At 39.1% G+C, this 144,179-nt stretch overlaps 1 protein-coding gene across 1 annotated transcript; it reads left to right on the top strand.

The window, feature by feature from the left end:
• Window positions 1–55,259: 55,259 nt before the first annotated feature.
• LOC122788807 (urotensin-2-like) lies at window positions 55,260–116,779 on the top strand. The gene is made up of 4 exons (XM_044055683.1): window positions 55,260–55,450; window positions 84,097–84,237; window positions 105,620–105,660; window positions 116,471–116,779. Exons 1-4 carry the CDS (start codon window positions 55,342–55,344, stop codon window positions 116,585–116,587), a joined length of 408 nt encoding a protein of 135 aa, XP_043911618.1. The 5' UTR covers window positions 55,260–55,341; the 3' UTR covers window positions 116,588–116,779.
• Window positions 116,780–144,179: the final 27,400 nt, after the last annotated feature.

Raw genomic sequence — 144,179 nt, 5'->3', positions numbered from 1 at the left:
TCTCTTACAAATGTATAACAGTTCCATCAGGGCTGGATTTGAGAGTGCCTTGTAGGGTTAGGCATAGACTCCATTTTAATATTTGATAGGAGAAAGAATAAAGGAATAGGGCTTTTAGTCGATCAGCATAGAACATGTTTTTTACACCCTGTATTTTTCTGTAAGGAACCTCTGAGGCCACTCCAGTTGTTGCAAGTGCCTGGTCAGGTACATGCAGAGTTGGGAGGGTGGCCTAATGGTTAAGGTGTTTGCCTTACAAATACACCGCACAGGGTTTGAATCTCATAGAGGATAATTGGCTAGGCTTAAAATGTCTCACAAGGGCAGTTAGCCTAGTACTAATCTAAACTTTGAATCTAAAACTACATTATACTTGATTATTGGTCTGATGAGAGCCAATAATCAAGTATAATATACCTTTCTGCATGTACTTGACCAGGCACTGCAGAAAGGAACATGCAGAAAGGTACATTATACTTAATTATTGGTCTGATGAGGGCCACATACAATGGGACTATAACGTCCTAGGATTGGAATGCCATTCCTTTACTTACAGGGTGTGCCACATAGAAGGACTTCCTCATCACAGTGGATACATGGTGGTTAAAGTTCAGGCTACTGTCTACCTGTGTACCTAGATCTCTCACCTGTGGGTCTATTCTTAGGGGTGTGCTATTCATGTTGTATACTGCAGGGTATTTGACTTCCCAAAGGGTATAATTATGTATTTTTTTGCATTTAGTTTTAGGACATGGATTTGCAACCAATCTTTGTCTGAGTCAGACCCTTTAGAATGCTATATACCTCATTGGGGGAATTCAGTGATTGCCCCCAACTTGCAATACTCAGCAACCCTGGTCAACCAAAGGCCTTTTATATTAGCCTTGACATCACAGAAGTATATTTCAAAGAGGAGGGGGTCCCAGCACTGAGCCCTGTGGCACACCACTAGTAACTGGCCTCTTGCTGAATTTTGATTCTCCTACTTTAACAATATGTCGCACTCTGTCCAGCACTATCAGTATAGAACAGCGTCATGAGAGGGGTAACGTTGATTCTCCTACTTTAACAATATGTCGCACTCTGTCCAGCACTATCAGTATAGAACAGCGTCATGAGAGGGGTAACGTTGATTCTCCTACTTTAACAATATGTCCCACTCTGTCCAGCACTATCAGTATAGAACAGCATCATGAGAGGGGTAACGTTGATTCTCCTACTTTAACAATATGTCCCACTCTGTCCAGCGCTATCAGTATAGAACAGTGTCATGAGAGGGGTAACGTTGATTCTCCTACTTTAACAATATGTCGCACTCTGTCCAGCGCTATCAGTATAGAACAGCGTCATGAGAGGGGTAACGTTGATTCTCCTACTTTAACAATATGTCGCACTCTGTCCATCGCTATCAGTATAGAACAGTGTCATAAGAGGGGTAATGTTGATTCTCCTACTTTAACAATATGTCGCACTCTGTCCAGCGCTATCAGTATAGAACAGTGTCATGAGAGGGGTAACGTTGATTCTCCTACTTTAACAATATGTCGCACTCTGTCCAGCGCTATCAGTATAGAACAGTGTCATGAGAGGGGTAATGTTGATTCTCCTACTTTAACAATATGTCGCACTCTGTCCAGCGCTATCAGTATAGAACAGTGTCATGAGAGGGGTAACGTTGATTCTCCTACTTTAACAATATGTCCCACTCTGTCCAGCGCTATCAGTATAGAACAGTGTCATGAGAGGGGTAACGTTGATTCTCCTACTTTAACAATATGTCCCACTCTGTCCAGTGCTATCAGTATAGAACAGTGTCATGAGAGGGGTAACGTTGATTCTCCTACTTTAACAATATGTCCCACTCTGTCCAGCGCTATCAGTATAGAACAGCGTCATGAGAGGGGTAATGTTGATTCTCCTACTTTAACAATATGTCCCACTCTGTCCAGCGCTATCAGTATAGAACAGCGTCATGAGAGGGGTAACGTTGATTCTCCTACTTTAACAATATGTCCCACTCTGTCCAGCGCTATCAGTATAGAACAGTGTCATGAGAGGGGTAACGTTGATTCTCCTACTTTAACAATATGTCGCACTCTGTCCAGCGCTATCAGTATAGAACAGCGTCATGAGAGGGGTAACGTTGATTCTCCTACTTTAACAATATGTCCCACTCTGTCCAGCGCTATCAGTATAGAACAGTGTCATGAGAGGGGTAATGTTGATTCTCCTACTTTAACAATATGTCCCACTCTATCCAGCGCTATCAGTATAGAACAGTGTCATGAGAGGGGTAACGTACTTGTAAAGTAAGACTACCATTTTCATTTTTCTACGTTTTGTGGTTAAGGTATATATGTTTTGTTATTTTTATCTTGAGCAGGCAGAGGTTAATAGAGTCATAGTTGTCTACTAAGCTAACACCCACTTTGGCCTTTATAAGCCTAGTTAAGCAACCCATAGGTATCCCAAGAGTTATTGTACCTCAGAATTTATTTTAAGGGGTATATGTTAGGGCATGATTTAATGGCTGCCTCTGTCAATCAAAGCCATAGGTGTCAAACCAGGGGTGAATTTTCGATTTCCCATCCATTGGTCCAAGTTGTACTTGAACAGAGTTAGGGAAAGGCTCTACTTCACACGGATGAGAAGCCTATTCCAGGAAACAGTGATTCTCTGAGATATGTACCTGTCCCTCCAATATGTCCTATTTAAGTCACAAGCAAAGTTGAAATCCTCACATCTGGTAGTTCTAGTGCTGTTCATTTTGTGGATCTACAAAAAATTCCATCAGAGTGGGATCCAGCGATGCCTTGTATGCCAGGTATAAATCATTTCTCAGCAGTCTGTAAGAAACAATATCTATATATATATATATATATATATATATATATATATATATATATATATAGATATATATTTATATATATATATATAGAGAGAGAGAGAGACAGGGATTTGAGGCGATCTGCCTAGGACATTGTGTTTACTCCTTGTGTTCTTTTTGTGAGGAATCTCTGTGAACATTCCAGATGATGCATCTGCTTGGTCAGGTACATACATAAGGGGACGTTATACTTAGTGGCAGGTCTGATGATGGCTGAGTACAGGTAATCACTGATAACCTGTTTCAGTGTTCAGTTTTAGCTTCATATTTATTAAAGAGATTGTGCTCAAGCAGTGTACAATACAAGTATGACATAAGAAATTACAATGAGATGATATTGAAAGGGGAACATATATAAGTTGTACAATGATTGGATAAAATTATATTTTTAGTCATAAGGGTACTCAAACAAATATGGACTGAGGGAGCAATTAAAGCTACTCAGCATGAGGGAATCCCTCAAACAAGAAAGTATTAGGTTCCATAGGCATAGCTCCTGTTGGGTAAATGCATGCATAACCCAAGACTCAATCCACAACCTTACAACTACCTATAGTCCCTAGGAAAAAAAAAAACAGGATGCCCAATGCCCAATGCCAGGCCAGCAAATCCTGAAAAAAATAAGGGGGGACCCAGGCCATAGTGGGTGAGATAGTCCAGGAATAGAACTTAAAAGACAAATTCCTGAATTGAAGCCAGTGCAACCAAAACTGTACTGGCATCATATGAGTTTATCTAGGCATCCCAAATAGTAGTTGAGCTACAGACTTCTCTACAACTGCTAGTGGTCAAGCTCTGAATTTGGAAACTGCAAGCACAGCATATTATAACAGTACATATGCAAAGACATTCATTTATTTTTCACATTCGGGTCATCCTCAGGTACAATAAGATGCTTAATGAATGTAATGTCCCTAGGATAAAAACAGAAAGAGTTGATAACCATACAGATCTGGTCCTTTGGTATTACCTCTAAAGAGTTATCCCAAAATTATGCAACTTCAACATATACTGAGGTGTCCAAACAAAAACTACAGCTGGTAACAGGCAGGAAGACAACGCTCAGCAGTTGTAAAATCCACAAATTTTATTAAACATTAGCGCTTTCGCAGTGTTCACCACCATTTCATCGTCTGATGAAGCCTTGTCATCGTCTGATGAAGCCTTGTCTTCCTGCCTATTTCCAGCTGTGGTTCTGGTTTGGATATTTGCTTGGGTTTGATGCTGGAATACATTCACTGCTTTGGGGTTTCTTTTATAAACTGAGGTGTGTCTCCTCAGTGCATAATACTGGAAGTCAAAAGAGACACTAGATTGGCACAAATAGTTATGGCAAATATCTTAGATGTGTTGAGTTGTAGTCATTTGTCAGTCAGCCAGGAAAGAATGCATTCTAAGTAACTAGCTAGTTTGACAGCTGACATCACCACCTAAGGGAAAGAGAAATTCAGCTGTGTGTCAACAGTGTAAAAGTGTTCCTGAAATTCTGTCTCTGAATAATGTCTCCCAAAGAAAGCATATAATTGCTGAACAATTACAAACCAACTATAGAAACCTGTGGAATTCCACAATGAAGACAAAACGAAAAAATAAATTAACCCATAAGACTATTCTCTGTATTCATCAAGAGAGATAGGTGACAAACCAATCCCAAGACTACACCAGTGAGGCCACAATATTGTTCCATCTGTCTATGACAGTATTGTCCACTTTGTGAAACGCCAATGAGAGATTAAATAAAGCCACACCAGGGTCATGACAGTGATCCTTCAGCATAAGGAGACCATTAAAGACCCCGACCCTGTTGTGGGTCATCTCAGTACCGTGTCTCACCTGAAAAACAGACTGAAATGTGATGTACAGTAGAGAGGGGCAATGGTCCTCAGATCTGCACCATTGCCCATAAATAAAATTGTCTTAATCTAAAATCTGATGACCACCAAGGGTATGGTCTCTCAAATCACCCACTGGTACTAAACAGATTAAAGTATGCAGAAAGCACACAAATATGAATCACTAAATGGTGCAGTAAAGTTAACAGCTAAAAGCTAAATATACAGAGAATAATAAAATTGCACAGAGAAACAAAAAAATCACTTTGAACAAAGATTACAAGAAAGAAAAACACCTGTCTGTTTTTAAGATTTTTCCTATCTATCTCTTAACTAAAATAATTACCAAGCACTAATCTCAAGAGTGCCTGAAACTTTAGACATCACAAGCACAGACATAACTGAAGAAACAACTGACAGGTCTGTACATCACAATCTCCAAGGTAGCTGCTCTTTTCTGAATCTTTACAATTCAGCTTATTAGCTCCTATATTTTTTATATAGACATCACAGATGTAGTTAAACATAGTTTAACATTTATGTGCTAATGAGTTTATTTTCCTGCTCTTGGCTAGTTACCTCTGTTCTAACTGCTTGTTGCAGCTTTTAGCTTTCAGGCCTAGGAATAATCACAGATTTAGTAATCATATGTCAGAAAAATTACTTGTTATATATGTCACATCTTATGTATATTTGCAGTATTTCTCAGAGTAAATAATTTGCAAACTTAGTTTTTAATTTCATATACTTTTTTATATTTTATATTGGAAAATGGCATGCATTCTCATATCTTTTAATGAATTTACTATCAAAATTCTGAAACACAGTTGTTTGAGTAATGACTTACTCGAAAAAAATGCTGGAAATGAACACATTATTCACTCAAAACAATGAAAGCGGTAATGTCGATAATTCGAATTCAAGATTATCGACATTACCCAACTTCTCTTGACGTCCTGTGATTTCCTGCAAACCTCCCACACCCCCTGATAATTATATATTCCAACTCTGAGATTGCACTACAGTGAGGAAAAGGGTAAATTTCCCAATCCTCACTGTAGCGTGATCTCCAATCAGAACAGAGACCTCAAAACATTCGCTGTTGTGGAGTTGAGCATTTTCTGGATTGGCCTTACATGAACTTGAAAACAGCCTTTATGACCATTCTAGTTCTTGTAACTGCCATCCAACATTTTGATACTAAACTCTTTTAATGCCACTAAAAACAATTTTAGTTTTCCTGCTGTAGGTTTTGTAAGGCTAAAGTGTAGCTCACAGATCTATTACAGCCTGTTTCAGAAAGCAGTAGCAGATCTTTTTCTCAAATACCATACACTGATGTTAATTTATAGATTCATAGATTGTTACTAGGCTAATGACCCAGGGGTCTTTCTAAGCCTAACCAAGTTTTCCCAAAAGAATAATGATGTCCTGCATCCAAACAGGACCTTGAGAGCCAGGCATTTATAAGCTACCTCTGCTAATAAGGGACAATGGTGCCAGGCCTGGTGTAAATTTCCTGTTCTCCATCCACTGGTTTAGGTTGTACTTAACTGGCTAATACACAAACTCAGTTTAACATGGATGAGAAGCCTGTTCCATAACAGGGGCAGTCTCTAAGACACAAATCTGTCTCTCCAGCATGTTCTTTTTGAGTCACAGACAAAATTCAGTTCCTTAGACTTTGTATTTCTGGTACTGTTTGACTTATGAATATGCAGGAGACTCATAGGTGTGGGATTTGCAGATGCCTTGTAAACCAGGCATAGATCACCCCTCAGCAATCTGTAGGAGACTGAGTAGAAGGAAAGAGATTTAAGGTGTCCTCCATAAGGCAGGGTTGTTGCTCTTTGTATTTTTTTTTTGTAACGAACCTCTGAGGTTGCTCTAGATGCTCTATACACCTGGTCAGGTACATACCAAAGGGAGCATTGTACTCTATAATTGGTCTGATAAGGGCAGAGTACAGTGGGATAATGACATCTTTAGACCTAGATGCCATGCCCTTACTTATAAGTTGCACAACATAAAAGGATTTCCTCACCCTGTGGCCACTTGGTGGTCAAAGGTAAGGCCACTGTCTATGTGCGTATCCAGATCCCTGACCACTAGGTCAACTCTTAGGGGTGTATTATCAACATGGTGACTAGCTGGGATGGTTGACTTCTCATAGGGTACAGTTATGCATTTCTTAGCATTGAGTTTAAGACTATGGCTCTAGCACTGTTTGTTAGTAAAAAATAAGCCTTCTAGAAGAATGCTAGTATCTGCAGGGGAGTTGATGACAGACCCCAGCTTGCAATCATCTGCAAACTTAATCACTCATAAGCCTTCAACATCTGGTTCCATTCCAGAGAAATAGATGTCAAAAAGGAGCTGGCCCAGTACTGAGCCCTGGGAGATGCCACCAGTGACTACCCTCTTGATGGAGGTGGCCTCACCTATTTGATGAATCCAGCATTTGCCAGTTACCTATGTCCTCATTTATCATGCCCATGATGATTCTTTCCATGGCCTTTCTTATGAGGTGATTAGACTTATGGGCATGTAGTTACCCTGATCTGTGGCTGGACTTCCTTTGTGTAGGGGAATGACAGTGGCCATCTTTCTTTCCTTGGGCACAAAACCTGACTGTAAGCTTCAGATGAAAAGGGATTCAAATGGACCAGAGAGGTCATATTTCATGCTATTTGTTAAGCACACCAAGATGTTTTCAGGGCCTAGCAATGCAGTGTTTTTGGCCTTCGAAAGTGTACTGATGAGCAGTTCCCTAGTAATGGTTGGGGGGGATTGTGGTATGCGTTATTTCCTTTGGACTATTGGAGGGTGGGGGAATTTGAGCTTAACCTGTCAGCCAAAAGGTTGGCAATGGCCTTCAGTTCAGTGTGGATGATGCAATTTATAATAAGTTCTGTGCATTGTTACATAATTCCCTTGAGGCCACGGACATAGCTGTAGAAAGCATTGTGGCTGTCCTTTGCCTGAAAAGCTATTTTTTTATTTTTTCTTCAAATTTAGCCTTTAAAGTATTAATTAACCCCTCTTAGCTGCTTGTTTAGATTGGTTAGAGGGCTTTTAGTATGTATGGCTTTGTTCCTCCTACTCTTGGCCAAGATTTTTTTCTTTTGTTATATAAAGGATTGATATCATGATTCCACCAGATTGGCTTGTCTTTTGAGTTTGTCTTATTCTTAATATGAGAGGGCACAACTCGCTCTCTACATCTACCAATATGGCTGTATAGAGAGTTTGTAAATAGCTTAGATTATGCTATGGTATTTACTGGGTTTGGGGGTAAGTGTAATTTAGGCAAAGTGTTGTTTAGTAGAGAGGGGTTAACCTTGCAATAGTTCCTAAAGGTTTTTGGTTTCGCTGTATCCCCAAATTTAATTTTTATTTTAAGAAATACTGTCTTATGGTCAGATCTGATGAGCGAAGACATTACATTGGGTGAGGAGCATTGCCCCCCATATTCGTGAGTACAAAGTTAAGGATGTTTGTACCCTTGGTAGAAGAATGGATTAACTGTTCCAGGATGTTGCAATTAACAAAGTTTAGGAATCACTGGTCTTGAGCATTAGAAGTGGTGTAGGATTCACAATCTATAAAGAGGTAGTTGAGATTCCCCATGAATATTGTATTGGATTGAACAATGAGGGACTCTAGTACATTGACATATGGCAGGGACCTGTAGTTTGCAAGGATATGATACGAGACCCTGTTTATGGTGAGTTGCACATGTATGAGTTCTAGTAGGTCATGCACTTTATTCTGGATGTGAAGTTGGTTTTAATGCAGACTGAGACTCCTCCACCTTTAGTTCCCTCCTGTGCAATAGCTGGTCTATATGTGCGAAAGGCATTATAACCTTGCATTGCTGGGGTACTCTCCATAACTTTAAACCATGTCTCCATTGCTACACAGATGCCTACACTCTCCAGGGAGAGGAAGGCTTGCAGGGAATGGTGTTTGTTGTTAAGACATCTAGCATTGAACACTGCCACCTTCAGATATTCCTTCATTGGTTTAGTTAAGTTGGGAGTTTTATCGGTTTGACATTGTCTAAAAAGGCACTATGGGGTGGAAAGGTTTTTGCCAATATCTTAAAGCCTAGAAAGAACAAGTGCAGACCATCCCTGAGAAAAGCAGTGTGGTCTGTCAACCATGTCCTCCAAGGCTGTCAAATATTGTACCCCCTTGGATTGACGCCAGAAGCTAAACCAGTTATTAAAATCAATCACTTTCTGTTAGTAATGTGGCACCATTCTTGGAGAAGGTAGTGTGCTGCTCATTGCTAGGCCCATACCTGCCTGAGGCACAATATCATGTATCACTTCATATAGACAAGGGAGGTATGTTTCAGGTCATTAACACCCACATGGACTATTAACGAGTCATACTGGTACCTGTGATTCAATGACCTGAGTGCCTGTGTGACTTGATGCATCCTAACCCCAGAAAGGCAGCTAACAGTGGCTCTCTCCTTACTCAATCTGGTGAGGGGAACATCAGTGTGCCTCACTATAGAATCTCCAGTGACCAGGAAATGTGGCTGTTTGCTGGTTTGTCTTAAGGGCTTAGCAGTAGAGGTACTGGATACAGTGTTACTATGTGTACCTGTATGTGGTGTTTTAACGGAGTGTTTCCATGATGGCTGAAGACCCTTTTTTATTGTGCTGTGCAGGAGGTCTTAGTGTTTTAAGAAGGCTACTTGTAAGTGCCTCAGAATAAGTAGTTTTATGTGTAGAGTCTTTACCCTGTGCAGTAGGCATGGTGTAAGTGTCACTGACAAAATCTATAGGATTAGTGGATTAGTTCTGGCTGTATGAGAGAGTTTTTCCTTCAGCATTAAAGCATATGTACATCTCTTGCATACTTTATCTGTTTTATTAAGAATAAGTGGGTTGTCAGTGTACATGAGGCAATTGCTACAATGCCTCAGAATACCCATCTCAACCAGAATGGCCACAGAGAGCGTCAGGAAGTGCATATCCATGACTACTGAACTACTAGGGTGGAGTGAGGGAAATTTAAATATTGAATAGATAAATAAGACAAGTAATTTAGTATATGTATTATTGTGATGCTTTTCTTATCTATTATTAAATGATGTTGTTGTTGTTGTGTCTTTCAGCTTTTCCCAGTTAGGGGTCGCCACAGCGGAACTCCGGTCTGCTAATGACTGGTAGTTGATTTTTACGTGCCGAGTTACCAGCCCTGACGCACAACCTTCAACGAAGGTACGCCCATTCACGCATGTCTCCACGCAGAAGACGCTCTAGCTGAGAATCGAACCGGACAGCATCTTACTGTTGTGTGGAAATCCTCACTATTCTAAGATCTTGAAATTTATACAATATTATTCTTTATTCTGATGTTACCTGATTGCTTATCTTGCACCTATAGGTCATCTAATTTTTAGTTGTATATACTCTTGCATCACTGTATATATCATTGTATGTATTTCAGTCCTTTATGTTCATGTAATGAAGAGCTTTTCTCCCCAGGCCTCCACTGAAAAGGGTTCTCAACAGTGCAGTGGACTTTCCCACTAAATAAAATGCAAATAAATAAATAATGTTGATGAGAAAAGTTAAGCCATGCAAAAACTAGATGCTCTACCAGTTAAAAAATCTTTCTGGGCAGTAAGGGTATTTGAATGGAAACTTACACTGCAAGAGATCTGCATCTACACAGATTACAAGGGGGAATTACACCTTCAGACACTGGTGACTATACAGATCATTGCCAGGTGCTGCTGTGCAGATAGCAGCAGTTCTAACTAAATATTGCAAAAAAGGTCAAAATGTACAGATATTCAACACAGAAATCCTCAATTAATGCAGCTGTGACAAAACCAGTGTGAAAAACAAATGCTGAAACAGCGGATATGGTAATTTATTGTTAATAGCACAACAGTAGTGTGCTTGCCTTTGATTCAGAATGCTGTGGGTTCTACTCCCACAGTATGTAGATGCATATTGCTCGTAGGTTATGACCCAAGCATTGTGCAACTGTGATGCTTAAATAGTAGAGTAGATTCAATAAAAATCATAAAAAAGACCCTGTGGCCAATAAGAAACAGCACATTCTTCTTTCCTTTGCACAATACCGGGCCAGAAAATAACTCAGTTCCGTCTACTCTCACTAAAGTGAAACCAAGGTAGTTCTAACTGAAGATTGTAAAAAAAAGGTTAAAAAGTTCAAATATTCAAAAAGAAACACTCAGTTAATGCAGCTGTGACAAAATAATGTAAGAACAAGTACCAAAACAGTGGATATGGTAATGTAACTCTTAGCTTTTGTAGAGTTTAGCAGAAACCAACAACACTCTTCTCAAGCAGAGTAGTCACCAAACATCTACAAACACCACAGGCACAGAAATTCAATTTTTTTTTAAAAAGTTAGCCCTCTAGCTAATCAAACAAAGACAAAGAGTTTTTTGTGTCTGTTCGTGTAGGACATGTGTTTAAGGCCTAGGATCCTCTTTGTAAGGTACTTTTGTGGCCTCTACAGCTGTTGCAGGTGTCTAGTGAGGTACATGCCAAATGGGGCATTATACTCGATGACTGGTCTAATGAGGGAAGAGTAGAGAGAGAAAATAACCTCTTTCTTCCTGGATGCAAAACTCTGTGCCACCTTCTGACTACAGTGGCAATGTGGTGGTTGAAGAAGAGGTTACTGTCAACCTGTGTCTCCAGATTTCTTATAATGCCTTCAGTGTTTAATGGACTACCATCGATGTGGTAATTTGTGGGAACTGGGTTTTTCCCAAAGGGGATGACGATGCATTTTTTGGCATTGAGCTTAAGGCCATGGCCTTGACACCAGTTGTTTGTCTCAGTGAGGCCTTTCTGAAGAATGTCTGCATCACTTGGGGAGTTATTGATGATTCCCAGCTTGCAATCGACTGTGAAGCTGGTCATCTAGAGTCCCCCTATGTTGGTCTGGACTTCTGAGAAGTAGATGCCAAACAGGAGGGGACCCAGGACCGATCCTTGTGGTACTCTACTCATGACTCATTGGCAGTCTGACTTGGAGTCTGCTACTTTCACATTGCGGGATCTGTCTGTGAGCCAGTTTGTCACCAGAGCCACCAATAATCTTAGGAGACATAAATATAGATTGGCAAACCATAGCTTCCAACTCCCCCACAAATAGTATAAATCTGTATGTTTCTTCTCAGCTTATCAATGCTCCAGCTAGATACAGCAAAGATCTTACCTGCCAATCCACCTTAGACTGGATTCTAGTATCCCACCCTGCGAATTACCCCTCTTCTGGTACACTGTCTAGCTCCCTGAGCGATCATCTGCCAGCTTACTCCCTTAGAGCAAACTCCCAACAACTAAGAGTACACACTATAAAATCAGTTAAGAACTCAATTAAATTTTGTCAGCATAAATTCAACAATCTCCTACAGGAAATGGACTGGACACCCCTTAAACAACTACCCCTTAATGATGCTGTACTATACTTTAACAACATCTTTTACAGACACTGTGAACAAGGCCAGAGATGCAGGACGCTATACAGCCTCAGTATTCCTTGATCTCTCCAAGGCCTTTGACACAGTGTCTCACCCCTTACTTTTGAACACACTGTCTAACCTAGGCTTCTCACATAACCTAGTAAAATGGTTTCAGATCTACCTCAAGGATCGTAAACAAGCAGTGAAATGGTACAACAAACTCTCACCCTTTCTCAACCCTACTGGAGTCCCCCAAGGCTCCATCCTAGCACCCCTACTCTTCAACATTTTCACAAACAGCCATCACACTGCCTCTCACCCTGGGACCCTCATTCAATACGCTGATGTTTCCACCATAATCTGCATTGCTCAATCACTACCAGAACTACTCTCAAAAACTCAACAGTCCTTTACAGCAGTAGAATCCTGGCTAAGAAATGCCCAACTCTTTCTTAATCCAAAGAAGACAAGACTAGTACTCTTTCAGCCCAAAAACACCTCCCCTGTCACTGATCATTTCAACATCCTTGCATCTGATAACTCTGTCATAGAAGTAGTGCAGGAAACCAAACGTCTAGGTGTTATCATTGACAATAAACTTTAATTTGACCCCCATATACAACAAAATATAAAGAAAACTCATCAAAAACTTGGACTCTTATATAGAAACAAACATTTCTTTAATGCAGCAAACAAAACTACCCTTGCAAAAACATTTTACTTCCCTTTCTTCTTTATGGTGTCGCTGTCTTAACTAACTAACTTACAAAATTCTACCCTAAGCAAGTTGGAACAGTGCTACAACAAAGTTGCAAAGTTTTCCACAAACTCTAAATATCATGCACACCACTGTAAACCACTCCTAGAATTAAATTGGTTTGAACTACCCAACCACCTTGCCTTTATTCAGCTATCCATCTTGCACAACCTTATTTTCAAGTCTACTGCCTGCCCTGCACTAGCCAGTCTAGTCACACCTTACACACCAAATCGATCCTTATGATCAGAAGACAAAAATCTCTTAGCTATCTCAAAACCCACAAGAAAACCTGGTCACTTTGTATTCATACTCTGTCTCTATATTATGGAATTCACTACCTCTAGCTACCAGGTCTATGCCTGGCCTAACCCATTTCAAAGCCTCTTTAAAAAAATCATCTCAAAAATACATGGCTTTGCTCCTGCATAAAGCCTGCCTAGTGCTCAGGTCTTTCTCTTCTGTCACATTTCAATCCCTCACAGACTGCAAGATCCTAAAGCTCTTCTAACTCCTTTTCTGCTTCTATACCATATCCTTAAGCTACTGCTCAGGCTTTATTACATCTATTCTTCTTAACTCTCTCTCACTGTCCATCTGCATCACTAACTTTCTGGCTGCTATTTTCCCAACTGAAACTAACATTCTATTATGCCTGTACTATAGCAGTCAGTGTCACACATTGCACTACCTACATACTATTTTTTTTGGACACTATCTACATCATGTATGGTGAGAGTGACTATTATTGTCTATAATGTTTTAACTGTATAGAATTGTTTAGATGTGTAGTAATATATTACAACATCTCATAGCAGTTTGTTCTTTCAACTTATTTTTTGTATATTATTTCTAAGGTAATTTTTATTGCATTGAATTATACTGTATTTGTATTGTACTGTATGTGGAGCTTTTCTTCCCGGGCTTCTATTGAAAACGGGTTCTGTAGACCCAGTCAGACCCCCTGGTAAAAAAATGTCAAATAAATAAATAAAAATAAAATAATTTGCAACCCATATAGTGATACAGGTGTTAATGCCTAGTTTGGTGAGTCTATCTATAATTCCTGAGTGGGGAATGGTATCAAAGGCCTTAGCCAGATCAAGGTAGGCTGTATGGACCACCTTGCCCTCATCCACAGCTCTGATGACTGACTCAAAGAAGGCCACCAGGTTGAGCGGGCATGATCTGCCCTTCACAAAACCAAACTGCGCTGGGTCCAGAGTTTGGAGATTCCCTATATCCTTATTAATTAGGTCCATGATGATGCGCTCCATAGCCTTACATATCAGACTTGTCAGGCTGATGGGGAGATAGTGCGCCATTAGGAAGGGACAAAGCCTGAGGTGAGGCTGTGATTGAACAGGGCACACAGATGTGGTGCCAGTTCACTTTGTAGTACGTATAGAACACAACCAGGGATATTGTCTGGTCCATGGAAGCTGTATTCTTGGCCCTGGATAATGCAACCTTAACCTGTGCAGCAGTAATGCTGGGTACCTGGCATTCTTCTGGTATTGTGATTGGTCCTTTAGGGAGGGAAAGAGGGGAAAAGTTGGCACTGAATCTGTCAGCCAGTATGTTGGCAGTATCTGTTGGCTCAGTATAGGAGGTACCATTGTGCAGTAACTCAGAGTAAATATGGGTATTGCCATGGAGATTTTTGACATACCTATAGAAGGGCTTGTGGTTGTCTTTAGTATCTGCTGCAATTCTGCCTTCATAGCTAGCTTTAGAGGGTTTTATGAGGGATCTCAACTTTTTTTGAGGCTAACATGGGAATTTTTCCAGTCTTGAGACTTCACTTTTTTCTGCAATAGTTTCTTCCTTCTGTTGTAGAGGTTGATAATGGCAGGGGACCACCAGATTGGCCTCCTTTTTTGGAGGAGAGCGTCTTGATTCTGTTGGGTATGGCTAGTTCCATGCATTTATGTACATGTTTGTACAGTGAATTGGTGTATGATTCAGCAGTCATGCAACTATCTCCATTTGCATGGGTGCCATGAAGTTAGCGACCTCTGTTTTTTGGACCCCAAAGTTATCTTTGGAGAAGTTTTTCATGGTGGTTACTTTTGCGAGGGGGGGGGTGGGATGTGAACTTCCATGGTGATTAGTTTGTGGTCAGATCTAACCAGGGAGGAATTGACTATTAGTGTAAAGCAATGATCCCCCATGTTTGTGATAACCAGGTCAAGGATGTTGCACCCTCTAGTTGGGGTAAGAATGAGCTGTTCCAGGGCTTTGGAATTAATGAATTTCAGGAAACATTGGGCAAGTGTATTGGTGCATGAATATTTTTCCCAGTTAATAGAGGGATAGTTCAAGTCACCCAGTATGAGGGTGTTGGGTTGGACTCTAGTATTTTCCAGGGTGCTTAGGAATGTGAAGTGAGAGTCTTGGGACATGGTCGGGGACCTATAGCAGGCTGCAACTTGAATCGCTGTCTTGCCTAGTGTTAGTTGTACCTGAAGTATCTCTGATGCATTGTGCTGTGCTACTAGTATGAAGGTGTGCATATCCTTAATGAATATGGAGACACCACCACCTTTGGAGCTTTAGTCCAAGTTCTGGGGCCTAAAGGTGTGGAAAGAGTTATAGCCTGGTAGTGAAGGGGTGCTTTCTGCTGCTTTAAACCAGGTCTCCGTTATAGCACAGATGTCGATGTTCTCCATTTTGAAGAGGGCTTCGAGTGAGTGCATCTTGAGATTTAGACAGCTAGCATTGAGCAGCATAACCCTCAGATTGCATTTATTTATAGCTGTTACGGTGGTACTTCGGTCTTTGGAACACATCCTAAAAAAAGCACTATAGGGGTGGCAAGAGCCTTAGCCAACCCAGGGGTGATAGATGCAGGCCATTGCTGGCAAAGCATCGAGGTCTGTTAATCATGTCCTCCCAAGCAGACAGATACTGAATCTCCTTAGAATGCCACCAGAAACTTAGCCAATTATTAAAGTCTTCTTTTCATGGACCACTCCATCTGGTTTTCCCGCATCTATCTTTTGAACTGTTGGTAATGGGTGATCCCATGTCATGTAGACTTCACCATTTTCTATGATGCTTTGTGGCTCACGTTTCCAGTGTTTTTCAACTACTTCAATATTATAATGCTTGCACAATCCCCAGTGCAAGAGTTGTGCCATCTTATTATGCCTTTCAGTATACAGTCCTTCTGCCATTAGTACATCACAACCAGCAACAATATGTGCAACTGTTTCCAATGCTGTTTTACAAAACCTACCTTTGTCCATTTCTCCCACATGTTCAATGGACTTTGCAAATCAATCAATCAATTTGCCCACTATCTTGGGCCGCCAATATTAACCTTTCATCTTTTGGTTGGAATTCACCTCTCCTTAACCATTCCTGTGTTCGATCGTGATCAACATGAGGTTCCTCCAGGAGTTTTCTATACTTGCAACTATATTTATGCATTTTCCATATTTCTTGCCTTCTCCTCCAATCCTTCACCTTATATTCTTTATTTTGTTTTTTTTTTTTTGGCACATTCAGTTGCTGCCTGACTTTTATCTACTTCTGGTTTGATTTCCATTCTTTTTGACGCCAATATGCTTCTGCTAGATTAAGAAGGGAAGTCATCTTAGATTTATTCTCATCATGTTTCAAAACTTTCATTATATTTGAGTCTTTTGAGGTCAGCAGATATGTATGCAGTCCCACAATTGCAGATCTATACATGTAATCAGTTTCAAGTAGGCTCATACCTCCTTCAGAACTGGGAATTCTGGTATGCACTGATTTTTTTTATAAATAATTTGATGAGCATGAATGCTTCTTGCTTTCCTGTCTAATCTATCCAACATCTTTTGGGGCCAGTCAATCACTCCAAAAATGTAAGTTAGGACAGGAAGAGCAAATTGGTTTGCAGCTTAAATTTTGTTCCTAGATGTCAACACTGTTCTCAGGATTAATTTGTCTTCTAAAATATTCCTTACTAAGTTTTATTAGCATTTGTTCATGTTTTATTTTTGATCCTTCATCAACTCCCAAATATTTATACATTCCCTCTTGTTCAAGTTTATATCACATTTCTATCCCAAAATGATATCTTCTTGGTGGTGCAGTTTTCCTGCTTTAAAGGTTGCTTTTGCACATTTATGAAGACCAAATGAAATTTTTATAACATCTGAAAAAGTTTTAACTACCTGCAGTTGTGCTTTCAGTTCCTTATCTGATGAGCTATACAGTTTTAAATTATCAACAAAGAGAAGATGAGAAGTCTTTACATGTTGTTGCTTTCTGGGAGCCAAATTAATGCCATGACCTAATCTGTTAAGCAGATAGCTTAATGGGTTAAGGGCAAGACAAAAGAGCAACAGTGACAGAGTGTCACCCTGAAATATCACTCTTTGGATTTTTATTCCTGGAATAATAATTTGCCCTTTATCATGGCTTAACTGCAAAGTGGTTTGCCACTGTTTCATGGTCATGGTGATGTCATTTATCAGTGTAGGATGTATCTTATACATTTTTAAGCACTCTTTTTTTATCCATGAACGTGGGATATCATCAAATGCTTTTTTTGTAGTCAATCCATGCCATACTCATATCATCAAATGCTTTTTTTGTAGTCAATCCATGCCATACTTAGATTCTTCCCCTTTTTACAGTTATCCACTATGACTTTATTTAACAACAAATGATCCTTTGTTCCATATGACTCTTTTATTGCCCTTTTGTTCTATTGCCATAATTGAGCTTTCTTCTGTATGGTTATAAACTCTGTTGGCATCAGTTCCATTGTATAGTTCATAAGTCGTCGGAAGGCAAGTTACTGGTCAATAATTTTTAGGGTAGCTTGCAGGTTCACTCTTAAGTAGGAGCATTGTTTTTCCTGTTAGCCAGGTTGGTGTCTGTTCTGGGTGCAAATATAAATAGTTCTTACCCATGGCTAAATCTTCATGCAAAGATGTTAATACTTTTAACCAGAAGTTAGGTACTACATCTGGGCCTGCGGTTTTCCAGTTAGACACTTTTCTTAACTTTGTTTCAATTTCTCTGGCTGTTAATTCATCCCATTTTATATCCTATACCTTTGAACTTCTTATACTTCCTTTTACGTCTTCTATCCATTTAGCCTCTTTGTTATGCTCCACAGGATCTTCATAAATACTTCTCCACAATGCATCTATTTCTTCTTTTTTTGGTGGTCTTTCAATTCCTTTTACCTTGATTCCCAATTCTCTATAAAACTTTTTTGGGTCATCAATGCATTGATTATTTTGTACTTTTCCTTTATATTTATCCGTGTATCTTCTAAGTTTTTCTGCGTGTGCTATTTTTATTTTATTATTTGTGATAGTGCATGATAGACCCTGATCTGTTCTGATACTGTGCATTGCTTTTATCACGTCTGTCTTTCTTAGTATTTTTCTTGATCTGTTCCTCTTCTATACTCTTCTAACAGTGGCACTTCTTGTCTTAATTGTTTTATAGTTTTCTCTATTTGATACTTCCATGATGGTATTCTATGGCTCCCCTTCCTTTCCCTTACTACCATATATTTTTGTGGTAGAATTTTATCTGTTATTAATTTAGCTGCACAGTAATCTATCCTGTTTACTTCTGTTATATCACATGGATTTCTATGGACAGTCCTAATTATTGTGGTCATTTGTCTTATCAGACTTCTAACTTTTTGGGTTTTATTGATATTCTGCAATCTATTTCTTTTACTGGTCTTAATATGTCTATCAATCTCTATTAAATCAAGCAACTCTTCCCTTAGCTCATTTTCTTCTAAACTGAGGCCACATTTTTGTTCTCCATTTCCTGAGGGCATTCTGTAGAAAGTTCATAGGTTCATAGGTTCATAGGTTCATAGGTTAGTACTAAGCTAACTGCCCTTGCGAGCCGTTTTAAGCCTAGCCAATTATCCCTTGTGAGACTCAAACCCTGCACCTTGTGTTTGTAAGGCAAACACCTTAACCATTAGGCCACCTTCCCAACCCCCTACCATCTTTCTGTGGCACATTCTCTTCAGTTTCATCCTGTGTCATCTGTTGCTGTGTCATATGAGAATTTACTGACCTATCACTCCTCAACGTTGACTGCATCAGAGTTGCCACAGTTTCCTGTTTCTTACCTTACTGTCCGGCATCAAGTAAGTGTTTATACTGGTTTCCTGTGAAGGGCTCCAATATATCTTCATATGGCATCTGACCTGTTGCTTCCCATTCCATTGGTTTCTCCTTAATTTGGATGCCCATTGCCAGGGGTGGCCCATGCTATCGGGCTGCCGGACTGCAGCCCCCTCAATAAAAAAAAAATGTTTAAAAATTCGCGCATGCGCAGTAGTCCAGTCTACTGCGCATGCTCCAGGTAGGGAAACATAGGAGACGTCTGTGCACTTTTAAAGTGCACAGACTCGCTGGGAAAACGCGTTGGGGCCAGACTGCAACAGCAGCAGGACTGTGGATTAGGGTTTGGATCGCAGGACTATGGAGTATTGCGCAGGCATTTGGATCTAACGTTATGGAGAATGGGCAGCAAGGACAGGTAAGTGTGTTAAGTATTGTAGGGAAGTGTGTGAATGAATGGTAGGGATGGACTAGTGTGTGTTTATTGTTTAGAATGGTAGGGAAGCCTATTTGAATGGATTGGTGTGTGTGTGTGTGTGTGTGTGTGTGTGTGTAAATGCCCCAGGTGCTCATGGTGGTGTGGTAGGGAATACCTCAGGCTTGAACCCTGTACCCTGTATGCAGGTGTTAAAGACTTGAGTTCCCTACCCACCACAATTTGTAAAAAAATTGCAGATTTTTGCCTCATATTTGATCTGATCTGTTCCTCATAATATCTGTGGTTTGTAAATGTTCCAATGCTTGATATTTGATGGTGTAGTAGTAGCATTGTTGCCTCACAGCTGCAGGTTCTCAGGTTTGATTCTTGGCTGGGGTTCCTTCTTTGTTGGGTCGTTTGCTTGATATTTGATGGTGTAGTAGTAGCAGTGTTGGGGGTTCCTTCTTTGTGGGGTCTGTTTGCTTGATATTTGATGGTGTAGTAGTAGCATTGTTGCCTCACAGCTGCAGGTTCTCAGGTTTGATTCTTGGCTGGGGTTCCTTCTTTGTGGGGTCTGTATCTTCTCCCTGTGTTTGTGTGGGTTTGCTTTTGTGTCCTCCCATGTTACGAAGACATGTCTGCATTATTTCTTCCTGGGCCTCTGCTGAAAATTGTTTTTTGTTCCAAGTCAGACTGTCCTGATTAACAAATGTTAAATAAAATTGACAGGCATTTGAATTTCAGACTTCAGGTTTATGAATGTTTAAGTCTTGGCATTTTTGATGGTGCAGTGGTAATATTGTTGCCTCACAGCTATAGGTTTTCTGGTTTGATTCTTGGCTGGGGTGCCTTCTGTGTGGAGTCTGCATCTCCTCCCTGTGTTTGTGTGGATTTGCTCTGGAGCCCTGTCATTTTACAAAGACGTGTCTGCAGTATTTCTCCCTGGGTCTCTGCTGAAAATTGTTTTTATTCTGTCAGCAGTAAAATTGACAGGCATTTGAATTTCAGACTTCATGTTCTTCAGAAAATACATAGTAACACAACCTTTTATTCTAGCAATTTTCTAAGTTTATAAGATGAATATTTGAAATCTGTCCCTATTTTTGGGACTGCATTCCCTCATTATTGGCTTTGTCCAGGTCTTTTGTGCTAAGGTTGACAGCTATGGCAAGAACTGAATTCACTGAATGTTTGAGGGCTGTATTCCCTCATTACTGGGTTTGTCCAGGTGTTTTGCACTAAGAGGTTGACAGCTATGGTGAGAACTGAATTCACTAAATGATAGCCATTTAAGTTTTAGTCTTCCTCTTTTACAAAGCAGCTGATTTGGCGTAGTGGTATGTTGCTCTGTTTTGCACAGAGAGCTTGGCAGTAAAATGTATGGTTCTAGCAACTTTCCAAGATTATACAAGCAATGTTTGTGTCCCTGGTTTTTGGGCTTTTGACCCCCCCCAATACATTTTGGCTTTTTCCAGTTTTCCTGTGCTGCAAAGTTGAGTATTGAGTAGATTTCACAAGGAGCTGAGAGCTGCGAACAGAAGTTTAGTGCTGCTTAAGTGAAGTTGGTTTGCCTTGTTAATAGCACAACAAGTTGTGTACTTGTCTTTGATGCAGAAGGCTGTGGGTTCTACTCCCACAAGGGGTGGATGCTGCTGTACTGAGAATGTTCTCCTTGGTGAAGATACTAACTATGAGTTCGTTATCAGTTTGCCATCCATTTCCTCTTGCAATATTACTAGCTTATCATTTTTTAATGTAATATAGGCAATTTATTCCTGAGGGCAACAGGCACTTTATTTTTCGATGAAACCATGAAATATAAAGGTGTTTGCTAGCAGCAACCTCTCCATTAGTTACAGATTTCTTTAATGTGGAATTATTTAGATGACTTTTACTTCTTCAGAGATTGTGCATATTTACTGATAATGGACTGTAGAATTGTGCATATTTACTGATAATGGACTGTAGAATTGTGCATATTTACTGATAATGGTGGACTGTAGAATTGTGCATATTTACTGATAATGGTGGACTCTTGAGTCTGAGTAGACTTTTATGATAAATGTTCTGAACTGGGCAGTTTTGTCATTATGGGTGCATGCATTTTGTTTCATTGTTTACTGGAAAAATGTTAAAAACAAATGTAAAACGCCCTCTAACAACTGTTATATTATTATTGTACAAGGAATATAATTTAGTACAATGAGGAAGGTGTATCAAAGAGCACATGCATGTTTCATATGCAAGGGGCCTATGATTTGAAAACAGCCCAAAATTAATCTTTATCTGCCACTGGCAAAATATATTTTCTTTGAATGTCGGTTTCAATGCTGTTTCAATGAATGTGAGTTTCGAGAGCAGAGAAGTTTTAATGCTAAGTTTTCATTGTGAGACTGCATTGCTTTGTTTAGTAGATGACTTAGTGTTTGTGCTGTAAAATACAAAATAAAACTTTCAAATTAAGTCCAACTCATCATACAAGTAAAGCAGTATGCACATTAGTGTTTATGGTAAATGGAGTGAAATAGCCAAGTAATGGTTCATAGGAATGGCTGCAGAGGCTCTTCAACCGTGATTTTGTCAGGGGGGAAGAGCAGCAAACTCAGACAGGCCCAGCTGAACTATACCTCCCAACTGTCCAGATTTTCAAAGAATGAATAGATTTTTGCTTCTTATTTTTGGTTTGTTCTTCATAAAATTTGTAGTTTTCTGGCAAATCATTTAGAAATTAAGTCACTAAATAATGATACAGTGAGTTTCAGACTTCATAACCTTCAGAAAAATGCATGCTAAAGTAAGAACTGTTATTCTAACAACTGTCTCAATTTATACAAGAGCAATTTTTAGTACTGTTTATATGTTCCCCCAGTATATTTGGCCTTGTTCAGATTTACTGCATTAACAGGTTGAGAGGTACATGCAAATAAATTGCTTTATAGAATTAGGCATAGCCAACCTCTCAACTGTCTCCGATTTTGGCTTAAAATGTTGCTCTTCCCCTAATAATCCCACAAAATAGCAATTTTGGAAGAAAACATGGAGGGTTTACAATTAAGAAATAACTGTAATAATCAAAGTTATAGATTACTTGAAATGCATGTAGATTCTTTTATTTTGTCAGCTGCTCAAGTTAGCAGTAGTAATATTAAAGTGTCCCTTCTTTGACAGGTTCCCAGCTGTATTGTGTGGCTATTTTATATTTTTGCATCACATTTGGTCCATTTTTCATAAAATTGTGTTTTGTGGCAAATTAGTGACAAATCACTAAAGACGGAAGTTAGAAAATAATGGCAGACATTTGAGTTTCAGATTTTATACCCTTCAGAAAAGTCATACTAATGCAAGACCTATTCTATTATCTTTCTAAGTTTATTAGAGCAATATTTAAAACTTGTCCTTATTTGTGGGCATTTGTCCCACTTCTGTGTATGGCTTTGTCCAGATTTCTTGCTCTGAGGTTGAGAGGTATGACACATGTGTCAGGGCCATCACAGTCAGCCAGAGACATTTCAAATTGTGACATACTTGTTTCACCCCACTCCACCATGTACTGACTCTGGATGTGTCCAAGCAAGGCAAGGAGTAGTTATGCAGTGTAAATGTGCACTGTGTCTCCCCCCCCCCCATCCAAGGTAGACACAAGTACTACAGTGGCTTTTCATCTGTCCTTGATTTTGCAGAAAGGTCTGGTTTCTGTCATATTTTTGTACTGTTGATTTATGCTTATTACTCAAAGTGCCTGTTGCTCTGTGTTTAAGTAGCAATGCTTTAATGACCATAATGTAAGTTTGTCTGAGATCATAAGATGCAAGTAAGCTTTAATAAGCATACTGTTAAAGAATTGCCAACATTGAAAGCCTTCCTGTTGTTGCCATGCAGAGAATACTTGACTAGATAATGTATAAGCCTTGGGTATTAAAGGACAGGATTCCACTATTTTAAAAAGCTCATTACACTTGTTGGAGACTTCCAGTCATCTCTACAGACTTTACCCGTAAACTAAACAGAATGCCAATCATGTGTGGTCCATAACCTGTACAGTAATCCTTTAAGCAATGTATCTTGAGCTTGTTTCTTGTTTGCTTTTCATTTTTTACTTACATGTTTTCCCCATGAAACAAGTAGATAGTTGTCAGGCAGCAGGTCTTTTTGGATAAGAAACATTTTTACAAGTGGGGGCATCACAGAGATTTCTACTTTCAGCATGTTACTTGGCACTTTAATAAAGCTGAATATAAATTATAATTAGAACTGCAGTGCAAGGAGAAGTGGTTTGAGTTGAGTGCTTCTGGTTTTGCTTGTACTTGATTTTGACTGGCATTCCAGTAATGTATTTAAAAAGTAATTTATTTTTCATGCCTCACAACCTTTTGTTTCCATCTAGATATTAAGTAAGCTGTCATGCAGCCAATGCATTGAAATATTTTTATTCTTCTACACTTATTTTTGTCTTGATTGGACTCTCATAATGATGGTTTGCCATGCCACCCAGGGGAGTGTATTTAATTAAAGTTAGTTTTTGTGGTTTTGAGCATAGCTCCTCCCCTTTCTGGTTGGCCACACCCCTTCCCCTTGACCCCACCCATTCAGCTGGCTCCTGCAGCCCCCCCTTTGATTTGAAGTCACCAGCCGCCACTGTCCATTGCTCTATCCTGCTGTGGTATTTTCTGAGTTAAATTTTCTATACAATAAATCCTTCACTTTGCAGGTACTCCATAACCTCAGTTTCTGTTTCTTTAACTTCTCCATTACTGATCTTCTTTTCTACTTTTCCTCTTTGTCTTCTTATTTTTTTATATTGTAAAGTTTTCCATGTCTGGAGTCTTTTGCTTGTATTTCTCTTCAAATATCTTTGGTGTTGCTCTTTTTGTATTGATTAGTTTTGCTTTCTCCTTTGCATACATATTACACCATATTAAGTCTCTTTTTCTTTCCCATGTTCATATTTCTTCTTTTGATGTCTCCTGATCTTCCCATTTCTCCTTACTTTGAGGACTGGTTCCATCATGCTGTGATGTAAACTGTATTAGACCCTCTACACCAAATCCTTCACTTTGCAGGCATGCCATAAGTTTAACTTCTATTTTTAACTTCGACTTTACTAATCTTCTTTTCTACATTCCTTATTTGTGATATTATTTTTTTATTGTGAAATTTTCCATATCTGGATGCCTTTGCCTGTATTTTTCTTCGAATATCTTAGGGACTGCCTTTGTTCTATTGATTAATTTGGCTTTTGACTTTGCATAAGTATTGTATTATATCAAATCTCTCTTTCTTTCCCATGTCCAAATTTCTTTTTTATACTTTTTAAAAACCTCTATATTTTGTTGTTTATATTTTCGCACTTCCTCAGATGCTTCTTTTTCAAACAGATCAAAGTTTCTTGGTCTATATAATGTTTTTCACAAATCTGTTGTATTAATGAACACAAGTTTTTATTTGAGGCTTCTGACAGTTTTTCTTGTGGAAGTATTTTCTTTCCTCTAATTTCTCTCTTAATTTTTTTATATATCTTGTGTCTGAAATTTGGGGCTTTTTGCATAACAACAATACATAATTTCTTTTTTATCCTCAACAATCCACTCTATCGTCATTATGGCTCTTCTTTGCCTATCAGTTTTTTGTGATTTTTGTTGACTGCTACTTCCTTCTACAACAGGGGGGGGGCATCCTCCCCCTGAGCCTGGCCTAGCCCCATTGTAGAAATGTTTCCATATTTTGAGAATTCTATACTGTCATTTTTTTCCAGTCCTGGCACCAGTGCACCTACCAGGACTGGGCACGTTTTTATCCTGGGGCTTATGCACCCAGCTATCTTTTTTAACTTTTTACCTACTTTTGTCCATGATATATGCTATATAAAATACAGTTTATATATCAGTGTCATCTTGGTGAGATTTTGTGAAAACAGGGTCCACCTCATGAAGGTACTCACCAAGGCTTGATGATGAATTTAATTTCAGCAATACTACTCTCCTTTGATTGCTGACTTATCATCACTCTGTTCGGACACCCCTCTTCATTCAGACCCCTCCCTCCATTCAGACCCCATTTTTCCCAATGTGACTTTCTAGCTACTCCAGCAGTGTTTTTCATTCTTCCTCATAATCACTAGTATTATTTGGGGAACCCTATGTAGAGTTTGCAGTCTGGGTAATTGCTGAAGTTTTGGGGATGTCACTTCTCTATTTGTCATTTGGGTGAATAGGGATGCATTTGCCCCTGATTTTCTTTGATCAAACTTGGATTCCATGAAGCTATGCTAGTTTTCAGATGCTTTGAATCTTGTCCCTGGCCTGATTCCTAGCTGTACTTGGACTTAGAATCTTGGAGACTTGTTTTATCATTTTTTAATAACTTGTTAATATTAATAGCAGCCTGAATTAGTCACTTATTTATTTCCTTTGGGTTTGTGTTATTTACTTTCACTGTTTTTGCACTGTATTTCTTAAGTATGTTACATTTTGTTATATGTTAGTCAGAGTACTTGCAGTTTAATAACCTTTCGTATCTATAGAACTTGTACTTTTTAAATTATTGCTCCCCATGCTGAGTTTCTCTTTGGCACTGTGCTCAGTGCTGATGCAATAAGAACTAGAACAAGTCTGAAGTCTGACCATGAAGGTGAAGTCACAAAAATGAAGCCCTGGTGATACCCAGATAACCCAGGATCAATTAATGGCACAAGTAGTGACTGCATGCCAGCTAAAGAGCAACAGGAATCTGATAAATGTTCATTTCTCCCTAGGTTGGAGTGTTACTTTTTTGTGTACTGAGTTGTAGATTCCTTTTACATTCTGTTGTGGAAACTGGAGACTGAAGAAGTTGTATCTCATTACAAAGTGCAAGAGGGGGTACAGCTATTTGAGGGCTTAAGTTACCCAAAAAAGTGAGTAGCATTTCCTCAAAAATATCCATGCATGTGCATCTGTTGTGTACTATCAGACATTTTCCATGGCTTAAGGACAAATCAACCCTGATGACCACCTGAATAACAGCCATAACTTGAAGTTGCTGCAGTGGTTGGCAAGGTCAGTATGTGCAGAGACAATAAAAAACAAGTTTGGTCTACATGTAAACTCTCTCTTGATCAAAATGAACAAAAATTACGAAGTCTTTACAAATTCGAAACACAATGCATAACAAAACCACTGTAACAATATACTTACTTCCTTCACTGTGCTACTCAGCAGAGCTGCTTATTAATCTACATTCTCCACTATCGCACAAACATGCACAAGGATGCCGCAGAATTTCTAGATTTGCTGCAGTTCACCACTGACTTTTGCTACATAACCTAAACAGGCTTGAATTTCACCATCGTCATTCATTTTGTGTCTGTTTGCTTGTTTGATTATTTATTAATTTTAATTTGTTAACTAGAATACAACTCTGATTCAGAAGGTCCAGTTTCATGTTTGCCTGATACTTACAATCAGAAAACAAAATAAAAAACAGTAAATAAATAAAATTGCAAGTGAAAAACAAGAAATGACTTAGAAATTTGCTTAATAATAATAATATTATGTATATGAAATCAAAATGTTGCACATTATGGTATGAGAAAACCAAAAAAGATTAAAATGTAGCAAATTACTATAAGTGAAAAATCAAGAAAGAGCAATAACATAAAAATACCAGTGAAGCACACAGAATAAAAAGCTTAACATATGATACAGTGTGGTTAGCACTGTCGCCTTACACCAAGAGGCTCTCCTGTTCGATTCTCGGCTGGAGTGCCTTCAGTGCGGAGTCTGCATGTCCTCCCCATGGTCGAATGAACTTTTAAAGGCATGCAGGTAGGTGCGTACGTGAGTGGGTAACTCGACACCATAAAAATCCACTGCCAATCATAAGCTTACTGAACTGTTACAGAAAAAGTTAACCAGGACCTTCTTCTGTAACATGTAATTTTTTTAAACTCCGAATGGAATCTAGGGTATAAGTCAAGACCTCCCTCTATGCAGATAGATTCTGCCCGCAGATAAATATACACACCCATGTTTCTCACAGTGGCCAATGGAGTAACTTAGTATAAGCCTCAGAGGGTGCTCCAGTGCTATGTCATTTGCCATGTGCATGTCCCCTAATCCACAAATATGTATAAAGATGCAAGTTACATGATCAATGCAAGCAATCTTTGGAACTCTTTTCCCTTTAAGCTGTCTGTCTAAAAATGATGCATTTAATTGTACATTAAAGGAGTATTTCATCAGACAATAGAAATGCAACTGTGATGTAACATAAAAGTGTAAGATAATGTTTCTACATCTCCTTGATCAAATTGTATCTACTTTTCCATTTGAATTTTTAATCTAAATTTTTTTTTAACGCATAGGTATGGACTGCTTTAGTTTAGACAGATTTGTGAATATTCTGTCAGCTCTGTACTAGTAAGCAGATATAAACTATATTAGCTTAGCTCATTTGTATCTGTGAGTTTATCTGTATTTTCAATTACTAATGCATTACATGCATACATGTCTATTTATTTCTATATATTTTATATATGTTGGAGCTTGTTCAACCAAGATTCTACTCCAAATCTGCTTTTCCCAGAAGGACATTCCTCATTAGAGAATCCAAGATTCCAAAGAGTCCAGAAGGACAACTCATTTATATGAATAAGCCACTGAGACAAGCCCCGCTGGGCCCCACATGTACTGTCATAAGGGTGTGAAGAAACTCCTACAAGTTGATTGTGCATGTGGGGGGATGAAATAATATCCTGTGCCAAATAAAAAAAAAAACACTAATGATAATAGCAGTGAAAAGTTTCTAACTGTTACATGTGCAAGAAATTATAATAGCCCCAGGAGTGGAGTATCAGAAGCTAATTATTAATAAAAATAAGTATATATTAATGATGTACCATCTTATAATAATTACTAAATTGTGTTTTGTTTTTATTTTAATTTTATTTTATTTACTTACTGATTGGGTAAGACAACTGTAGAGAAATTTCCCTTTTTAAGAGTAACTCAAGAGCATTATTTGGTTAAGTGATTTAGTTTTATTTATTTATATATTTATTTGTGCATTTGTGTATGTATTTGTGAGTGTATGTATTAAATACACACACACACACACACACACGCACGCACGCATGCACACACACACACACACACACACACACACACACACACACACATGGATTTATGTCATAAGATCAAAAGTTCAAAAGTCTGTAAACTAAAATATCGAAAGCATTTTTAATGCACCGGGGGCAAACCCTCTGTCTGCACTCTCCATGTGGGGGGCTATGCACTCCCAGACCCCCTGCTATTATAAATGCCCACTACAAGATCACACAACAGTGAAGAAGGGCCAAATTTCCATGTTCAATATTTTGAGCTTTAGATATTTTGGTCTGTAGTCTTTTGAAGTTTCGATCTTATGACATAGACCCTTTTATCTTTATAGTAAGTGATCTGGCCCAAGGGCAGTTCTCAGCCACAACCCAGGCCATTTATCATAAACAACAGAAATGAGCACATTATAACACAAAGAAACATAAAGAAATATACATATATTATAATTGTCATGATAGTTGGATATAACGTGCAGGAATATTAATACAAATGAAAGATGTAAATATACAACAGCTATATAATATATGTTATTTAGCTGGTTTTTACAACAGCTATATAATATGTGTTATTTAGCTGTTTCTTGTACATTCAGTTATGAGACAGATATCAAGGGGTTTGTATTCTGTCCTAATCTTCAAATCAGACATTATCAGTATAGAGTCCACAAAGTATTCCCTATGATATTCATCTAGTTTGCCTATAGTATCTAGCAATAAGAGACTACTAACCTATACAAAGTCATGAGCTGAACTCTATATGAACTATTTACAGTGTGTACATCTTGACAGAATTATTTATGTTGTAATGTTTCTGTCGCACTATCAGTTAGCTCGTTCAGGTCTTAACAGAAAGATTTTTGGTTCAAGCCCACCATGGCATAATGCTTTTTCACAGTGTCAGTGGCACAACTGGTAGCACCATATCCTTTAATACAGAAGACTGTGGGTTTTATTCCCACTCCAGGTAGATGGATTGCTGGAACTGTAGTGCAGAATAAGGGTGGGTGCTGCATTCCTGAGTGTGTCATGCTTCAGATTAGATGTTAAATTGAGTCACTTCTGCTTGAGCTGGTTGTAGTACAGGTGAACATAAAATATCCCACATCACCCATCTTAAAGAGTAGGAGATATTCCATAATGCCCTTGCCAAATTTTTTCCTGTTACTATAAATAGCACTTTGAATCTCCCTGAAAAAAAGTGGCCACCAGCCTAGTGGGATTAATATGATTAACAAAGGATAGATAGAGAAATAAATAAATAAAATTGTGATCATGACATAAAAAGGCTGATTTTTCAAAAGGATTAGAGCTATGAACTGCCAACAAGCTTTATGCAATGTTCATGGATACAGTTTACAAAGAGTTATAATAAATGTGGGCTGGTAGTTTATCCAGAATGCATGAAACAGCTATACTTATTTTTATCAATAACCTAAGCTTTTAGGTGTTTCCAAAATAATATTAGTTTATTAGTTTCCCTAATTTCATATGGTACTGAGTTACAAAATGCAAGAACTATTTTATAAAAGTTTTTTTCACTTGTTACTAATGTAAATAAATGTCTCTATAAAAGCATCCTGTCCTGGGTTCTGAGAAATTGGATCCCATTTCATACTTGGAGTATATTACTTGGGGGGTGGTCATGTTTTTCACTAAATGTTTTAAGGGTTACTATGGTTAGTACAACATTTGTTGTAGCATACACTGGGATCCATTTGGCTTTAGGTAGGGTGACACAGCAGTGTTCACTGTTGTGCTTACTTAAAGTAATACAGCCTTCAAGTGGAAGTTTACAGAATCAACCCCATAAGCACAATGTAAGCTGAATCATATCTCATAGATTTATGCCCTCAGAGCTAAATTAGTACAAAGGAAAAGTGTGTCTATATTCTAAGTAAAGTTTTGTTTACAGTCATTCAGTAAATTAAGTAATTGTGTCTGTCACCTTATTGCATATAGGTAGTAAGATAGTAATTGTGTGTGTGTGTGTGTGTGTGTGTGTGTGTGTGTGTGTGTGTGTGTGTGTGTGTGTGTGTGTGTGTGTGTGTGTGTGTGTGTGTGTGTGTGTGTGCCTCAGTTTATACAATCAAGCTATGATGAAATGTAGTATAATAAATTTTGCTAGCATTAGACATGCATATGGGGAAACCTGAACCCACCTTGAGAGTCATTTTTGTTACTTTAAGCAGCAAGAAAGTGCATGAAATATCTCTCATGACTGTCTCTCCATCATGATCTATTCAGGTAGAGATCATGTTTAGATCTTTGGAGTGGGTAACATGTGTGCAGTTAGTTTTTAAATATGCATCATTTCCATCAGGGTTGTGTCAAAAACTGCCTTATAGGTCAGCACAGATCATCCCTCAGTAACTAGTAGGAAACTGAATACAGTGAAAGGGCTTTTAATCTGTCTGCATATGATATGTTGGTTATACCTTGTATATTTTGGTGAGAAACCTCTGAGGTCACTCCAACTGTTGCAGGTGCCTGGCAAAGTACAAGCCAAAGGGTGCATTCTACTCGATTACTGGTCTGATGAGGGCTGAGTACAGTGGTACTGTGACATCCTTGGATCTGGATGCCATGCCTTTACTTATACGTTGAGCCACATAGAAGCCTTTTTTCACCACTGCGGACACATTGTTGTCAAAGTTCAGATTACTATCTCTCTGAGTACTCAGATCGCTTACCACAGAGTCCACACTTAGGGAGGTGCTATCATTGTTGTAATTCACAGGGGTATTTGATTTCCCAAAGGGTATTATTATGATTTCTTCACATTTAGTTTGAGGCCATGACTTGGACATCAATCATTGATCTGTGCCAGAACTTTCTGTAGGATATCAAAATCGTTTGGAGAGTCAATGATTGCCCCCAACTTGCAGACATCAGCAAACCTGGTCAGCAAAAGGCCATCTACATTTGCCTTGACATCTGAGAAGTATACCCCAAATAGGAAGGGGCCCAGCACTGAGCGCTGTAGAACTCCACTGGTGACTGACCTCTTGCTGGATGTTGATTCCCCAGTCTAACAACATGTGTCCTATCCATGAGCCATTTGGATATCCATCTGGTGGTGTACAGGTTCATGCCCAATTTTGTGAGTTTATCTATAATACCCTAGTGAGGTTTTGTGTCAAATGCCTTGGCCAGGTCAAAGTAGGTGGTATGCACTGTCTCACCCTCATCCATGGCCTTGGTCACCTTCTCAAAGAAGTCCACCAGACTGAGCAGGCAGGATGTGCCCTTAACAAAGCCAAAGTGGATTTGCCCTAGAGTCTGTAGTTTCCTATGTCACTGATAATCAGGTCAATTATTATCTTTCCATAGCCTTGCATATGAGGCTAGTCAGACTTATGGGTCACTAGTTGCCTGGGTCAGTTGATGGTTCCCCCTTGTGCAGAGGGATGGCTGTTTCTGTCCTCCACTCTACTGGAACAAAGCCTGTCTAGAGACTGTGGATAAATAGAGATCTGAGTGGGTCCGCTAGGTCATGTTTCAAGTTATTTAATAGTCACCCTGGCATTCTATCATGGTCTCTCAATGCCATGTTTCTAGCTTTAGAGAGTGCAGTGATGGCCTGTTCTTTTGTGATAACAGGCAAAGGAATGGTAGGGTGTATTTCATGGAGAGTGGCTGGAGGTGATGAGGAGGTGAAATCTGAGCTGAATTTATTGGCCAGTAGGTTGGCTATTTCTTTGGCTGAGCAACAGTCATCCCTCTGCAAAAAGGTGGGCCATTACTGACTCTGGAAACTACTGACCTGTAAGTCTCACTAGTGTCATATGCAAAGCCATGGAAATAATTATTATGGAAATGATCAATAATGACATAGGAAACCTCCAGATTCTGCACCCAACCCAAACTGGTTTCTTCAAGGGCAGGCCATACCTACTCAACCTGGTAGATTTCTTTGAGAAGGTCACCAAAGCAATGGATGAGGGCAAAATGGTTCACACTACCAACTTTGACCTGGCCAAGGCATTTGACACAATACCCCACTAGGGCATTAATGACAAACTCAAGAGGTTAGGTGTAAACCCTTATATCACCTAGTGGACAGCCAGCTGGACCCATGAAGTTAGAACTGGGAGTCCACTTCTACAAAGAGAACAGGCACAAGTGGAGTTCCTCGGGGATTGGTTCTGAGACCAATCCTTTTTGGCATTTGCATTTCTGAAGTCAAGGCCAATGTCAATGACCTCTGGCTAAATTTGCAGATAATTGTAAATTAGGAGCTGTCACTGAATTCTCTACCAACACAAATTTTCTCCACGAAGGGATGATACAGACAAATAACTGATGTCAGAGCCATGGACTAAATCGAAATTTCAAGAAATGCATAACAGTATCCTTCAGGAAGTAAGCCATGGTAACTATCCTATTGACAACAGACCCCTAAGAGTTGACCCAGTAGTCAGGGACTTGAGGACATACATTGAAAGTAATCTACCCTTGACCATCACATGTGTTTAGTAGTGAGGAAATCATTCCATGTTGTGCAGCTTAAAAGGAAGGTATGCCATCTAGGCCCAAGGAAGTATCTGTTCCACTCTATTCGGCATTCATCGGACCTATCATTGAGTACAATGCCTGCTTTGGTATGTACCTAATCGGACATATCCAACAACTGGAACATCCAAAGAGGTTCATCACTAAAAGAATATAGGGCATAAGTAACATGTCCTATGCAGACCACCTCAAGGCCCTATCCCTGTAATCTGTTTTCTACATGCTTTTGAGGTGAGATCTATGCCTGGTATATGAGGCATTGTCAGCCCCACTCTGATGGACTTCCTGCATATCTGAAAACAACATATGCCCTATCCATGAGACATTTGGCTATTCATCTGGTGACGTATAAGTTTATGCCCAATTTTCTTAGTTTATCTATAATACTGTAGTGAGGTATTGTGTCAAATGTCTTGACTAGGTCAAGGTAGGTGGTATGCACTGTCTTACAAAGACTTAAACCTTGCCTGTGATATAAATGGGACCTGCTGGAGAGACAGGTATGTATCCCAGAGACTCCCTTTCTCTGGAACAGGCTTCTCATCCATGCAAAGCAGAGTTCCTCCCGAACCCAATTAAGTGTAACTTGGAAAATTGGATGGGGAAAAGGAAATTCATCCCTGGTTTGGCACCTATGTTTATAATAGACACAGGCTGCCTATAAATGTTTCATCTCCCAAGCCCCTGCTTACACTTATCAAGGGTACTAGAACTTGTCAGAGATTTGTGATACATGGCTAGGCTTAAAAAGGCCCTTGTTGTCATTAGTCTAGTAGACACCTAAAAACCTATCAGTATGGGTACTGCCGTCAACAGCCAACTCAGCACATTGCTGAGTGTTTCCATTAAGATTTCGGACATAACTAAAATTGATTTGCAGTTCTCTTTTGCTTGAGAGGCTATTTTAGTCTTGTATTTACCTTTTGAAAACTTGACTAGTTCCCTGAATTGCATGTTGAGACTAATAAGAGATATTTTTTTCTCTGTTGTGCACACTCCCAGGTCCACCAGGTTTGCTCATTTTTCTAGCTAGAGTTTGTTTAAGTTTAGTCAGGTACTGACACTTCTGTGTAGTTGTTTAAGTGGTTATACAGGGCATTCATTTACATTTCTGCATAGACCTCCATGTTTTGGGATTGGGGGAGCTTTAAAATTACCCATGCTATCACTTAGTAGAAGGTAATCTGCCTTGGAAAAATTCTTTAGGGTTTTAGGGTTTGATGGTGGTTCTCCTGTTACATTTATTTCAAAAGAGACCAATTTATGATCCAAACTTACCAATGAGGACATTATACTGAGGGATGCAATGATCTCTCATGTTTGTGAGTACTATGTCAAGGATATTTGAGCCACTAGTGGGAATGCAGACCAGCTGTTTCAGAGCATTTGCATTGACAAAGTCTGAGAATCTCTGAGCGTGCAGTTAGTGGTTGGTGCAGTTAGTGGTCATATATGTTTCCCAGTTTATGGAAGAGTAGTTAAAAATCATCCATGAGTAGTGTGTTGGCTGAATGGTAAGTGATTCTACTAACTTCAAGTATGCAGAGTGGTTTTCATGGTTCATGGCTGGGTGCCTGTAGCTAGAGATGCAATTGTGGTTGATTTTGCCTATGGTCAGCTGGAAATGGAGTAGCTCAAACCAGTCATTCTGCTTGACCAGTCTAGAAGTGTGATTTTTTTTTTTATGTAAATGGAAACACCTCCTCCTTTCATTTTTTCCTTTTCAGAAGTTGGTCTGAATGTCTGATAAGCATTGTACCCTTACACTGCTGGGGTGGTTTCTGCAGCCTTAAAGAACGTCTTTTTATCTGCACAGATGTCAGCATTCTCCAGGGTGAGGAGAGCTTCTAAGGAGTGCAGTTTCTTGTTAAGACTCCTAGCATTGAACAGTAGTACCTTCAACTCAGCATTAGAAGGATTTGTTACGTTGGTAGGTCTGTTGGTTTGGTACTGCCTAAAAAGGCACTATGGGGGTGGCTAATGCCTCGACCAATATTTGAAAGCGTAGTGGCAAAGTGGCAGGAGGTGCAGACTATCTCTGACAAAGCAGCGTGGTCATTTGATCATGTTGTCCCAGGCTGACAAATACTGAATCCCCTTGGAATGTTACCAGTAACAAAGCCAATTATTAAAGTCAGTCATTTTCTGTTTGTATTGAGCTATCAATCTTGGTGAGGGTAGAATGCCACTCAATGCAAGGCTCATACCAGCCTAAGACACATATTCAGAGAAGTTCATTATGTCTCTCTTCATACAGTCCAGGCAGTATGTCTTAACTCATTCACACCCACATGGAGTATGACTGAGTCATACTGGTATTTGTGGTTGAGTGATCTGAGAGGCTGCATGATCTGGTAAATTCTGGCCCCTGACAGGCCCCTTTTTATGCAGCCTGGTGAGGAGGGCATGTGTGTGTCTTACAACGAAGTCTCCTATGACCAAGATGTTTGAATGTATGGTGTTACAGTGCCTTGTGGGCTTGCTTGTGGAGAATCTGTGATATGTAGTTTTATGTGTAGTGGTTGGTGTTCACTTGGTTTTGTTTGCATGTGGTTTCTGAGGGCAGCATACAGGAGGCCTTTGAGGTATTGGTAAGTTACTTGTGAGTACCTCTGCATATGTGGATTTATGTGTCAAGATCTTATTTAGTGAGGAAAATTGTGTGCGTATGCTGACAAGCTGTTTGTCTTTTTATTTGTCAGGACATGAGAGTAGTGTCTGAATTTTCATAGTGTAACTATATCTCTCACATACTGTGTTTGTTTGGTTTTGGATTAAGTGGTTATCAGTATACATGAGGCAATTTCTACATTGCCTCAGGATGCCCATGTCTACCAGACTGGCCACAGTGATATCAGAAAACTACCCATGGTTTTAAGTATTTTACTATGGGTTTACCAGGGAAAAGAGTGTGAAAATTTAACTGGACTAGGATGATAGCACACAGTGAAGAATGGGTGCTATACCCAGTGTGAACTGTAGCTATCCAACATGGCAATGCTGCTCTGTGCACAGCTCAGATGCTCTTAGAGCAGCAGTGATACTGGGGAAGGTTACATAGATAGTTATTTTAAGGGAAGTTTTACCTTGATAGCATTTGCATCTATGCAGGCAGTGCTAACTGCCACTGTGCAAAGAGCAGCTTAGCAGAAACATTGAGCTTATATAGAATCAGAAAAACAAGTTTTACAACAGTACAGCCTATAATCATAAGGCATTCTTTAACACTGTCCAAAATCTAGAAGAGAATGCCCAGCTATGTGCTGAACTGATAGTTGGTGGTACCACTCATACTGCACTAGAGGAAATTGCTAACCTGCTAGCTGACAGAATTGGCACAAACACCACCCTGCTAGCACCACCAGCCATACTCCAAAGCATACCTGACACCAGCCCTCTGCCTAGTATCTCTACAGATCGGGTCATATTTACGCTATCCAAGGCTAAAATCATGGCCTCAATAGGATCAGATGACATCCCAGGTACTAAGCAATGTAAAACAGGACCTAGTGGATCCACTTAGCACTCTCTTTAACCATAGTCTGAGAACTGGCTTTGTTCCAGCAGATTGGAAAACAGCAACAGTAATCCCCTTGTACAAAGGGGAACCATCAGCCAGCCCCAGGAATTATAGACCTATACTTCTAAGCAGTCTCATCTGCAAGGCCATAGAAAAAATCATCATGAACATTATCAACAAGGATATAGGTGACCTTCAGACTCTAGACCAAACCCGATCTGGCTTTGTTAAGGGTAGATCATGCTTATTAAACCTAGTAGACTTCTTCAAGAAAGTCACCAAAGTCCTGAATGAAGGTAAGACAGTGAATACTGCCTATCTCGACCTGGCCAAGGCTTTTAACACAATTCCCCCACTCAGGTATCATTGAGAAACTCTCCCAGCTGTGGATTAACCCTTACATCACTAGATGGTTAGCCAACTGGGTCACTGACAGAACACATACTGTCAAAATCTTACCAGGTTCACTGATGATTGCAAATTGGGTGCAATCAATGAGTCCCCCAACTATGTTAACATATTACAGGAGAGGCTAAAACAGACAAATGATTGGTGCCGAGGCCATAGTCTAAAACTAAACACAAAAAAGTGCATTATTATTCCCTTTGGCAGACTGGAATTCCCTGATAATTACAGTATTGGCAACACCCCCCCTAAGCTCAAACATGGTGGTGCGAGACCTGGGAACACAAGTAGACGGCAATCTGAAGTTCAACTACCAAGTTTCCACAGTGGTAAGGAAAGCCTTCTGCGTTGTGCACCTCCAAAGTAAGGGCATCACATCCAGGTCTAAGGATGTTATAACCCCACTGTACTCAACCCTCATGAGACCACTAACAGAGTACAATGCTCCCTTTTGCATGTGTCTTACCAGACACCTGCAGCAGCTGAAGAGACCACACAGGTTTCTTACCAAGAAAATACAGGGCCTCCAAACCATGACATACACTGCACTCTGTATCATATAGGCTGCTGAGATGTGACTTGTGCCTGGACTACAGGGCAGTCTCTGACCCTGCCCTGATAGAAATACTGCACATCCACAAATCTAATGTCACAAGAGTCACTCGCTCTAGGAATCCTAACCTAGCCTGTGACAGTCACAGAACATGCTGGAGAGATAGATACATCTCCCAAAGACTGCCAGTCCTCTGGAATAAACTTCCAGTTCACATGAAGCAGAGCTCCTCACTGACCCTATTCAAGTGCAACCTAGACAAATGGGAGTGGCACTCATGTCGCTCATGGTCAGGGGGAGTCAATGCTGACCATAGACTCACTCTGTGAATTATGTTCACCTACTAAGGACAATGGGGCAATTTGGGATTAACATGGTTTAGGCTTGTAAGGACTGTAGGGCCACTAGCCTAGTATCCTCCTATGAACCTATGACCCTACAGCCTACAGACTAAACAGAAAAACACACAATAAGCTTTCAGCCAGCAGCCCCTAACTCAGATTAGTTTGCTACAGCACACTTCTGTCACAAGAATGCAGTCAGAAAACCCTCTTAATGTAAAAATACTGGTTTTAGAGCTAAGGTTTAGGGAAACCACCCAGTCTAGATACTGCTGTCCAGTAAAACTAGCAGACATAGTGTAATTAAGTACTACAGCAGCAGTGGAGACAATTCAGTTTTGAAACTCTACTAAAAGTGCGAGAAATATAACAATTAATGCAGGATTCTTATGAAATACAGTAAAATAATCAGCAGAAGTGCCACATTATACTTATTTCATTCTTTTAGCAGAAGATGCCTTTAGATTCAGCAGATTCTCTCTAACTCTCAGGCGAAGTAGCTAAACCAATAGCAGCTCGGACTCTGTATGTATATTTGTGAAAAGAACAGCATAACACACATACAGGCCTGCATGTTTACAGGACAACTACAGCAAAGAAAATTTCAACTAAAACAGCAGATGCAAATAAATGCACAGACTGGAGTCATAAACTAGGTATATCAGGTAAGAAACAAATAAGCATTATTTCTCAAAATAGACAGGCAAATGAAACAGCTTACCTGAAGTAGTAGTAAGGTCACAGATAGTAAAATAATATGAGCACTGATGGGGCAGAAAAGGAATAAACTGTTGATTTGGGCAAATGTCCAGTTTATCCAGCTCGTAGGGAAACTGATATATGAGGTAGGCCAAGCACTCCTCACTTGCCATCAGGTTGCATATTTCTTAGATATGCAGCCTGTCTGGTCCTTCTAAAGGTGCAATCTGCCTCTGTGCAGCCGACTCCCCCCTTTTATACTCTGCTGTCCTGTATTAACCTTCTACTACCACCAGTTCCAAGACCCTGTGCAGAAGAACTCCATGGACTCAAAACCTATATGGATACAGTTTTCTTTTACATATAGCATGACATGTTTGCCCTGTCTCCAATTAATTAATTTTGTCTTAGTGTAATACTCCCAGTTCACAATTATACCCTGTCCTGTAAGATCTTGTGACTTTCATATCAGATTCCCCCTCCATCTCTGCCTTTTTCAGCAATGAATACACAGAGGTTTCAGATTGTCATCATATTTCAATTCATTCAGATCTCAATAGTTTAGTCACTCACCTCCTTAGTTCTTGTAGCGGCCTAACATATGTCTTCAGGCAAGGTCTCTAGATCAAGTATTCCAGGTGTGGCTTCATTGTTACTTTGTACAGATAAACAACATCATACTATCTGAACTGTTAGTGCTAAGCTATTTAGCAAAGTGCCCTTTTTACCCTGACCACTACACTGCCACATATGGCATTATAACTGTTCCCAGGTTTAACTAAGATTACAGCTCATTTCATTGCTAACACCACCGCCCTTAGGAGGTGAACGGGTCATTTCTTCAAAAGGGGAGGTTTTCCAGCTCCTGAAAACAAGCCTCAGATTTAGACCCTTCAATTTAAGAAACTGTATGCTAAGTAAGATATGAACTTTGTGCGACACTGTTCTTGTTTGATGTTTATACTCTAACCAAAATATGTTTTCATTCTTTCCCCATGGCTGCCAAAAATTCATTGGGTCTGATGAATACACTTAGAAGACTATAATAATTCTGTTCAAGTTTTTCTGGATGCTGTTGCAAACAATAAATACGAAGTACGGCCATACATCGCATAACATTAATGTTACAATATGCTAACAAATTTTATGTCATTATCCTGTTTTTAAGCCCTTGGTTTCCTTTTGTTTAGTGTGTTACTCTCAGACTCACAGCAAGTGACATTACTAGTCAGTGTTTCTGCATTGCCCTCTGTAAAGAGGTGCTTGTTCTAATGGGTTTACCTTGTTAATAAATAACATCAATAAATGAAGAATTTGCCCACACATCTCTTCTTTCTCATTCAGCATGTAATGCTACAATCCCTGTTCTTTAAATCATCTCAGAAGACCCAGCAGTTGCCTTCTGTTAGCTCTTCTAAATTTAGATTAAAATAATATCTATGATTTGGTTCACCATTCAGGAAAAAAATAGATATATATTCTTCATAAAAAGTCTTCTGAAGACTTGTGACTCATTTTGTAATAGCTGCAGTTAACTAGTACTTTGAAAATCCGTGCTATTCTTTCATGATGGTGACAGCTATTTAATACCGTTCGTTTAGGGCACCTGCACAAAGTTCATGCATGTATGCATTCATTTATTGATTTATTTATTTTGTTTACCTGATAACTAAACTGGTATCTGGGGATCTTTTAGCCATGATCCTGACCACAAAGCTAATACAAAAACAGGTATGACCAATGTATACATGAAATTATAGTCTGTTCAACGTGTAATACAGTATCAACAAATGCAGTATATAATCTATTTGACGGTGTGAAGATATGTGAAGGCTGCCAGCCTAGCTAGATAGAATTTTGTAGATAATTCTATGTCATTGTAAATATGAATATAATCCACAGGCTTGTCCTCTTGAATGTAAGAAAACTGCTAAATGTTGAATTTCAAAAATCTAACCACAGTACATTCTGCTGGAAGAAAGCTGATAAGTCAAGCATTGTATGACTGATCGCAAAGCTCGGAGACATACTGTCTGGACTGAGGAATTCCTTCTATTGTTTTGAGACCAGAGTTAATTGCTAGATCTTACATGTATAATGTTTTTTATTGCTGTAGTTTCCTGGCCAGGTGCAAGATCAAAGAAATGTTAAAACTCTTGAGTATTTGTTAGCCTGGAAACCAGAGAAGAATGATGTACTCTAAAATGAGTCAGCAGTGATGTATTATTTTTAAGACTTTCTCAGAGAAAGAGAATCAGAGCATTTTGGATTTTTTCTGAAGAACATCACTCACCAGTACTCTGCTTTTGCTCTGTATATATGTTTATTTAGACCTGTGATTGTTCTTAGAGTTAGATAGGAATACAGCAGTTGGTAATGCCTAGAGCCTACCATCTGGCGCTTCTAGCCATAGGCCATGATATTCCCTTTACAGGTCATATGGGCATAAAACATACAAAGAGACATATTATGAAGGACCTCTATTGGCCTGGAATTTCCAGAGATGTAACAGGGTACTGCAGGACCTGTGAGCAGTGCCAAAAGGAAGGCTAGGCAGGAGACAAGATGAGAGCTCCTTTGATGCCTTTGCCTGTGATTCAGGAGCCATTTCTGAGGGTAGCTATGGATATTGTGGGGGCACTGAGTACCCCAAGTTCCACCTGGAAAAAGTAAATCCTAGTGGTAATAGATTATGCTACAAGATACCCTGAGGCACTGGCTTTGTCCTCCATTGAGGCAGAAAAGGTGGTAAATCCTTTATTAGAGATTTTCAGCAGGGTAGGTTTCCCAACAGAAATACTGACTGACAGAGGTGCCAATGTCATGTCAGACCTGCTGGCTTGTCTGTGGAAGTACTGTGGAGAGAAGCACCTGAAGACCACCCCCTACTATCCCCAGACTAATGGTCTTGTTGAGAGGTTAAACTGTACAATAATGTCCATGCTACAGACATTTGCAGATCAGTTTAAGAGCAAGTGGGACAAATATTTGCCCCACCTGTTGTTTGCTTACAGAGAGGTTACCCAGGAATCCACAGGGATTTCACTCTTTGAGTTGCTGTATGGGCATAGGGTGAGAGGGCCTCTAGATTTAATTTGTGATGAGGTGGAAGGTGAGTGTGAATCCCACAAGGAGCCTGTTGTGGCATATGTCATAAACCTCAGGACAAGGCTCAGGGAACTCATGGGCTTGGCAAAGGAAACCTGGCAAAAGCCCAACAATAGAAAAAGGTTTGGTATAACAGGAATGCTCAAGCTAGAGTGTATGCTGTAGGGCAGCAGGTAATCTTTCTCATTCCTATCAGACACAGCAAACTGCAAGCAGCCTGGGAGGGACCCTGCAAGGTAGTATGCAAGGTAAGTGATGTTAAATACCTGGTAGAACTGCTAGGCAGAAGGCAGGAGCACAAATTGTACCATGTTAACATGGTAGCAGTTCTACCAGGTAGGCAGGAGGCAGGAGCACAAATTGTACCATGTTAACATGATGAAACCTAACCATGGTAATGAGGCATTGTGCTGAATATTTGCAGTGGATTGCAGGGGAGTCTGAGGGAGATCTGGTGACTGATCTCCTCAGTGAGGCTCAGACTGACAACTCAGTGGAAGGGGTAGCAATGTCTCAGTAGCTATCTCCTACCAAGGTTCGAGAAATCTGAGCAGTGTTACAGGAGTTTGGGGACATGCTCACTAGGAAATCAGGATGCACTCGCCTGGTGCAGTACCAGGTGGATACAGGACCCCAAAGGCCTATTAGGCAGGCTCCTTATAGGGTGCCTGAGAGAGTCAAACAGACTTTGAGGGAGGAGCTACAGGAGATGTTGGAACTAGGGGTAATTCAAGAGTCCAACAGTCCCTGGGTCTCCTCAGTGGTGCTGTTGCCAAAAAAGGATGGCAGCACCAGGTTCTCTGTGGACTACAGGAAATTAAATAGTCACACAGAGTCAGTGCTTATCCCATGCCTAGGACAGATAAGGCTCTAGAGCAGCTGAGTGGGGCTAAGTATCTTACAACCATTGATCTTACCAAGGGTTACTGGCATGTGTCCTTGGCTCCCAGTGCTAGAGAGAGGTCAACCTTTGTGACTCCTTTTGACTTATATGAGTTCACAAAGATGCCCTTTGGGATGAAAAGTGCCCCAGCAACTTTCCAGAGGCTGGCAGATCATATCCTAGCAAAAGCAGGAGGGTTTGCCTTTGCTTACCTAGATGACATTGCCATCTACAGCCATTCCTGGCAACAGCACCTTTAACATATCAGGCAGTTGCTGGGCAGACTACCGAGGGCAGGGTTGACCATTAAGCCCAGCAAATGTCAGGTGGGTATGGCAGAGGTCTCCTACGTGGGACATAGCGTGGGGAGTGGTAAGATCAGGCCAGAACCTGTCAAAGTGGAAGCCATTCAGGCATGGCCTGCACCTTTTACCAAAAAATCAGGTGAGGGCATTCTTAGGGACAGCAGGGTACTACAGAAAGTCCATCCCCAGTTATAGTACCATAGCTGCTCCTCTCACAGACCTGACAAGGAAGAACAAGCCAGATAATGTAGTATTGTCCACAGCATGTGAGCAGGCATTCCAGAAGCTTAAAGAAGCTTTGGGAGGACTCCCTGTGTTAACCAGTCCATATTACAGCAAAGAATTTTTTGTGCAAGTGAGTGCTTCAAACCATGGGGTGGGGCTGTACTTAGCCAGATTTCTTCAGAGGGAGAAGAGCACCCAGTGGTTTATCTCAGTCATAATCTTCAACCCAGGGAGGAATGCTTTGTAGCTGTAGAAAAGGAATATCTAGCTATAATGTGGGCACGGCAGAAACTTCAGCCTTATCTCTATGGAAGAAAATTCACTGTAATTACAGATAACAATCCCCTAACATGGTTACACTGAGCCAGCCAACAAAATGCCAAGTTGCGAAGCTGGAGCCTAGGGTTGCAAGCATATGCTATGTCAGTGCAGCACTGCAGTGGGGTTAGCAACACCAATGCAGATGGGCTGTCAAGAGAGGGAATGGGGTAAGGTATACTCAAATAGACCTAACCCTTTCAAGCAATGTTTCTCAAGGGTCACTTGTAAAACTAGCTTGAGTTCTCCGGGGGGGGGTATGTGAAGATAAATATAGGCTCCCAGGCTAGCTAGACAGAATTGTGTAGATACTGCTATGTCATTGTCCTCTTGAATGTAAGAAAACTGTGTTAAATGCGGAGTTTCAAAAATGTAACCACAGTGCACTCTGTTGGAAGAAAGCTGATAAGTCAAGCATTGTATGACTGATCTCAAAGCTCGGAGACATAATGTCTGGACTGAATAATTCCTTCTATTGTTTTCAGACCAGAGTTAATTGCTAGATTTTACATATGTAATGTCTTTTATTGCTGTAGTTTCCTGGCCAGGTACAAGATCAAAGAAATGTTACAACTCTGAGTCTCAGTTAGCCTGGGAACCAGAGAAGAATGATGTAATCTAAAATGAGTCAGCAGTGATGTATTATTTTTAAGACTTTGTCAGAGAGAGACAGAATCAGAACATTTTGGATTTTGTCTGAAGAACATCACTCATCAGTACTCTGCCTTTGCTCTATATGTAAGTTTATTTAGAACTGTGATTGCTCTTATAGTTAGATAGGAATTTAGTCAGATTTAGTCTAGCTGTTTTCTATGTTTATGTCAGACTATTCTACAGAATTATTTTAAGCATTTTCCTGTGATTTCTGAACTCTTGACTAGCACTGTGTTGAAGTGAAAAGATTGGTCTTGTGTTTTTATTATTTATTATTAAATATTTTTAAACCTTTCAACCGTGGTTATTCTGTGTAGAGATAATTTAATCCCTAGAGTACTTGCATGTATTTGGTGATACTGTATAAATCCACTCCAATAAGCCTTGCTGTTCATCCACTTACTATTTGGATAATAATATTGCACAGTATAAATTGGGCACCCTTTGGTAAGGGTCTTTTTAGTAGCTGCTAAGAGTAGTTGATGGCAGTGATTACTACAGTATAGCCTGGCAGGAGGGTGCATAGCTAGATAACCTGTGCCAGCCTTCCCCAGGAGTGTCTGTGTGTTTGTACATAAACCAAATCTTAGACCATGTGTGTGTGTCAGCTACTTGGGCAGGGAACAAAGCACTGGTTGGACAGAGAGGGCACTGGAGGCTTTGGCTTCACTGCTCAGCTGAGATCTGTACCCTATAGCTGTGCCAGTGGGGAGTTTTATTGGGGATCTGGAGAGAAAGGGAGAAACCAGCCCCAGACTGTCTGTGATCTCTGTGTGCTCTAAAGGGAAATTGTACTTTACTGTGTGTGTATTTGTTATCCCTCCCAATGTGGACCCTCCTCACGGGTGTTAGTGGTGAGGATTGAGGCAAATTGATTACTGGGCCAGTGCACGGGCATCACAGGCACTGTAATTTCCAATGGGCGAAGCCTAAGGTTTTTGGCAGAATCAAATTATGTCCTCACATTTAAATAAAAAAATTCATATCTCTGGAACCATAGAGGTTATGAAAGAAGTCTAAATGGCAAACCCTTCAGCACAAACTATTTTCATAGTGCTAGTATTATTTAGGTTCTATGTCTTAAACTGAATTTTATAAGTCACAGTAAACACAGTAACTATTACATTTGTAATATTTTGTAAACAACTTACAATATCTCAGCAGCCACTCAGGTTACACATATACTGTTAGCAGTACTTTATTCATCTAGCTCAGAGCTTTCATGTGGGGCTAAGGGATTCTGTTTGTGTTACTTGGTTGATGAGATATTTAGAAAAAATGAAAATTATGTCTATATAAATTAATATCGTAAAAACAACAGTTAATATCTGTTTACATGCACTAGACAGAGGTCAAATATTAATGCGGTTGATTTTGCCATTGTGTAAGTTTTAAGATGAAATCTTTTAAAACCTTGCACATAGCATGGTTTTTGCATTATTGATGCAAATATGAACAAACAATATTTGACACCTAGCAGCTTCAGTAGGAGGTAACTGCAGATGCACCTAGTAAGAGTTAACGACACATGCACCTGGAGGTGTCACTCGGATTTAATAAGTAAGTATTGCATTTTAAGTAGCTGTATAATATGTGCACCTTGGAAATATATTGTAGGTTCATAGATTCATAGGGAAGTAGTAGTCAGTCAGGCTGCAAACCATATTCAAGTGAAGCAAAATATTTTATTTTAAAAAAATCACTGTACTGGGGGTTAGAAACATAGCATTCATCCTTCCTTTTAACAACGTTCTTTATTGTTTTAAAAACAGTACTGTACCAAATTGCATAACAAAAAGGCATAAATAAATAAACAACCAAATAACAAAAAAACTATATAAATACATAAACCTATAGTTGACAATATCGAATGCTTTACATGTGGCAAACAATGCAACAAATTCATTCTTGTCTTACTTGTTCAGAACCAGAGATGTTCTGGCTCTCCAGCAGCAATACTTTGTAAGCAGAAATCTTTGTATCGCACGCACAGAAGAATAAATCATCCATGCATTCCTTTATTACAACGTTTTCACTTCTTCCAGCCAAGCCAGTACACATCTCCATATGACGATAACCTTCCCATTTGGAACCTAACTAAGAAGAACAGGAGCTTAGCATGATAAATACCTGTAGCACTGGCAGCTACCTGGGAAGGATGTCTGCTGTCCTGTTGCTGCTACATTGCACCACAAGGTCAGCATGTTGTGTCCAAGCCAAAGCCACTGTAGCAAGCATGAGAATAAATATGCTATTGAGGGGCTAAATAATTTTTGGTAATAATACCATCTTTTGTTTGAAGTGCAATGGGATGCATGAGGTCATATGATCTGCTGTGCATGATGGGCATTTAGTTGCACAACTCCACCCTTGTCAATTAAAAAAAATTGCTTTTTTGTCATATAATTCATGGAGTGGTTCTTAACAGAAGGAACAAGTCAGATCCATTCACTCTTCAGGGAGTCTACATACATGAGAAGGAACAAGTCAGATCCATTCACTGCTTGGGGAAGTGTACATACATGAGAAGGAACAAGTCAGATCCATTCACTGTTCGGGGGAGTGTACATACATGAGAAGGAACAAGTCAGATCCATTCACTGTTTGGGGAAGTGTACATACATGAGAAGGAACAAGTCAGATCCATTCACTGTTCGGGGGAGTGTACATACATGAGAATGAACAAGTCAGATCCATTCATTGTTCGGAGGAGTGTACATACATGAGAAGGAACAAGCAAGATCCATTCACTGTTCAGGGGAGTGTACATACATGAGAAGGAACAAGTCAGATCCATTCACTGTTTGGGGGAATGTACATACATGAGAAGGAACAAGTCAGATCCATTCACTGTTTGGGGAAGTGTACATACATGAGAAGGAACAAGTCAGATCCATTCACTGTTCGGGGGAGTGCACAAACATGAGAAGGAGCAAGTCAGATCCATTCACTGTTCGGGGGAGTGTACATACATGAGAAGGAACAAGTCAGATCCATTCACTGTTCGGGGGAGTGTACATACATGAGAAGGAACAAGTCAGATCCATTCACTGTTCAGGGGAATGTACATGCATGAGAAGGAACAAGTCAGATCCATTCACTGTTCGGGGGAGTGCACATACATGAGAAGGAACAAGTCAGATCCATTCACTGTTCAAGGGAGTGTACATACATGAGAAGGAACAAGTCAGATCCATTCACTGTTCAGGGGAGTGTACATACATGAGAAGGAACAAGTCAGATCCATTCGCTGTTCGGGCGAGTGTACATACATGGGAAGGAACAAGTCAGATCCATTCACTGTTCGGGGGAGTGTACATACATGAGAAGGAACAAGTCAGATCCATTCACTGTTCAGGCGAGTGTACATACATGAGAAGAAACAAGTCAGATCCATTCACTGTTCAGGGGAGTGTACATACATGAGAAGGAACAAGTCAAATCCATTCACTGTTCAGGGAAGTGTACATATATGAGAAGAAACAAGTCAGATCCATTCACTGTTCAGGGGAGTGTACATACATGAGCAGGAACAAGTTTGGGGGAGTATACATACATGAGACAAAACAAGTCAGATCCATTCAGTGTTCAGGCGAGTGTACATACATGAGAAGAAACAAGTCAGATCCATTCACTGTTCAGGGGAGTGTACATACATGAGAAGGAACAAGTCAAATCCATTCACTGTTCAGGGAAGTGTACATACATGAGAAGGAACAAGGCTTTCAACACAATTTCCCACTCTGGCATCATTGAGAAACTCTTCCAGTCCCAGATAGGGATTAACCCTTAGATTACTAGATGGGTAGCCAATTGGTTCACTGACAGAACACACTCTGTCAAAATTGGTGACTCCACCTCCACCAGTAGACCCATCACCAGTGGAGTACCACCGGGGTCTGTGCTGGGCCCATTATTGTTTGGCATCTATTTCTCAGAAGTCTAGGCCATAGTAGATGGCCTTTGGCTCACTAAGTTCACTAATTATTGCAAACTGGGAGCAATCATTGAGTCCCCCAACAATGACAGCATATTACAAGAAGGGCTAGCAAAAACAAATGACCAGTGCCAAAGCCATGCTCTAAAGCTAAATGCAAAAAAATGCATTATTATTCCCTTTGGAAAAACAGAATTCCCTTCAAATTACAATATTAACAACATTCCCCTGAGTTCCAACCCAGTGGTACGAAACTTGGAAGCACAGGTTGATAGTAATCTGAAATTTGATCACCAAGTTTCCAAAGTAGTAAGGGAAACCTTCTATGTAGAGCACCTCTTAAGCAACGGCATAGCATCCAGGTCAAGAGATGTTATAACTCCACTGTACTCGACCCTCATCAGACCACTAACAGAGTATAATGCACCCTTTTGCATGTACCTCACCAGACACCTGCAGCAGCTGGAGAGACCTCAGAAGTTTCTCACTAAGAAAATACATGGATTCCAAACCATGACCTACATGGACAGGCTGAAAGCCCTGTCACTTTACTGTGTATCTTATAGGTTGCTGAGGGGTGACTTGTGCCTGGTTAATAGGGTAATCTCCAACCTTGTCCTACTGGAAATGCACATTTGCAAGTCAAATGACACAACAGTCACTTGCTCTAGGGATTGCAGCCTAGCTTGTGGCATTAACAGAACATGCTGGAGAGACAGATATGTCTCCCACTGACTGCTGCTTCTCTGGAACAGACTTCCTATTCATGTAAAACAGAGCTCCTCACTGATTCCATTCAAAAGCAACCTAGATAACTGGATGGGAGACCACAAATTTGCCCCTGGGGTGGCACCCATGTCCCTCAAGGACAGGGGTAGCCAGGGTTGATCACAGACATGGTCTGTTCATAAATTTGTTCTATGAACTATCCAAAAAGAACAAATGGGAATACTTGGGATTAACATGGCTAGGCTTGTAAAGGGTTTGGTTCTCTGGTCACACATTAGAGCACTAATATCAGTCATCACCACAAAAGAGATGTGGAAGCTTTTAAACACTTCATATGGACTTTTTTTTCTATAATCCAACTAAACTGTTTAACAGCATGAATGAAGTGCTTAACAGCTTCCCACCACTCTCTCGTGGTGGTTTCTCTCAGTGTGGCAGGGGTAAGTGTGTTACAGTATTATTGCACTTTTCTCTCTAACTTTTAAATATATGACTCCTGCATGACATACCATGTGGGTACAACATTATCTTCATTTGTACATTTCTATTAAATTTCTGTGCAGTAATTCCAAACGTAACACAGATTTACACCATATCCAGCTTTTGTCACAGATATGATTTTGCAGTAGACAGCTAAAAAAAATCTGCCCTTTTAAAACACTAAGCATCCCATTTGCCCCCCCAGCCTTTAGCATTTTCGAGCACACCGTTAAGAGTGATTGGACAGTGGGTGCTAAAGGATGTCATGTGAATGTTTATATTGGAAATTATGTTTAGGATATTTGTAATAATGAGGTCATGTGTGGAGTGTTTGGAGGATCTGATGTTGTCGTGTTGGTTCTTTGTTGAGTTGAGGAAGACCTAGATCTGCTAGAAAAGTATCCATGTGAGGTGAAAGAGGGCCAAGATAATTAAGGTTGGTGTCACCAAAAATTATTATGTTATTATTTTCAAGATGTTAATGATGAGTGATTTGCATTTGTTTAGAAAAGAAGGGGGTGGCAGATAGCCTGTAGTGATCAGTGATGGTTTGCTTTTGGGAGTAGGACATTTTAGGCGAATTCATTTAGGACTGAAGTATGAGGAGAAGTTTCCAAGGGCAGTGCTTTTGAGTTTAGGCTATTTTTGTACATAACAGATCATCCAACAGATCTTTTACCTAGCAACGATGACATCGAGTGGCATTTGAAAGACATGCATGAATGAGCGTGCCTTCATTGAAGGTTGGGCGTCAGGCTGGCACCTCGGCACCGTAAAAATCTACTGCCAATCATTAGTGGACCGGAGTTCCACTGTGGCGACCCCTAACCGGGAAAAGCCGAAAGAAGAACAACGGTGACATTTTTGTAAGAAGTTAGAAAGTGCTGGTAGTTGTGATAATCTTGTTTGACCCAAGATTTGATGATTGCTAGAACACCAAGATTGTGTTGGGAGATAAAAGCACTTATGTGATCGATCATCTTTATGAAGCAATGGGCACTGAGGACAGCACAGACCAGTATAGGGAAAAAGTGGTTTTGTTGTTGAAGAAAGGTAATTTTTGGACCTGAGTTGAGTACAATGTTAATGTTTATCATTATTTTCTGCAATGTTTTTATTGGTATCATGTCCTTGGGGTTCACTTGATGCCACTCATTGGTTTTGAAGATTCCAGACCACTGGGCATAGTGTTCTGGGCCATAGCATCTGAAGCTGTTTTTATTCTTGACATCTAATGTCTCTGTGATAAATCAGAATAAAAGGCTTCACATTTGCTTCAGTTCTTAGCCCACAGTAACTCAGTTTTATTGCAACTTATCCATGCAACTTCATACAGGAGAGGTGACTATGAGTAGAGTCTGCATAGATATCTGACTGTAAATGCAGCGTGTGTTCTGGAGCATTACCTTAAGAATGCAGGTTACTCATTACAAGTTAATTCACAACCAAACTATAGTTCAGATTTATGACAAGCCAGCTTGCATAATCTTTAACAAAGAAGTGAAAACAGCCATTAAAGGTTTTTGTCCCATTAAAGCCAGCCAAGATTGTTCACGTTAGAACTTTTCACAACCTAAACTGCACACTTTCAACCATTATCATTTACCATGTAGTCTTAGCACCAGGAGTAAGCCAATACCAATAAAAAGTTGATGCAGTGACAGACAAGAAGCTAGGAAAATCCAAAACCATAAAAAACAACCCCAAGACTGCTCAAAACATACAGAAAACTTATTTTATTACAAGCAAAGCATGCAAAGCTTTAGAAGAAATTGTGAGTCCAAACTATTGCATATACTGATTTATCATGCCTTTCTGAGTTGAATATGGTTCTAATAACACCTAATGCTAATTCTTGTATCAAAGATTTAATGGTTTTTGGAATTGCATTAAGGTGTCAGTGTGACGCCGGTGCACTGGCCCAGTAATCAACAAGCCTTAATCCTCACCACTAGCACCAGTGAGGGGCATCCACATTGGGAGGATAACAAGTACACACACAGTAAAGTACAATTTCCCTTAAGAGCACACAGAGATCACAGTCAGTCTAGGGCTGGTTTCTCCCTTTCTGTCCAGATCCTCAATAAGAGTCCCTACTGGCACAGCTGTAGGGTTCAGATCTCAGCCAAGTAGTCAAGCCAAAACCTCCAGTACCTTCTCTGTCCAACCAGTACTTCCTGTCCCTGCCCAAGTAGCTGACAAACACACACACTTTGAGTTTGATTTATATACAAACACAAAGACACTCCTGGGGAAGGCTGGCACAGATTCACTAGCTATGCCCCCTTCTGCCCAGGCTATAAGGTAGTAATCACTGCTACCAACTACTCTTATCAGCTACTATAAAAGTCCCTTACCAAATGGTGTCCATTTCTACTGTGCAATGTTATTTTTATCAAAATAGTAAGTGTGACGAACAGCAAGGCTATTGGAGTGCCTTATACAGTATTACCAAATACATGCAAGTAGTCTAATAGCTTACATTATCTCTACGTAAAACAGCCACAGTTAAAAGGTTTAAAAAATATTTAATAATAAATAATAAAAACACAAGACAATACTTATTAATTCAACACAATGACATTAGAGGGTTCAGAGTCACAGGAAATACTTTAAAACAGCATTGTAGGGTAGTCTAACATCAATATAGAAAACAGATAGACTAATCTGGCTATATTCCTATCTATCTCTAAGAGAAATACTAAGATCTGGGTCTTACTTACAGAGCAAAAGCAAGTGCTGGTGAGTTGTTGTCAGCTTCAGAACAAAATACAAAATGCAATATTTGTCTCTCTGAGATAGTCTTAAATTAATAATACACATTACTGCTGAGTCGTTTCAGATTACAGCATTCTTGTCACCTCTACGTAAGTTTCCCAGGCTCACAGAACTTAAAATTTAATATTTCTTTGTGATCTGCAGCTGCCAGGAAACCACAGCAATAAAAGACATTTTACATGTGAAACCTAGTAATTATCTCTGTCTTAGGACAATAGAAATAATTTCCAGCTGCAGACATCCTGTCTCCTAGCTTGAGATCACACAGTCGTAAAATTCTTTACTTATCAGCTTTCTTCCTGCAGGGTGCACTGTGGTTACATTTTTCAAGATCAACGCATAACACAGTTTTCTTGCATTTGTTACACAAGCCTGTGGATCATATTAATATTTACAAGGACATAGAATTATTTACAAAATTCTATATATCTAGGCTGGCAGCCTCTCAGTTTATCATAGTCAGCTTCATGCTAGAGCTGCCATTCTTTTGCTGGGTGCTTCCATTTCATGAGCTACAAAAATTAGTACAACAAATGTTACCTCCAGTTGGAAAAGGAAGTCAGAGGACATCTGGCTGCAGGAGGTAAATAGGCTGACAAATTCCAGATAGTCTGGAGGAGGGAAAGAGCTAAGAAAATGCTGAGAAACTTTAATTGGGGAGATTGTTATTATTATTATCACAAGACTGTAAAAAAGTCACAGTCCATCCTCTGACTCTTGACTATAAGTTAGTAATGTAATGTCTAGAGTGTGGTCATAGGTCATAAGTTCAGTCCTTTGTTGGTTCTGGACATTACTGTGACAAGACAGGTGAATGTCTTTTTGTGCACATACAAAATATATGCATATCATATTATAAATGACAAGTTCCAGGGTCATCCAAATACAAAGCATATAGCTTAAGACCAGGCCTTAATCCCAAATGTACTACTCTAAGAATCTGTGTAGTTAATTTTCCATCAGAATAAAGTTCCCCTTTAACACAGACTATTACCTACAATCTTTCAAGTAAAGGGTATGACATCAGGCATTCTTATATGTTGTACAGTACAGTTATTCCAGAATTACATTCTCAAAGCTATATTACACCCATTGTCATTTTTTCTGAAGCTGTGAGTCTTTAAAGCCTATCCTTAAATGCCATCTCAGATGGACAGGTTTATAAAATTGTATTTACAGGGAAAGAGATTATTGTAAAGAAACTAGAAATTAATTATAGAGTGTGGGATGAAGAATTAAAAAAAACGACCTACTTGATCTTAGGCTCAGCTTAGCCTTATCATCTATAAATATTCAACTCTTAAAATCAAAGCATGACAGTGGATGCAGTACTTTGGGTCACAGTCTAGATCAATGCAAACTGTCTTTTCAGTGATCAAATGTGTAATAGAAAGGCCACAAAACATGTTCACTGTTTCCCCTGGGGAGAGAAGCCCCACACTGGAATAAGGTTCATTAATTTGTAATTTATCTAGCTGAAGTCTGTTCAATCAAGATCAGTATATTGAATGGGTTTCTGATGAAATTTTGTAGATGGTAACACAGTCCCTCTACCTATCCATGCAAGGAGTCATGCCCCTGCACTCCCAAACTAATATAACTATCTGTGAGGTCACCATATCTTGGGGTTAAGTTATAAACACATTCATTAGAGTGAACTTGTTTTCTCAGCGTTGACTGAATGGGCCTTGATGACATAGTTGACAAGTTAGTAAATAAATACTACCACACACCAAAGTTGCTATCCTGTAATCCTGCTTAATGCAATAAATTCTGATGGTGCTGCACCTCAGAAAAAAATTATGTGACACTTCAGAGAAATGCAGACCAGCAAAACTGACCATGGCAACTGGTATGGGATGAAATAGTCTACAACAAGTGGTACATGTCCTGTAACTGATTGATACTAGCAGGCAGATTTACAAAGGATAAAGGATATATATATATATATATATATATATATATATATATATATATATATATATATATATATATATATATATATATATATATATATTAATTTGTGAATGTGGTATTTATTTTTCAAAACATTAAAATGAATGTCTACAGCAATTGGATACATTTTATAAAAAAGAACATATTGGTAATCGTATTCTGATTTATTTATTCTTTTTAAAAAGTAAAAAAAAAATAAAACTCACTACACAGTTGTAATTTTCTGGGAAATACATGGTTACTGTTATTAACCAATCCCTATTTCATATTTGTTGTATTTTAATGATTCATATTCTGCAAAACATTGAGAGTTTAAGGGAAACAGACCATAGTGTCATAGGACCCTATTTTATCTAGAATGTTCTTATTGTTCAGGGAGCATGCAGTGAGGGTGGATTAAGAGCTAAGAAAGGACAGATTTATAACTATACTATTTGCATCTATTCCAATTAAGCTAAATGGCATCTGAAAGACCAATGTTATTATTAAGATCCAAGGAAAAGAGAGAGGCACAAAATATGGGTCTCAAGTAGAAATTATATGATAAAAATGATTGGCATTATTCATTTTAAGAGTGCAAAATACACTGTTATGAGATGGCAGTGCATCTCTGGGAATGAATTAAATATTCTTTGTATGCCAGAAGGAATATGCTATGAATTTTGAAAACTTTAATTCCCATAGCCAAGAGACAGTAACTGTGCACTTCGTTTAGGAGTGAAATGGCTAAAGAATACTAAAATCAGCTATGATAATAAACATCAAAAGATACTGCTATAAACTGAATTGTGCAGCTATTTGTGTATGGGAATTCATAATGGAAATACAACAGGTTTTAATAAGCTCTGCTATAATTTCATTGCACTCCTGGCACTGGACTAGCGGTATAGGACCTGGCACCTAATTTTTCCACCTTGACAGAAAAGCCACTCTTCATGTCAGCTCCCCTTTCAAAAATCTGCGTCAAACCTGTCAGCGTCTATTAATCAACTCTCTCATTACCCAGGTCATTTCAACCAACATCTGACCCTCATCCAGAACTCATCACTTATATCAGAAAGTTTCCTTTTTCCCCCCACCTCTTTAGATTTATAAACTTTGCTATGTCATAAGTGATGCACTGCAAACATCCTACGTGCCAAAAAACAAGACAGCAAATTTATTGTGTCCATATTCTGTTAGCTGAAATGATTGCATCACTGCAAAATATCTTATGCTTAGTATGTGCCGTTAATACATATGGGGGGTGGATTAGTCTATGAGCTGCACAGCGTGACTATATATATTTGGGACAAACCCTATGAGCAGTTGTTGTGCTGGATACTGACTTTGCTGGGGCTGATAGTGGAGATACAAGACAGCCTGCTAATCATACAGAATGTGCAAACCAACACTTCTAGCCTGGTTCATTTCTGTCATCCTTTCTTTACCTATTTTGCTTTGTCATCCAGTTTTAGATTCTGGGGAGATATCGTATCAGCTTCCAGGTAAGGCTCAGACTAATTATCTGTTGTAATAAACTTGTGTTTTTTTAGTTATTTTTAAACTTGCCTTATAATATCTGTATAAATCCTTGAGGGTGTTTTGTGCAGTTTGCTACTATTATCTTACCATAAATTGTGTGACTGAATGAATGAATGAATGATGTCACAAATTATATACAGCAATTATTATCTGAGACCTATGAATGAATGCTGAGAATCATTCATAAATGCATCTCCCAGTTATGAACATTTCAGTTAACAACAGAATTATAATTCCTTTTCTATAAGTTGCATACAGATAGTTACAAGCAAAGAAAAGAAACACACTTTATGATAATGCATATTTTACAGGTAAAACACAAGTCAGTGTAGAGATATGCAGGTAAATACAGACATGGAATTGCAGTGGAGAAGCTCCAGAGGATGTACTTCCAGAGGTCTGAAGTAAGCTGTAAGGAACAAACTCTTCCTTTGAAGATTGAGATTCGAGAATAGAACTCCTTAAATAATTAGGTTCATCACCAGATAAACACACTCATTTCTCACTAAGAGTCCCCACTGGCACTATGCACTAAGACTTATGCATAAAGAATATTTATTTTTAAAAGCTGTAAACTTAACAAGCTTTTTTTTATTATTTTATTTTCTTTCCTACAATGATATCAGAAAGCCAAAGGCCTTTCTAGGTAAGGCACATTTCACAATTCAAACCTAGCTATATCACATTAATCAGCACATCTTTGAAAGAAAGCACACTGCAGAGAAAACATTCAAACTCCTCCCACACAAATGCTACATGCAAGGACTGAACCACAGATCTTAGAGATGTGCCACCACATCACTCAGCTTGCTGAAGATAACATTCTCAGATGTAAGAGCTGATTTTAAATTATGTGCTTTTTTATAACAGTAGGCAAATAGGATATCTTATAATGATCACATGAGAAAGTGATTTCTTACTTTTCACAGAAACGTCTGAATGGAAGGCCATGCGTAAGACACAAAACTGTATCAGACAAGAACATGGAAAAATGTTTTTCTTTCCACACCATGCAACATGCCATATAATGTCATGCATTTAGGGAAAATGTTTATATGAACTATTTGATTATTACAGAGCTTGACAACTGAGACTTTTACAGGTTATGTATAGCAAGTAATGCAATCCTCCCAAATGTACATTTTTATTTTTATATATAATTTCTTAACTGCGGTAAAATGCTGATCCACGAAAGGTTCAGTTACAAATAAATAATATAAACACTTTGAAAATTCAGTTTGAAAATATGAGCATTTATTTATACAGCCACATATAGCTATACATTTATATATGTTTATGTACATGCTGTTTATCTCTCTCTCTCTCTCTCTCTATATATATATATATATATATATAAAATATATAATTTTGGTCAACATGCAAAACATGTACAATTACATGTCAACCATTCATTACACTGTATTAACAACACATTGACACTCAGTACATCTAGAAAGAAAACAAATTTCCTTTTCCAATGCACTACACATAACATGATCACATTCAGCTCAAATTTGTCTAACTAATAGTATTCCTATGGGAACAGCAGTTTTAAAGTTAAGATGCACATTGGGGTTAGGGGCAAGGTTAGGTTAGCACATTACAAAGGGGAGCAGAGGAGCTTCACCCCCCTTCTGCTCCACCTTAGTAATATGTGCTAACCCTAATCCTAACCCTGTCCCTGCCTCTAACCCTAACATGCATCTTAACTTTAAAAAAGCCCTTCCATAACACTACCACTAAACAAGACAGCCCAGACACTCACCACCACACACACACCCTTACACACACAAACACATACTCACCCACTAAATCTGCTCCCTAATCTAACCCTGACCCTAACCTTCGACACTTACAATCACACATACTCAGTGACCCCTAACCTTTACTCTAACTCTAACCCACACACATTCATACAAACACATGCATACACCCAGTATATGTCCCACTTGCCTTCTTTTGGCAAAGCAAACAGTCATCATAATTAGTTTAATAAACAGACATTCAAACAAAAAACCTTGCACTTCCAGGTGTCGACTAAAGCAATGGTTGACCAAATACAAAACACGCATAGATACACACACACACACACACACACACACACACACACACACACACACACACACACACACACACACACACACACACACACACACACACACACTAAATATATATCCTATACAGGGTTCTAGCTACATTGTATATATACTTATATCCATAGCTGTACTGTATATGTGAAACATGAGCACTGTGGTAGTATATATAACAACAAAAAACAATATGGCAAGTTAAAAATGGTCAGCCAAAAAGGTAAGCAATGGAGGGATTGCACTAAATTATCTAATAATGTGAATATGATATGGTGACAATGCATAGCACAATTAGAATCACATTAACCAGTGAATCTGAATACAATGTGCTGGAGTCACTAACGCTGACTGGGGTAATACCTGAACGTCAGTGGTATCTCAGTGCAGCATAAGGTGGTGCTGTAGTGAAGGTGTGTGCAAGCTTTCAGATGAGATGATAAACTGAAGTTCAGTGTATCAGTCCAGATGTTCGCACCATCCTTTTAGCTGCCCATACAAAAAGGGCAGTCTTTTCTCTTGGAACTTTTGCCAACAACCACCTTTCACAAGACTTATGTATCTAGTTTTAAGGCAGAATATGAGGGTGTTTAATGACTGCTACCACACCATCAGGGACTTCAGTACCAGACTTAAGTACTGCCTCTGCAAAATATTTTAAGGCAAGAAAAAAGGCTATGTAGAAGTTAAGTAATTGCTTCTTTTAAGTACTGTAAACCAGGTTAGGCATGAGATGCTGGAACAAGCAATAATTCTTGGCTGTGCTTTGCATTTAAGAAATAGAAATTAACTTACAAGTGAAAGTGAGTTATTAGAAAGATTTTTACCATCGACATTGTGAAAAAGGCCCTATTTAACACTGTTGATGTAAACCGCATATAGCCATTTATACAGTTAAGTTTATTCTTCAGTATGTATGTGAAATCATAACTAATTCTAAGTGCTGTATGTTAAAATATGATTAGCAGAAATGAAGAATCAGAGGCATACTGAATAAATGACTTGGGAAGTTATGAGATGTCAAAAATACAGCATGATTTTTATGCATTTGATGATAAGGAGGGAAAAAGAAAACATGACCCTGGGATAATATTAATGTAAAGGGATTTCATTCATAAATGTTCAGAAAGTGATGCATACAGATTTGTAAGCTGTTGAATCTGTCCATTTGTTCAAGTCTGTTATTACAGCTAAAGTAGTCTACTCAGAAGGGTTGTGAACTTGATATATGTCTAAATGCTAACTGTGGGAGCAGAGGGCTCTATTCCCACAGCAGATAAATGGATTGCTGACACTAGTGCAGCATAAGCAGTTTGCTGCATTCCTGAGTGTGCCTCTCTTCAAATGTATATGTTAACTAGAGCACATAATTATCAACTCTACCTTTTTCTCCTCTGTTCTTGAAATATAATAATATTATCTTAATAGCTTACCAGAGTAATCTTGGAGGAAGTACTAGAAGTTTCCTTGTCATGAAGATCAACCTAAAGATGGAGGACTTTGCATGTAACTATTTCTCTAATTCATTCCCAGTGATGACAGTACTTCCACCCCAATAAACATACAGAGAAAACACACACACACACACACACACACACACACACACACACACACACACACACACACACACAATAATATTTTTTTATATATAATCTACTGACTCCTGTTATAGGTTCATAGGTTCATAGGTTCATACTAGGCTATCTGCCCAAGGGCATTTATAAGCCTAGCCCATAGTTATGTGGCTTTCGCCACCCCTTTAGTTTGAAGAAAACTATGCCTATTATTTTGCTGTGCCTCTGTCAAGCAGTGACACTGAAGTAATCCCTGGGGTATATCTGCGATCTCCCATCCATTGGTCAAGATTCCTCTTGAACAAGGCCAGCAAGGTGCTCTGCCTCACATGTACCGGGATTTTGTTCCACAGCATAGGGAGTCTCTGGGTGACGAATCTGTCCCTCCAGCACATTCTATTAATAACTGTGTCAAGGTTTAAGTCCACAGCCTTTGTGGTTCTGAGAGATCTAGATTTTTTGAGATGAAGCATATTCATCAAATCTGGGTTTGACATGGCCTTATATGTCAGGCACAGGTCACCTCTGAGCAAGCGGTATGCGACTGAATAGAGCTGGAGTTCTTTCAGTCGGGCAGCATAAGACATATTTTTGAGACGCTTTATCCTTTTGGTGAGGAACTTTTGGGGCCTTTCCAGCTGCTGCAGGTGTCGGGTCAGATACATTCTGAATGGGGCATTGTACTCAATCATAGGTCTAATGAGTGATGAGTACAGGGGGACGATGACCTCCCTAGATCTAGATGTGAATCCCTTCATGATCAGGTGGGCAATGTAGAAGGTTTTCCTAACTACTTTGGCAACATGAGTGTCAAACGAAAGGTTACTGTCAACCTGCGTCCCCAGATCCCTGATGACTTTTTCTGTGCTCAGTGGATTGCCTCCTATATGGTAGCTATGGGTAATCTTGTTTTTCCCGAAGGGTATGACTATGCATTTCTTGGTGTTTAACTTTAGGCCATGGCTCTGGCACCAGTTATATGTTTCTGTGAGGCCCTTCTGAAGGATATCTGTGTCAGATGTGTTTTCGACTATGGCGCCCAGTTTGCAGTCATCTGCAAACTTTGTCAGCCATAACCCTCCTGTGTTTGCTTGTACTTCAGAAAAGTAGATGCCGAACAAGAGTGGTCCCAGGACTGAGCCCTGTGGGACACCACTTGTGACAGGCTTTGAGTCTGACATGGCGCCAGCAACTCTGACCCTGTGGGTTCTGTCACTTAGCCAGTTTGCAACCCATCTTGTGATGTATGGGTTTACATTCAAGCTGATGAGTTTTTCGATGATACCTGAGTGGGGTATTGTGTCGAAGGCCTTTTCCAGGTCGAGGTAGGCTGTATGGACTGCCTTGCCCTCATCAATAGCCTTGGTGACTGTTTCGAAAAAGTCAACCAAGTTTAAAAGGCATGATCTGCCTTTGACAAAGCCAAACTGGGATGGATCCAAAGTCTGCAAGTTCCCTATGTCTTTATTTATGAGTTCCATTATGATCCTCTCCATGGCTTTGCAGATAAGGCTTGTCAAGCTAATAGGATGGTAATTTCCAGGGTCGGTGGAGGCACCGCCCTTGTGAAGTGGGACCACAGTCGCCGTGCGCCACTCCTTGGGTATGTATCCTGATGTGAGGCTAAGATTAAACAGCTGTCCTAACTGCGGGTTTAATTCCTCATTGAGTTCGTGGAGCACACAGCCGGGGACACCATCCGGTCCCATGGATGCTGTGTTTTTTGCCTTGGAGAGAGCAGTTCTCACCTGGGTGTTGGAGATGTTTGGGGGGCTACAATCCTCTGGTATAGATATCTCTCCTTTTGGGGGGGAGAAGTTTGCACTGAACCTGTCAGCCAGTATGTTGGCAATGTGTGTAGGTTCAGTAATCTTCACATCATTTTGAACTAATTCTGAGCATATCTGGGAGTTTCCTCCTAGGTTTCTAACATAACTAAAGAAGGCCTTATGATTGTCTTTTGAGTCCTTGGCGATTTTTCTCTCAAAATTTGCCTTGGATGATTTTATGAGAGCTCTTAGTCTTTTACTTATAATGATCAAAGGTGTCTTACCCTTCAAGGATTTTGCTCTATCTTGTAGTAGCTTCCTCCTTTTGTTGTAGAGCTTGTTTATGGCTGGGGTCCACCAGACTGGATGCTTGCCTTTGGTACAAAGAGTCTTAGTTTTGTTTGGGATTGCCTGATCCATGCAGTCCTGTAGGTGCTGGTAGAAGGCATTTGTAAGTGATTCAGCAGTTTGAGTAATGTTTACCACTGGCTCAGGGGCCTTAAAGGAGACCACACTAGTTTTTAGAAGTGTGAAGTCGACTTTTGAGAGGTTTTTCACTGTGGTCTTTTTTATTTCAGGTGGGGGCAGGATGAGGACCTCCAGCGAGATTAGTTTATGATCTGATCTCACCAGTGAGGGGTATACTTCCAGTGTTGAACATTGTGATCCCATGTTCGTGATGATGAGATCAAGTATGTTTTCTCCTCTTGTGGGGATGGTGACTAGTTGTTCCATGGCATTTGAGTTTATGAACTCCAGGAACCTTTGGGCTAGAGTGTTTGGGCTTGAGTAGTGTTCCCAGTCTATATTAGGGTAGTTGAAATCACCTAGTATGATGGTATTTGGAGATACATTTACCCCTCCAGTGTTTTCAGGAAGGCCATGTGAGGTTCCTGAGTTTGAGAGGGTGGCCTGTAACATGCTACAAATTGCAGAGCAGTCTTGCCTATGGTTAATTGCACCTGGATGGTCTCCGATGCATCGGCGTTGCCACCAACCTTGAGGTGTGTGTGTCCTTTATGAATATGGACACCCTCCTTTCTTGGTGTTGTCCGGATTTTGGGGCCGGAACGCATGATATGAGGTGAAACCTGATAGTGCTGGTGTGCTCTCAGGAGCCTTGAACCAGGTTTCTGTCACAGCACAGACATCGATGTTCTCCATACTGAGAAGGGCCTCGAGTGCATGCATCTTGAGATTGAGACTTCTGGCATTGAGCAGCATTACCCTTAGTTTTTTTCCTTTTTGTGTTCTAGGGTGGTGGGTGTAGAATTTGAGCCTTGCATAAAAAAGGCACTATGGGGGTGGCAAGAGCCTTTGCCAATATCCGGAAGCCCAGGGGTGACAGGTGCAAGCCGTCCCTTGTGAAGCAGCGTGGCTTGTCCAGCATGTCATCCCAGGCAGACAGACATTGGATCCCCTTTGAATGACACCAAAATTTAAGCCAATTATTAAAGCTGATCATCTTATCACTGTATTGTGGCATCACACTTATGCATACTTATGCAGATACATGTTTAATATTCCTTCCTTGATTTGGTATCCAGTTGCTCTGTCATGTTACTCTGTAATTTCCATAAAACTGCTCAAAGATATCCACTTGTTTCATCCTTTTTGTGTTCATGTCCCATGGAAGAGAGTGTTTAAAGCTAACAGTGTAACAGTGGATTGTAAGTAAGTTGCATCCCATATACCTTAGGCCATACTTCAGGTATATGGCAGCTCATACCCCCTATGGCTTTATACCTCTATGCCATTCTACACAACAGACCTTTCTACCACTCCTTCTCAATTATTTTCCTATCTTAATCCATGATTTTCATTTCATTTTATTTTCTGACCTTCCCACTCCTCCAAATACTCTCCACGACTCTCTTCTAATCAGGTCTGTGTCAGTAAGTACCCCAAGTATTCTTACTCTAGACTAATCAGCTATGCAATGCCGCTGTCACTGCTCTAGTTTTACTATCCACCTGTTGACTAATGTTTCATACTCCTTACTTACCCATTAAGTCATATCTAATGACAGCTTGTCACATGCTTTGCACATGAACTGTTTGCATATTCAATGTTTTATGCTTGGAATTTAACATCATACATAATGTCATCACAGAAGAAATATCTGTTTTATCATACTATGGTAATACTACAGAAAAAATACCTGTTTATAGATAGATGTCTTACAAACTAGCTACATAATTTGTCCATGTAAAAAAATTGTTTTGTCATGATTATCTTATGAATCTACTGGAACTTTTCTCCCTGGGCCACTGCCGAAAATGTGCTTTGCCCAGCCAGAATTTCCTTATCAACAAAGACAAATAAATAATAAATGAACACTTCTAAACTTTTCAGTACAAGAATTATGGAGAAAGACAAAATTAATGACTGGACAAAGACCCTAAGTCAGGGACAGGTTTTAAATATCACTTTCTTGTTTCCCTCCTTTCTAAGCTAGTATAGTCCAGTTTTCAGGCTAGTGCTGAATTCAGGGCTGTGATACTAGTTTATGAGTTGCCCATACCTTACTTGGATAGAGGGAGGTTTCTCTGTTCACCTGTGAGAGAGGGGCTTTGAGCAGCCATCTGTTTGGAGTAGTTCCAGCCCAGAAGTTAGTTTATTGGCCATTTTGGGCTAATTTCTATCTCTTTCATTTCCCTACTATAAAAACCATGTTTGCACGGTTTTGCGCACCAGGCAGTGCCGGTTAGCTATGGTAAAATTATTCCCAGCTCCACTAAGTCTCCTCTTCAGTTTTTCCCTTGAAACTAGTCTAACTCTTAACCTAAGCACTCAAAAAGTATCTTACAGCCCACAACTTGCTCAGAACTAATACCAAGCAATAATATACCCTGACACTGATTGCCCAGCAGGGAAGACTCTTTATTCACCCCTCACCAACCAAGCGACTAAGCAGCTCACCCTACTATTCAGGCATGACCAAAGGGCAACTTCAGGTGCACTCCCCAGTCCAGCTGGTGAATCTGGGTATCCTGAGGCAATGTACAGAGCCATGTCCAACTCAGAATTGTTGAACATGCTCCATCTTAGCAAAACCAAATCTACTCGAGCTACACACTCTAGGGATATAAACCTCAACACAACAATGAATAGAACATGCTGGAGGGATAGATTCCCTTCACAGAGACTTCCCTTACTATGGAACAGGGTCCCGATCTACATAAGACAGAACCCCTCACTATCACTCTTCAAGAGGAACCTTGATGAGTGGATGGGTAACAGAAAGTTCACACCGGGGAATCACACCAACAGCACTACTAGATAGGGACCAAGGGTACTAGCTGCTAGTACAAGGGTCTAGGGAACTACTAAAGGGGCAGTGAATACCACACAACGTGGCTGGGCTAATATATGCCTTCGGACAGATAGCCCAGTACCAACCTATGAACCTATGAACCTATGTTACAACTGCCTCATGTACGCAGACAACCCTCTCCTCCTACCACAAAACACTAACATATGCGAGAGATGTAAGTATACAGTCAAACTAGAAGCTAAGCTGTCTCCACCCAAGACTGGAACAGACAGTCAAGAGGAGAAGGTTAACACTTGCACCACAACTCCAGCCACACACAGACCTACTAAAACAGCACTGGCAAAAAATACATATAAATACACAAAATCATACTCGGAGGCTCTAAATAAAAATCTGCAAAAGCATCATATACCTCCAAAGCAGACACCCAAACAACCTGCACTTCCCGTCACAAACCAGACAGCACATAAAACACAAGATCAGAGTGCTGCACAATCACAGCCCTTAAGGCAAAATAACATACCTAACACACTAGTAATAGGTGACTCTATAGTCAGGCACACTGACGTCCCACTCACTAGGCTGGACAAGCAGAAGGTTACTGTTAACTGCCTGTCGGGAGCCAGAATCTGCCACATAACACAAGCACTCAAGTCACTCCAGAACAAGTACAAATATGACTCTGTCATTGTTCATGTTGGTGTGAATGACCTGAGACATACCTCCCTGGACTACATGAAAAGAGACATGGAAGAGGTCTCTGATCATGTAGCTCAGGCTGGTATGACCCTGAGTAGCATCCTGCCCTCACCAAGAATGATACTTCAGTATAAAGAAAAAAATTATCAATTTCAACAATTGGCTAAGCTTCTGGTGTCATCAAAGGGGATCCGGTGTCTGTCAGCCTTAGACGACATGTTTGACAAGCCGCATTGCTTCACAAGAGATGGCTTGCACCTCTCACCCCTAGGCTTTCGAATACTGGCCAAAGCTCTTGCTGTCCCCATAGTGCCTTTTTTAGGCAAAGCTCAAAAGTCAAACCCACCTCCGTAAACAGAACAATTAACAAAAAAATGAGGGTTATACTACTCAACGCCAGGAGTTTAAATCTCAAAATGCACATGCTCAAAGCACTCCTCAGTATGGAGAACGTTGACATATGTGCAGTAACTGAAACCTGGTTTAAGGCTCCAGACAGCACCCCAGCACTACTGGACTACAACTCATACCACACGTTTCGGCCACAGAACAGGGACCAAAACACAAAAGGAGGGGGTGTATCCATATTCATCAAGGATACCTACACCTCCAGGTTAGTGGCGCAGCATGATACCTCTGAGATCATCCAATGGCAACTAACATCGGGCAAATCTACAATGCAAATTGTGGCCTGCTACAGATCACCCTCCATGACCCAGGACCACCACTCCACCTTTCTGGAGACACTGGAAAACATGAAGGTCCTGCCAAACACCCTGATATTGGGTGATTTCAATTACCCTACCATTCACTGGGAAAACTACTCGAGTACAAATTCCCAGGCCCAGCGCTTCTTGGAATTCATCAACTCAAATGCCCTGGATCAGCTGGTAAACTCCCCTACCAGATGTGAAAACATATTGGAGCAGGTCATCACCAACATGGGTGACAAGTGTTCCACACCGGAGGTCAACCCATCAGTGGTTAGATCAGACCATAAACTAATCACTCTGGATGTCCACACCCCACCACTGCCCTCAACTAAGGAAACCACAGTAAAAAACTTTTCTAAAGCAAACTTCACTTACTTAAGACAGAGGTGGTAAGTTTCACAGCCCCCACGCTAAAGGATAATACTGCCCAAGATGCAGAAACCTTTATAAATGCACTCTATGAGTACCTACAAGGATGCATGGATCATGCCATACCTAGCAAAACCAAGACTCACTCCTCTAAGAGAAGGAAATCAGTTTGGTGGACCCCTGCAATAAACAGGCTATACAATAGAAGGAGGAAACTAGTTCAGGAAAAAAAGCAAATCCCAAGAAGGAAAGACATCCCTAATCAGTATCAGTAAGAAACTGAGGTCCCTCATGAAATCATCCAAGGCTAACTTTGAAAGAAAAATAGCCAAGGATTCAAAATATAACCACAAAGCCTTCTTTAGCTATGTTAAGAATCTAAGTGGCAGCTCACAGATATGCACTGAACTAATGCAAAATAGCACAAAATATACTGAACCTACTGATATTGCCAACGTTCTGGCAGATAGATTAAGTGCAAACTTCACCCCCCTCTCACCTCCAAAATGGTTCACAACAATACCGGAAAAGTGTAGTGTCCCAAAAATCACAGACACACAGGTGAAAACAGCCTTTTCAAAAGCCAAAAACACAGCATCAATGGGACCAGATGGTGTCCCACTGAGTCTTTCATGAACTACAGAACGAACTAACCCCCCCACCTAAACATGCTGTTCAACCTTAGCCTCTCCACAGGCTACATGCCCATAGAATGGCATACAGTAATGGTTATTCTTCTCCATATAGGAGGGGGCACAACTGACCCTGGTAACTATTGCCCCATAAGCCTGACTAGCCTGGTCTGCAAGGCTATGGAGCGCATCATCATGGAACTCATTAACAAAGACATTGGAAACCTCCAAACACTTGACCTGTCCCAGTTTGGCTTTGTTGAGGGTAGATCATGCCTACTAAACCTGGTTGACTTCTTCAAGACAGTGACCAAGGCCATAGACAAGGGATAGGTGGTTCACACAGCCAATCTTGACCTCGCCAAGGCTTTCTACACCATTCCCCACTTGGGTATTACAGAAAATCTCACCAGCCTAAACATAAACCCCTACATGATGAGATGGGTTGGCAACTGGCTTACAGACAGAACTCACACGGTAAGAATAGCGGGCTCCAGGTCCGACTCTAAACCAGTCACAAGTGGTGTCCTGCAAGGCTCGGTCCTGGGACCTCTACTGTTCGGCATATACTTCTCAGAAGTACAGGCAAATACAGGAGGACTATGGCTAACCAAGTTCACCGATGACTGCAAACTGGGAGCCATAACTGACTCTCCGGCTGACACGGACATCCTCCAAAAGGGCCTTACTGAGACAGACACCTGGTGTCAAAGTCATGGCTTCAAGCTAAATGCCAAAAAAATGCATAGTCATCCCGTTTGGGAAAAACAAAACACCCATGAATTACCACATAGGTGGCAGCCCCCTTAATACAGAAGAGGTAATAAGAAATCTGGGGACCCAGATAGATAGTAATCTCTCCTTTGACAATCATATTGCCAAAGTAGTTAGGAAATCCTTCTATGTGGCCCATCTAATTACTAAAGGGTTTGCATCTAGAAATAAAGAGGTTATAATGCCCCTCTACTTGTAACTCATTAGACCCATCATAGAGGACAATGCCCCATTTGGGATGTACCTCACAAGACACTTCCAACAGCTGGAAAGACCACAAAAGTACCTCACCAAGAGGATTACTGGTCTCAAACATATGTCCTATGCAGGGCTACTAAAAAAACTCCGGCTGTACTCAGTGGCATATTGCTTACTCAAAGATGGTCTCTGCCTGACTTACAAAGCCATGTCCAACTCAGAATTGATGGACATGCTCCACCTAAAGAAATCCAAGTCACTGCGAGCCACATGCTCTAGTGAGCTAAACCTCACCACAACAATAAATAGAACATGCTGGAGGGATAGATTCCTGTCACAGAGGCTCCCCATGCTTTGGAACAAAATTCCAAATTACATCAGACAGAGCCCCTCACTAACACTCTTCAAGAGAAACCTTGACGAGTGGATGGGTAACAGAAAATACACCCCTGGGATCACTTCATTGGCTCTGATTGACAGAGGATCAGTTAATTAATCAATGGGGTGGCGAAAGCCGGCACACTCTGGCTAGGCTTATAAATGCCCTCAGGCAGATAGCCTAGTACCTACCTATGAACCTATGAAGTCTTAGATAGTTGCTAGAATAATAGGTTTTGTATTAACATGTATTTTCTGAAAGATATCAACCCTGAAACTCAAAAGTCTGTCATTATTAAGTGACTTTAATCTTCAATAAATTGCCAGAAAAGCACAGATTTTATGATGCAAAAATCTAGATATTCTGCAAAATTCTGGACAGCTGAGATGTATGCCTGAGGCTTATTGCCCACGGCCTCCAATGTGTACCTCCTAGCATATAATTTCATTTGTCCACAGTTCTAATGATACCATGAGAACAGGCAGCTGCATCTTGTCTGTTTTAGTTGATAAAAACTACAACATAATAAATGAAATTCTGGTACAATTCCCTACAACTTACATCATTTTCTGATAAAGTCACACAATATTTTCTCCATGTCATTTTTCAGTAAATCAATACAGCTCCACTATACCACAACTAACCATCAGAGAGATTCAAAGGTTCATAGGTACTTCCTAGGTTAATGATCTGTTAGAGTCTTCAAAAGGCAAGCCATGCATTCTCAAGAGATTTCTATCCCTAGAATTTTAAGTATGATTAACCTAGAGCCCTTTGTATTTTAAGCATGAATTACTCCAGAATAGGCAGAAGTTTACTTGTTGCCTCTATCTGTAAGGGTTTACAATCCTAGGGTGAACATGTGGCTTCCTGCATTGTAAACAAACAAGTACTGTATAATCAGTGGCCAAACATTTTAAAACTGTTTGGTTTTTTATGTACTGTTCATCCTTGGGTCCTCTTCCAACACTGTGATTACTACAGCTGCATGTCTTTGCTTACTTAGCTTTTCCACATAGACTCTGTTAGTGATCTTCATGTTTCCATACTTTATTCCCAGGAAGGGATAAGGTTGGGTCACCTTTGCCACAGGCAAAGAAGGTGGTAGTCTGTGATTCTTTCTTTTAGAATAAGAGGGCATCTCTCCTCTTTCTTGTACCAGCATGACTGTGCACTAATGTATGTTTGTCTCATATAAGACTCAAAATATGACGTCATCTTATTGTCAGGGATGTTTTGGACTCCTTTATGCTCCTGTGTGCATCAAAACACAGTGCATTACTTGTTCTACATCCATGTCTTAACTACAGAGATTGATAGATAACTATGTGATGCTTAATTCTTCCATCTAAAATAATTATCCAATGAACTATATCAATCATGCAATCAATTAGCTAATGTGATGAGCAGAAACCCCTCCATAGTCCGCAGACTATCCAGAAAAGTTTAACTCTTGATTGATCTAAAGTTATTTTTCCTTTCCTTCCTTATATACTTACTAAGATTTAACATTATACAGATGTCTGCCTTAAAATTACATTTTAATTGACTGTTTTTATATGTTTTTATTTGCCAGTACTACAGCCAACTGAGGAAATGCTTCCAGTAACTCATATTACATATTTTAAATTTTTTTATTTATTTTTCTGTTTATCCTTTGGTGACCAAGTTAATCCTACTAAATTAGTGGACTCCTTGCAGGGGAGATCCAACATGGCATTTCTGCTACTATGGGAAATTCATCCAGGGCATTTTTTTAGACAGAAGCTATCAAATCCTTTACATTAACCTAAACTACCATCAAATGAAGCAGATGGGACCTTGATTTACCATATCATATCAAGGATGACACACTCAGGAGTCCCCCCCCCATGCTGCACTGCAGTGTCAGCAATCCAGTGATCTGGAGTGGTCTTCCAGCACCGAAGTTGAGTGTATACCTGTTGTGTCACTGACACTGTGTTTGCTGTGACATACAGGAAGCATCTAACTATTAATTCATTTCAGTTCATCAAGCACAATGACAAGACACTGCCACCTAAAGACCTTTGAATGCAATACAAAGTTTCTTTTGGATCCCATCATCTGGGATGAGCAGAGAGACAGTGATGTAGGGGACAAGTTGGGCTCCTTAGTAAAGATTCATCTACACTCCTCCATCAAGCGGTAATCTCCTTTTCATTAAAGTAGAAAACAATTATGTCCAAGATTGCTAGTCTGTGAGGTAGATGCTGTTTTCTCTGGTCTCTAGTAAGAGATGAGCACCAAACCTACTGGGAGTCATTCATCTACACTCCTCCATCAAGCGGTAATCTCCTTTTCATTAAAGTAGAAAACAATGATGTCCAAGATTGCTAGTCTGTGAGGTAGATGCTGTTTTCTCTGGTCTCTAGTAAGAGATGAGCACCAAACCTACTGGGAGTCCAATTTCCCAAGAGAAGGAAAGCAAACCAGCAGCCAGTTAGGTTTTCAGTTTCATCTGCTGCCTATTGTGACTCATCAGTGAGCTTAATGCACTGCATGCAAAGGCAGAGCTCCTGCTCCAGTGCTCACTGACCGAGTCTTGTGTCCATATTTATCCTATATCTTGTATCTTCCTCTTTGTCTGACAGCCATCATCTCTACCGTGTCTCTGCTGGACCAATCATTCCTCATGGGTGGGAGTCAGCTACAGCAACCATTATATAGACAGCCGTCAAGAGTTTTGTGGATATGTCCCTAACCCCATGCTCTGGTTTGAGGCACATGTGACCTGCATGACCATGGAGGCCACAAAGGTTTGCCAGGTGAGTGCATAATCCTGTGCATCCACTCTGAAAGCGACCACCATATGGCAGCTAGGTGAATTGAATGCATAACTTTGTGCTGATTTTGTATCTGACATCTTTCATCCTTGGGAAACATGGCAATTCGCAACCATTCCAGTTCTAGCAGTCGCCCACTAACTGAAACTGGGTCACCTCTGTCATAGTAAGGGCTTTACCTCTCTGTGCTAAAGGAGCTGGCTGATTCCTTTTATATTTGATGATAATAACATGCCATATCATTAGTTATTATAAAAATATACTTCAAACATGCACCAACTGCACTGGGGATATATGAAACACCTTAAAGGAACAAACTCTGGACAAAAAATAGGTTTTAAACAATTCATAAAACAAGGTCTGGAACAGGCTGAAAGAAGCTAGTTAACTGCAATCATTCATAACTATATTTGAAACAAATCTAGATAGCTCTAAGTTTAGCAGAAGGGCAATATTTGTGATTATCAGCACTTCTCCCGACTACTAAGTGAATTATGTTTTTCTATTCTACTCATCCGTAAAGGAACAGTATCCATGATGAGGTAAGTTGTAGATGTAACAAAATAAGTAAATCTAGACAAATGCAAACAGGAGGTTACAAAGTGCCGACTGTGGTAGTTTGCAATTATTTATTTATTTGCTTATTTACTTTTTGTTTAATGATGTCTTGACAGATATCATACAAACCCTAACATGGAACAAAAACAACTCTGCCATGATACACTTTGGAGTACAAAACCATCTCTGTACTCACAAATCAGTACTAAACAGATGTGGTTCAGTATCACAACCAGTACTAAACAGCTGTGGTTCAGTATCACAAATCAGTACTAGTCTTCTAAACAGACATGGTTCAGGGTCTATCAGAGAAGCGTTCCTAATTTTTTAGGTTCATAGGTAAGTACTAGGCTAGCTGCCCTTGTGGGCCATCTTAATCCTAGTCGATTTCTCTCCAAGATGAGAATCAAACTCTGTACCTTGTGTATGTGAGGGAGACACCTTAGACATTATACCAAACTTACACATCAGCTTTCATGTAAGCTTGTCAATGATCTGGTTTCCATTCATCAGAAGCATAGTTATGGATGGGTAATGGCAGGAGCTGCCCCAAGCACAAGGCATTAGTGGGCATGATCTGTAGATACAATGCAGTTGCTAATACATACATTTCCATGCCACCATTTCTGAATACTGGTATAGAAATACTGCTTTTTGTGGTCAGGACTGAAGTGCTTGCTTAAGCACTTTGTGTGTGGTGTGTGTGCTCACATGCGCGCGTGTGTGTGTGTGTGTGTGTGTGTGTGTGTGTGTGTGTGTGTGTGTCTGTGTGTGTGTGTGTGTGTGTGTGTGTGTGTGTGTGTGTGTGTGTGTGTGTGTGTGTGTGTGTGTGTGTGTGTGTGTGTGTGTGTGTGTGTGTGTGTGTGTGTGTGTGTGTGTGTGTGTGTGTGTGTGTGTGGCAGATTTGTCTCTCCTCAGCAGACAGCTGAGGAGCACCAGATCAGAGAATTAAAAAATGTTTTCGCTCCTCACCATAGAGTTAAGGGGTGCCAGATCTGGGAGCTACAGTGGGCAGCAGATGAGCCATCTACAGCTCTGTTGTTCATTATGTGTTTGAAACACAGATGTCAAGAAATTCACCTCTAGAGCAAAGTGAAGATTGAGAGGTGAATCTTGATATCCATGTCTCAAACACATACCAGGAGCTATGTTTGGAGAGGCAAGATAATTATTTTTAATACAGTGTTATCTTCTCCATGTACTAACAGTTACAGAAACAAAAAAATGCAGGCACAAGGCTTGAAATACATAGCACTGATACACAGGCAGTGGGCAGAAGTAAAATGCTCCTCTGAGGAAAGAATGGCTTCAAAAACTGCAGGGCATTTCACTCTGCCACAGTTTTCTGAAGAATCTAACAACTTTTAAAACTGTTTTAGCTTCTGCTGCTTCTGCTGTTCTGTATACTGTCTCTGATGTTGCAGAATACCCCTGATTTTGTCTCAGAATTTTGCCCTCATATATCTTTTTTCATTTCTAGTAAATCATTGACGATTAAAGTCAGTCAATAATATCAGACATTAGAATTTTTTATTTTTTATTGTTCAGAAAATGTGTTGATGCAAAACTTTTTTCTATTAACTTTTTTTTTTTTTTGAAATAGAGCAATATTTAAACATTGTCACTAATTTTGGGCCTTTCTTCCCCCATTACTTTTGGCTTTGTTCAAAATTCTAAAGAAGTTGAGACGTTTGGTGGTGCTGGCTACTGTTACATTCTAGCAAGAGACTACAAGAGGCTAGAACTTAACACTGCTTAGAAATGCTTAACAAAACCTTGTTAAGAACCTATCTGATGTCAATAAGTTGCTTAACATTCCTGTCTTTTTCCTGATTTCAGAGCATAATTGCAGTGCTCCATGCACTGTGTCATGAAAGGAGATACTGCCAGCCCAGCTATCTGGAATTTTGTAAATAATTACGTCATTTGTGAATATCAACATGATTCATATGCTTGTGTTACAAATGTATTAGAACTGTATGTTATGTGTATATCAAACTGCTAGCACAGAAGTGTGTGTTGAACAAAGTTTGTACAGTACTGAGATTAAAGCTGTATCCACAGCGTACCCTGCTGTACTAAAACAGAAATGTATATACACTATTGTAATTGTTTAGATGTATATATTTTAACAATGGAAAGTGAAGCATGTGAAGTTAACTTCAAAAGAATAGCTGAAAATTTAAATTACTTTATGACCACGTAATAAAAAGATGTTATCTCTTAGTTTCAGTGCAGTAACAGACACAATGTCTGGAATAAGAAGTTTTTTGTATTATCTTTGAAGTGTTTATTGTTTTATAACTTTCTGGATCTGCCTTAGATCTAAGGAAAATAACTTGTTTATGTATGTCCCACAGGTAGATGCTAAATGTTGACAAGAAATTATATTATCCTAAAGGGTGGGAGGTTGGCATAATGGTTAAAGTGTTCAACTTACAGCCATAAGGTGCAGCATTTGATACTCACTTGGGGTAAATAGCTAGGCTTAAAATAGCCCCCAAAGGCAGCTAGCCTAGTACTACCCTATGACTCTAAGTATCCCAATAGTAATATTTAGGACTTAATTCAGGAAGTCTCTGATAGCATATTCTATTTTGTCTTTGACCTGACAAGAACATCCACTCACCACATCTGGCTGCTTGCTCTGTAAGTAAGTTAGAGTACAGTAATTTCTCTTAGGTACAGTCAGGAATATAGTGAAGTATAGTTTTTTTTATTTGTTTGAGACTGTCCTGCAGTGTTGTTTTAAATATTTCCTGTTATTTCGAACTCTGATGTAACTGTGATTAGTTACTAAGTATTTTCTTGCTCTTTTATTAATTATTATTAAATATATTTACTACTTTTCATTGTGGCTGATGTTTGTAGGACATATTTAAGTTCTGAGAGTACTTGCATATTATTTGGTGACATTGTAAGCCACTCTTAATAGCCTTGCTCTTGGTCAAACTACAATTTGTATTGATAGTAACATTACACAGTATGATTGGACACCATTTGTTAAGGGCCTTAAAGTAGCTGATAAGGACGTGGCTGGTGGCAGTGACACAAAGCACTGGTTGGTCAGACAAGTGTTAGCTTGGTCACTCAGCTGAGATCTCAGCTCTATAGCTGTGCCGGTTGGGGGGGCCTTACTGGGGATCTGTAGAAAGAATGAGAAACCAGCCTCAGACTGAATGTGGTCTCTGTGTGCTCTTTATGGAAATTGTACTTTACTGTGAGTGTACTTGTCTTCCTTTCATTGTGTACGTCCCTCACTGTTGCCAGTGGTGAGAACTGAGGATCCTTGATTACTGGGCCAGTGCAGGGGCATCACACACAAAGTTTCATTTTCACCTTACTGGTGCTTTCAGTTTTTGAGACCAAGCAGAGCTCTTATATCTGGAAAACTGGATAAAAATGTTGTGTAGAGTTTATATTTTTTTAAGGTAGAATTTTTTATGACTAGGGTAAATTAATATGTGAAAGATAAGGGCGACCTGTTTTGTACATATTGTTAATTCTGTGATTCCACCAAAGTTTTTTGTTGTTGTTGAATTTATCCACAGATTTGTGTACTATTGGTATGTATTTATTAATAGAGAAGTTAAAAATATCTCAGAACTCATTGGCACTATACTGAGCAGACTTATTCGTGTTACTGAGGTATCTCAGGCTTTTTACATAGAGCTGTTGTTCACTATATCATAGTCTCCACTTGTAAAGGCTAGGAAAGATGATTTATTTTTTAATGACTGATTTTACTCTGAGGCTAAAGATAATTGCATCAGGATCTGTGTCAATTACACAACAAAACAATCCTAGTTTTATTATCGTATCTTAAGATATTTACTTCTATAGTTGGAGTTCACACTTAATGATCCAAACTGTTTTGATTAATGTAGTAAACAAAACTCTGAGCATATTTTATTTCTGTCACAGCCACAAAGACATCTGCTGTGTTTCTGATTTTTTAATCCATCAACTTCAGAGGCACACTCCTGCATCATTTAACTATACCTAAGATCTGCTGTCAGTATTTTATGGGATAAGATTATCTAGCCTGTGACTTATTACAAACATCCCGATCCCCCACCCCAGTCCCCCCAGGAAAGGCACTTCATTACCATTGCCCAAATTCTTTTGTGATTGGTCACAAATAACATTTAATCAGGAGTTATCTGAATCCCACCTAATGTTTTACACTTTTTCACTGGCATAGCTTGATACAATATGCCTTTATCTCTCTTTTCATATGTTCAAGTCTGTAAAGGGTGATTTAAGTTTGCTTTTGAACTCAAGTTGTCTGCACTGCAGTTAAGTATCCTGCAGATGCAGTTTCATTCTGACCTGCTTTGCATATTTTTCACATTCTGAAAATATTGCTACAGACAGGAAGCATTATTTATTGGTAGAAATTGTCTACTTTTCACTCTTAATTTGCCTAATACCCTACTACACTGGAAAGAAGAAATTCACTGTTTAAGGATTGCCTTCTTCTTCCTTTATATCTTGTTATCTTAAAGATGCTTCATTCTTGGAATTTGTTAACTATTTTGATACACTTAGGTTCATAGGTGTTTACTAGGCTAACAACCACTAGGACCTTTTTAAGCCTAGCCATTCATCCCAAATCTCTGACAAGTTCTGGTACCTTTGATAAGAGTAAGCAGTAATATATGGGAGATGAAACATTTACAAGCAGTGGCCTTGGAAATCAACCATTTACAGTCTGCCTGTGTCCATTAGAGATGTAGGTGCCAATCCAAGGATGAATTGGGTTAAGGAAGACCTCAGCTTCATAGGTTCATAGGTTCATAGATTAGTACTAGTCTAACTGCCCTTGCGAGCCATTTTAAGCCTAGCCAATTATCCCTTGTGAGACTCAAACCCTGCATCTTGTGTTTGTAAGGCAAACACCTTAACCATTAGGCCACCCTCCCAAAGACCTTCACAAATATAGGGTCTCCAAACTCCAATAATCTACAAACTCAGCATTCCTGAGTTGGTGGTCTCAGCTGTCCAAATAGCACAAGAATAGATTTCCATTTTCTACAGATAATACACCCACATACACTGCAGAATTCCTTCTCCCCAATTTTTCTTGTTACTTTTGCACACTGACTACCTGCTGTTTAGATATTCTGTTATAACAATATCAAGGCACAATTAATCTTATGTCATTGTGAATATCTGGCCTCCCATGATGTAGTTTTTTAGTAGAATTTTTGGAACTTTATAACACAGTTATATTTCTCTGTGATTTAAGCTCTATTTCTCAATCATGCTACATATAGTCATTCCTCTAATCTTTATAAAGGTCTTCTTGGCTCATTTTCTTCATTGATATTGTTGCTGTAAGCTGGTCTACTCCTTATTTAAGAGGACGGGATACTGAAAGCATTATTTGTAACTCCCCTGTGTTTGCTGTGGGTTTGATTAACTATTATTAACTATTATCGTCTGTCTGGTGTGGATTAAAAGGATCTTGCATAACAAAAGAATGAAATTTACCACCAGGTAGATCGATATAAATTATCTAGAATGTTGTTGTTGTTGTTGTTGTTGTTGTTTGTCTTTCGGCTTTTCCTGTTTAGGGGTTGCCACAGTGGAACTCCGGTCCACTAATGATTGGCAGTTGGTTTTTATGGTGTCGAGTTGCCAGCCCGATGCCCAACCTTCAATGAAGGTACCCATTCAACACATGTCTTTCGAATGCCCACTCGACCACGGGGAGGATATGTAGACTCAAATTAAAATTTTCACATTCCTATAACACTGAAACCACAAGTCTTTCATCTCAAGCAAGTATGAAATCCTGTGGGAGGCACTGCTCACTGAGCTATTTCCAATATTGCTAGAAAAATTAAGACCAAATAGGAAAATCACAATATACCACTGTCATCAGCGCTGAAGCCATGTGTGTATTGTGTAAGATTGTTCTGGTATCTGATTCCCATCTGTCAAAATGGACTCTGTACTCCCATCTCACTTATGGCTCATATCCCAAGGTAGTCAAAGAAAATACTACAAAGAGACATTGTGGTCACTAGGTAGTCTCAGTGACACCACATCATCCTTCAATGACCTGCTTTGAAAACAAATGGATTCCCTTGAAAGAAAATAGCACAGGAAACAAAAGGAAATAGACCCGGGTTGTCTGGCAGTTCTTTCAAATGGAAACATTTGCATTTATGTTGGAAGAGATTTGTGGATCCACATTTGGATTACTAAGCTACCTCAGGGAAGTTTATATACAAGATTTCAATGGTCGATTTTTTGGCTTACCAATTTATCACACATTAAATACTGAAAATGGTGAGCCAAAACAGCTAACATTTTTTTTGCAAGGGGGGCCCCCATGCACATTCTGATGTAGGGAGGCAAGCCTCTCACACACCCCAAAATGATACATACTAAGTCCATTGTCACACTACAGTGAAGAAAAGGACAGAGTAAATGGAAAGCACACTGCCAGTTCACATAATACAATAAATTGCGGCGAAACTCACCAGAACATTACATTTTCACATGAGCTGCACAACCACCAGTGCAGCAAAAACACATAATTAAGCCCCTCAGGACATATCAAAGCACTATGGTAGTGATTATGTTTTAATTGTGGGGCTGTCAGAAAAATGAACCTCTTTGTTCTGCTGTCTATCTAATTTTTAACCTTTAACATCATTCTGGGCTCCAGTCTTAAGTTAACTGACATTTAGAATGCGTCAAGTGCCTTTTTTAAAACATAGACAGGCTGCAGCCATAGTGTTTTACTTTTTCATTATTTCAGTGACCCAGACAGATAATTCTTCTATTTTTTTTTAAACATTACCTGTTGTGATGCCCTAATGCTTTGGAGCATTTGCTCTTTAGTTTTTTTATTTTGACTTAGTGCCATCACTTTTCTAACTAGTGAGATCGTGAGGTCAAACTATTTGCTCTGTACCTTTGGGACCATGTTATTTGAACTTTTTTTATTTATTTATTTACATTTTGGTAACCAAGCTAACCAACATAATATAAAATCAAGAGCAGCTTAAAACTCATAACACTACGTAATAAAGAATATTTATGATAGATTTAAACAAACAATCATGCAAAATCAAATGCATAAACGGCTTCTGAAACTCGGATGTGTTATTGCATGTCCCCACAATTTGTTAAAGAGGTGCTGTTAGTTGTACATAGAGCAACTACAGAGTTAAGAATGGTGCTGGATGAATTCTGTCAAGTCCAGTTGCTTTGTCCACTACAGAGAGTTTATTTAGAACCTCTTCTGACATAGATGGGTTTGTATCAAGTCCCTTATCAAAATATTTCTATGTTACTTTAGGTACCTCTTGATCTTGTTTCTTGAGTGCTGAAAATAAATGTCTGTTCACTGCTTCTGAGCATGTGTGTTCTCTCTATTTATATTTTTATTGAATATTATACAATTCCTCCCTATTAATTTTCTAAAATGTGCATGCTGATTGGCCAGCCCAACCAGCGTGCCCGTTGTAAATCCCACAATATACCAACAGAAAAAGGTACGGTTGCCCGGACTTTTTTCCATTGGTATAAACTGCCCCAAATCTTTTTTTTTGTACAATAAAAAAAAGAGAGAGAGAGAAAACGGAGCAATGGAGACTTTTTTTTTCTTCGTTGCATCCATTTCAAAGCCTTGATGTACTGGGTATGCGTTGGAACACAAGTTCCATACACATGCGCAGTACATCAAAAAGCAGAATCAGTATACCACAACCGGCAGAGGAACAGCAATCCGCCATTATACAAAGGCATTATTTAAGAAAAGTAAGTATTTTTATTCTTAAATAATGTCATTGTATAATAGCAATAACCGACTCCGTGATTGTGGTATATTGAAGATTTACCCATGGTTGGCTTTGTTTAATCACTCGGGCTTCGCCCTCATGATCAAACCACACCAGCCGTGGGTAAATCTTCAATATACTATACCATATCATCGGTTATTGCTTAAGTATACCTCTCTTAGATTTGTTTTGCTTCCTGGTCTACCTAAAAAAGTTTTTTATTGCTCTTCTTCATAGAAAGGCAAAACAAATGTATTTATATATTTTTTCTTATTTCAAAGCACTTTACACATGCTATGTTTAAGCCAGAAGCCATCGCTTAATGTAAGACAGGAACCAGTAAACACACTCATTCAAACATAACCTGAAAACTGCATACACCAATTTGATGGGGAGTAGAAGTTAGCCAAGATACTGGGAACATTTTCTTGCACTGTCTTGAATGTTTTGTTTTACTTCCATTTCTATACTTGATAAGACAGTAGCCCCTCTTCGACTGGTGAAAGGGACCTTGGCTTGAAATCTCACCTGAAGGATGGCACACCCAGTATAGCACCTCCAGTAGAGGCCTGTACTTCAGGCATGACCTCAATTCCCATCTGAGACTAGAACTCACACCCTTCAAGTTCAGCAGCACATATTTTTCCAGATGCTTCACACTGGCAACCTATGTATTGTGGTTCTGTATTTCTGCTTATCTCTCAGACAGACCTGGCTGTCTGCAGTTCACTATAAACACACACCCTCTGCTTTCAGCAGATGATCAAATCTCTTCCATAAACCATGCCTGAAATATCTAAAGTACAGTATTGCAACACAGATCGAACTGAGGCCTACATGTGAAATACCTGTAGAGCAGCTTGCAGAAAAATAACACTAATATTCATGCAATGACTCTTAAAGACATGAGGCTTCTGCAGATGCTGTGTTACTGTATCCATGTGGAATGATGAACAAAATTCAGAACTGTAAATGCAAGCTTGACAAAACAAAATGCTAAACACAAAACAAGAACTGCAAAATAGAGAAGGGAGAAACTGCCAATCACAGTCTCATTTATTAAATAAAACAAGCATAAAAGTAAGCATTTTTGTCTCAATAGAAAATACTATGGTTCTTCTGAGACTTTCACAGACTACAAAAAAATATTCTTACATATAAGTAAAATATACACATCACATGATCTAATCACATATGACTATCCTGAAATTATTCTCATTAAAATCATTTATTTATTTAAAAACTGTTTATTTTCCTATTCAAGTAACAGTTATAATGCATACTAGTATTCAACCCACAGTTCCTAGGAGCATCTAAAGAAATTTGTTATTTGTCTTAGAACCATAGTGTAATGTATTGAGATGAAAGCATTTACTTGTATGCTGGTTTTTACTTACTAAAGAGCATAGGTAGGTTGACAGTTTCCCATCACTCTGTTTTTGCAATTTGTTAATTTGTCTTTCATATTTCAAGCAGAGTAAGGGAAACATTATTTGTTTTCTTGTTAAAAAAATAATACTTGAAGAAGGTATGCTCCAGTGCCCAAACTGTAGGTATTTCTGCTCTAAGACTGTACAAGTAATATTACTGTTGGAGGAGGAAGGCTGACATCAACTGATGTTTTCTTTCTATGATAGCGTCTTAAGCTGTACTCAGATTTATTCATAGCAAGTTTTAGAATAATTTTGATGGAAGTGCTGACTTTCCTCAAAACTCTTTCAAGAGAAAGCACTTTACACATGCTATGTTTAAGCCAGAAGCCATCGCTTAATGTAAGACAGGAACAGCTATTTCTGGAATTTTGTAGTACAATTTCTGCCACAGGTACCCCTTGTTTCCATAGGCTCAGAATGATTTTTAAAAGAAATTACCAGAGTTTCACATTGTGAAACTGTAATCTATATAAATATGTAAAAACGGGTCTATATCATGACACCGAAAAGTCATTTCTTTGAACCGCTTTTCAATCGAAAATGCTGTTAATAGAAATTGCTCTTGTGAGGGGCTGCGCCCCCCGACACACACACACACACACACACACACACACACACACACACACATACACACACTCACACACACACACACACACACACACACACACACACACACACACACACACACACACACACACACACATCCCCGCTAAATATATATACCAACTCCAAGTGGAGGAAAGGGCAAATTTTCCAGTCTTCACTGTACCACGATCTCACAAAAGCAATTTCTATTAACGGCATTCTCGACTGAAAAGCCGTTTGAATAAATTACTTTTCGAAGCCGTGCTATAGAACCATAAAAACATGTGTGAAGGTGTCCATATAAATATGTAAAAACACATTTTATGCTTTGTATTTGCTGCTAACCAGATTTTATTGGATCCAGTGCGTGCTTATTTTACCTGTTTTGTGGGACTACATTGTGGATCTACTACTGGACTAGACTATAATTTTAATAAAATATAAAGGTAATCAGTGGCTTCTTTCCTTGTGTGGTGGTGAGCTTTTCCTTAAATATGTTTATGTATGAGTGTGTACTCTTCTTACCATGAATCAGCTTGCTGTCCAGGAATAGTCTGGCTGGCTTGCACCCACTAAGTGGTAATATATACTGTAGCTCCATTCCAACTTTAAAATGAATAAACTGGATAACAGTGAATGAATGAATGAATGAACAGAAGAATTTCAAGTAGGGTACAGTCTTTGATAATAATAATATCAAATTATATAGAACAACAATATTCTGCTTGTGCTCTCTAAAAATGTGTACTGCAGCTGCCCCTGTGACAAATAGGGGTTGGAACTTTGAATATGTCCCACAGGAAGCAAATCTGATTACAAAGCCCAGCTGCTGGAGAAGACAGAGAGGACTGAAGATGTACTATCATTTACAAAGGAAAAAAATGCGATATGTTTTTCCGGCTTTGAAAGCCAGTAAAACATTTAGCAAGTGCTATTGCATAGATAGCTCATAATTCATAGAAAGTTTTTAAATATTGTCCTAATTTGCGTACGTTACTTACAAACTAACATCTGTAAACTTCAGTGGACATAGGAGGAAAGATATTCAGGGACCAAAAGAATATCCCTTCTGTTATACCAGACCACCACAGTACTTAGGAGGTTAAACATCTCTGAAAGTGCTGTAATGGTTGGGTCTTGTGTTACAGTAGCGTGTAACAGGTTTATCCGTGTTCTGATTTTGGAGCGCAATCCCGTCGCTCCATGCACTACACCATTTTTAACAATATACTTCAATAGTGCCTTACATTATTTGGCATATGCCGTTGTTTTCATTATTTCAATGCTTTTGTAAATCATATGATTTTCCCTTTGATATTTTATATACTTTGAGGGCATCTTTGAACAGATTTGGTGTGCTAACAGGGGGGCAGAAATAGTAAAATTACATTGTACTTCCTAGTCACAGACCTGCATAATTTCCCACTACACACAACATATTACCTTTTGGATCAGCAATATTTCACATCAGAGTGTTCCTGAAACTAACAGGAGGTTCACACCTTCTCAGCATTTAAACTCAGTGCAGGAAATTCTTTGTTTCTTGTACTGACAAAATAAGGGCATGCATCACTCTTCTGTTTCAAATGGCAAAAAATGGGGTAGGAGATACTCCATTTAGCTTACTGTAAGTAAGCTGGAGCAGAAAGAGTATTTTGCTCCCAGTTTCAAATTGAGAGTTGGGCCCTAATTCATTTCCTCAGTCAGCTATACCATAGTAAAAAGCCTCACTACTGTCCCCCAGCATCATAATCTGCAATGGTTGAATTTAGTCTTTCAAACGTTGGTAGAAAATGTTTCTTATATTTGGCAGTTTAAATCTCCACTTTCTTAATAGTTTGAAGCTGAAGACACCTTATGTCTCTTAAAGTCAAAGCTAAGACAGAAGGCACACTCCTGCCTGGTTACAGTCTTTAACTTTCATTGGAGGTCCTTCTCTGATCCATCTTCTGAAACAAGCAGAGCGGCACAGTGGTGCAGTGGTTAACATTGTCACCTCACAGCAAGAGGTTCTCCGGTTCGATTCTCGGCTGGGGTGCCTTCTGTGTGGAGTTTGCATGTTCTCCCTGTGTTCACGTGGGTTTCCTCCGGGTACTCCGGTTTCCTCCCACATTCCAAAGACATGCATCTGGAGCATTTCTCCCCGGGCCTCCGCTGAAAACAGGCTCTGTGGAACCTAGTCGGACTTTCCCGGTCAACAAATGATAAATAAAATAAAAAAAAAAATCTGTGGCCCTTAAAAGCAAACCCAAGGTAGGAATCCACTGTTGTTCCCATTACCTAAAATGAAAGGGTTAAAAGGGTCACACAGATAAACCAGAAAAATGCAGCCAAGCTAATCTTTTCACTGTGTGATACCTTAAACCTCCTGTAATGGAAGCCCATAGGATACATGCAAATGACCCATTAAGAACATCAAGGGATTCAGCTGCATGGCTTTTGAATGTCCATGACTTTTTCACTTTCTAAGTTGTTGTGGTTGCATTTGGGCCAATTTATCCAAACCCCACCAACTGTGTTCATGCATGTTTCAGCCTTTTTACTGATCTCATCAGCTCAGCATACGTGGAAAGTTTGTCTATACTTCAGGAAAACAGGGTATTCAAACCCAGCTGATTCCATAATCACTAAGGTGCATGCAAAATATCCAGAAGCATGCATGCCCCAGCTTGGATGAGGTTTTTTTTTTGCAGCCATTACCTAAAATGAGGACATTCAGAGTTCCATAACCTCTCCAGCAGTCAGTACTAAGTCAAGGCACACTTCACTCCCAAATGTCAAAGCTAGAGAAGGATGTTCCAAAACTCCCCATTAATTAAATCTGAATCAAGAAGCATTAAGTTAGTAATCATTTTATGTTTCTTAACAGTCATAATCAAGACAAAAATCCTTGTTGCACTAGGTACCATGTTGTGGTGAATCAGTACTGTCATAATGTATCTCTTGGCTTCTTTCCCAGTTTCAACCAATGAAGTGCAGAGGATACCACTGCAGGATCTGAAGAACCTAGAGAGAGCAGCCTATGTCCTGGAACAGCTACGACCTCAGCTCAGCAAAGCAGACCTACAGATAGGTACTGATGAGAACTTGTACAGAGGAGGTGAGAGAACCTAGTAACCAAGTAATAAGTCAACCGGTCTTAGTAGAATGGTTGTTGTCTGTTTTAAGTTCAGACAACAACATTTGCTGAAATACAATCCAGTATTAGATTAATATTGTTTGATCAAGTACTCAAAGCAATTCTGTTCTGATATTACCAAGTTGGTAGTTTATACAATATGCAACTAAATATGCTAAATATAGTAAGTAGGAGTACCAGTAAGCTAACATATGTTTCTTTAACCTAAAGTTTAATTGTGGCCCATTATTGCTCTGACAGGAGATTGTTTTGTTTTTGTTTTTCTAATCTTATATGCTCTTGTTTCTTTTTTCTTGTTCAAAAGGCAAAACTGGTCTATCTGGATATCCTTAGATTTCCTAGTGGGCCTTCTACTCCTTTCCTATAAAAGTCATTGCATTTGTAGTACTTTATCATACATTGTTTGTAAAACTATTACTAAAATGGGCAATTTGATGGCTAAAAGGAATCTTTCTAGCTATGGTTAATTATAAGCACCCCTGAAAAAGGATCCCTTTACCCTAGAAAAGTACCATCAAAACATCGAAATGTGACCCTTTTACTGCTCAATACTTTGCAGAAATAAAGCAAACACAGTCATATGCATCAGCATGTACAATGATCAGCAGTTAAGCAGTACATGAGAGAGATGTTTCCACTTCATTAAGTGCACAGACGTTATTAGTAGAGAATGGGAAAGGTTTGTTCTAATTTCCGATTTGGGGTTTAACAAACAACAGCCCTTAAAATTTATTTATCGTAAGGACTTAAATTTTAAACAACTTTTTGAGTTTGGTACATCCAGTTTTAAGAGTAATGGGTCCCGTAGTTTTGGAACCTACAAATGTGTTTTTTGTTCGCAATGTCCAAATATCATCAATCAAAACAATATTTTTATTTCTGCAAGGAATAGACATATTGTTAGTAGTAGTTTTTCAAATTGTAATACTTTTGGGGTGGTGTATATTGCTGTTTGCAATCAAATCCTTTTATGTGGGGAAAACTGAGAGAAAATTAAAGTGTCATATTTATGAACATCTATACGATGTTAGAAAACAGCGTAATAATAACACATTATACAAGCACACTTTGGTTTGTCCTCAGGCAACATTTGTTTTTTTTTGTTTTGGAAACAGTTCCTAAGGATATAAGAGGAGGTATGTGGGAGGCGAAGTTGGAGTACAGGGAGTTGTTTTGGCAGATTATTTTGGAATCTACAAAACCCCTGGTTTAAATGATTTTTTGTCTATTAAGCCTGTATTAAGGTTAAGATCAGCAAAACTTTGATCCTGCTGGATGTATTCTATAGGCATACCACCAGATGGCAGTATTATTATTACATTATATATTATATATCACATATTACATTTTATTTTGAGAGTTTTGCTAAGGATTGTATTTTTGCAAGTGTCCTGAATTAATTAAAATTTTTTTTTGTTAACAACAATTTAAATAGTAAATATAACTAGAGATAATTGTGTTTTTTATAATTCAATTAATATGATGCGTCCTTTGGTTTTTCCACTGAATTTTAATTGGGTGTTTTTTAGCATGAATTTTATTGGATAGGCAATTTTTCAATTAAACAATAGGGCGTATATTACTGTTGTTCCATATGGTTGTTTGTATCTGAAGAAGAACTTGATCGAAAACGTATTAGCTTGGAAGCGTTAATTTTGGCTGTGACTTTCGTTGTGGATTTCAATAAATATTTTATTTTATTTTTATATTTTCCTGGTGCAAGCCCTTATTTGGTGATTCCTGCGAACTTTTCATGGTTTGAAGTGCACAGAGGCGACTAAGCAAACATGATCCATTGCATACATAATTGAGTTATGTTAAAATGTGCACAGAGGCAGATCTATTGAATACTGGACTTATTGTAAAACATGAGTTTCTTTTCAAAACTCTTTGAAGTATAATGCAAACAGTCACTGCTCAGTCACACGAGGCAAAATTTGCCCACTGCTAATACAACTGACTCACTCAGGCTATATGTTCATGAATGAAGCAGAATGGTTATATATAAACCTCGAAAGGTGCACTGAAAGTGACCCAATAAAGCCACGGACGAAGGCAACCAGTATATGTAATGTTTTCTTAAAGAATAAATCACACTAAAAACACTCCATCTCCATTAACGCTGTTTAAAAATCCGTTGTTGTTTCATCACACTTCATCAGATGTGGGTTAGAGTGAAAGACTGCCCTTTTATATACAATCAAACCAATCCATGAAGACTGTGTTCCTCTCCATATCTCTATCTCTCTCACCAGAACAAAGCCAAGCACTTGGAAAGACATCATGACACTGCCTGAAAATGTGCCTCAAATCAAATGACTTGTGCCGACTAACTCAACTCCATTGAGTATTTTTAAACAGCATTAATGGAGATGGAGTGTTTTTAGTGTGATTTATTCTTTAATAAAACGCTACATGTACTAGTTGCCTTCATCCATGGCTTTATTGGGTCACTTTCAGTGCACCTTTCGTGGTTTTATTGGATTCATTTTGTGTACTTTTGCCTGCACTTGGATTTTATATATAAATCTTGCCTCACTCATGGCTTAGAGTTGATTATTAGTAGTAAATGTATTATTTTCTTTGTAAATTCCATCCAAGCCACTTGTGCATTACCATTTGCTTCAGATTCTGTATCTTCACATGCAGCATATGCCTACATCTGCATATCTTACCATGTATTTAGATTCATGTCTGTTACATTGTTTAATTTTTATTGCCTCTGTAGCATTGTTTCTCTCTAAGGTGATATGTTGGCACTTTATACTTACTTTTTTTCATACTATCTGAAAAACTGCAAAGCCGCGGTGGTGCAGCAGTAGCGTTGTTGCCTCACAGCAAGAGGTTCTCCCGTTCGATTCTTGGCTGGAGCGCCTTCTGTGTGGAGTCTGCATGTCCTCCCCGCGGTTGAGTGGCATTCGAAAGACATGCGTAGAATGGGCATGCCTTCGTTGAAGGTTGGGCATCAAGCTGGCACCTCAGCACCCGTAAAAAATCCACTGCCAATCATTAGCAGACTGGAGTTCCACTGTGGCGACCCCTAACCGGGAAAAGCCAAAAGAAAAACAAACAAACTATCTGAAAAATTGCACAGTATTTTAATAGTATTACATGATACTCCAGTGTGAAACATACTGGAGTACTTTCTCATTGTTACCATTGTAACCTGTAATGAGGAAAGTCTTCTACCTTCTCTATGTCTGTCATCCATGTGGCTACTTTTTAAATGGAGTCTAGGGAGAGTGAGACAAAAGTGATAACACAGCCACCCTAGAATTGTCATCATTGCAGTCTTTGTTTGTATATATGTCTTCTTGCATTCATACCTTTTGGCCATAAAGCCTCATCCACTGCCCATTCATTCCCCATCATTGGGTGCAGGTAACCCAGAGTTCAGCTGTCATATAGGCAGCCATGAGGAGAGTTTCTGATACGGCCCTAACTGCACCCCCTGATGGTTAATGTGAGCAACCTTGGAATTACAGGAAAGTCCTAAACTGTCATGCAGTATCTGCCTGCTCCCATACATATACTTGTGAGGCCTACTGTTGCTGGCTTTGGATTCATTGAGTCCACATTCTACTAGTTTGTTTGAGATGTTAAACCAAGACTCCATCTGCCTGAGTTGATGATACCACAGGTGGATGTAAAAGATCCCATGGTACTTATGGAAAAGACTAGAGAAGGTTCCCTGGTGGAAATAGCCAAATAAATACATACATAAATAAAATGGTTCACAGTCAGTGTTGTTGTGCAAGCCTTTGCCAGCACAGGAGCATATGACCAACCAGTTCTGCGGTCAAACCTGAGTACTGTAGTGCTCCATATGTGGTCTACACTGTAGCAGGGTAGTGGAGCCTGTATGGCTGGAGCAGCAGGGAATGGGGGCATGTTGTCCATCTGACCACCTAGTGTGCCAGTAGCAGGAATGGCTGTTTTTCTTTGTTTTTTTTTCTTTTTTTTTTTTTGCTGTTCACTTGAAGAGCTTGGGGGTTGGGGGTTATGTGAAATGGGGGTGGGGTGCTAGTCTGTGGGACCGGCACAGGGCACTAGTTGAGCCAGCTATACATCTGCTATAAATTAATGTTAAAATAGTCTCTTTTCAACACCTTGATCAATCAGATGCTTACTGTCTCCAATATGCTACATCAGATCAGTGTACCAATGACTCTACAGTAATCTGTTCTGCTCATAATATGCCATAACGCTAAGGTATCACTCAGGATCCCTTCATTTCCATGGAGAGCTGGCTAATAAAATCATAACGACTCTGAAATCCTTAAAGAATAAGTTAATTCTATTTACCTCCTTCCGAGGGCTAATGCAGGGTTTCTTGCATCAAGGGTACAAAGTTCAAATCCTTTTTGGGTGAGAGGTTAGGATAATGGTTAATGTGTTTACCTTACAAACACAAGGTGCAGGGTTTGATTCTCACATGGAGTAATTGGCTAGGCCTAAAATGGCCCACAAGGGCAGATTGCCTAGTACTAATCTATGAACCTATGAACCTAATTACCTCAACACTAATTCATTAAACAATATCATCACAGAACCTGTATCCCACACTAAATTTCTAGGGAGTAATAATAGAGCAAAACATAAAATTCAGCCAGTTCATTAAATATGCTATGCACATAAAAAATCAAAAGCTGGCACATCTTTACAGTACTAAACCCTACCTCTGTGGAAACACCAACATAATCCCTGCTGATATTGTCCTGCTATCCAGTTTGCTGTCTACATCATCATAATAACCACCTATAACCAAAAATATTTAATACAGCAGTGAAATTCCCTATTAATCTCCCAGTAAAAATAGACTAGATTTAACTCAGTATCTCCTGCCTGTATACACATCAGTATTGCAATTAGTGCTATAATTCTAGGTGTTTTAAGTAAGGACTTAGTGTGGCTTTCAAAATAACGTTTATTGTAAACTGTTAAGCAGCCTTTATCAGTGGCCATGTATAAGTCATGTATTTTATCCAGCAAGAAATCTGATGCATGCAGGAGTGAATCAGATCTATATCAATTATATAAAGTGTAGCAAGTTGTAAGGGCTAGTAGCAGTACTAGTAAAGGTACAGAAATGAATAATTTGGGCATTAGTCTAAAGAGGTCAGTAGGAGTTTTTAAGTGCAATGAATATTATAGGCAGCTTGCCTGTGTTCATAGGTTCATAGGTTCATAGGTTTATACTAGGCTATCTGCCCTAAGGCATTTATAAGCCTAGCCCAAATTATTGTGGCTTACGCCACCCCTTATATGAAAAAATACTGTGCCCATTAGTTTGTTGTGCCTCTGTCCAGCAGTGACACAGAGTTGATTCCTGGGGTAAACCTACGATCTCCCATCCACAGGTCTAGATTTCTCTTGAACAGAGTCAGCGAGGTGCTCTGCCTCACATGGACCGGGATTTTATTCCACAGCATAGGAGTCTCTGAGTGATAAATCTATCCCTCCAGCACGTCCTATTTATATCCGTGCTAAGGTTTAAGTCGCTTGCTCTAGTGGTTTTGGTGGATTTGGATTTTTGAGGTGGAGCATGTCCATTAATTCCGGGTTGGACATGGCCTTGTATGTCAGGCACATGTCACCTCTGAGCAGGCGGTATGCGACTGAATAGAGCTGGAGTTTCTTCAATCTGGCAGCATATGACAGATTTTGGAGTCCCTTTATCCTTTTGGTGAGGAACTTTTGGGGTCTCTCCAATTGCTGCAGATGTCGGGTGAGATACATCCCGAATGGGGCATTGTACTCGATCATTGGTCTGATAAGTGAAGAGTACAGGGGAACAATGACCTCACTAGATCTGGATGTGAATCCCTTCATGATCAGGTGGGCAATGTAGAAGGTCTTTCTAACCACTTTAGCAATGTGAGTGTCAAAAGAAAGGCCACTGTCAACCTGGGTCCCCAGGTCCCTGATAACCTCTTCTGTGCTTAGTGGATTGCCACCTATATGGTAGCTTGGGGTTACCTTGTTTTTCCCGAAGGGTATGACTATACATTTTTGGCGTTTAACTTCAGGCCATGGCTCTGGCACCAGCTATCTGTTTCCGTGAGTCCCTTCTGAAGGATATCCGTGTCCGATGCACTTTCCACTATGGCCCAGTTTGCAGTCGCCTGCAAACTTTGTCAGCCAAAGTCCTCCCATGTTGGCCTGTACTTCTGAGAAGTAGATGCCAAACAATAGGGGCCAAGGACCGAGCCCTGTGGGACACCACTTGTGACTGGCTTGGAGTCTGACACAGCGCCAGCAACTCTAACCCTGTGGGTTCTGTCCTTAAGCCAGTTTGCAACCCATCTTGTGACATATGGGTTTACATTTAAGCTGGTAAGTTTTTCTACAATACCTGAGTGGGGTATTGTGTCGAAAGCCTTTGCAAGGTCAAGGTAGGCTGTATGGACTGCCTTTCCTCATCAATGGCCTTGGTGACTGTTTCAAGAAGTCAACCAAGTTCAAAAGGCATGATCTTCCCTTGACAAAGCCAAACTGGGTCGGGTCCAATGTCTGCAAGTCCCCTATATCTTTGTTTATGAGCTCCATTATGATCCTCTCCATAGCTTTGCAGACTAGACTTGTTAAGCTTATGGGGCGTAATTACCAGGGTCCGTAGAGGCACCGCCTTTGTGGAGTGGGACCACAGTTGCCGTACGCCACTCCTTGGGCACGTATCCTGTGGTAAGGCTGAGATTAAACAGCTGCCTTATGTGCGGGTTTAATTCCTCATTTAGCTCGTGTAGCACACAGCCGGGGACACCATCCGGTCCCATTTATGCTGTGTTTTTAGCTTTAGAGAGAGCAGCTTTCACCTGCGCATTTGAGATGTCCGGGAGGCTACACTCGGCTGGGATAGTTATCTCTCCTTTAGGGGAGAGGGGTGAAGTTTGCACTGAACCTGTCTGCCAGTATGTTGGCAATGTCTGTGGGTTCAGTGATTTTTGTATCATTTTGGACTAATTCTGAGCATATCTGGGAGTTTCCACCCAGGTTCCTAACATAGCTGAAAAAGGCCTTATGATTGTCCTTTGAATCCATGGCAATTTTTCTCTCAAAATTGGCCTCAGTTGATTTTATGAGTGCTCGTATTTTTTACTAATAATGATCAGGGGTGACTTCCCTTTTATGGATTTTGTTCTATCATGTAATAGCTTTCTCCTCTTATTGTAAAGTTTGTTAATGGCTGGGGTCCACCAGACTGGACGTTTGCCCTTTGTGGAAAGAGTCTTGGTTTTATTTGGGATTGCCTGATCCATGCAGTCCTGGAGGTGTTCATAGAAGGCAGTTGTAAGGGCTTCAAGAGCTTGGGTTGTGGTTTCCTCTGGCTCAGGGGCCTTGAAGGATACCACACCAGTCTTGAGTAGTGTGAAGTTTGCTTTAGAGAAGTTCTTCACTATGGTCTTTTGCTTGGGGTGGGGGCGGATGTGGATTTCCAGTGAGATTAGTTTATGATCAGATCTCACCAATGAGGGATATACTTCGTGTGGAGCATTTTGTCCCCATGTTTGTGACAATGAGATCTAGTATATTTTCTCCTCTCGTGGGAACAGTGACTAGCTGTTCCATGGCATTTGAATTTATGAACTCCAGGAACCGTTGGGCTAGAAAGTTAGGGCTTGAGTAATGTTCCCAGTCTATATTCGGGTTGTTGGAGTCACCCAATATCATGGTGTTTGGAGATACATTTATACCCTCCAGTGTCTTCAGGAAGGCTGTGTGGGGTTCCTGAGTTTGAGAGGGTGGCCTGTAGCATGCTACAATTTGTAGAGCAGTTTTGCCTATGGTTAGTTGCACCTGGATGGTTTCCGGCTTAAGGCGTTGCCACCAACCTGGAGGTCTGAGTATCCTTTATGAATATGGATACACCCTCCTTTTGTGGTGTGGTCCGGGTTTTGGGGCGAACGCATGATATGAGGTAAAACCTAATAGTGCCGGGTGCTCTCAGGAGCCTTGAACCAGGTTTCAGTTACAGCACAGACATCGATGTTCTCCATACTGAGAAGGGCCTCGAGTCGTGCATTTTGAGATTTAGACTTCTGGCATTGAGCAGCATTACCCTCAGTTTCTTCCCATTTTTGTTTTCTAGGGTGGTAGGTTTAGAATTTGAGCCTTGCCTAAAAAGGCACTATGGGGTGGCAAGAGCCTTAGCCAATATCCGGAATCCCAGGGGTGACAGGTGCAAGCCGTCCCTTGAAGCAGCGTGGCTTGTCAAGCATGTCATCCCAGGCAGACAGACACTGGATCCCCTTTGAATGACACCAGACATTAAGCCAATTGTTAAAGCTGATCATCTTGTCTCTATATTGTGGCATCATTCTTGGTGAAGGAAGGATACTGCTCAGGGCTAGGTCATACCTGCCTGGGCTACATAATCAGAGAGCTCCTCTATGTCTCTTTTCATGTAGTCCAGGGAGGTACGCCTCAGGTCGTTCACACCAGCATGGACAATGACTGTGTCATATTTGTACTTGCCATGGAGTGACCCAAGTGCTTGTGTTATGTGGCGGATTCTAGCGCCCGATAGGCAGCTTACTGTGACCCTCTCCTTGTTCAGCCTGGTGAGTGGGACGTCAGTGTGTCTGACTATGGAGTCACCTATGACAAGTATGTTTGGTGTTGTATTTGGCCTTAAGGGCTGTGACTGCTTTGCACACTGCTTTTGTGGTTTATGTGTTGCTTGTGGGGTGTCTTGAGGTAGCAGTTGTTTGGGTGTCTGCTTTGGAGGCCTCTGCTGTTTAGGTAAATTTTTACTCAGAGCCTCCGAGTATGTCTTTGTGTGTTTATGTGTTTGATTTTGGAGAGTGATCTGAGAGAAAGTGGTATTGCCGAGGTAAATGAATATAATAAATTACTTGAGATATGGGGAAAAGACCATAAGGAAGTATTGCATGAAGGCAGATGTGAATGGGCAGATAAAAAGGGGAGGGGCTGTGTAAATACAAAGAAAATGATGAAGGCACGGGTCAGGATAAGGAAGGCAAGGGAAGTGGATCACAGCCAAGTATAGCAAGGCTGTGCAGAGCTGGACTTTCCCAACTACAGAATTCCTCAAGAAACAATCTTATAATCAAGCTTACTTAGTATAACCACCCTTACAGCTGAGCTGAATGCCGGGGGGGGGGGGTGTACTCCTTCACCTGTAACAAAAATAGCCAAAGGAAACCAGAGTAAATCACATTCTTCAGCTATTAGAATTGTAACTGCAGCTTCAGCCCAATTTTTCATCAGGCAAGTACATGAAAGACTGCAGCAGAGTATAGGAAAGGGAGTCAGTAAATGTGTAAATGGATAAAAAAACAGTGCCCTAGGAGGCAGCAGAAATGCAAGGGCTAGTTTGCAAACCATATGCATTCAGCATGCACTGCCCTAACAACAAAGACGCTAGGGCCTACTTGGCCAACTGCATTACAGAACTGTACATTGCTGAGCAAGGACTTGTTTACTTAATGCAGTCCAAGTTTAATTGTGGAGCTATTATGTAGTGTGAGCAGGAGCTGTTATAGCTTTGTGGTTTTCTTTTGTTGCCCTTCTTTGCAATGTTTATGCAGAATAATAAAGACATGCTGTAGAGTGTACCCAGGTCCTGTTAAAATAACATACAAGGCAAATGTATAAGATGAGGGTACTCGGGGAAACAAATATGCTATGTGTGGAAAGCACCACAAGAAGGAGACAGTAGGGTGTGCCCTGCAAAGATGGAAACTATACAATACTATATGCCAGTGCTCTAGCTACAGTCACTATCTGCTGCCCAAAACTTACAGCATTAAAAATAGCTCATGTGGACTATGACTGAGCATGAAGAAAATAAGTTGCATAGCAGATAGATTATATTAAAAGTAATTTGGACAAAATCTACCCAAAGCTAAGACAATAAATAATATTTCAAGGCATTTCAAATGATAAATAATAGTTTAAAGAATGCCATGCTGTCTAAGGTGATACATAAACTTTAAAGTATCCAGGTAGCAGAATTGACTAAGTAGGTTAAATGTGTGCATTGCAAGATGTTGATTCTAGAAATGTCTAAACTTACACATGAACAGCAGTCAATTGATTTCTGATTTAGAATACATTACAGCTAAGTAACAGGCAAATGATTTCTAATTGAAGGCCATAAGTAGTGAAACTGGTACAGAATGTTAGTCCCCAGGTTTACTGTTGAAAATAAATGTAACCTATAAGGACAGTATGAAAGCCTGGAACGTAGTCCCTACAAACAAGAATAATCTAGGTAGGATGAGGAGTTACCACAATGTTTTATTACTGAGGTGGCTTGCTGGAATCAATAACTGATAACAGACATGTTTTATTTTCAGATCAGGGCTGATAACATTCACCATTAAAACATGGGAAATCAAATTCAAAACTGGCAAGGATCGAAATGGCATTTGGCCTACCATGTCAAAGTCATGATATTAATCTTGGCATTCCTATACCAGGCCTACTTAGAAAACACACCTTATAATGTCACTAATTAAGCTGGGCTTCTCTTCAGCCTTTGTATAAACAAAACACAAAGGCACGTAAGTGTAATCAAGCTCAAGACTGGAACATAGCACTTGAAGATGGGGGGGGGGGGGGTGAAATAGTAAAATCATCTTCCTAGAATCCCAGAGACTGCATAAATGTCAGGACTACTTTACCAGCTACAAGTATTTGACATGAACTGCTATAGCAGCAAATAGGCTGAGGACTAAGCAGCCTACCACAAGTCAAAACAGTTTATTGTTGAAGGGAGAGTTCTGCTTACTTAAATCAGTTTAAGTATGGTCGAGAAGCTCTGTCATAGCAGGAGAGGAACTGTCACAGCTCAGTTGTTTTCCTTTATTGTCCTTCTACATGCAGAATTATAAAAATATGTTGTGGGATAGACACAGGGCTTAAGGCAATACAAGTGTATCACTGAGACAGAGGCTCTTATTGTTTACTGTTTCCTTTGTTGTCCTTTGTCACCCATATGCATAATTAATCAATCAATCAGAATTAATCAATTTGGATGGTGCAGTGGTGCAGCAGTAGCGTTGTCTCCACACAGCAAGAGTTTCTCTGGTTCGATTCTTGGCTGGAGTGCCTTTTGTGCAGAGTCTGCATGTCCTCCCTGTGTTCGTGTTTCCTCTGGATGCTCTAGTTTCCTCCCACGTTACAAAGACATGGATCTGGAGTGTTGCTCCCCGGGCCTCCACTGAAAATAGGCTTCATTCCAAGTCAGACTATCACGGTTAACAAATGTTAAATAAATAAATTACAAAGATGTGTTGTGATGTAAACACAGGACTTAAAGCAGTCCAAACATGACTGTTGGCTTAGCAACAGCGGGAGCAATGGCTGTTACATCTACTTTTTCCTTGGTCATTCTCCTTTGCAATGTTTATACAAAATGATAACAATGCATTGTGAGGTGGACACAGGACTGAAGGTAGTCCAAGCATGATTAAACAGCCCTGTTACAACAGAATTATAAAAAAACATGTTGTGGGGTGGAAAAACTACCTTTTATATTCCTGTCTTACTAGAAGCAGAGAAGGAGAGAAGCTGCAGATGGGAAACAAATATGAGCTCTGCTTAGCAAGGATATTTAATTTTGAGACACATGCTGAGCCTAAAAATATGCAGAAGTGAAAAACTAATGGAACTTGAATGTGGAACCAATGTGATAATAATTGTCAGCACTGAGAATGGTAGAACAAGGAAAAGGAAGCAATTTGTGATATAATTATTAATAAGTGGGAAATAAGAAATCTGTATGAATTTTCAGAACACAACTGTTTAACTGTAAATGGGTAAATGCTATAATTTGGAAACTCTGAGCAGAAAAAAAAACACATAAGGGTTTGTAGTCTTCATGGGAGAATACAAAGTGTAATACTTGTGTGGTGATAATGGAAGAAGGGTATATGAGTCAAGATGTAAAAAAATTGTGTTTAATGCTAGTTAAGCTATGTGATGTCCACACTCTAGGCCAGTAATCAAGGAGCCTGAATCCTCAACACTGACACTTGAGATGGACGTTGACTTGGAATACAAATGGATACACTCAGTATTTCCAGATGCAGACCTCTCTGCATAAAGCACAATTTCCCATAAGAGTACACAGGGAACACATTCAGCTGGGAGGTCTGGATTTCTTCATCTCTGTCTCACTTCATGGCCCCAATAAGGCTTCCCATTAGCACAGCTATAGGATAAAGTCTTCAGTGAGTGTCTAAGCCAAGTCCTCCAGCACCCTCTCTGTGAAACAAGTGCTTCATGTCACTGCTCCAAGTAGGTGACACACACACACTGTGAGATTTGATTCACACAACACACACACACACACACACACACACACACACACACACATACGAAAGGCTGGGACAGATTTATCTACTGTTCCCCCTTCTGCCCAGACTATAAGGTAGTTATCACTGCCACCAGGCACTACAAAGCCAGCTACCTAAGGCTGTTGCAAGGGTACACAATTATGCTGAGTGAAATTAATATTAATACAAATGGGAATGTTGACCAAACAGCCAGGCTTCAGGAGTGGTCACAGTGTCACCAATAGATATAAGTACTTTCAAAGGTTAATATATTCTCTAAAGGATCAGCCACAATGAAAAGTTTAAATATATGTAATAATAAATAATAAAAAGAACATGAAAATACAAAATATCTATTTACAGTAAGCGCCAGAGTTTCAATCACAGGAAATATTAAAAATAACAGAGCTGGAAAGATTCATAAAGCTACAGAAAAGCAATAATTAACTATTCTCAATATATTTTCCCGACTGATCTAGAGAATTACTGTTCCTACTTACTTATAGAGCAAGGCAAGATAAAGTAGGTGAGGGATCCTTCTATGTCAGGTTCCAAGAATCAGACTCCCCTGAGACTTCAGTCTCAGCTAATATTAAAATATTATTTCTGTACAGAATAACATTGCATACATCTGGTCATCTGACTTCTAATTTCCATGCACCCCCCCCCCCCCCCCATTGCTAGAAACTGCCAGGATTCAGCACCTACATGTCAATAATACACACACAAGAGTCAGACAGCTGGTGTAGCTTCTGGAAGTCACAAAACAACTACAAATGTCTACTCCTCCCACAGAGACCAACAAACCATGCTTCCCACAGATATCGCGTCTCTGGCTTCACTCAAAACTGCGAGAACTGGCCTAGGCCCAGTAATTTAATTTTCTTACTATTTCTCAAAGACAGATGGACTGAGATTAACCTCTTTTCTTCCAGTATCCTCTGTTACAATGTACACATTTAAACAGTTAATGAATGTACATTTCTTTTCTGTCCAGCAGGGCACATTGTTAACACATCTTTAACACAAGCAGCTTTACAAATAAATTTCCTACACAAGCATCTGTACGAATCAATTTGATATTCAAATAACATGCAATTCTTTATTAAATTCCAGCTAGCTGTGCTGGCATAAGTTACACATCCACTGCCCTAGTTCTCCTGGCATAGCTGGCAATACCTCTCATTGACAAAAGCTAAATTTTCTATAATTGCCAAAGTCAAAAAGGAAGATGACATGCAATTTGCAAACTTATCTTGATACTGATGGTCTTTCAAATACATGGAGTGAAACGAGAAGCATATGAGGCCTGCCTGTCACCTTGGTTTTCTCACTGGCATATCAGGTGAAACATCTGGCAACAGCAACATCAGGACTGACTGGTTAGTAGAAGATAGTAGAATGACCTGAGAGTGACAGATGAGTGCAAAGGTTGGTGTGGCAGTCTTACTGCTTAAATAATACTAGTCGTGTTACTGAGTTCATAGACAGACCGCACACATTTAGAAGGATGACATCAGGGACTTGGTGAAAGTAACATAGTTTAATGAAGGCAAGGGACTAGGGAGCTATGTTAGAAGCATTTTATTGTCTGAGCTCAGTAAATGGGAAATGTTTGCCTGTAAGCTTCTGCAGGGTTTCAGCGTGTCAGGCAGAAACATCTTTCATATATAAACATCAGAATATGAAGAGAATGTCTGCAAAGTTGAGTAGAACTACTATAATTAAGATAAAAACAACAATATATAATTAGTTACACAACTGAATAAAGAATAGTGATGGTAAGGGCATATATAGCTGGTTTGTATTTTTACATAATTGGTAAAATGTATCTATCTGTCTGTGCAGTAGTAAAAAAAAGTGAATTTGAACACAAAGTATAATAATAGAATTAAGCTGACGAGCCTATGCTATATTGATAAAATAGGATGGCCCCATTAAGGAGTTATTTGTAAGGCATAATGCTGTGTATCCTAACAGCACTGAAATAAGAAGAATGCAGTTTCAAAATGCAGCACTCTGGCAACCACTGTTCAAACAAACAATGGAAAAAGTGATATGTAACTGATAAGAGATGTATAATGTATACATAGACTACCTCCTGATAACTTTCTTGCTTTTCTTTTGATCTCAAAGCCACTTTTTCTCTCCACTCTACTCTTACATTTAGCTATTTCTTTTCTACAAATTCAAACCTCTTACTTCATTTCTCCTACCATACCTTTTTTCTTTTTCCTTTCTGTATGTCTACTTTCACTAACCATATTTCTTTCTAGTAACTCCTGCTTCCTTTCAACTTCTCTATTTACTTTCTTTTCAGACTGTATTTTCTTCTTTACTCCTTATGTTACTTCTCATTTTATTAAGTATTTCATCTCAATTGTCACTTCATCTTATCTTGACAATTCTATATCCTGATGTCTCAGCTGTTCTTTCCTACTGTCCCATTATCAACCTTTTGTAAATTACCTTGTATACATGCATTTCACTGTGAGTGTACTTAACACAGTTTCTACTATAGAACAAGCAAACAAAAGGTAAGTTCCAGCAGCTAAAGATGTGTCTGGTCAGAAAAGCTCCAACAAAACTTCAAAAGGACTGGCTCATATTACCACAGGAAAAAACTCTTATGAAGCTTTCACAACAATGCTTCTTCAGGTTAAAAAACAGAAAACTGCCTCTGTCTGATTTATACCTAAACACATTTTTTTTCTTCTTCCTCCTTTTCTCCCATTACTGTCTAACCACTTTGATATACTAACTGTCTGGATTATACTAGAGTAGCCAAGGATGCGAATACTCTCTAAAAAATATCTTGGAGTTAGCCCTACAGAGTTGTTTTACTCTAAAACTACCTGTAGTTGTACTATGTGTAAATATATTATGTCGTATAATCTTCTTCACATACTTTAATTTGCAATTTGAAATTATGTCTCGTATTCTTCCATAGTTTGTAACTGTTATACCTTTCTTGAATTTTTGTAAACAATTTTTGTTTTGTTTGTGTTTATTTGTTCAGCCTTTCTCCCCGTTTTGTCTGTTGTTTATGTGTGGAGCTTTTCTCCCTGGGCCTCTACTGAAAATGGAAATATATCCAGCTAGATTAGCCCGGTTAACAAATGTAAAATAAATAAATAAATAAATAATATTAAAACATTATTTCTGTACAGAATGACATTGCATACATCTGGTCATCTGAGTTCTAATTCCCATGCACACACCCCCCCCCCCCATTGCTAGAAACTGCCAGGATTCAGCACCTACATCTCAATAATACACACACAAGAGTCAGAGATCTGGTGTAGCTTCTGGAAGTCACAAAACAACTACAAACTTCTACTCCTCCCACAGAGACCAACAAACCATGCTTCCCACAGACATCGCGTCTCTGGCTTCACTCAAAACTGTGAGAACTGGCCTAGGCCCAGTAATTTCATTTTCTTACTATTTCTCAAAGTCAGATGGACTGTGAGTAACCTCTTTTCTTCCAGTATCCTCTGTTACAATATACACATTTAAACAGTTAATGCATGTACATTTCTTTTTCTGTCCAGCAGGGCACATTGTTAAGACATCTTTAACACAAGCAGCTTTACAAATAAATTTCCAACACAAGTATCTGTACAAATCAATTTGATATTCAAATAACATACAATTCTTTATTAAATTCCAGCTAGCTGTGCTGGCATAAGTTACACATCCACTGCCCTAGTTCTCCTGGCATAGCTGGCAATAACTCACATTGACAAAAGCTAAATTTGCTATAATTGCCAAAGTCAAAAAGGAAGATGACATGCAATTTGCAAACTTATCTTGATATTGATGGTCTTTCAAATACATGGAGTGAAACGAGAAGCATATGAGGCCTGCCTGTCACCTTGGTTTTCTCACTGGCATATCAGATGAAACATCTGGCAACAGCAACATCAGGATTGACTGGTCAGTAGAAGATAGTAGAATGACCTGAGAGTGACAGATGAGTGCAAAGGTTGGTGTGGCAGTCTTACTGCTTACTTGATACTAGTCGTGTTACTGAGTTCATAGACAGACTGCGCACATTTAGAAGGATGACATAAGGGACTTGGTGAATGTAACATAGTTTAATGAAGGCAAGGGAGCTATGTTAGAAGCATTTTATTGTCTGAGCTCAGTAAATGGGAAATGTTTGCCTGTAAGCTTCTGCAGGGTTTCAGCATGTCAGGCAGAAACATCTTTCATATATAAACATCAGAATATGAAGAGAATGTCTACAAAGTTGAGTAGAACTACTATAATTAAGATAAAAGCAACAATATATAATTAGCTACACAACTGAATAAAGAATAGTGATGATAAGGGCATATATAGCTGGCTTGTATTTTTACATAATTGGTAAAATGTATCTATCTGTCTGTGCAGTAGTAAAAAAAAGTGAATTTGAACATGAAGTATAATAATAGAATTAAGCTGACAAGCCTATGCTATATTGATAAAATAGGATGGCCCCTATTAAGGAGTTATTTGTAAGGCATAATGCTGTGTATCCCGACAGCACTGAAATAAGAAGAATGCAGTTTCAAAATGCAGCACTCTGGCAACCACTGTTCAAACAAACAATGGAAAAAGTGATATGTAACTGATAAGAGATATATAATGTATACATAGACTACCTCCTGATAACTTTCTTGCTTTTCTTTTGATCTCAAAGCCACTTTTTCTCTCCACGCTACTCTTACATTCAGCTATTTATTTTCTACAAATTTAAACCTCTTACTTCATTTCTCCTACCATACCTTTTTTCTTTTTCCTTTCTGTATGTCTACATTCACTAACCATATTTCTTTCTAGTAACTCCTGCTTCCTTTCAACTTCTCTACTTACTTTCTTTTCAGACTGTATTTTCTTCTTTACTCCTTATGTTACTTCTCATTTTATTAAGTATTTCATCTCAATTGCCATTTCATCTTACCTTGACAATTCTATATCCTGATGTCTCAGCTGTTCTTTCCTACTGTCCCATTATCAACCTTTTGTAAATTACCTTGTATACATGCATTTCACTGCCAGTGTACTTAACACAGTTTCTACTATAGAACAAACAAACCAAAGGAAAGTTCCAGCAGCTAAAGATGTGTCTGGTCAGAAAAGCTCCAACAAAACTTCAAAAGGACTGGCTCATATTACCACAGGAAAAAACTCTTATTAAGCATTCGCAACAATGCTGCTTCAGGTTTAAAAACAGAAAACTGCCTCTGTCTGATTTATATAACCTTCAAAACCACAAGACCTCTGTGTAGATTGGGGGAAGATGGGCGAAGGCTGCCAGCCTAGTCAAATAGAATTTGATACATAATTCTATCATTTGTATATATAAATGTATAATACAGGCTTGTGTTCTTAAATGAAAGAAAACACTGTAAAATATGAACTTCAAGATTGTTGCAACATTGCCATCTGCTGTAAGGAAAACTAAGCCAAGCATTTCAAATGTTCTTTGTAGTTAAAATTATCTAAATAGTGGTGCCGAAGTGGCTGGCTGAACACATTCTTTCTATTGTTTCAACTTGAGGAATAATTGCTAGAGTGTACATGTGAAATGTCTTTTATTGTTGTAGTTTCCTGAGCAGGTGTTAAGATTGCTAAATAATGCAGTTTGTTGGCCTGGAAACTCCAGACTAAGTGTCAAAATTATGTAATGTGTATACTGGGAAAACCTGAGGGTCAAAATGATGTAATTTGGGAGGGCCTAGCAGAACTGTTTGTTAGTGAATTTAAAAACTATTGGTGAGAGAGAGACTGTGAGCATTTTGATCTTGATATCCCACTTATCAGCACTCAGCCTGTTGTCTTATGTAAGTAGGGTCTTAGAAGTATGCTTTCTTGTAGTAATAGCTAGGAACTTAGAAGAAAGTTAGACAAGTGCTTTTCTGTTATATCAGAACTTTCCTACTGTATTATTTTAAGTTTCTGTGTGATCTCTAAACTCTTAGATATCACTGTGGTGTAGTAGTATTAGTATTGTCTTGTGTTTTTAATTATTTATCATTAAATATTTTTAAAAACCTTTACCCGTGGCTGGTTTGTGTAGAGATAAGTAAGCTCTAGAGTACATTGCATATTTATAGAGTTTATTGTCATAAACCACTCTAATAAGCCTTAGACTGAATAGTCACATTACCAATTGGATAATAATATTGCACAGTAATAAATGGACAACCTTTTAAGGGCCTTTGGGTAGCTGATAAGTATTAACTGGTGGTGGCAGAAATTACTACTGTATAGTCTGGGTAAAGGGCACAGCTGAATAATCTGTGTCAGCCTTTCCCAGGAGTGTCTGTAAAGTTGTATAAATACTTATCTCAAAAGTGTGTGTGGTGTGTCAGCTACCTGTGCAGGGACACAAAGCACTGATGGGACAGAGAGGGCACTGGAGGTAAGCTTGCCAGCTAGGCTGACATCTGGACCCTATAGCTGTGCCAGTGGGGAGTCTTATTGAGGACCTGGGGAACAAGGGAGCAACCATCCCCAGACTAACTGTGATCTCTGTGTGCACTTTAAGGGAAATTGTACTTTACTGTGTGTATTTGTTATCCTTTCCTCTTATATGAGATGCCCTTCCTGATGTTAGTGGTGAGGATTGAGGCTCCTTGATTGCTGGGCTAGGGCACGATCATCACAACCTCAAACACAGTTACTCGTTGGTCACCTTAATTTCATCTACCTTAACTTCAAAACAGGTTGATTACTGTTTAACCCATTCAAACCCAGGCTTGAATCTGTTCTTAGTTTATTAATTGACATGTACTCTACAGTCTCTGTTTGAACAACTATCCCCCCCGTTATTCTCATAGAATCTCTGTATAATTAAAAATGTAATATAATGAGCTTGATATGTATTTTTATATGTTTAAATAAGGCATTCATTTCAAAAGTCCTTCTTATTTCAGACATATGGTCACATATCATCTTGCCTAGCTTTCTATTAGACTTGTCAATATAAAATGCTGAACATTGTCTGCATTTGTTTAAATATACTATGTCTTCAGTGTCACAAGTGAGACAGATAGCAAAATGAAACTTCTTTTGTGTAACTGAATGTGTGAATGAACTATCCCTAGAAATAAACTTGCAGAAAGTGCATTTATGGCATGAATATGTCCCCTTTTTTGTATAACTATAGTATAAACACCTCTGTGTTGCTCCACCTGCTTTAAGTTACGTGAATATCTATATCCAAAGAGAGATTTTTTTTCATGTTAGTATTTACAAAATCTGTTCCTTTAAGATGTGCCAATGCTTCTTAACTATTTGTTCAAGTGATTTTGTATTTGTAGTACAGGTAAATAGTTAATGTAAGGATTCATTTACGCTTTTTGGTCTTACATCACCAGTCCTTTGTACTGTTTGTGTCAGTAACCCTTCGTTTCTTAATGGTGACCAGTTAATGAGACCAATGAGTAACTGTGTTTGAGGTCATGTGGTTTTGAAGGCTATAAAAAAACAGAAGGAAGCTATTTTCAAATTTTTAACCTGAAGAAGCATTGTTGCAAAAGCTTGTTAATAAAAGTTTTTAGTGTGGTGATTTGAGCCAGTCTTTTTGGAGTTTTGTTATAGTTTCTAGTATACCTGTTTTTGTACTTTGCAGTATCAACTATAACTGTATTTTTGTAAATTAATTTATGTAATTCTGCTTGTATTTTTCTTTCTCAATTTTTGCAACGTTGTGGAACTTTTCTCCCCAAATCTCCATTAAAAATGGGTTTTTATCCCAGTTTGTCTTACCCAGTTAACAAAAACAAATAAATAAAATAAATACATTTATTCCAAGTTGATTAAAAAGCATATCCCATCATTATGGACTGTAGAAGTAGTAAAGGACAATATAATAAAGGTAGATCCAGTTTCTGTGGTATTCCCCATCTCCCTCAGTACAATGCATTAGTTGCTGACTGAAATAAGGGACCAGAGACTATCATTCAAATTCATTTAAAGAGACAATAGTGTGATCAAAAATGTGTAGTTCTCGCAAAAAACATTGATATAATAAAAATGTTGCATCCAAAAAACTTGAATAGTGAGAATCAATTCACATTGACAAAACAATGCAGTTGCACTAAGGAAAGTGGGGAATACAGCAAAAAGCTTCACAGCATTCTGGTGTACAGCAGTGCTTTTAGTTGTACAGGCCATTTGATACTTTTTACATACACCATGGTCATAGCTCTCAACCAGTCAGGGGCAAATCTCAACAGAATCAGGCACAAATCCAGAAATAATCAGGGGCAATCAGGGACAACACTTTTAAATATCAGTAGCACTAACTTGAGACATTGACAGAATAGGGGAATATGAATTAATTTATATATTTCTGAATTAAAATAGGTCAATAACTTTAATTATTGCCATTATTTATTAAGTGAAACTAACCTTCTTCTCTACAAAAGTCACCTGTTTTAGGAGGGATTAAGAGGGACATATCTAAAATTTGAGTGAAAATCAGGGATGTCACTGAAAATAAGGGACATTTGAGAGGTATGTGGCTCCTGCACCCTATTCAGATGTAGATATATGCATGATTGTATGTCTTTAGACTGGAGATAAAAACAAATACTTGACATCTAATAATATGTAGTTTCAAAAATTATGAAATCGATAAGTAAACAACTGACACCATCAAAATATGGCAATACTGAAATGTATAAACCACTAAGATATTGTTTGTGAAATAGAGAAATACAAACCTGTCTGTAACACACCATGCTGGTCACTTACTATGGTGTAATAAAAGTCTCAAGTTCCTGCCATTTCAAGGCTTAATTACCTGTAGATAATCTACAGATGTAACAGCTATGCCACTGAAACTACTTCTTAACATCCAACCCAAATGCATTGACCATATTCTAGAATGTTTTTTTTTCTTTTTAATTACGCTCTTTTCATATGGTACCTGTTGAAATTGTTCTTGAATTAGATGAAACATGAGTATGTTAATGTCTAGTGGCAGTCACTACAAATACTACTTTCCTGATGATATTTTTTCTGTATTGTTTTTTTTCCAGCCCTGTCACAGAATGGATACTATACAAATGAAGACAATGAGGTAAGCCATTATAGTCTGCTATAACTTTATACCTGAATTTCACTGCCTATAACTAGCTTGTAGTCTAGCAAATTATGTTGTTGTCTTTGTATGGAATGTAATACAGGGATTTTTTATTTTTTAAAGAATAGTTGTTTTTAACGCAGCCCTTTGCACAGCCAAAGCAATGAATCTCACCTTCAACAAAGCAGGGCTGGGAACAGAATGTGGTTTCCAATAGATATGGTTATGGGGGAAGATGGCAGATAAATACACTGACTATCTTTCCCCATGAAGTGGGCAGGATAGGGGTAGCAACACCATCACTTTTGGTGTATGAATGCTGTGCAAGTTAAAAGGTTGTCACACATATGGCATTAGGAATAAATCTGTGAAGTAGGTTGTATAGCTGAGCATGGAGCCTGAAAGTTGGAAAAATACCAATAAAAAGACTTTTTCTAGGGGTTCTAACCTTGAGACATATTGTAACCAGGATACGAAAGCTAAGAGCTATTCCCACGTGTTTTGGAAGGGTTGCTAACTTGGGGACTCCATCACCTTTGACTGTACAGTGTAGAGGGCTTCAAGGCAGGATGAGAGATTCACTACACATACACACACACACACACACTCACACATTTTTATTGCCCTACTGTCCACCACAGTTCACTTTAATTTATAAGGGGAAGGCTAAACCTGGCTTCCACCTTTGCTTCCTCAGAGAAACTTTGTAAAAATGTTTTGTATATCACTGTTATCACCATGGTAGACCATAAATCAGATACGCACTGCCTTTGACTCAGCTTGTGAAAGGGATTATATCCGGCTGCATTTGAACTCCATTAGAGAAGCTTTAAAAATACTGAGCAATTAAAAACAGGCAATGCATTCGCCTAAACAGCCTTATATGCTTTTGTTCTATAAGTCTTTCTTTATTAACTTTCTCACCCAGTTTGTTTGAGTGGAAGTATTCCTGGCTGGCTTTCACTGTCTCATTTACATTAGAAAAATGTTTTGCATATCACTGCATGAAAAACTGTGTTCTGCAAATATGCTACTTTACTTCTATCTCACCTCACAGCAAGAGGTTCTCTGGTTCGATTCTTGGCTGGGTTGCCTTCTGTGCGGAGTCTGCATGCCCTCCCTGCAGTCAGGTGGGTTTCCTCCGGGTGCTACAGTTTCCTCCCACATTCTAAAGGCATGCAATAGGTGGACTAGACAGAGCAAATTGCCCTAAGGTGTGTGTGTGTGTGTGTGTGTGTGTGTGTGTGTGTGTGTGTGTGTGTGTGTGTGTGTGTGTGTGTGTGTGTGTGTGTGTGTGTGGTATGGATGAATTACCACAGCAGGGCTAGCCACCTGGTGGTGTAAACCTTGGCTCGAGATGATTGTCACTGTTGAAGTGACACCCCGACCTCGTGTTCAAAAATGGGAAAAAGGGGTTGAGGATGGGCTTCTGTCTGTTTCTTTTGTCTAACTGCCCTTGTTACACGCTGTATTTGTATATGTGGAATGGCTTTCACTGACTGCCTCCACTCCCTCAGAAAAAAACTTTCAGAAATGCTTTTAGATCACTGCATGCAACATTGTGCTGCAGACATACCACTGTTTTTAGTTGTGTTAATGCTTTCTGGTGGTGCTAATTTACTCCCCTGTTCAACCAATGTACATGGATGTAAGTCTACATGTAGCTGCTATTATTTGTTCAGAGGAAATTTTCTTCTATTTGCATTATTATTTTTTTTGCAAACTCCACTTGTTAGAGTAACTTGGGGTTTCACAGGGTATCTCTGGAAAAAATATTATTATTATCAATTTTTTTAGTTTTTTTTATAATAATGATGATGTACCCGTATACATACCTCTCAACCTCTTAGATCAAGAAATATGGACAAAGCCATAAATAAAAGTGGGATAAAGGCCCAGAAATAAGGACAATTGTTAAATATTACTCCTACAAACTTAGAAAGTTGACAGAAAAATAGGTTTTCCGTTATCGTGAATTTTCTGAAGGATATGAAGTCTGAAACTCAAATGTTTGTCATTATTTCCTAACTTCAGTCTTTAATGATTTGCCACTAATTTCCCAGAAAACACAATTTTATGAAAAAGGGACCAAAACTATGAGGCCAAAATCTGGACATTCTGCGAAAATCTGTACAGTTGAAATGTATGACTGTATACCTAGATGCCATTACTCCAGTTTTCAGATATATATTTTAATTCATATGGCAGCTTTCATGTACCTACTGCTTTTCCTGTACTTGCATCTAGTTTTCCTTTTTTTATGTGTTACAAACTCAACTGGTGGGAGTGAAGTTGTGTTGCCTTGTGGTATTTCTTCATGCAATATTGTTTTGCTCAATAATTTTTATTAAGAAATATATTAACATAAGAAATTCACCAGCATAACAACACCTGCATGTAGTCACCTTTAGTTAATATTATCTAGTGACTTTTCTTTTTCAACAATGTCATACTTTATACATAACTAAAACTAATCACTCCCTCCCCTGCTGAGAGTTGCCATTAATCTGTTTTCTCCCTCATCACCTCATCTAATTACTCAGCTCACTTAAAACTCTCCAGTAACTCTATTTCTGTCTCCATCCCCATATGCCCTACTCTCTCTCTGTGGCACACTTTATTCAGCTTTAAATTCCACCCCACTCTTTCATCATTCTGCATTCACTTCCTTTTCTGAAACCTTCAAATACTCTTCTCAAGTCCCTCAATACCTCATCACTTTTACTGGTATACAAATTAATTTGAAGTCCCTCAGAATTTCCCTGTACCATCATAAACTGACTATCCATATTTCACTCCTAATCCAGCTCTTAGCAATTTACATCTTGATTCGCCTGAATATAAACAGCCAACATATTGTTTGATCTTTCAACTAACCTCTTACCTCTCTCCCAGTTTCAAACATATATTGTATTGAAGTATAACTTTTCATCTTCCAGTCTCTATCCACTTTCCAACCACCAACATCTTCCCAGAATTCCAGAGCTGGACATTATATTTTCTGCACTCCTTTAGAGTTGTATCACATTTGCAAACTTATTGCCTTTCTTCCTGGTGCTCACAGCACATATGCTGTTGCATCACCCTTTCCTTTTCAAACTATCTGTTGTCCTCTACCATCACAAATGAACATATAAATCCACTAATGGACATACTGGCCTCAGTCCCTTGATTAGCTACCTTAATCAGGCTTCTCCCCCCTACTCATTCCCATTCTGTGCTCTCCAAGTTCCAACTTGCTGCCCATTTATCATGTGCCGCCTCCCCAAAGCATCCGCTCAAAGCTTTACAAATTGTATCTAATCATCCTTTACTCCTCCCACACAAATGACTTTTTTCACATTTTTGTCAGATGACATTAAGCAGTACAGAAATACAGATAGTTTTGCTGCCTTCTTAATATTTTCATTTGCATCTCTAAGGTCTGAGCAGGCACTGACCTGTCTCTAGGTGAGTTCAGAAACTTAAGTCAGACAATTTTTCGTCCTTTTTTTTTTTTGCAAGATGTGAATCTTCCCTGTAAAGTTTACACACAGACAAATATGTTCACTTTTTACTTTTATTCTTATCAGCTACCTTAATGCCTCATAACTCATTTCTGTCAAATAGTTATGATATTCATCACTCTTTAGTTCCCAAATTTTCAAACATCCGCTCTTTCTTTGTCTTCTGCTGAAGTACTTCTTGCATGCAGGGTACAACAAAGGTACCCAGACACAGCATCCACACAATATCATGGCACAAGCCATTCAGACTTTTAAAATGAAGGATCTTTTTCTACAGCTATTCTGCTGATCTTCTGCTCGCACTCTCTCTCTCCCTCTCTCTGACTTTTTTTAGAACAAGTGTGATCATACAGTGTGATATCATACATCTTCCAGGCCTTCTCCTTCCCCTAGTTCAATTGCTAATTGTCACCCCTCAAAGACCAGCTGTTTTGGAAGGAGTTCAACAATCCTGCAACAAAAAGGAATATACTCCCAATTAAAATGAGGCCCTCCACTCATTTTCTTTATCAAAGTATTCATCACTTTTCTTTTGAAACTACCATGTAGTATTTTTTTATGGTGAGACGTCCCTGCATTGGCCCAGTAACCAAGGAGCCTCAATCCTCACCACTGGCAACAGTGAGGGATGTACACAATGGGAGGATGACAAGTGCACACACAGTAAAGTACAATTTCCCTTAAGAGCAGACAGAGATAACAGTCAGTCTGGGTCTGGTTTCTCCCTCTTTCTCCAGATGTCCAATAAGACTCCCCACTTGCACAGCTATAGCGTTGAGATCTCAGCCAAATGATCAAGTCAAAACCTCCAGCACCCTCTCTGTCCAGGTCTATATTAGAACATCGAAGTATCAGAACTTTGAATGTTCTAATATCGAACCCAATTCAGTGAACGCTGACAACATTGAACATTCAGAACAGCAAATTTTTTCTTAGGGAAAAAACTTGCTTTTTCGAAACACATACACACAACACAAGCACACCAAACAAACAGCAATCCACACACATACACCTAAAATCTTACATCTAACCCTACACTAAACTGTACATACACCACTAACTATCCACTTACCTTAACCCAAACCCTAACCCTAAGGTCTGTCACTATCGCACACTCACCTCACCCACACCCTAACCCTAAGTCACCTACCCCGCCCTAACCCTCAAGTCCACACAATCGCGCACTTACCTGACCCGCACCCTAACCCTAATTCACCTAACACGCCCTAACCCTCACGTCCACACAATCGCACACTTACCTGAACCCGACCCATAACGTTCCACCACAGCGCTGAAAATAGAGAAGTGACAGAAACGGACAACCAAATTATTTCTCTGGGAAAAAAATTGGTTTTCTGCAGCTTCGCTATTTTCAGCGTTCGCTGAATAGGGTTCAATATTAGAACATTCGAAGTTCTGAAACATCGATGTTCTAATATAGACCCCGCTGTCCAACCAGTGTTTCATGTCCCTGCCCATGTAGTTGAAACACACACACACACACACACACACACACACACTTTGAGATCTGATTTCTATACAAACACACACACACACACACACCTGGGAAAGGCTGGCACAGGTTTACTAGCTATGCCCCCTTCTGCCCAGACTATAAGGTAGTTATCACTCCCACCAACCAACTCTTTATCAGCTACTAAAAGGCCCTTAACAAAGGGTGTCCAATCCTACAGTGTGATGTTACTAATAATCCAAATAGTAGTTTTGACCAAGCAAGGCTATTGGAGTGGCCTGTACAGTGTCACCAAATACATATGCAAGTACTCTAAGAGCTTAAATATGTCTCACAAATATCAGCCACAAAAATAAGTTTAAATACATTTAATAATAAATAATAAAAGAAAAGAAAACAAAAAAAATCCACCATGAACTGTTTCCTCCCCACCTTTACTGTCTAACCCCTTCTACTAACTTTTTATTATTATTATTCTCTTACTGTCTCAACAACTCTATTCCTCCCGGTCCATCTACCTGTACTTTTGCAAACCCTGACTCCTAATATATTAGCATAATCTCTCTCCCTTACATACAACCTCTTTTAAACTAGATCTGACAGCTTTGTATGTTTGCACTGAAGAAATACCTAGACTGTATGAATGTCTTTTTCCTACATCAACTGCATTACTAATTGAATTGTAAATATTTAAGAATTGTACAAATGTTGTAAATACACGCTGAAACATTTCTGTCACATCTTTTTTGATTTTGCCTCTGTAACTGTTTTACTGTATTGTCTAATGAATGTATTACTGTAGTTTATAATAGTTCTCTGGAGCTTTTCTGCCCAGACCTCCACTGAAAAAGGGCTAATTGCAGCTCAGTTGGACTATTTCTGGTCAACAAATGTAAAATAAATAAATAAATAACAATACTCAATAAACAAACACAGTTACTACGAGTTCAAAATCACAGGAAATATTTTAAAACAACATTGCAAGACAGTCTCAAATAAACACAGAAAACATCTAAAGTAATCTTAGCTATATTCCTATCTATATCTAAAAGAGATACTATGCCCTGAATCTTACAAGCAAGCGCAGATGTGATAATGAGTGAATGTTTCCAGGTCAAAGACAACATACAAAATGCCTAGTCTCTCTCTGAGAGAGTTCTTAAATTAATAAAACACATTTTACTGCTGGGTTAGCCTGTATGACATCACCTTTTGTCACCTGACTTCAGTTCCCAGGCTAAACCAGAAACTAATAGAATTTTAAAATTTCTGTGTGAGAAATACCTATATTTCAGATGTTTGCTCAGGACTATGTAGCTGCTAGGAAGTCATAAAACAATAAAATACTTTACATTTTAAACCTAGTAATTACTTTTCTTTCAAGACAATAGAAATACTTCTAGCTCTAGACATTGTGTCTGCTATTGAACTGAAACTGAGAGATAACATCTTTTGTTTATGGCTCAGCTTTGCAAGTTAATCTTCTATGTTCCAGCAGCGTATGCTGTGTTTACATTCGTTAAGCTCAGTACATAGCATACATTTCTATATAAATCATATCAATATTCACAAATGATGTAGAATTATTTACAAAATTCCAGATAGCTGGGCTGGCAGTGTCACACATGGTACAAATCTATCTCAGGTTCAACACTAGTAAGGATGGTCTCTTACAGGAGAACATCTGTGAGAGGTCATGACAAACTTTTTAAGATCCTGATTGAACTATTCTCTGAGACCTATACATAATTTAGTGATATAATGGTCTTTTACTCCTGCTTTCTTCCTAAAACAACACATTAGTTGCAGCCTCGCTGAAATGTTTTCATGTAGAATAAATAGTACCAGCAGCCTCATCTTTTCAAGTGCTTGATCACAAAATAATATGCACTTCTGTGAAAAAACTGGCCTTTCCAACTGGTTGTTAGATTATGTCATGAAAATCCAGGTCTACACACATCGCAGTTGCATTATACTGCATTCACGTTTGTCTTTATTATGAATACTCCACACGGAAAATGTTTTGCTTTACTAATTTTAAATGATTTTTATTAACATTATTAATTTATTGTATAGGTCCCTGGTCGAAAAAGAGTCCTTGGGTCAGCCATCAACCTTGCTTAACAAACATCAATCAAACAAAGAAACAAAAAAATGAACAAATAGATAAATGAATGCATGAATGAATGAAATAATAAATAAATAAACCACAATCAAAAATAGGAAGAGGTTTCCAAGGCTAAGTCTTACTTTACATGAACTAAAATTCTTTTTAAGATCTGACAATATAGCCCACAAGCTAAAGCTGTGAGCTAATTAATAATTGTATGCTGTAGTCCTAGATTTCATTTCCTTGGTTTCTACCACATATTATATGCGGTTGTAATTGTGATGTCCCCTCTCTGGGCCAGTAATCAAGGAGCTTGAATCCTCACCACTGACACTGGAGAAGGACATTCACGTGGAACAAAAAAAAGATATACAGAATTTCTCTGCATCAACCACAATTTTCCTTAAAAGCACACCGCGAACATACTCAGTCATGGGTCTAGATTTATCTGTCTGTTTCCTTCCAGGTCCCCAGTAAGACTTCCCACTGGCAAGGGTATACAGTGGAGTCCTCAACCAAGTGTCCAAGCCAAGTCCTCCAGCACCCTCTCTGAAACCAGTGCTTTGTGTCCCTGCTCCAAACAGCTGGCACACACACACACACACTCTTTGAGATTTGCTTTGCACACACACACACACACACACACACACACACACACACACACACACACACACACACACACACACACACACACACACACACACCTGGGAAAGATTTGCACAGATTTACTAGCTATGCCCCCTTCTGCCCAGACTATAAGGTAGTTACTGCCACCAGACACTCCAAAGCCAGCTACTCTAAAGGTGTCACAAGGGTACCCAATTAAACTGAGTTCAATTAATATTAGTACAAATGGTAGTGTTTGACCAATTCAGTAAGGCTTTCAGGAGTGGCCACAGAGTCATTAAATAGATATGAGTACTCTCAAAGGTTAAGATATTCTCTAAAGGACCAGTCACAGTGAAAAGTTTAATTATATTTAATAATAAATAATAAAAGAACATGAAAATACTAAATATATATTTATAATAAACACCAGAGTTTCAATCACAGGAAATATTAAACATTAACACAGAAAAATAGATTCACACAGATACAGGAAAACAGTACTTAACTAATCTGACTATATTTTCCTGTCTGATCTAAAGAATCACTATTCCCTGGTCACTTACTAGAGCAAGACAAGATGAAGTAGGTGAGGGGTCCCTCTTTGTCAGTTTCCAAACACGGAGTGCTCTGAGACTTCAGTCTCATCTTCAGAGCTGGTTTACAGAATAACATCACACACATCTGGTCATATGACTTCTGGTTCCCATACTACCCCCTTAGCTAGAAGCTGCCAGGATTTAGCTCATATGTGTCAATAATACACATGCATATAACTTTGCTAAGAGCTGTTGCAGCTTCTGGAAATCATAAAACAATTTCAAGCTTCTACTCTTCCAGAGTACCAATTAGTTCACTGCTAAAGATAATACAGAAGGCTTTCTAGTACTTTTTTCCCAAACATTTTGTCTCTGGCTGCAATCAGAACTGTAAAATACAATCTTTATGGCCTAAATTAAGTAATTTAATTTCTTACTATTTTTGAAAGTTAGCTGAACTGAAATTAACCTATTCTCTTCCAGTATCCTATTTACGGCAGTGCAGTCTAGTATATTACTTTTCTGTCCAGCAGGAAACACTGTTGATTTTTAACACAAGCAACTTTACAAATACATTTTCAACACAAGCATCTGTACAAATCTGTTTGATATACAAATGGCATATAATTCTTTACAAAGTTCCAGCTAGTTGTGCTAGCATATGTTATGTATCCACTGCCCTACTTCTTCTGACATAGCTGGCAATACCTCACATCATCACAAGTCATTTTACAAGTCCATTGCTCTCAGGGACAGCCCTTAAATTGGTATGTGTGCTTAATGGACTGATCTCACTTGGTAAAGTAATGCGGAAACAAATGTTATCTGACTAATATCCTTGAGTCCTGAAGAAAACATATACTTGCTTCCTCTTTATTTGTCTCACATAAAAATTATATGAGACACTTTGTCATCAAAATAACCATTTTCTTGCTCTATACTTCTATCTTAAGTCCTTCAAGATATTTTCCTCATACTTATTAGGTCTTATATAAGTAAAAAGGCATGTGACTTTGCATTCTATTTCTCCTGCACCATTATAGACATTGGTTGCTCTCATTTTACAACTGTATGTAAGCTATACACATCTTAAAATGAGAACAAAACTGAACTATAAAGCAAACTTCCTCTGTTTAATTCTAATCATTTTTTTACTTTAAAGCAGTAGTATCAGTTGAAAGAAATCAGTCTTTTAATTAGGCAGTTAATAAAGTCTAAAGTTCATGCATAATTAGTGCCATAATGCCACCCTCATCATCAGCAGCAGCATTATCAGCATCGCTGTTCATATAAGCATATCACTACTGCATTGCTCTGTTTGCTATGAGAAACAGTTACTAGCTATCTCCAGATATTTCTGCACTAAGGATGGAGCCTGCTGTCCATAGACACCACACACAAAGGAATGCAAGCCTTCTGTGTACTGTGTCTGGTATACTGCCTGTCTGGATCAGGAGTCATAGACAAAAACTGCAGTCTATAACAGCAGTGTAGAGCCCTCAGTCCCACATAAGAATTCCCATCCCCTCTTTTGACAACCAAAGAACAGCTGTACAATACTCTGTGACAGGACAGCACAGTTCATTGCAGCACAGAACTTTTAAAAAGTAATTTTAATACATAGTAGTCCATTGCTCCACTGTTCCCCACTTTCCTGGCTGTTATTTACAAACATGTTAAGTATGATGGTTAATAGAGGGTAACTACCATATTACAGTAAAGAGAGTATCTGGTGCAGTATTGGCTACCATTGGCAGGAACTCTCCAGCGATGCTGTTTGCAGGTGGGACAAGGTTATGCAAAGTAGCAGGTTTTCCTGCATCATAGGGGACTCCATTGGCAGTAAGGAGTCTCCTACTGTGCAGGAATGAGCTGTTATTTGGTGGGCTGACAACTCTGATATGTTGCTCAGCAGTATGTACTGTGCAAAGTATTAGCAGTGGAGGGAGATCACTGCAGCAAGAAGCACAGAGTAATTGCACTGTGCAGGACTGCTATCCCATGATATCCTATTGAGATCAGCTAGTGCTGACTGAATAGCATATGATCAGAGAAAGGAACTGGCAAGCTCAGTTGGAGATGTGTCTCATCTCCCCATACACAAGCCCCTCCAGCTTGCTGTTTATGCTTATAAAACAGTGAATGGGATTCAGTTAATCCTTTTTTATTAATATAATTTAGTCAGCTGTAGGGGGGTGCAGTCAATGACCATGCCATTAAAATTACTGTTAAGGGGAATGGTGGTTAAAAATACTAGGGCTGCCATATTTCCTTTAGGTTTACATAGTTTATAAATGTTATAATGAAATGTTATTTTTTTAATAAAATAATGCATGGAAGAATCTAGGGTGATAAGAAATTTAGTACCACCCAAAAGAGAGACATGATGACATTTCTGCTGAAAAACAAGTTTGATGCTAAGAGAAATATGTAAGCAAACTACATCTGTTTTAGCTTCTGTGGGTATGAAAATTGAAGACATCTCTAAACTAGAAACTGCATTTCAGTTAAACTAACTTGAAACTACAGGATAGGAGTAGATTATGTTAACAATCTTTTTGTTTTCTTCCAGGCCTTATACAAAAAAACTCAACCAATTTCTTTGTTGCAACTTATTCTTGCAGAAGGAAGGAAACAGCAGAACAAGCGAAATAGCCTTTCAGAGTGCTTTTGGAAGTACTGTGTCTAAGTGTTTGTCATCTGTCCCATGTGTTCACATCCTTTTTTCAACCTGTTTTGTTTTGACTAAATATTCTTGAAAGCTACCTGCAAATTATGTAAATAATTTTCATTCACTTCACCAGAATAACAACTGTGTACAAACTGCTGCAGAATTACTAAAAAAAAAAAACAATAAAATATCTATATTTTGCAAATGGCATGTTGTTATGACTGGAAAGTTGTTGATTTCATAGGTCGATATAGCTGTAGAAAGGTAATGAATACAGTAGAACTGATAGGTAAATTTTGAGGTTGCATGAATGCCCATCACTGACAATAACCTTAAGTTTATTTCCCTGTTGTTATAATTTAGTCTCAGCATCAGAAGATGAGATTCAGATAACCACAGTTTTGTAGTATACATTATACACAGCTTATGTTTCTAATTTCATAAATACCAGTTTGTGAAATTGATTGCTCACCATGTTTAGAAAGCACTTCAAGTTTTAACTTTTCTGTTAGTTTTAATTTTGGTCCATGTTTACATTTTCAAGGATATATGCAATTAAGGCCCATCATTTCCAATGTAACCAGGGTCTACTCTGTAGTTTTTCTTCACTGAAATTTTCATACAGGGTCATTCTGCATTAGCTCACCACAATTAACAGGGTTGGAACATGACAAACAAGAACCTTGGATGGACTCAAACAGTCCAAGCTGATATATCTGCATATATATATATATATATATATATATATATATATATATATATATATATATATATATATATATATATTTGGGAGGGTGGCCTAATGGTTGAGGTGTTTGCCATAATTCTCTAGGCTTAAAATGGCTCACAAGGGCACTTAGCTTAGTACTAATCTATATATGTGTGTGTGTGTGTGTGTGTGTGTGTGTGTGTGTGTGTGTGTGTGTGTGTGTGTGTGTGTGTGTGTGTGCAGGCTTCATACATACACAAACATGCTCTGCATTTGCACAAATGAGTGAGAACTCACACTCACACAGACAGACACACTGCACCCTGCCACATACATATATACACACACACACACACACACACACACACACACACAAACAATGCACCCTTTACCCCCCCACACACACACACAAATATGCAAGCATGCACACACAGACACACACACGTATAAACACACATTCTTTCTATCCCCCCTCCCAGGTATCAGACCTATTCGTTATGATTTTTGTTAGAACATTTTTGCATATAGTGCTTCACAAAAAATATTATATGTTAGTGGTAATATTTGTCTTAATAATATATAATAAACAGGGGTATATTGACAACATCCCCAAAATACTATTTATTGCTTTTGTTGTTAAAGATCATAATACAATCCCTTGCATCTTACATCTTCACTTAAAAACTTTGAAAACTACCCATCACATGTAAGTGAAGAAGAATTCTTCTCTAACGCAATTCAAGCGTAACTTGGACCACTGGATGTGGAACTGTAAATTTTCCCCTAGTCTGGCACTTATGTCTCTAGTAAACAGAGGCAGCCTGTAAATGCTAGACTACCCATGCCCAAGCCTAGATATACCCCTTAAAATAGCACTACAGTATCAAAACTTGTCAGATACATTTAGGAAGCATGGCTAGGCTTAAAAAAGCTCTTTGGGTTGTTAGCCTAGTAACCACCAATGAACCTATAATATAATGCATAAACTTCAGGCTTGTTTTTTGCCCCCCCCATACTTATCATTGACTTGAGAGGCAATTGCAAGGCAAGCTCCCTCAAATCTCCTCAAACTTACACATATTAACTCCATGATTACCCAGCACTGGTGAAGGATGAAAAATCACCAAAAGAGTGAACAGGTCTCAGTGAACTTCAATTTCACTCTAAAATGATGTATAAGTAATTTCCAAGATCTTGAACCTCAAGACCATATAGCTCCCTATTATTATTATATGGTATTCAAGTTTGTTTGACAATGTTGAATTTGTTGACAGTAAAGCTCTATCAATGAATTTAGAGTAAATTTGTAAATAGGTAGGTATCCCTCCCTCTATCTTTCTTCCTCCCCTCTCCTTCAGCCCAAATCACTGCATTGATAACCATGGGACTGATAACTAAGGTCCTACAGTCAACCTTCTCCAGATGAAGCTCATTTTAAATAACATCAGTTCATAGCTTGACTTTCAGTTCATCATGCAAACTTAGGTTCGTACCTAAACGTTTGTTTTAGCACCGTATGCTGCACTGCTAGTGAAGCTTCAGGAGGAAATTGCATTTATTTTCAGTCGTTTTTTGTGATATCTCTAATATAATTCCCAGGCAGCTTATCTTCAGTAAATTCTGATCCAGTGTTGAGTCAGGTGTCCAGCTGTCAACCTGGGTATCTACAGTTATTTGCTCCTTGCTGCATTGGCTATGTGAATCACAGCATATTTGTTCCTTACCTTAGTCTAAGTCCTCTGTCCTTGGCTCTTTTTTTTTTTTTTTTTTTACTCAGGGGCTGGTAAACTTTGAAACATTACTAGTGCTGGGTGTATTGAAGCTATAAAAATTCATTTGATGATTGGTTTGGCTCTGCAAGTAAGTATTGTGTATATAAAAAGGCAGTTATTCAGCTATGCAATTATATATACAAAAAAAAGAAAAACTCATTTAAAATGCCCACACAAAAAGGGGGTTACAGTATGAGAAATGAAGAGCGATCTGGAGTGGAAAAGAGGAACACTAGATTTATTCAGATGAACTAACAAGATATTTTTATACCCATTTGTTAATGGCATACAACAGTACATATATAAATAACATCCAAATCAAAATCCATCCAAATAACAAATCCATGTCAAACATTTGAACCATAAAAAGTTCAAATGCTAAGACATAGACAAAAACAGTCTGAATCAAAAAGGTTTCAAAAGCAAAACACCTTGAATCACAAAGATTTGAATAAAAATAAAAACTGTTTTTTTTTTTCATAGGGCCCCCCCCCCCCACGCATCCCCCTGCTATTTGCATATACTAACTTCAAGATCACATCTCAGTGGGGAAAGAGCAAATTCTGCAATCCACTGTACTGCGATCTCATGCATCAAAACAGTGGCAACATTCAAAAAGTACTCTTCAGCTGATATAGCAAGTGTTCGAACTTGTGAGAGTTCAGGCACTTGGAAGTAACCCATTTGAACACATAATTGAAGCTGGCAGTGACAGCATGGTAATACATATTTTCTGTGCTGACAAACAGCTTTTGCTTGATACAAAATAAAAGTTAAAAGGTTATTCATCCTAATAGCACTGCTGCCACTTGGAGTAAATTTCTCCTGCCCCATCTGTGCCCTCTGAGTTCAGTCACTCAGCAGCATGCTAACAGGAAGTACCACTTGTATACCACCTGCTTAATCTCTATGTGCCATTTTATTAGCCAACAGGCTATGAATTCAAGGAAAGCTAGCTTGCTTCTTTCATTTAGTCTGATTTCAAAAATTCATACTTCTCTCTCTTTGCACAGTAAAATAATCTATAAATACTAATAAAGGCAAGTGAGGAATGAACAGGGAAACCTACTGTAATAAAAGCTACAACTACAATGAGACAATGGCATCAAAGGATAAAGGTCAGTAAAATACATTAGCTGTTTCAGTCTTGCTATACCAAGACAAATTTGGAACGAAAAATGCAAGTGAATAAAGAGCAAACCGAGACAGCAAAACAATTTCAAAATAATCATTGGTCCATAGGCATACGAGTTATCCATCTGTGAACTAGCTTACATGGATCTGGGATTGACAGAAACAGTGCACTAGAGCAAGTCACAAGCAGAAGGGATGTAGAGGCATGAAGCACACTTTGCACAGCCCTTTGCCAGGGCAAGGAAGTGAATGAGGCCTATGTTAGCATGATGCCTGGACCAAAAAAGCAAAGTGAAACACACAGCATGCCCCATCAACCATCTGTCAGGTGTTATGCACATATTTCGCTGTATATTCAATTCCTAAACAAAACAAAAACACAAAATATTCACTCCTCTTTTCACTGAAGCCAACCATGGACTATGTTGAGAATAATTGTATATCCTCTTCTGTGCAATACTGTACACTGTGGGTTAGATATCTCCTGCAGTTAGTATTTCCAGCCTGTGGGGTGTAGTATCATGGATAATAAAGATTTAAACCCATCAGGTACACATTGTGAAGAGCAGACATTCGATTCTACATCTGGTTATTTTCCTTTCAGTTGGTAATATGCCTCTCCATATATACAAAGTTGAGCTACATTGGCAAGATAGCTCCTAAATGTTGTTTTTCAACAACGAGGCTATAAATACTTATTTTATTACTGTAGTTATCTCTGGTATTAAGCTGTAAACATACTTAAAGGTGTTTAGACTTTATATTGTACACAATATATTCAGTTTTATTGCAGCAAGGTTTAAAGAATTCAATATTTTGCATCAACGGGAAGAGGAAGAAATACGCAAAGTAAATAGCTACATTAACTATTTTGAATGTAACAAAAGAGCATGTTTGTGAGAATGTTTTGTGAAGAGATGAAACACTTTTATTGCAAATGGCATTGCAAATAAAGGCAGAAAAGAAGAAACAATTCCACATTTGTGGGAATGAAATATACAGTTTAGCAAAGAGCCTCATAATGCCTAGTAAACCAACTGAAAAGTTATGCAGGCATTTAGTAAGCTTATTACAAAATTATGATAAAAACACAGAAGAACTCATGTACAACCAAGGTTTCCAGTTTCAGTTGAAGTTTTAATGTTAGAACATAAGCACTTTCGCAGGAAGACCTGAGTTCTTCTGTGTTTTTATCAGTTTTTCTTTTGGACTTATTTAGAACTCAGGAACCTGTGTGGGCTGGTGACTGATTTTGTGGCCTTATTACAAAATTACTTTAATCCTAAACCAAGAGAGATATTAAAGACAAATAAAAAATTATTCTCATTATAGAAAGCTTACAGAATCTCTTTTTGAATAGGTACCTGAACTGAGAAAAAATAACCCAGGACAATAACTACAGAGAACTTTTACAACATGTGCTGAGATATCAAAATGCATATAGAGCTAAGGATAAATGCATATAGTTTACTACCAAAAAGTCTGACATTTGAAAATGCTATGGTAGTGGAAAAGTCAATAACAACATACAAAGTTTTGCAAGCTAAACAGATGGTAATAGAATGCAACCATGTAAAAGTGCAGCCCCATACAAAGCACAATTCCAATATTATGAATTACACCAACGATGAAGTTTGTTGTAAGTGCCAAGGTAATTATAGCACAACTTCTGAAGTAAATTTAGGAAAAAAGCGTTATTCTTATGATAGAAGTGGAAAGAAGATTACCAATCGTTTTCACAAATTTTAGCTTTAAAGGAAAACACTGAGTGTTCAATGGAACCATTAAATAGCCATCTTTGTGACAGAGATGGATAAAGCAGTGACTGCAGCCTAGGTGATCTTGGCATAGCCAGTGACCTGAGCACTGCAGGAGCTGGCTGGGAATAGTAGTATTCAGAGGTAAGATGCTGACGTACTCATCCTGGGGGGGGGGGTGTCTTTCCCACTAGTGTTGTTGGCTGTTAGCAGAGGATGGCTGGCTTTCTAGGGGCACTAGGGTAAATTGCATGTACTGCCAAGCAGGACATGATGCAGTGACGTGTGTAAGTGTATGGGTACCAAATGGACCCAACACTGCAGTCTCAAAGTTTGTTGGGAGGAAGAGGCAAGAGAACCATGGAGTGGGAGTAGCAGCCTAAGGGCAAAAAATATTGATGGTTGGATGGCAGGGGCCATCTCTCCACCAGGCAAAGCATGATAAAAATAGAGATAAAGAAAATAAAAAACAGCGTGGTTAAATGCACATTTGGTTACATATTGATTAAGTCTTAAGTCTGGCAAAGGTTATCGCATTTCTGCTCCAAATTCAAATAAAGAGCAATCCTGTAAAATCTGAGTAAGACACTTGGTATAGTATAATCCCAATGACTGACCACATTATAAGAGAAATTGCAGACACAGTTTGGCAACATATTACACAGTGCTTAATAAATTCAATTCCATTTTGAAGAGATGATATTTAAGAAATATACCTATGATTTTTAAGTGTAGTTTCCATTAATTTCTATGATTCCTTTGATTAGCATGATGGACATTAATTAAAATCATAGGTATAATTATCAGAGATGAAATCTGAGAATTCACCCTATGAATTTAACTGGAATTCCTATTCATTACCACAATTCCAGGGTAGTACTGTGGTGCAACTGGTAGACTCGTCACTGCACAGCAAGAGATTCTTTAGTTCAGTTCTCAGGTGATGTACCTTCAGTGAAGAGTCTGCATGTCCTCCCTGTGTTTGAGTAGGTGTCCTCCAGGAGTCCTAGTTTTCTCCCTCATCCCACAGACATGCAGAAATGTGAATCAGGGGCTCTTTATTGATCATAGGTGTAAGTGCATGTGAGCATGTACCATACAGAAGAAAGATCTGGCAATCTAATTCACTTTAAAAAAAAAACATTTTTGTTTTGTTTTTGCTTTTGCAGGGAAACAAGCTTCCCTGTGCTCCCTGAAACTTTGATGTGGAGGTTAGCCCCCAAATCCCTATATAATCTCAAGGAACTAGGAGGTAAAATTCTGCACTCACTTTCTTACCCTTCTTAGCATCTAGCCACCAGGACAAGACAATAGTTTTCTTTTAAGTTTGACATTCTTTGCATCAAAGATGTATCTGGCAGCAACATTACACAAGCAGACATCTTGAATACATGAAAAATAATATAATGAAAAGTCAATCCATTAGATTAACTAGACTTACTATAGGATATTGGGGGTTTTAGGAATGAAGTAGAATGATTAAAGGGATTCTTTAAAGAAAGGCATTATAGTAAAGCCAATTTAAATGCACTGGCAGAAATTATTGTTAACAAGTCTACAGCATTATATTCCCCTTTCCTCAGTTTTGCCAGTTATGGAAACGATTTGGATGCTGATGGCAGCAACAAAGAAAACGTTAGTCCTTAATTTGCCTTAAACGCATCTATAGATCATTGTTTTAGGAAAAAGGGACATTCCTGCAACCTTTGAGTCACTTCCAAGTATTGTCAGTAAAAAGAGTTTGTATTTAAAGCATTTACTCGAGATAACTGAATAGCAAGTGGTGCATATTCACACTAACAAGCCCGGAGTTACCCATATCTGTCCAGCAAGTATATTAACAGTGGCCCATGTTTGAATTTGCTGTTTGTTAATAGGATTTTTAGAGTAAGTAGACATTACATTTGTCTCTCTAGTGGCTTGGTATATGTTGCTACATGTTTAACATGTGATAGAGTCTATGTAGGCAAAACTTTGAGGAAGCTAGCCTGTGGGATTTATAAGCATTTGTATGTTTTTAGTATGTATGTTTTTCATTAACTTGTGTGATTTTAGCTCTGACAAAACGTGTTTTTATATAGGTAACACCAATAGATTGTTAAAGGATAGAGTTAGAGAGCATCTACTAGCCATTAGGAATAAAGATTTAAGGCATGCCCTAGCAAGACATGTACAGGAAGAGAAAGATGTACACAAATTTAAGTTAAGAGTGCTTGAGAGCATTGCCACCCGGCAACGTTTGGGAGACATCAAAAACTTTACAGAACAGTGTGAGATTAAATGGATAATCAGGTTTCAAGCAGATGTACATCCAGGGTTAAATGGCTGTGTACCTTTAAAGCCTATTCTCAGAGCTCGTGATTTATTTAAATAGTATCAAAAATAATTGATCATGTGACTGAGATTATTTGAAGTACTGGGTATTTAAGACAGCTCTTTTTGATCATTTTTATTGGTCTGAAGAAGTACTCAGTTGGGCATGAAAGTACTCATCTTTTTATTTTATTTTTATTTTTAATTAAAGCTGCTTTTTCATCACTTGCTGCTGTCATGGTTGGTTCTGTGGATTATACTTTTTACAATTCTATTTTGGTTTGTAAGGTATTTCCTGTAAGGAAAAGTACAGGAAGCTACCATTTTGGATGGTTTGTGCTAATATTTTTAGATAGCTGGTCACTTCTAATTGCAATGACTACCTGTCAATACTCACTTTACTTCATTTAATCATATTTTTATTTCATACCTGAAACACGATGAGTGGTACACTAACACTTCTCTGTATGTTATATTTCATATCCTGCTAGGGCAGTGTGTCTGCAGACATGCTTCCCAGCCCCTAAGCAGTTTGGGAAAATTCTGTCCAGCAATAAAATAACTCTGGACACAAAAACTGTAATTATCTCTTTTGTACATTAATGCTCTCAAATTGTGGATTAAGGAACCTTAACACTCTCCTTTTCTGTGACCTAAGTAAGGAATCCTTTGCTTGAAGATAACACTCAATATGTTTAATATTGTTAAGCTTCTTCTTTGAACCTCCCTTAACTTAGTTCTCTGAATTACCTGGTACACTGAAAGGAGGTACTCCCTTGATTCTCCCTGACTCTCTCGTGGTTCACCCCCATTATCACTACCTTTCATTGCAATTCCTGTATTGTTTTTGACTTCTAAACTTGCTCTTCTGATCTGGCAACTCTTATTTTTTTGCAGATTGACACCTAACATTTGATTTTATATATGGTTAGAGACGCTTACTTAACAAAGAGGCTAAGAGAATAGTTGAAATAGCAAAGAACAGGGCATCAGAAGCACTCTACTAGCTTCTGGAAAGGGTGTCATTAGATGGTACAAAGAAACCATATCAGGTTGCAAAGCAAAGACAGAATTAATAAAGAAGATAGGGATGCTAGCAACAACCTGGTCACCAGTCCAGGAGACATCAAAGACAGAGAGAAGGAGGTGGTTGTAGAGAAGGGAAGAATGAATGAGGATGTCAAAGACAGAATCAGAGGGGCTGCAGCCAACTGGCACAGAGTGTCAAGAGTAAGGTATGTCAGAAGAATGTCAAAGAAGATGAAAAGTAAGGTGTAGAAAGCAGCGGTTTGACCGGTACCGCTATGGTACACATACCTTGGCAGTAAAGGCAGAGCAATCGAGCAAGGCAGAGGTAATGGAGATGAAGTGCCTGATATGATACACACTGTGGGACAGATATGGAAATGAGGATATAAGAACCGAAGCCAAAGTAGCTCCAATTGCAGATAAAGGTCAAAGAGAACAGATTACAGTAGTTTAGGCACATGTGTAGAAAGACAATATTATTAAAAAGATTCGGGACAGACAGAAAGAAGGCAAGAGGAACCAAGAGCATCTAGCAAAGAGATGGATGCTTGTGTAAGAGAAGACCTGCAACAGTCAGCCATGATTGTTGAAGAAGGTAGGAGAATGGCATTGAATAGAGCGAGAGATGGTAACAGTTGACACGACACCCTGACACCGTGTAGAAAATGGGAAAAAGGGTGTTGATGATGATAATGATGATATGATATATATATATATATATATATATATATATATATATATATATATATATATATATATATATATATATATAAATGCCCTATTACCACTCTTTCCTGACTACTATTGACATACTCACCACTCTTTTACTTGTTCCATGTGTTCAACATGTGGCTGCCTACTAAATGTTTCTATTAGGAACCTATGTAGGCCTGCTCCACTCCTCACCATACCGTCTTTCCCACCCACCTATATTATTATCTTTATACCTTCATAAGCACTTCCACTAACTGATTACCAGTCTAACTTCTAACTCTCAACTCCATCCACCATTCCATACCACCACCACTCCAGTCTCTAACACTCTAAAAAATCAACTTCTCACCAAATTTCATTCCACACCCTGCTGTCAGTCCAATATTTGTATAACTATTCCTTGTTATCCCTCTCCATCCTCTAGTTCTCCCCAAAACAACTACCCGCTCACAATACAACTGGCCTTTGCAACCTAAAAGTGAAATCATTTATTTTTTTCACGAACCTATTCAACTCTGCACCTGTGAAGAAATAGTCACTATACCTCATTTATCCCATCCTCATAATAACTCTTCTCTACTTCTGTCTCATTCTCAGTGATTGTCTATAATGCACCTTCACCTCCATAAAAAACTCACTATCCTATCTCTCTGGCCTAAACACTCTTTCAAAACTAATTTACCCTAAGCAATTATAAAACAGCAATGAAAAGTATTTACCTCTGCCATAAACAGCGTTAGCTTCACATATGCATACAACATTACTTTGTCCCCTACTCAGCTTTCAAAAGTATATTACCACACTGTACCTTTTTATAAAAACATACCAGAACTGGTGAAATTCACATAAATCCTGCCCCACTGCCCCATATGCTCATTCTTCCTACAAAACACAAAATTAATCAAAAATTGCCTTACTTAATATCAGTAGCATAAGCAACAAATGAAGCAAACAATAGGCATTTTGATGCAATATATATCACCACATTCTAGTTAAAGGATACATTTTTCCTCTCTACCTATATTATTGATGACTATCAGTTGTTTGCTGGTCATAGGTTTAACATCTGCACTAGATGAGGAATGCTATTACTAATAACAAAAACAAAACCTATAACTGCCCAAAACATTACCAAATCCAAATCTGCCATGAACAACTCCCCAAACTGGATAGTGGCTACTTTTCTATTAGACAGTCATGCCCAATTAAATAGATTTGCAGTATAGATCCTTCCCCATTCACCCTTGCCCGATTTAAGCATACTGTTCAACAAATGCTGTCCTCAACACATTTGTATGTAACATCATTTTTTTCTTGAGGACTTCAACATCAGTGATTCAGGCCTTAAAGGCCCTCAGTTAGATGGACTACTTAAATCCCTTTGCTCAGCTTGTGAATAATCCTACAAGGCCAGATATTACAAGGAGTCGGGACACTGACCTCAACTGAATTTTCACAATGAGCCCTTAAAGACATACAAGACTTTCAGTTATAGCCAACAATTTAAATAATCGTTTTCCAATCCTCACCATCTGGTCATTTAAGACCAAATCCCTTTCACATCAATATATAAATGACAATCCTATCATACTCACTCTAATTGTCTTGTCTTTAAATAGTTGACTTAGTCTCATTTCATAATGCCAGCTGCCCTAACATGGGCTACTTCTACATTGAGAAAATACTAACTCAGCTGCAGAAAACCGTCTTCCCAGCTAGAAAATGAAAATATAAAGCCAAAGACAATCCTGGCAAATTTCTGAAGTAAAACCTTATGTTGACTTAACCGGAAGAAACATTCTTTAGGTGAAACCTTTCATTATTACTATTAGGAAATAAAAAAAAAATAACAATGTCATCTTCTCTCCAGCTTTTCTGGAAAACCGTTAAAGAACTGACAGGCATCATTATTAATTTATCAAACTCTTCAGCACAGTTTCTCAGCCATCCAGCCGCTAACAAATGTAAAAATTAGCGAACATAAAAAGCAGACTCTGCTAATCCGAATCTAAATAATAAGATTAGCACTGCCTCATGTCCTATCCCTAATGCCACATTTCATGATATCAAAGCAATCGAAGAAAAATCACTACTCAAGCTACTGAAGAAATTAGACAGGAAAGCATCATCAAAATCAATGGTCTGCATCCTACTTTTTTAAAAAGACAGCCTTCCTCATTGTTATATCCTTTTCTTATGTTAGTGGGAGGTTGGCATAATGGTTAAGGTGATTACCTTACAAACACAAGGTGTTGGGTTTGATTCTTATGTGGGATAACTGGCTAGGTTTAAAATGGCCCACAAGAACTTTTAGCCTAGTACTAATCGATGAACCTATGTATTTAATCTTTCCCTTACTTAAGGATGTCTTCTCTCCTATTTCAAACATGCCCATACACATCTGGTACCCAATCCAAATAATCCAATCAGCCAACAAGGACTTCAAACTAATTTCTAGCCTCTGTCTGTTTACCAAGATATATGAAAGATTAATATATGAACAGGAAACTTATCATATAAACAAACATGTCCTTCTCCCATATGAACAACATTGTTATAGGGCAAGAAGTAGCACTATAACTGCCCTTCATAAGGTAACAGATAATCACACTAATAGGAACAATGGCATACTGGTGGAATTTTTAAAGTCAGGACTAGAGCTGTCAATACAGTTAACCATGACATTGCTACTAAAAGCTCAAATCACTAAACATCAGTCCAAGCCAAATAAAATGGATCAGAAATTATCTGTACCACGTAACCTTACAAGATATTGCAGGTTCAAACATCTCTGATGTGTTGTCTTCAGCGAGTCAATGCCAGACGATCTTCTCTTCTCCCTGCATCTAAATGACCTTCCCTTAAATCTTGCTCCTCTGAATATTACTATATATGCAGATGCTTAACTCCTTCTTAACTCTGATAAATTTTCTTCACTATAAATAAAACTCTAAAATTCCTTCTGTATATTACAGAATTAAATAACTCAAAGCCATCTCAGTATAAAAAAAATGCATATATGGCACTTGCAACCAATAAAAATACTGCAACATCCTGGTCAGATCATAATTACTAACCAACTTGGGAATGCCATCTCACAAGTCTTCCAATTTAGATACCACAGCCTGCATTTTGATCCAACTATCATTTCACCCATACTGAACTTATAGTCAATAGAGTCCTTACACAGTTCAAGCTCTACTACAGAAAATGCAACATATTATCCCAAATGATAAAACAGCTTTTGCAAAAATGCATTCTTTCAAAAACAGTGAAAACATAGTTGTAAATAAAATGTATATAGACTGAGTCATTTGTAACTAATGCAATACTGTTGTCTCTTAGATTAACACTTCTTGATGTCCACAGCTAATATTGTTATGCCTGTAACTTATTACCCTACTAAAGTGCACATTATTCTAATGCAACCAAAATAACTTGTCTAACTCTCATTTAATATAGGTACTTATATGTTTACCCATGCATATGTTCAACTACAAACGCTTGTATACAATATATTCCATTTTAACATGATATTATGATTGCACTAGTTTGAATGTATTGTGCCAGTGTAATTGTGCTACCATGAACGTATTCTTTTACTCAATATGAATTTAGGTAATGTAAACCAGTCTGATATCCTACTGTATCATTTTCCAATACTGCACTGTCAAAGGTGACACTAATGTTTAATGTATCTATGTTATTTACATTGTAGCTTGTATTATATTGTACCAATGGAACTTTTCTCCCTAGGCCTCCACTGAAAACAGGTTCTATACCCAGAAGAACTTCCCCGGCCAACAAACGTAAACAAAGATATAAATACATAATATGTCTTCCCTATCACTAGCCTAAACTTCTCCATAAACATTAGTATAATACAAACAGTAAACTATGTTGGTCACTTTATATCTGTCAGAGACCAGGATACATGACTGTATAAGTTTAGAAAAGACTAACTAGCTTCCCAGAAACCTTTCGCCTATCCACTTTTTGATTAAAATTAACCAACCAAAGAAAATTCCCCCTTCTGTCCATTAAATTTACATTGAAGACCTCTAACTTAACCTTAATGGATCCAACAAAGACATTTATCCATACAAAGACCTCCCTTTAAATTATCAACTGCAGGAAAAAAAAATGTTTCCCCGTCTTGACACTTACCTGCTAGAGCCATCATCCTTTGGAATTTATAAAGTAACAATCCCTGCTAAGTTTAAAAAAATAAATAATATCTTATCTATAGAAATAAATGCAAAGGTTTCAGGGATTCTTGGTAATCTGAACATATTTGTTATACACCATGCCTTACATGCCAATAACTTGAAAACATTAGCTATGGCTGTTGATGATACAACTTATAAGGTATGTGTACCCTCATATGTACTGTGCTAAATTCTGTTTACTTTTGTGCATGTCGTAGTTCATGAGAATACGTAGTTCAACTTCTGTACTCAGTGTAACTGTAGCTATGATTACTTCTGTACTGTACAGACTGCATTATTTGAGTTCTTTGTGCAAACGTCACACCTGAAAATATGTTACATTTTTATTGACTGCTGCATGTTTTTCTTTATTTTCATTGTTATATTTTTTATTTGCATATTTAGAATTTAAAACTTTTATTTTACTCTGTGGAACCCTGGGTCATGACTGGAAATGTTCCTTGGGATAGTCTACCCCCCACAGTTAACAAACAAACAAATAACTAACTAAATAAATAAATAAACATCCCAATTAGAGAACATTACATTGTTAAACTACTAATGAGATATCTCCAAATTAATGCTTAGTAACTACCTAAGAACCTATGAACCTTGTGGCTACCACCTAACCAAGTATCAGCCATTACCCAGTTAAATATGTATCCTTACATATTTATTTTCAGCCATATTCCCTTATGCAAATTTATATGTATTAACTTATATTCAGTTATCCACCTATACTGCATTTATGGTAATTCATGTTCATTTGTTTTATCAAACGTCTGAATTTTTGGGTATTATTCACCTTCTGCAGTGAATTTCTTTTATTGATCTTAATATGTCTATATATCTCTATTAAATCAAGCAACTCTTCTCTTAGCTCGTTTTCTTCTAAACTGAGGGCACATTTTTTGTTTTCCATTTCCTGCAGGTATTCTATAGAAAGTTTTATTGCATCTTCCTGTGGCACATTTTCTTCAATTTCATCCTGCACCATCCTTTGCTCTGTCATATGGAACTCACTGGCCTATCACTCCTCAACATTAACTGCATCAGAGTTTCCATAGTTTCCTGTTCCTTCATTTGCTGTCCAGCTTCAAGTGAACATTTATACTGGTTTCCTGAGGAAGGCTCCAAAATGTCTTCATATGACACCTTATCAGTTACTTCCCATTCCATTGGTTTCCCCTTAATTTGTAGGTCCATTGCTCTATCCTGATGCCTTCTGAATAAGATTTTCTACACTGAATCCTTCACTTCGGAGGTACTCTATCACCTCAGTTTCTATTTCTTTAACTTCTCCATTACTAATCTTCTTTTCTGCTTTTCCTCTTTGTCTTCTTATTTTTTGTATTATAAAGTTTTCCAAGTCTGAATTTCTTCACCTGTATTTCTCTTCAAATAACTTTGGTGTTGCTCTTTTTGTATTGACTAGTTTTGCTTTCTCCTTTGCATAGATATTACACCATATTAAATCTCTTTTTCTTTCCCATGTCCACATCTCTTCTTCAGATGTCTCCTGAACTTCCTGTTTCTCCTTACTTTGGGGACTCGTTCCAACATGCTGTGATGTAATCTGTGTTAGACCTTCTACATCAAATCCTTCACTTCGCAGGCACGGCATAACTTCAACTTCTATTTTTTTTTTACTTCTACTTTACTAATCTTCTTTTCTACATCCCTTCTTTGTGATATTATTTTGTATTGTAAAACTTTCAATGTCTGGATGCCTTTGCCTGTATTTCTTTTCGAATATCTTTGGGGCTGCCTTCTTTATGTTGATTAATTTGGCCTTTGCCTTTGCATAAATATTGCACCATATCAAATCTCTCTTTCTTTCCCATGTCCATATTTCTTTGTTATACTTTTCAAAAATATCAAATTTTTTTGTTTTTATTTTTGCACTTCCTCAGATGCTTCTTTTTCCAAACAGATCAAAGTTTCTGGGTCTATATATTGTTTTTCACAAGTCTGTTGTATTAAGGACCACACATTTTTATTTGATGCTTCTGACAGTTTTTCTTATGGAAGTATTTTTCTTTCCTCTAATTTAATTCTTAATCTTTTTGTATATCTTGTGTCAGGAAATTCTGGGCTTTTTGCATAATAGTAACAATACATAATTTCTTTCTTATCCTCAACAGTCCACTCTATCGTCTTTATGTCTCTTCTTTGGCCTATCAGTTTTTGTGATGTTTATGGACTACTACTTCCTTCAACAGCAGGGGAGCCATCCTCTCCCTGGGCCTGGCCTGGCCCCATTGTAGGAATATTTCCGTATTTTGAGGATTCTACACCATCATGTTTTTCCATTCCTGGCACCAGTGCGATTACCAGGATTGGGCACTTTTTTATCTTGAGTCTTGTGCACCCAGCTGTATTTTTTTAGTTTTGAACTACTTCTGTCCATGATACTTGTGAACCTCTGCTATCTCTGAAAAAAACAAAAAAACAAAAAAATCTTGCTTTTTTCCCACTTTTCTGAGATTTAAAAAAGTTCAGTTACAGGCTTGCTGTTCTTGAACTGTTTGTAAGTTTCTTGGAGGCCATTTTTGCTTGGGCTAAAGGGAAGTCTCTGTGATCAGTGGCAGTGAAAAACATTGAGCAGCCTGCCTGCCCCTGTGGGAGTGGTTACTGATTTGAAACTGTAGTTTTATTGGCCATTTTGGGTAAATTCCAAACTCCTTCATCTTCCTCTCTTAAAACCTGGTTGCCTCGTGGTTTTGGAATCTTTTCAGGCTTGTTGGCTGTTGGTGAAGCACCCACCAAGAGGAGAAAATGCTGAGAGAAGAAAGGAGCCACTTTTGAGATTTTAAGTATTTTTCCTCTGTTTATTTGCTAAGTTTTTCTGCATAGCCGCCTACTTTGAGCATTTTCTGGCTTGTTAAACTTGATTTCTGCATTAGTAACTGTATTTAGAGCACAACCTAGAGCTGTTTACTGAATTTCCTGTTTGCACTTATTTTTAAAATCGTTTTTTTCTCAAAACTTGCATTTTATCTGTCTTTGGCCTAGCACTCTTGTGTGGGGTCATTTACTGCACTGTTATAACTTGTTGATACTTGTGAACCTCTGCTATCTCTGAAAAAACAAAAAAAAAAAATCTTGCTTTTTTCCCACTTTTCTGAGATTTAAAAAAGTTCAGTTACAGGCTTGCTGTTCTTGAACTGTTTGTAAGTTTCTTGGAGGCCATTTTTGCGTGGGCTCAAGGGAAATCTCTCTGTTGATCATTGGCATTGTAAAGCATTGAGCAGCCTGCCTGCCCCTGTGGGAGTGGTTACTGACTTGAAACTGTAGTTTTATTGGCCATTTTGGGTCAATTCCAAACTCCTTCATCTTCCTCTCTTAAAACCCTCTTTTGCGCTGCTTTTGTGCATAGTGCAACAGCGGCAGCACCGCCTAATTGGGTTTAAACTATTCCTGGCTCCACAAAGTCTGCTCTTCACTTTTTCCCTTAGAACTGCTCTATCTCTCAATTTAAACACCATATTCTCATTCTAAGGCCCTTCACTGGTCCAATTAAGTAATCCTACAAGTTAGCACTATTAAACCATAAGCACTACTTACTCTTATACTCTCTACGATTACCCTGTCCTCTATTGGTCCGTCTTAAATTCAGTTTCCCTATATTACTCTAGCATGTCCAAAGGTCAGTCAATGGTTTCCTCTCCAGTCCAGCTGGTGAATCTGGGAATTTTGAGGCAATGTTACAACTGTCTCATGTACACGGACAACCCTCTCCTCCTCCAAACAGGTTCAAATATATGTGAGAGATGCAACTATTTAGCTAAACGGGAGGCTGAGCTCTCTCATCTCAAAACTGGTCTAACCAGTCAGGAGGAGAAGGTAACCTCACACAACACAATTCCAGTATCACATAGTCCCACCACATCAGCGAACCAAACACATAAATACACAAAAACATACTCGGAGGCTCTAAATAAAAATTTACCTAAGCAACAGAGACCTCCAAAGCAGACATCCAAGCAAACGCTACCTCAAAACAAAACACGCACAACACATAGCCCACAAAGTCAGTGTGCCAAGCAGCCACAGCCCTTAAGGCTGAATAACACACCTGATACTCTTGTAATAGGTGACTCTATTGTCAGACACACTGACGTCCCGCTCACCAGGCTGAATAAAGAGAAGGTCATGGTGAGCTGCCTGTCGGGTGCTAGGATCCGCCACATAACACAAGCACTCAGGTCATTCCAAAGCAAATACAAATATGACTCAGTCATTGTACATGCTGGTGTGAATGACCTGAGACGACTCCCTGGACTACATGAAAAGAGACATAGAGGAGCTCTCTGATCATTTAGCCCAGGCTGGTATGACCCTGACCTTGAGCAGCATCTTACCCTCACCTAGAATGATGCCACAGTACAAAGACAAAATGATCGATTTTAACAATTGGCTAAAATTTTGGTGTCATTCAAAGGGGATCCAGTGTCTGTCAGCCTGGGATGACATGCTCGACAAGCCACGTTGCTTCGCTAGGGTCGGCTTGCACCTGTCACCACTGGGCTTTCAGATATTGGCAAAGGCTCTTGCCACCCCCATAGTGCCTTTTTTAGGCAAGGCTCAAAAGTCAAACCCACCCCCATAGACAGCACAAGGAACAAGAAACTAAGGGTAATGCTGCTTAACGCCAGAAGTCTTAACCTCAAGATGCACGCACTTGAAGCTCTCCTCAGTATGGAGAACATCGATATCTGTGCAGTGACAGAAACCTGGTTCAAGGCTCCAGAGAGCACCCCAGCACTACCAGGCTATACCTCATATCATGCTTTTCGGCCCCAAAACCCAGACCAAACTACAAAAGGAGGGGGAGTTTCCATTTTTATCAAGGATATCCACACCTCCAGGTTAGTGGCATTGCACGAAGTATTGGAGGCCATCCACGTGCAACTAACAGTGGGCAAGACTGATTTTCAGTTTATAGCATCCTACAGACCACCCTCTCAAAGTCAGGAATCCCACTCGGCTTTCCTGAAAACATTGGAGAAAATGAAGATCTCTCCAAACACCATTATATTGGGTGACTTCAACTACCCAAACATTGACTGGGAGCACTACTCAAGCCCCAGCACCTTAGCCCAAAGGTTCCTGGAAATTATAAACTCACATGCTATGGAACAACTAGTCACCACTCCCAAAAGAGGGGACAACATACTAGACCTGATCATTACCAACATGGGGACTCTATGCTCCACACCAGAAGTACATCCCTCATTGGTAAGATCAGACCATAAATTAATTTCACTGGATGTCCACATCCCGACCCCACCCCCAGCCCAGAAAACCACAGTGAAAAACATCTCAAAAGTGAACTTCTCACTTCTCAAAACCGAAGTGGAATCCTTTAAGGCCCCAGGGCCAGTGGAAACTATGGCCCAAACTGCAGAATCCTATATAAACGCATTCTACGGACATCTCCAGGAATGCATGGATCATGCTATCCCAAACAAAACCAAGACCCAATCATCCAAAGGCAGGTGTCCAGTCTGGTGGACCCCTGCCATAAATAAACTGTACAACAGAAGGAGGAAACTACTACATGATAGAGCAAAATCCCTAATAGGGAAGGCATCCCTGATCAGTACTAGCAAAAAATTACGATCCCTCATAAAATCCTCCAAGGCCAGCTTCGAGAGAAAAATTGCACAGGACACCAAAGACAATCATAAGGCTTTTTTCAGTTATGTTAGGAACCTGGGATGCAACCCCCAGGCTTGTTCTGAGTTGATTCTAAACGACAAAAAATACACTGAACCCACAGACATCGCCAATATCCTGGCAGACAGGTTCAGTGCAAACTTCTCCACCCTCCCCCAAAAGAGCAAGTATCTATCCCGCAGAGGGCTGGCTCACAATCATCGCTGATGCTCAGGTGAAGGCTGCCCTCTCCAAAGCAAAAACACTGCTTCCATGGGACCAGATGGCATCCCAGGTTGTGTCCTACATGAACTCCAAGAGGAACTAATCCCTCAAATAAAACAGCTATACAATCTCAGCCTCAGTACAGGATATGTGCCCACAGAATGGCGTGCAGCAACAGTGGTCCCACTCCACAAAGGTGGAGCCTCTACAGACCCTGGAAACTATCGCCCCATAAGCCTGACTAGCTTAGTCTGCAAGGCTATGGAGAGGATCATCATGGAGCTCATAAACAAAGACATTGGGGACCTACAGACACTAGATCCTACCCAGTTCGGCTTTGTCAAGGGCAGATCCTGCCTTTTGAACCTGGTTGACTTCTTCGAAACAGTCACCAAAGCCATAGATGAAGGGAAGGTAGTCCACACAGCCTATCTGGACCTTGCAAAGACATTTGACACAATACCCCACTCGGGCATCATAGATAAGCTACCCAGCTTAAAGATAAACCCCTATGTCACAAGATGAGTCACAAACTGGCTCAAAGACAGAACCCACAGAGTGAGAGTTGCTGGAGCCATATCAGACTCAAAACCGGTCACAAGTGGCGTCCCACAGGGTTCTGTCCTGGGACCACTCTTGTTCAGTATATACTTTTCTGAGGTACAGGCAAACGTGGGAGGACTATGGCTCACCAAGTTCGCAGACAACTGCAAACTGGGCGCCATAATCGACTCTCCAGCTGACACAAACATCCTTCAGAAAGGTCTCACAGAGACAGATAACTGGTGCCAGCACCATGGTTTAACGCTAAATGCCAAAAAATGTATAGTCGTACCCTTTGGCAAAAACAATGTGCCCACAAATTACCACATAGGTGGAAACCCATTAAGTACAGAGAAAGTTATTAGGGACCTGGGGACCCAAGTTGATAGCAATCTTGCCTTTGAAAACCACATTGCCAAAGTGGTTAGAAAGACCTTCTACATAGCCCACCTCATCACGAAGGGTTTCACATCTAGATCAAGAGAGGTAATCGTGCCCCTTTATTCATCCCTCATCAGGCCCATCATAGAATACAATGCCCCTTTTGGGATGTACCTTACCCGACACCTGCAGCAATTAGAAAAACCCCAAAAGTATCTCACCAAGAGGATCAAGGGTCTCAAACAGATGCCATATGCTGTTCGGTTAAAAAAACTCCAGCTCTACTCAGTTGCATACCGCCTACTTCGAGGCGATCTATGCCTGACATTCAAAGCTATGTCAAATCCAGAGTTAATGGACATGCTCCACCTCAGTAAATCTAAATCCCTTAGAGCCACATGCTCGAGGGACTTGAACCTCAGCACAGAAATAAATAGAACTTGCTGGAGGGACAGGTTCATAACCCAGAGGCTCCCTTCGCTCTGGAATAGAATTCCAGTTCATGTGAGGCAGAGCACCTCACTGAATCTCTTCAAGAAGAATCTCGATAGGTGGATGGGGGATCGTAGGTTTGTCCCAGGGATTACTCCCTTGTCACTATTAGACAGAGGCACAGTAAACTAAACCTTAAAAAGGGCACAGTATACTCAAATCAAGGGGTGGCGTAAGCCATACAGAATTGGGCTAGGCTTATAATTGCCCCAGGGCAGATAGCCTAGTATGAACCTATGAACCTATATGCTATATAAATACAGTCTATATATCAGTGTCGCCTTTGTGAAATTTTGTGAAAAACAGGGTCCATGTCGTGAAGGTACTCACCAAGACTTAAGGATGAATTCAATTTCAGCACTACTACTGTCCTTTGCTTGCTGACTTTTCATCTCTCCATTCATACCCCCGGACTGTTTTTCTGTGAGAACAGTATGATGAGCTAAGATGTATATTTCTAGAACTGAAACCAGTTGTGTTGTCATCTAGTCTTTGCTTGTGAGATCTTGATGACTGCCTTGTATTATTTACTATTGTATTATTTTTCAACTTAGACTTAACTTAGACTTAGGTACAGTGCTTCTTCAGTTAGACAAAATGAGGATATTTATTTAGCTATAGATCAGATTCTTATTTAAATATTTGTGACTGTATAACTGACTGTTACTTTTATATCCTTTGCGCGTTGTCTTGACCTCTACCTATTTAGTGTGCACCAGCATTGTCTTTATCATCTAAGTCAAGTTTTATTTATTCACTTGTAAGGTCCTGTGAATGATTTTTATCATTTATTTATACACTGTATTAAGTACCTGAGTAGAGGGCATAGTTTTGCACTGCAGATCAGCAAAGCAGGGGTAATCACCTGCAGGAACCAGACTCCAATGAACATAATACCACTGAGATATTTATTTTTATAATTTCTATTTACTGAATCAAGAACAGCAAGTAACTCATATATTTGGGTCCATAGTCATAATTAGGGCTGTGGTAGTACTACATTACCAGGAAGAAAACTGTGGGGGGACTGGAGAATTCTCCCAGCCTTCCCTGAGAATTGTATTTGGATATGTGTAAGAAAAGTATACATTATTTGCAAAGATGTTACAGTTGGTAAGAAACACTGAAAGACACTGTGGTTCTTAGACAGAGTGGTAGAAAAAGAGACTCAGTTTTGAAAGTTGTCAATGACAACAGTCCTGGTCTGGTTGTAAATGTTGGAAGCCCATAACATGTGACAGCAATGCATATTCCCTTTACACTATTGGGGCCAGGTTGCATTTCATTAACTAGTTATTGGATGACATCTGTGTGTATGTTTCTTTTGAACTGTAACCTGTTGGATATTGTTGTTTTGACTTGTAAAACAACAGATGCTTTGGGCAGTGGAATGGATCCAAGGACCACAGCCCCTATCCCTCACATATCCATGTAGTACATAGGTTGGCAGTGGTAGGAATCAAACCTCTCTAGTACTAGCCTGGTCATCTACAAACAGATGCCAAGTGGTTCCATCAGGCCAATTTGGGCTGGTAATATTAGGATTTAAACCCCTACCAGTGCCAGTCATTTGGTGGCAGTAACAGACCATCCTTCACAACTGCAATCTTGGAGTTAATACATATTCTTCCAATCACTTTTGCAGTTCCACACTTAGGAGAATTACAATTACAGTTCTCAGACATATGCAGTCAATATTCACTCAAATAAAGAACAATGGATGAAAACAATGCTTGAAAATCAGACCACTGTCAGGGAATGTCTAGAAGTCATACATGGTAAGAAGGAGATATCTTGTAGCTTTGAAATCTAAATATGGTAAATTTTCCAGATGCTATACTCACAATTAAGTAATCTTGACCTCTTGCCACCAATACACACTACAAGTCAAATGGAATGTGCTAAATCTCTCCCAGTATCCATCTATGCATCCATTTTAAAATCTACTTTATCCATTTCAGAGCAACTGGAAAGAGGAGTTAGCTGCTGCAAGCAAAAGACATAAAGCAAGAACCCAACCTGAACAGGCTATAATTTTAGCAACACACACACACACCTAAAAGCAACACTGAGCATTATCACATCAACTACCCTCATGTGTTTGAAATGTGGCAGGAAACAAAAGACGTCATTGAAAACCCATGTGAATACAGGGGGGAATATAGAAATGTTACCTAGAAGGTACTCCACCTGGGAACTAAATGAGAAGAGAGTTTTAAGGCAGCAGTGCTAAATACTACCCCAGTGTGCCACGCATCATATTAGCCATGCAGTGTGATGGCTCTATTTGTTCTGTATCATTATCTTTAATGAATGTAGTAAAACATTTCATAGGTTCATAGGTGTGTACTAGGCTAATGGCCCTGGAGCCTTTACAAGCCTAGCCCATAGGATAACCCTGGCATTTTGCCACCCGACTGTCGAGTGGAGCCACTGGAGTGATCCCCGGGGTCATCAAGATTTCTCTTGAAGAGGACCAGTGAGGTGGTCTGCTTGACATGTATGGAAAGTCTATTCCATAGCATGGGCAGTCTCTGGGTTATGAACCTGTCCCTCCAGCATGTTCTGTTGATTGTGGTAATGAGGTTGAGGTCTCTGGAGCATGTGGTGCAGAGGGATTGGGATTTCTTTAGATGTAGCATTTCTAACAGAGCTGGGTCAGACATGGCTTTGTAAGTCAAGCAGAGATCACCTCTAAGTAGGTGATATGAGACCGAGAATAGTTGGAGTTTTTTGAGTCTGTCCATATAGAACAAGTGTTTAAGGCCTAGGATCCTCTTTGTGAGGTACTTTTGTGGCTTCTCTAGTTGTTGCAGGTGTCTAGTGAGATACCTGCCAAATGGGGCATTGTACTCGATGATTGGCCTAATGAGGGAAGAGTAGAGGGAGACAATGACCTCTTTCTTCCTGGATGCAAAACTCTTAGTAATGAGATGTGCCACATAGAAGGACTTTCTTACCACAGTGGCAATGTGGTGGTCAAAAGAGAGGTTGCTGTCAACCTGTGTTCCCAGATCTCTTATAACGCCTTCTGTGTTCAGTGGACTACAATCAATGTGGTAATTCAAGGGAACTGGGTTTTTCCTAAGGGGGATGATGACATATTTTTTGGCACTGAGCTTAAGGCAATGGTTCTGATGCCAGTCGTTGGTCTCAGTGAGGCCTTTCTGTAGGATGTCAACATCACTTGGGGAGTTAATAACAGCTCCCAACTTGCAATCGTCTGTGAACTTTGTCAGCCAGAGTCCCTTCGTGTTGGCCTGGACTTCAGAGAAGTAGATACCAAACAGGAGAGGACCCAGGACCGAACCCTGTGGGACTCCACTCGTGACTGGTCGGCAGTCTAATTTGGGAGTCAGCTACTTTCACACAGTGGGTTCTATCTGTGAGCCAGTTTGAAACCCACCTAGTGATATATGGGTTGATGCCTAGCTTAGTGAGTTTTTCTATGATTCCTGAATGGGGAATGGGATCAAAGGCCTTGGCCAGATCAAGGTAGGCTGTATGAACCACCTTGCCTTTATCCACAGTTCTGGTGACTGACTCAAAGAATTTGACCAAGATGAGCTTGGTTGGAGTTAATATGGCAGAAAGAAATCTACACTACCCCAAAATACAGGTAGAAGGGAAAATTCAGATACCATATGGTGAGCCCTAGTTTAAAACAGATTAAAATAATCTAAGAGTGGTACCAAACAACCATAGATGCACTGTGCATGGTTCATTCTTATTGTGATTCATAATGTAAAAGGTCTCCAGGGGGCAGGAAAAAATAAGATGGGTTTGGTCTGAGTTTATAAAAAAATGTGTAAGCATTCAATCATCTTGGTTGACTGCCCAGGTATGCTTTGTGTATTATAATTTGTAATACTAACATTGTGTGCTTTTCTTGAATAAGTTGCTTGCACTTTTAACCCTTGCAAAAGATTCCAAGCTCCTTCAGATGTATGACAACAAAAAGCATTGAGCAAGAAAATTAATAAACAAACAAATGTTTACTCAGGCAGTCATGGCACCATGCCTTTTGATAATTCCTAACTAAACAGCTAGACAAGTAGATTATGTTATTCCTTTTATTGGAACAATGCTTTTGATAAAGTTCATGAAACTTTATTTGGCATTTACTGAGCTCTACTGACAACATGTATGCCTAATAACCTACATAATGCAAGAAAAAACAAATCTTACATCATAAAAGTTAGAGGTCAGTGGGGAAAAAGGATACCCAGACAGTTCCAATAGTAGTAGGAGCAATGGGGCTAAAACAATTTACAGTTGTATTTACTGTAGATATGCTACAGATACATGTAACTCCATATGAATTGCAGGAGTTAGTTCTGGGTACATTGCGGGTGCTGTGAAAAGAACTTTTGGCTAACATCAAAGATTGAAACAACACTCATTTCATAAAATTTAATCGTACTTTGAATTAGGAATATGGTCCATTCCCATCTTGGTATTAGAAACCCAAAAGACTTGGAGAAATTAAACCTGAAGAGGTCAAAATCCATTTCCACATGCAGGCATTGTGTAATGAAACTGCAGTTTGTGTTGAAAATTATATAGGTTTAAATTCAGGTAATCTAGAAAATAAGCAAAATCAAAACAAAACTAAGAAAAACAAACAAACAAACATAGCCAGGGAATTGTTATGGCAAGGCTTGTACAGGCCCTAGGGCCGATAGCCTAGTACCAACCTATGAACCTAATAAAAAGCACGACGGGCTAGTTCTGTATCCTCCCAGCAGCAAAGAGCAACCAAACAACAGAATGGTCGCAAAAACACACCAGTTTATTTAAAAACAACACAAGCAGGTTACCAGTTTCGTTTACACTATGTAAACTTCATCAGACAACTCAATAAAACACACAACATGTTTAAAGAATACTAAACTACTTTTCATTGGACAATCTATTAGAACTAAACTAAATTAACCCCTAGAGTGCCTTTATGGAATGTGTTCAAATCAGTATGGATAGAAACACAATAATAAATATTAATACATACCCCAAAGAGATAATGCAGAAAAATGTATTAACACATTATATTAAAAAGATGTGTAAAAAAAAAAAAAAGAAATATATATATATATATATATATATATATATATATATATAAGTACACATACATTTCTATTATTGCACTCTAAACTTTTCTTAATAATGTAAAACCTAGTCCAGAGCCCTTAAATAGAAGACAGAAGAAATCAATTATCTTCTGTTATTTTCTTTCTTTTAAGGGCATTTAATTTCAGTACAGGAATAATATATGTTTTATCATTAATACCTGGCCACCTACCTGCTTGTAACAAAATTTGCCATTTTAGTTCCTTGAATTCTAGCCAGCCCCCCCCCCCCCCCTGGTGTCTTGTCATTTATTTCTACGTGGTCAATTATCATAAAATTGAACATATGATTATTATTGTGATGACTATGGTTGGCCAGGACATTGTTCATCTTGATGTATTATAATTTGTAAAACTAGCATCATGTGCTTTTCTTGAATAAGTTGCTTGCACTTTTAACCCTTGCAAAAGATTCCAAGCTCCTTCAGACGTATGACAACAAAAAGCATTGAGCAAGAAAATTAATAAACAAGTGAATTAACAGACATTGTCAACATCCTAGCTGACAGGTTCAGCGCAAACTCCCCCCACCTCCCCACCAAAAGGGCAAATATCTATCCCAGCAGAGTGCTGCCCCCCTGACATCTCAGATGCTCAGGTAAGAGCCGCCCTCTCCAAAGCAAAAAACACAGCATCAATGGGACCAGACGGTGTCCCGGGCTGCGTCCTACATGAACTCCAAGAAGAGCTAAACCCAAACATAAAACTACTGTTCAATCTCAGCCTTACTACAGGATATGTGCCCAAAGAGTGGCGCATAGCAACAGTGGTCCCTCTCCATAAAGGTGGTGCCTCAACGGATCCTGGAAACTATCGCCCCATAAGCCTGACTAGCTTGGTCTGCAAAGCTATGGAAAGGATCATCATGGACCTCATAAATAAAGATATCGGGGACCTACAGATACTGGATCCTACCCAGTTTGGCTTTGTTAAGGGCAGATCCTGCCTCTTAAACCTGGATGATTTCTTTGAAACAGTCACCAAGGCCATTGACAAGGGGAAGGTGGTCCACACAGCCTACCTGGACCTCGCAAAAGCCTTCGATACAATACCCCACTCAGGCATTATAGATAAGCTCACCAGCTTAAATATAAACCCCTATGTCACTAGATGGATTGCAAACTGGCTCAAGGACAGAACCCACATGGTTAGAATTGCTGGAGCCATGTCAGACTCCAAACCAGTTACAAGTGGTGTCCCACAAGGCTCAGTCCTGGGACCTCTTGTTCGGTATATATTTCTGGAGGTACAGGCCAACACGGAAGGACTGTGGCTGACCAAGTTCGCAGATGACTGCAAACTGGGCACCATAATCGACTCTCCAGCCGACACAAGCATCCTCCAAAAGAGCCTCATAGAAACAGACAACTGGTGCCAGAGCTATAGCCTCAAGCTAAATGCCAAAAAGTGTATAGTCATCCCTTTGGCAAAACAGTGCCCACAAATTACCACATAGGTGGTAATCCATTAAGTACAGAAGAAGTAATTAGGGACCTGGGGACCCAAGTTGATAGCAATCTCTCATTTGACAACCACGTGGCCAAAG

The sequence above is a fragment of the Protopterus annectens genome, chromosome 14.part0, assembly GCF_019279795.1.
Source record: "Protopterus annectens isolate FY-2018-M chromosome 14.part0, PAN1.0, whole genome shotgun sequence".
NCBI classification, from domain to species: Eukaryota; Metazoa; Chordata; order Ceratodontiformes; family Protopteridae; genus Protopterus; species Protopterus annectens.
Note: the sequence above shows the minus strand (reverse complement) of the source record. Positions and strands in the feature narration are given on the sequence as shown.

Coding starts and splice junctions, on each gene's coding strand:
- LOC122788807 (XM_044055683.1), top strand. CDS start 55,342: ATGTGCAAACCAACACTTCTAGCCTGGTTCATTTCTGTCATCCTTTCT. Junction 84,238..105,619: donor TGAGAACTTGTACAGAGGAG/GTGAGAGAACCT, acceptor TTTTTTTTCCAG/CCCTGTCACAGAATGGATAC. Junction 105,661..116,470: donor ATACAAATGAAGACAATGAG/GTAAGCCATTAT, acceptor GTTTTCTTCCAG/GCCTTATACAAAAAAACTCA.